Here is a 109,549-nt window from a genome sequence, read left to right as displayed (position 1 = left end):
CTCTTGCGTTTATGCTTCCCGTCAAACGTGATTAGCCAGAAACGCTGATCGTAAATGCACCTTTTTGTGCGTTTTGAATCAGTGTTTCTATCGAAATAAGCATGAACGCAATGGCGTTTTGCACTAATCACGTTTCAAAAGCCTGATTTTGGCCCCCAAAATGGAAGCATAAACACACCCTTAAACTTTGAGACCTTTTGCCAATGTGACTGTGGATATTGACTCTGACTATCCATCAGACACAAAAGGAGTTCCACTCTTTTACATATGATTCTATAAACATCATATAATAATCCACATCACAGAAAGGAATAACATCTTTTTTTTCTATTTCTTTTTCTTCAAATTTTGCAAATCAATGCCCGACTGTTGGATTTATCCTATTTCCAGTATCTGGCTTGATAACAGTAACAGACAGTGCCACAGGGACAGCTGCAAGTCATGCTTCATTACAATGCCAACCATTAGTCACCTAAAGAACCACTGTCCACAGACGCTACCTTCGACTGCAAAACTCAAATTCATTGACATGCAAATGAGGCCGAGAATGAACTGCACACACTGTTCTATATAAGCGGGACTGAGAGACCTTGAGGCTAGGTTTTAATTGCTTTGCTGCGCTGACAATCACGGCTTTCAAGCAGTACTGACTGCACTAACATGATGACTGATTACATTTCATTTACAGTGCTCAACGTTATTCATGACTTCAGCATGTACAATAAGGCATACCAATGTATAACTTTCATGACAACAATACTAGCAATTAAGAAATAAATCACATAAAAATAGGAAAACACATGGTCAAGGGGTTTGAGATTATTTGATGGAGTGGAAAGAAAAGGGATAGTCATACAGTAGGCCTATAAATGTACATGAAAGCATTTGCATAAGATTGAGAAAGGAAGCGGTCAGCATTTGATCCATGTCAACTTTACACTGTATACTGCACAGCAAACTTCTCACAATATTCTGTCCACAAGTAACTAAATCAAAGAGATTTTTGTTTCTGAAGCTCCAAATGAAGAGTAAATTACTTTAATTTTCCAATGAACGAGCTGTTGCACCATGATATCCATATAAATCTGCATTTTATTAAAAAATACACAAGGGCAACAACAGCAAACCATCCATACAGGTCTAATTGGCTGCAAACTAAATTCCTGTCAATGTGTTCCAAAACATTTTTGATCATCATGTGATGTCTCCTCTTTACTAATCCCTTGTTGATCAGCCTCTAAATCCGCAGTAGCTGTCTCAGACTGTTAAAGGGACTGTACAGTACTGGTTGAGGTAGGGGTTCATGTTTTGAACATTCCTAAGTGAGATAATGAAAAGCCTCTTATGAAATATGAAAGAGCATGTAATTTTCAGAAGGATTCAACGTTTATTTGATGAAAATTGGTTTTCAAATGGCTGGGATATCAAAAAAAGTGCTAATAATAAAAGGCGACATGCCCCAACTTTATTAGTATCTCTTTGTTTCACCTTGTTTTTGGATATCTCAGCCATTTCAAAACCGATTTTCATCGAATAAATTTTTGATACCCCTTAGAACCGCATGCTCTTTGACATCTCATAGAGTGGTTTCAGAATATCTCACAAAACGTTAAAAGCTAAATCTTCACCTCGACCAGAACTGTACACACCCTTTAAACCTTCCCCTAGACACACTTGATTATCCTCATGTCACAATATGGAGGATTATGAGTGTTAGCACCCAACCACTGACTTTACATACAATTGTAAGAAACATGGGATGCAAAAGGCTAAGAAATGTATTTCAAAAAAACATTCGTCTATCTGACATAAACATTGAACAATTTTATTTAACTGCCTCAGGCATCTTTTTCCCCTTTGTAATTGAGTATGTGTATGTGTATTCGAAACATGACAATTTTCAGCAAAGATCATACTTAATGATGTTATGCATTCCTGAACACCTTTACAGAGCTCTGAACAATGTGTCACATTGTGTAATTTTCCTTTTGAAGCAAGTGGAATGCCAAGGGTTTAGATTCCTTGCTGCAGCTCACTAAATCACAACAAGAGTCAAGCAAAGTGAGCTGAGGGGTTGTTTGGGGGACTTCTGTGCATTTGAGTTCAGTGACTGCTGTCTACGATAAATCCTTGTCAAGGCAACGAATGCACATAATCCCTCTCCCAGACTAAATGCATTGTTGAAATACACACAAAACCTTCCATAAACAGTAGCGTCTTGACTGCCAAGCACTCCTCCCCAGTACATTGGTTGTATGTGCTTCCATCCAAAGACACACGGTACAGTCAAACAGCCCGGTTTTACTACGAGTGTATCCAATCCAGTCATGCCCAGTGAATTAAGCTACGTGTAAACCATGCAAGCTGATTTTAATGACTATTATATTCATGTACCAGCCAGGCGGCATAACAGTAAATGTCACATGATTGCTTACTTCCATCCTGGCATCATCTCTCTCTCACACACACTATTAATGCACCCAACAGATCTGCCTCTGTTCCTGCGATTACCTACAGTGCCCAATTAAAGTCACATCATCTCCGTCATGTGTGACAGCCACTTCCCCTCACATTCTGCGTACTCACCTTGAAGCCTCTCTACTCCTTGAAGATAAAATCCAACTAAGCTGAATATTGTCCACAAATGCCATTCAAAACTCTTACACAGTCACAGAATGAAAACTCCCGTCCTCCTGATCCACAGCAAGGACTGAAAATCTAGAAACACTGGAAGAAAAGTTCGAGCAGCGACACTTGCATGCCAGGGCCCAGTGAACTTCAAGACCAGCGGTATACAAACCGTTTCTTCTGGCTACCCAAGCATGTTGAATCTCTCACAGCTCACATGCTGGGTAAACATCTGCTTGTAGACTAGACTCACCACCAGGAGTACACTGGCATATTGACAATGCTACCATTGTGGCAGTGTCTTCTCTCAAGTACTGCATGAATGCCTCTTCTTGTTTACACATCTTACATATCCAGACTAAAATATCTCACCTCCGCTTTTTCTTATATATGAAATTTCGGGGGAAAAAATCTCCAGTTTCAACTGCCTTCAACCTATTCATGCAGTGCATCTATTTCGATAATAGTAAATTTGACATGTAGTATTCTAAAATCTACTGGATGTTGTTACAGATACTTTGAAGGAAGGTTCTTATTCTCAACAAGATTTGTATAACATTTCTGTGATTATCACCATCTGGACTGATTTCTTAACTGTCTCTACAAGCAGGGAGGTGAGACCTCCCTGCTACGAGCTACATATCCTGGTAATTGTACACCATGGGCCCGGTCTTTGCAATTACATGCATTTTGCTCACCTTTAACATTGAGACTGTTAGCAGTCTCTTATCTTTTTGGAATACCAATATTCAGGGTGCAATAAACCTGCTTTATTGTCTGCTCACAATCTGTAGTGTATTATAAAACTCACTATCAAGGAAGTGATGTGAATGGGCACTTGTCTATAAAAAAAAAAGTATGGGACCCATAGTGAAATGAAAATGAAATTCAGAGAAAAGTGTGTTAAAAACTAATGACAATGATTATTTGCTCTATGTTAGAGCAAATGAACTACAAAGAACTGGCCAATACAGATTCAGCCACTATCAATCAATCACCTTTATACTACAGCGCATTTTTTATTTTCTTACAGATCAAAATCATTGTAAATGTATTGTTGGGTGAAAAAGATTTATTAAGTTTGCTAATACAATGTACATACTCGTATTTGAAGTCGTACATGAATGTAATTAGTGTTTTATACAGTTTTTTTAAGTAAACTTATAAAAACAGCTGTTCAAGGAGGCTAAGAGGGGCAAATATTCAAAGTTCACAGCTCCCTGTTGTGAGTTTATTAAATGGTGAGTCACCAACTAGCCACAAATCAAACATACTGCCCTCCCCTTCCCCTCTCCCTCTCTCTTTCCAACTTCTCAATAAATGGCCCTTATTGCTTGATGGGGAGATGCAATATGCTGCTTCACAAGTGTCCGACAACAGTTACCCTTGCCAAAGGATCAAGGTAAAATCCTGAGTGGGCAGAAATAACCAAATTTCAAGCTGAAACAAAATCTGACTCCCCTTACCCATCTCCTCCACAGTAACTCATATCTCTCTACACACTTGAAATTCAGGCCAATGAAGCAACATGATGGTAACCTCAACACTATTCAATGAAATACATAGCTGCTCTTGATAAAGCACACATTACAGTAGCCTGACCAGACACCGTGCGGCATCTCCATTATTTTACAGCGACTGGGCTATGTATCGGCCTAGTTAACATTACAGGATCTCATCCTAGTGCCAGAGCAAAACATAGTATTTCTGGAGTATTTTTAGTATGTGCATGTATTGTACCAAAAGACACCTCCTTACATTTGTATATTAAAGCACTGGATCAGCAGGTCACTTTCCAGTACTCCACATGGCAAACCAGTCGATGCTTCACTAACTGCCACTCAGTTCAGACGAAATAACTCTGAATACAATGAAACTTAGACCTTTCAGTAATTGTAAATGTCATTAAACATCAAACTTTTTCTCCTTTTTGTTCCTAATATAATTTATACAGGCCTGTAGGCCACAAGTCCATGGTAGGGTTGTAAGCACAGGTGCAGATTATATGGTAGCATGTACGGTACTCATGTACAAATACAACTGTATCTTTTACTTTGACAGTAATTCATTTTGCCCTGATACTCCATCCCTCTGTTGACAGGCTGAAGAAACTCAGAGAGAGTCAAGTTTCCTACTCATATGGCAACACCAGCAAACCATGCTAGCCATGCACTGCACATGAATATGCTAAAGACAAAGCATCCCAGTCCTCATTCGCCATGGCATAAAGAAGAGCTCCATTCTAATCACAATCCACGTCTTCCGGCTGGAAACCAAAGAGACATAAAGGCTCAAGTACACAAGTTCTGTTGATATTTCAGATGAGAATGTTTGCCAACCTAATATCCTGCTATAGGGACAAGAATGTTCAGTGACATCACACTGACAGGTATAGGGTGTGTATCAAACTTTGGCAAACAAACAACTGACCATTACTCCACTGACCACTTTGGACCTGACATTATCTTCTTGCTCTAATTATACTCATAAGTACACATCTTGAATCCTGTGATCAAACCAGACTTTGAGTACTATGAAATTGCATCATCCATTGACCAATATTTCATTCACAACATTTTTTCAGTGCTCACAGACAAAGAAACATATTCTGGCATCAACTCATACAAGAAAATGCAGCGGGTACAGCTGTATGTCGTGTATATTGTATGCAATCACTGATAACCCATCCATTTTTATCAATCTGAGGTATTTTAGGTTGAAGCTGCTGAAAAAAAAATGACAATTTTAACAATATCTTCAAAACACTTGTTTTGAAAAGAGTGCAGTATCATTGAAAAGGTTTAATTTTTATCCATTTGATGAGGATCTCACTTAAAACACTTTGAAAATGGTGTTTATCTGTTTTTGCACTTAAATTTAAAATCATGTAAATTTATATTAACTCTGATCCTGACATGAATGTAATGTGCATGCATAGAAATCTCTGTTCATTACTGTACTCCAAAATTGTGAGTTTAAAGGGATCGTACAATTTTGGTTGAGACCTAATTTCAGGTTTCTAGCATTTTTTTGTGAGATAATGAGAAACCTTTTATGAAATATGAAAGAGCATGTAATTCTTTGAGGAATTCAATGTTTATTTGATGAAAAATGGTTATGAAATGGCTGAGATATCCAAAAAAGAGCGATTCTAATAAAATGTGGGACCCACACTTTATTACGATCGCTTTGTTTTACTTTGTTTTTGGATGTTTCAGTCATTCAAAACCCAATTTTCATCAAATAAACTTTGAATTCCTCTTAAAATGGTATGCTCTGTACTATGTAATAAGTGTTTTCTTGGTATCTCGCAAAAAGTTAAAAGCCCAATTCTCATCTCCACCAATACTGTAAAATCCCTTTAACCATTCGCAAAATTGTCGGAAAGTCCAGACTTGCAAAAAAATTGCCTATGTGATGTACAGCTGTACAGTAGGAGTCACAGGATATGGCAATTACTATTAGTCCAAAGTAAACAGAGAACTATACCCTGTCCATCTTATATAGTACGAATGTATAACAGTACATATACGTACAGTACTTTAATGGCAAAACCATAACAAAATGTACATCTGAATATCATCAATACACTAAGCAAAATTTTTGCTTTATCTGCCTCTTTTATGCAAGTAATGCATACCGGTAAAATGAAATTCAAACAAAATCAAAGTTGACAAAATAGTACTCTATAATATGGATCTAGCTTTCATCTTGTTAATTTTCATCTATATTGTCAAACTGGTTTTAGCCCATTAGCAGGGTGGTCCACAACTTGAAATTTTAGCATGTTGCAAGCTCAGAATCCGAGAATATTGCAGAAATTGAATATGCGCGGAGCGCACACGATGAGTACATAGTACGCAATATTTTGCTGCTTATCTCTCTTTGTGCTGCTTACATTCAATGTTCTCTCTCATGTTTTGCACACAAATATATAAAGTACCTGGTAGTTTGATGTTTCTTATGTTATGCACATGTTTTGCACATTTTTGAATACTTTTACTTTCAGCTTGTTGCAAATTCTTGAGGATGTTGCATAGCATGTTGCTGGCTTTTTAGGATGTTGCACAAGAATTTTAGCATGTTGCAGCGACATGCTAAAACCCCTCGTGGACCACCCTGCCATTAGTATCCAAGAACTCTTAACATGCATCTGAATGTAGATCATATTTTTTTAAAAGACAAAAAAAGATAAATAAAATGGTAAGGAGAAGGTCATAAACGCCAGTGAAATCAATGTGATATCAACAAACATACTTATCAACATGACTGGCATAGTAATTACACTCTCTGTTATGACATATATACATGTTTGTATTGTCCTTTCTCTTTCGAATGTAGAAAAAACACACACACGAACACACACACACACACACACACACACACACACACACACACACACACACACAATTTAACCCATTGAGGACAGTTTGATTTTGCTACAACACGCACTTCCCACAGACACCTGCCCGAGTATACTCGGAATTCATCCTCAACGGGTTAATGCCACCATCCTTCTTCTCTCTGTTGCCATCATTTGAATAGGAAAGTTAAAAAGAAAGGGACACACCTTTGCCTTTTATTCCTTGGAAAAGTTTGAATAGCGATGACTTCCAAGTGTCACAGCTTGGCATGCAGGTAACAGTCAATAGGACTCATTCTGTGCGCAGACAAGGGACATACTTCTCTAGAAATATCAATACAGCACTGTCCTTGGGTTTCCACACAATCAATACTATTTCATTTTCAGACTACCAGCACTATGTATAGAGGGGAAATCCACCAGTACTTGGAACAGCAAATGTGTGACATAATCAAAATCATGTATAAAGCACAGGTGCCAATGGATGGAAAGTGTACATACTCATAATTACAACTGTTACAATACAGGTATAGTACACTGTTTACAGCAGATAATCTAACCATTATAAATTGATTAGCAAAGTTAACGCAACTGAACGAATGCAGAGCCAAGCCCTGTCTTACCTGACGGTCTGTGATTCCAGTGTACATGTACATGTTCTGTGAGTTACAAGTGCTGCAGCTGAAATAATAATACCACAGAAGCTTGAGTTCAAGTTTGGATTTATTTGTACAGCACACTGTATGGCATCATGTTAAACGCACAGAGAACGTTGGTTGTCTGTGTTATCTGTTGTGATAGCTAAAATTGGTTGTCTGTTGTGATAGCTAAAATTATATCATTTTCAAAATTTGAGTGTTGCCATACATGGACATGAGCCTCAGCTTATTCTTCCAGTAAATTCCACAAATGGAATACATGATAATGTGAAAGTGGCTTATGTATTTAATAATACTTGATATTTTTAGAGTGCCTTTTCCACTGGATACAATATATCATCAAACTTCATTTACAATAAATCTCTATTCTGCATGGTCAATATTTATAAATGATGGTTATCTTTTGAGCAAATTAACCTTTGTTTTTAAATTTTATAAATCTCGGGATTGAGTTTATGGCAGTACTTATACACTGTAGTTGTACTGGCTGTTAGAGGCCGGGAATATGGACTACATTTGTAATAATAAATGCGCTCATACTGACAGCAAACATGGCGCCAAACTCAGATTGCGTAGCAATATGAATTAGATATCAAAATGTCAACTGCACTAGATGTCTCTCTTAAATGGTTAATGATTAAAAACCATCACATTCTACATGGTACAAACACTGTAGCTGTTACAGTAAATGTAAAAGCTTTCCCAGTCTTATAATGTCATTTTGCTGCCACCATCTACAGTCTGATACAAATATACAGATGAAATGGCAGCCTAATGCTGCAGTTTGTTATCATTGTTATTATCATCATCACTCATGTTTTATTACCATCGTGACTGTCACACAAATCAAATGCTTGACATGAATTATACATATCCTTTGAGTAAAGGCTATGAACCATGTTCTCTTCTATCAATAGCTTCATCAAGGCGTAACATTATTTCCTCATTGTTAGATTATAAATAATAGGCAACATTGCATATTTCTGACCCAAGTACTTGTATTGTCTGTAAACAAATACATAATGGTGGTGTGTTTAGGTATGTAGAAACACAATGTGCTTCACAGTTGTAAACCTAAGATGTAGATAGTGATAAGAAAATTTTACACAACTACAGAGCTGAAATACACATTTGTGTACTGTAAAGAAACATGTTTTTAGCTTACTATTTAAATTAAAAAGAAAAAATAATACACATATAGATGTAATAAAGTCTGAAAGCAAACTTGTGACACATTTGTCCCAAATATCATTGTCTAAATACACTGTATGTTTGGCCACTTCCAGTCTACAGGTATGAAATGTTAAAGGACAAGTCCACCTTCATATACATAAGGATTGAGAGAATGCAGCAATATTAATGGAATACATCAGTGAAAGTTTGAGGAAAATTGGACAATCTGTTCAAAAGTTAAGAATATTTTAAATATCTGCGCAGTCACGGCTGGAAGAGAAGACTACTACAGTGTATGATGTCACATGCGTACAACTATATAAGGAAAATAAAAAGAGAATTTCACAAAACTTTACTTTTTGAATAAAGTGCACATTTCTTCGACTTGCTACTGACGTATATGTTAAGGGTAATATTATTACCCCTGCCTTCTGAAAGAGACAAGTCGAGTGTTCTTTTGCTATGCGAGAAAAATGGAAATATGTTGAATTTTCTTTATTCTTTCTTTATATCATTGTACTCATGTGACATCACAAGCTATAGTAGTCTTTTCATCCAGCCATGACTGAGCAGAAACTTCAAAAATGCATAACTTTTTAACGGATTGTCCGATTTTGCTCAAACTCTCACTGATGTGTTCTACTAATATTGCTGCATTCACTCAACCCACATGTCTATAAAGGTGAACATGTCCTTTAATGGACTTTAGCCTAATTCTGACTGCAGTTAAGGAGATATTGAATAGCTGGACCTTTTATTTCTGAAATGGTAAATGTGAAAGCTTTGTAACAGCTGAAATGGTAAATGCAACAGTTTTGTCCTCTTGTTTCTGTGGATACAAAGAGTTGTGTCTTTGAGTGTTAAGCATGGAATTGGTCACACAGCTGTTGTATGGAGTAGCATACAAGTACATGTACTACAATACTGTAGTACTTGCAATTAGCAGCTGGCAGGAAGACTATACTCAGAGTTTGAACACTCCAAAACTCTAAAACTGGCTTCAGAAACATAATTATAAACCGGCAAATCTCAAAGGCTGAAACCCCTCAAAGTCTTTGAAAGGCAATTTATAGTTTGTGTAGGGCAAAGATGACACAGTATAGCCACATTGTATAGCAGAGAGCAAATTTCAAGGAAAGATCCACTCATTGATACCACTCTCGTTTCTCACAGCAATTAGGGTACCATGAAGAGCAGTTACACTGTCAAGACCAAAGCTCTATTCTAATACCTACAAATTAGAGCATCTTCTGGCTCTAATCAGCTTCTTCTGTCAGGGCACAGCCCTAGGATCAGCTAGCTCCATGGCTCATTGAGTATCTAATCGCACAAGACTTCACCAAAGATTCCTTTGTGTTATGACTGTCAGGAGACATAACTGCACTGGATGCAGGCCTACATTATATCTAGGTGGTATTTTTTTTCCAGACTGTAAGCTGCTTAGTGAGCTTTGAGGCATTGTGTTTTCAAAGGGTTGTCTGCACAATACACTGCCAAGAAAAGGGAAGAAAACACACAAAGCATCTTAAAGGTGTCAGGTCATCTATTTTTGTTTTCTGATTTTTGAGGGGACAGAGAGAGAGTGAGAAAGTAGATATCTTTAGTGACAGTGAGGACAAGGTGACCTCAAAGAAAGACTTAGGTGGAGTGGTATTATTTCCTGCTGGGAAAAATCTTTCCACTTTTCTTCACTGGAGGTGACCATCCCATCTCAGCAGTAAGGGTGAAACGTCGCACATACACAGTGGTATGTACCGTGTATACACACGCACGATATCTAGCAATAGCATATTTTGGTATCATGAACATGGCAAATAAAAGGCCAATCAGTAATGAGTTGCATGATCCATAATAACTGGATGATATTTCTGTTGAACTGCCTAACCCATTAAACTGCCTAACGTGTTAAACTGTATACTATGCAGTGAATTACATTTCCATTTTCTACTTGATCTCATATTTTAGAACAATAAAAAAAGTGTAAACTGGAAAGATTTCATTTCATTTCATTTTCTCTGACAAGGCACATGCAGCTTTCCTGAACATTGTTTCATTAAAGTTGACAACCCTGACAAGTTGTCAGTTTCTGACACACAGTCAGTGACTAGAGCTTCTCAGCCAAGCAAAACCAAGGATTCTACTAAAATTGTCAAAGACCCCGTTTACAGTGTGAGGCTCAGCCGTGGCTCGGCTCAGCCCCGCTTCAGTGTAAACGCGCAAAAGGCCAAATGTGGGGCCAAAATTGGCCTCACATTTAGCCTCGCTCTGGAGGTGGTCTCGGCCGCGGCCGAGCCTGGCCTTTTCTCAGTGTAAACAAAAACTGGGCCAAATGCGCGGCCAATTTTAGTCTGGCTTCCAAACCCTCTGCCCATACTATTTCGCTATTCAGGATATTAACCCCCTCAACGTCGAAAGCTAGTATAGTTTGAGGTGGTTTTGTCCTGCAAAGGATTTTTCCTTCGGCAAAGGCCTTTGCCCGAACGGCGACTTCGTCGCCACGGGATCCAGTTGGCAAAGAGTTTGGAAACCAGACTATACCAAATTGCATTTGTTTGCAAGCAGAGCGCCACTACGACAAAATATTGAAAGGTTTGAATTAAAAGCGCGGCCGAGCCCAGCAGTGTAAACGGACAAAATTGCGGGGCTCGGCCGCGGCTCGGCCCAGCCCCGCACTGTAAACGGGGTCTAAGACTGACAACAAAACACTGATTTCGATACTATTACACCTGTTGATCTCAGTTCATTGTAGATGTAATGTAGGAGCTCTGGTCATGGTATGGTCCCAAAAGAGGTTCCCATTCAAAAGATCACAAAAGAATTCACAGGTGCGAAAAGAGCACACAGCAAATTTACTACTAAAAATACACGTTGTACCATTTAAAGCAATACTTAAACATAGCATTTGCATACCGCTCATCATGAAACTGTGTAGCACAAAATATGTAGACCAGTGCATTTATTGCTTATTGTTTAGTATTTTTCTTATTTGTACTTTAAATGATTTCATATAGTCTTATGGAATGGTAGTATGTGAATTTGCTGTTATAATGCAGAACAGGTTAGCATAGTATGCATTGCCAAAAGTCCTACATGTACATGTAGCCGCCATAACAACTGTAGGCTGTTTTAATTGCATACTAACCTGTAACTATCCACGAAATATACAATATTTATGTTAAATTCATCTTACCCAGCTAATGGATGTGATGCAATAAGGGAAAGCTTGGCACATGGTAAGTACAATGTACATCCACACTGAATTTTCTTTTCAAAAAGCTAATCCTGCTCATGTTCCAATAAAGCTAAGAGTATCTAGAATTTCATTACTGTTTTAAAACAAGAGACTGGCACAACCTTCATCTCTTGCACCTACTCTACATGCAATCTGCAGAATGGAATGTACTGGTAGCTTGGCCACATTAAACTCATAAAACTCTGTATATTACTGTAAAACATGATATATTCGCGGCATGAAATTTTCGCGAATTGGAGCCGACAGCCTTTTTCGTGGCATGAAATTTTCGCGAATTGCCACTGACGTTCAATGCATGCAGTGTAGACAAAAACTTTCGCGTGCATTTTAATTTCGCGAATTTTGGCGCTCGCGAAATTCGCGAAATTAAAATGCACGCGAAAATTCCTCGTTTTACAGTAATCTGCACCACCAGCATTACACGTAGGTCCTATACTTATTATAGCCTATATAGTAACTGACTAAAAGGCTTCACACATTTCGAGTACCACATGAAAATGAAACCTGTGGAAGAGCTTTCTATCCATACTTTTTTAATAGGATGAATGAAAGCTTGTATTCTTGTCTTTTGTAGAAGATCCACTGGGTCCTTAGCATTATCTACATGTACATTGTATTTTCAGCATTGGTTTGTGTAAACACATTCAAATATATAGCCTACATGCATGTGATGCCATGCATACTTTTGTTTTGAATGATATCCACTCAGTCTGAAAAACAATGATTGTGAAAATTGACTACTTCACAATCATACACACCCCCCCCCCCTCAAAAAAAAAGGAACTACAATGTACATGTAGTCTGTGGAGTTGTTAATCACAGCACAAGGCCCTTTTGCATTGTTTTGTTTGGTTTTTTTCTTCTTAACCCGTTGGGGACGAGTCCCGAGTATACTCGGACAAGCGTCTATGGGAAATCCGTGTTGTAGCAAAATCAAACCCTCCTCAAAGGGCTATCAGGATTAGACACCTACTCATGTCTGTTGAAAAGCACCAGTAGCTGAACCATAACTGCATCCAGATACCAATACAATAGTCCATACAATTGTACATCATATTATTGGCTGCCACTTCATCAAGCCCATCTCTCAAAAATATGTAAATTTTAAGGGACTACCGACTGGTTATGGATGCAAATAATTTACAGCTATAATTTCAAATAGACGAAGGCAAGGGTTCCATACTGATGTAGGCATCCCCCTCCCTCCCTCCCCCCTCCTCCCCCTCCTCCCCCCCCCCCCCCCCTCCTCTCCCACCCCCTCCATCAAAACTGAAAAATCTGGTCCTGAGACCCCAGCCAAGGGAGGCATGTGATAGACCAGGGAAGTCCAGGAGTGTCTCACTTCCCTGGTCTATCATGCTTCCCTTGGCTGGTCTCAGGACCAGATTTTTCAGTTTTGATGTGGGTACTAGTAGTCTATTCAGGGAGCTGGGTCCAGGAGTGTCTCACTTCCCAGCTCCCTGAATAGATTAGAATGATACAGTCTGTCAAGTCTGTGCACAGTGCATTTAAATAGAGGTCTACTAGTAATCTGTATTTCCTCTATTTCCAGCCAGTAAGTCAAAGACTTTTTGGTTAGAGGGCAATTCAAAGAATGCAATCCTGAGCCTGAGGAGTTCCATGTGATGTATCCATGCCACGGGGTGGTCAATTTATGCAATCTGGATTAAATTTGTTATGCTTCTGTTTCCAGTCATCATCGAGTAGACTTGAAGCCGTTCACTGATGTTGCCTGGACTGGACAGTTTCTGCACATAGAACCCTATACTAATAGAACATCTAAACATTATTCAAAGAATTTACTAGAGGATCAGTCTATAGATTTAGTGGTCTAGAAACTATAGATAGACATGTCTACACTCTGGTGGAAAGAGTTCAAGTAAACTCTTAGTCTTACTAGTTCGACACCATCCTTTATACATCTTAAACTTATGACCTTTGTGTAACTTGATCATTGATAACAAATCGAACAGGTGGATCAGAATCTTCCATGATGATCATGTCAATTGAATTGAACATCGACATGTGATTGTGAGTTGTGAAGTGGCCTTTATCATTGACATTGGTACTGTACCCTCCAGTTCAAACTCCAGTGGGAGTATTCAGGAGGATCCCAATCGAGTACCAAGTCTTGGGTCAAGTAGCCATCATTTATAATAACATTAGAATAGAGACCGTCTGTTTTTCCACCAAAAGGCATGAGCAATGTGAATGTAGAACCTAGAAATGGTTGAACGAGTTAGACCATCTATTACATAACGTTAGAACCTCTTTCTGGTAGACTACTACTTACCTGCCAAAATCAGAGTAAACTGGGCAGACACGATGGCGCACGACAGTGCGGACCGACCACGTTCAAAGCAAAGCGGAGCAACTGCTAACGTTAGGATTAGGAAAGAGTTACTCTGGTAACACTGATCCCTCTAAACGTTATAGATACAGTCAAAGGATCTTTGATACACTAACGTTACTCACTGTTAATTGAAATAATATTTACACTCCGATACAACATCACTCAACGTCAGTTCCTGGCGTCAGTGGCGACACACTCGTACAGCAAGAGTCCATTCCTGTCGCGTTGGAAGCTGTTTAGCGTTTATCCTTCAGTTAGAATCACGAATACCTGTAGGGCTGTACGGTTTTCACGTCTAATTTTTTTAGCATAACACCACAGATATCACAGATATAACAAAGACAGCGTAAACATCTCAGCCAGCTTTTGGTAAATCCTTGTACAAGGACATTCGACCGGTGACAAACACGTCGGGCCGCTGTCTCGACAGACGGGGCCACAAGTCGAGGATCCTACGGGAAAAGTCCGATGCAACAGCATGCAGTGATCGAGCACACAAGCTTCAGCTGCCGCCAGTTTTATCATCAGTGCGTGCAACATCAATAACGACCCAAACATCATAGGACATTACCGACGCGGATTGTGAGTGGCGTGGGTCCCAGGTCAATTGTAAAACCCATTGATCGATGGCCCATGAAAAGCTTTATACAGTACTTTTAGCAAGGCCTTTTAGGCGTACCGCAACTTACTGTTTTTCAGACCTTCAAAATGTTGGTTTTTACCAGTACCGAGAAAAAAAAAGGTTTCAAGGAGAAGGTTACATCCATTATCTCATAAACTGTGTATGTGTTTTGAGGCATCGTTTGGACCTTTAATCTGGGATGGCTCCCATCTACTAGTAATGCTACCAATCCGAGAATTTTCAAGAGAGGTGGTATACGATTCCTATTTACGTCCAAGGAGGTTATGTTTTTCCGTTTATCTGTTTGCAGGGGCGGCGCAGCCGTGGGGGCTGTGGGGGCTGTGGGGGCTCGGGCCCCCACACTTTTTGTGCACCATACAAAGGAATACATAAGGTGTCATCACTTTGGGCCCCACCCTTTTTTCAACCCGGAAGTACGTAAGAGGCACTACAATGGGAGGGGAGAGAATGAGCTGAGGACCTTTTTTTTTTTTTTTTTTTTTTTTTTTTGCTTGTCAGCTGAAGAAACCCGGAAGTGGACGGGGAGAGATGAGGACCTTTTTTTTTTTTTTTTTTTTTTGCTTGTTAGCTCATGAAACCCGGAAGTGGGCCCCCACACTTTTGACAACAGTGCGCCGGCCCTGGTTTGTTCTTTCTTTTGTCTAGGCCTGTCTTTTGGCAATAGGCCTATACTTGAAAAGCTATGAACGGATTCTGAAAAAGGGTAGTGTGATTATTTATAGAATAAAATCAGATGGTTCGTTTTTCGTCATGATCCAGATCCTGGATGTTTGCTTTGAAGGATGCATAAAAAGTTCTATGGCGCCTGTGACCCGCAGCAAAACCTGTTTATAACGTAACGTACGTGTGTGTGTGTGTGTGTGTGTGTGTGTGTATGTATGTGCGTGTGTGTATGTGTGTGTGTGAGAGAGAGAGTGTGTGTGTGATGACGTATGTAACTTGTGTTTGTGTAAAGTGTGTGTAAAAAAAAAATGTTTGTGACTACTACTAGTAGTATAGTTGACCGTGTGTGAGTGTGTTTGTGCATATTTGTGTATATTATGTGAGCATTGTGTGCGTGTGTGTCATTGTTTATGAGTTTGGGGTTTTTTCCCCCATCAGAACTTTGTCCTTTTTCGATCTAGCTTTTTGTGGACAAGGTTTCATTTCTATTGCTTCTCATTCGCTATACCTTGAGAATATAATGACACCATGATGTTGGAGGGGGAAAATATATCGCTTGTTTTGCCCACCTTTGAATTCACAGATCTTGTATACATTGTGAAGAAGTCGTTTATTGCTATGTTTATCCCTCAGAGAAATAAAGGAACAAGACCGCATGTCATTGAGACTCCCTGTACAATTATTTTGATGAGATCATGTCTGGCGATGAAGGGAGTGAGTGGCGGTACTAACAATATTGGGGGAACATCACAATAGCTCCGGGAAGGTAGATCAGACATGAACGAAACTAATAGAAGGGGAATGAGGTCAAACTGCTAAAGGCCTACTAAAGATGTTGCTGCCATCAGGTATATATAGGATTCATTCATACTTTCATTTATTCATTTTTTTTTTATTGCCCATAAAATGGAAAATCTTCATGAAACAAGTAGCATACAGCACACATTCGAACCAACCTATGCTCCAGCTTGCTGTCAAGAATATCCAATAATACTCCCACTCATCACTCTGGTGAAGCAGACATGATATCGTGCATGGTTCGTCTGTTCCAGGATTGGTTTGTTTGTTTGTTTGTTTGTTTGTTTGTATGTTTGTATGTTTGTTTGTTTGTTTGTTTGTTTGTTTTTTAGGTTTTTTTGTGTGTGCGTGTGTGTGCGTGATTTGATTGGGGATTTTTTTTTCTAATTTTGTTGATAGGAATCGTAATCCAAGTATGCTACAATTGGCTATAAGACGGCTTTTTATTGTCATCTGCGTATCATGGACATTAACCATGCTTGCAGTGTATACATTTTTCTTTTCGTTTCTTGTTTTTTAGTTGATATTTCATTACTCATCAATGAACAAAATTTTTTCAAAACAAAATTTCAGTAACTATTCCAATGTACTTATATCTTTTCCAAAATCATAACTCTGACTAAATCTTTAGTGTCGCCGTTGCAAAACTAAAGAAAAAATGTCAAAACATAATAGATGTAAATAATTTTTTTTGTTTTAAAGAGTATCTTATTCTTCATCAATGGAATTAATTTGCGCAGAATAGATATACCATATCTTTACACCAATTGCATACTATATACTTATATAATCCTTACATTCTGATGCATTTTTTTCACCATAAACATAAAACACAAACCATGCATTATACAGCAATATCCTTTTTCTTATTACACTTGCTTTTTATTGACACACAATCACCTTTTTTAATAATATTCATCTATCACTTTTCAAAATACTTCATCTATATTAACATTAGCTTTTTGTATCACTCGATTAAAACATACAGGATCACATGGTATCCATTGTATGTACAGCTCTACGTAGGACGTACTCCCAAACCACCAGAGCAGGATGATGTTTGTTGTAACATGGACCTACGCATATATAAGGTCCATCATGGTTGTAACGATGCATTTCCTTTCCTATAGTTTCCGTCCATGAAATATTGCGAGTGATGCGAGTCGTTTCCATATCATACCAACAACTTACATTGATGACATCCTTCTATGTACTCGTGATTTTTGGGAGGAGTGTATTACTGGCTTGATGATATCGTCAGGAAGGAAATGGATTTGGATTTTAGGTTTGACAAAATCTACACAATGATCATTATTACAAAGGTCTTACATTCCTCCTTGTACAGCTTTAATCACTAAATGATAGATGAAATTATTCCCAGAAGTTTATTCTAACTGCCATCTCATATTCAAAAACGTTAATATAGTTTGGATCTATACTTTATTGCCTCATGCCATTGAGCAATACTTCTGCAATACTCTCTCCAATGAAGAGTGTGAATATAGATTCAATTCAATTCAATTTATTCATTTTACAAAATCACATTTTACATCAAATTTATACATGGTTATAGTATCATTATTAGTAATATTATAGATATCATGAATCTTGCCATCATCATTATAGGCAGTAAAATTAGTATCGGGTTACTATAATCATTCTTTAAAATAGGAACACTGAGATGCTTGGAAGCGTTGTCATACGACTTTCCTGTGTCGTGTTGTAGAGATATCATATAGGGCGACGAGTTCGACGATTAAAAAGATCAATATATGATGATTGACCAATCACATTGCAGAGATTCTAATGCCCATTTTATAAAATGCATATGCCCACCCTCCGTCAGTAAGGAAATGATAATATACCAAAGGATGCGAGTGGCGTCGCTTTGATTGAGCTGTAATATGGTGTTTTGTTTTTGTTTTTACTGTTTTCGTTGTTGTTGTTGTTGTTCAATTCAATTCAATCAATCATAGTTTATTTCCAATCAATCAACGAAAATCAAAAAAACATAGTACAAATTTCCAATCAACGAAAATCAAAACATAGTACAAAGTATACATGTCATGAAATGATATTTTTCAAACATTTGCAAAAGATTCATATAGTATCCGAGATGAATTATATAACAACATAATGTTTATATATACAATAATTAGGAGGAACAATACATATGTACTTCGTGGACGTGCGGAAAATAGATTCGATTATGGAAAATAGTGATCCACTAAAAAGCAAAGCTTGTGGGACGTGGATCGCTAGATAAGTAATGAGTTAATAATATATTATTCGAGGGTTTTTTATAGCTATTATATTTGATATAGATTATTTAAATCATTTGTAAAAAAATATATATATGTAGTTATATTGAGATACGCAGGTCGGGAAAAAATATATATATAAAATATCAATGCTAATGCCCGGACACTGTTCACTGAACCTCGTGTACCGGGAAAATATGAAAAGGACAACACACTCGTACGCACAATACCCACACACATAATTATTACACGCGAGACTGTATAACCGAGAGGAGAGAAGACGGTAACAATACAAGTCTAAGGAGAACAAAAGACAGGAAAGGAAGAGGAGAGAAGAAAGAAGAGAGGTCTGCATACAGAACACGCAAAGTGCTGCGACATCAGTTGTTGTCGTCGTCGTCACTGCTGTTGTTATGTTATTTTTCTTTTTTTTCAATTCACTGTGTTGCTAAGCTTTGATATCTGAATAAGAATCGCATCGTCTACATAAGTCATGTCTGAAAAGTGCGAAATGGACACTCATGCAGTCTTCCTTGAAATGCGTTGAGAAAAACAAAACAAAACAAATAAAAGCACTTTAATAAAATTGGTGTGATCCTATTTCCTTTCTCTGTCCTCAAAACAATGTATCCGAGGTTATGATAAAAGCAACTGACTTTGACAGACACCGGATATTATAATGCTTACAAAGTTTATTACAAATGTATGATAATTGTTTACAAAGTTTATTACTTTGGCTCTTGATCTTCCATCATGTTTTGCATCGTAACAATGCTATTAATATTTATACAATGTCGGTAATAATTTATAACGCATTTTGAAGTTTAATGGTCTGGCTATCAAGTTTTATGTAACTTGAATTACGCCCGTGGGAGGAATATAGCTCAGATAAAATAGTGTTCAAGACTCATGAGAGAAAAAGACAAATCTGTACTCATCGTTGTTGTTTTTTTACCGTATATATATTATTGTTATTGGGGTCTTGACAATGAAATATTTGAAAGAGGTATACGTAGTTCGACAAACTATATAAGTACTATATACAGATATATGAGTCAAAGTCCTGTTACAGATTGTACCACATAATTCTTGCTATTATGAACAAAGTAATTAGAGGTATAGGCATTATTTTAGTATATACCTGCATTCTTTACTTCATTGGTTTTATGATGACAATGACGATGGTAAGGAGGGGAAGCAGGAGGAGCATATGGTGGTATATAATACATCATAACAACTATATGTTGTTTAATGTTTTATCTCTGGATTATCATCTGAAAACTGAAAAGATATTGATCGCAGTAAAAAGTTTTAATGAAATCATTGGAAATAAAGACACAAATCAGGGTAAAGTTGCATCAAAAGTAGTACTAGTATCAGTTGAGTTTTAACTCTACGAACGTCAAGTATATGGTGTCCTTTAAGTGCTTCAATGAGTGGTCCTCATCATGACGTGACAATGAGACGTCACTTGAGAAGAATTTCACCGCATAATTGCGTGCGTATAAAAGGACCGAAATGCGACGCGCTTGCACCGATTTTGTATTTTTTACACATCGACTCAGGTGAACCTCACGCGGACATAGACCACTAGTTCCAAGTTAGCGATAGTCCAATTTAATGACCCAGAATTTAGAACTATCTAAATGAAACAGTTGTAAATCTGTATAGATATCACTCACTGACGTTCCAACATGCCGCTCTCTTCCCTGTTTGAAATGTTCTTTCAACAAGACCTATAAAGAAACAGGTCAGGCGCTAACAGAATATTTCTCATTACAACTCTTAATTGTTTGTCGGTATTTAATAATATGTCGTTTTTCTCGATGATCTTTTCCTGCTCATGCGCAGAATGTCACTTCGAACGGCACATTCTCTTAAAATCAACCTATTCAGTCTGGGAGTTCACCTCAAGAAGATCAAGTGGGATTATCATTCACATTTCCTTCAGTCTGTTCAGGTCACGAGATAATCAACTGCTTATCTGTGACTGATAGTATACAGTCCTGGGATTCTTTTTCCTTAATGAACGAGCTGTCTCTTTGCAGACTTCTTTTTACTAATCCTCGAGGGTACTCACTTGTACAATATCATACATGGAGAAAACAATAACAACATTTGAGCACTGCGGCTTATTGAAGGCCATATTATAGACACATGCTGTGAAAGCTCGGTGAGGAGATAAAGTATAGGCGTTTTCAATCCGGCTCTATAGGCAGTTTGAATCGACCATGCTTTGTATACAAAGATATGGACACATCACAAGAAGTGATAAACAGTTATTACATGTGATGTACAGAATTGTAAACAGGACCATGTCATACGAAACGTAAGTTACATAAATAAGTTTCATTTAAAGTCTGCTTACACGTTGGGAGAAGAAAAATCAAAATCAAATGTATCCTGTCCGAGAACAAACTTCACGAAACGTATACCGCGGTGTTACGAAACAGCTCTGTTGTGGAACAATAAATTTATCAGATGATGCAAAACAGTCTTCTCCATTGCACTGAACTGTAGCATTGCATATAATCAACCATTTCTTTTCGTTTTGTTGAGGTTTATGAAATTCATAATTTTATTCATTTTTGTTATGATTCCGTATGTTTTCCATTTGTTTGTTGTGTGTCTTTTTTTTTTTTTTTTTTGGTTTACTAGTGTATATGTCAAAAATGATAAATTTTGTAACTGTATGTTTTTTTAAACTACACGGACTCACAGAAGAACAGCCATTGGCTGAAGTGAGTGATCCGTGGTAGAAAAAAAAATATATAAACTCAAACTCAACTCAAACTCAAGTAATGAGTTTGTCGTTTGTTTTTTGTTATATTATTTTGTTCTGTTCTGTTGGGGTTTTTTGTGTGGTTGTTTCTTGAACGAATAGACCCTATCCTGTTGGTTCTAGTACTATATAGTGTCCAAACCAAGGATAGGGGACGGCAAACATTCCCATTAAAACACACCTTCTGTTTTCAAGTGTAAAGATAGAAATGATGTCTGACACTCTTACTTTTTTCAGCCTATACACCGAACCATCATATATACCATGAGGCGACATGAAGGTGACGCCCCTCCCCTAACAGGTGTACTCTGAGCTTCGATTTCGCTAACATCATATTAGGATACCAAACCCCGTACAGTCAGGGTGAATTCTGATCAAAAGGAATGAGACAGTTGGTGAAGATGGTTATTATTGTCCGCTTTGCATGTCTCAACACATGTTATCTATTTTAACGGAGAGGGGTGATTTGAAATCGCCATGATGCAGAGGAAGTTGGTAAACATAACTTGATTTGAATTTGGATAAATGAATAAATCACAGGCCTATATGAATATAAATAAATATAGTATTTATATATATATATATATATATATATATATATATATATATGTAAAGTAATGTGATAAAATATGTAATATATGTGTGTTTGTGTGTGTGCGTTTATGTGTGCGTGATTGTTTTCGTTTGTCACACCTTCAATCGATATGATATTACATACTGTCTTGTACAATATTTTGACATCTCGACATCCTCTTCAAAACGTCTGTCCTCATTTTGCAATGGTTGTTTTTACACCTGTTCCGTTGCTCTATAAAAGAAGATCTCTGCTTGTTTTGCAAGCAGGAGTAGGCCCTACTACAATAATTCAAGGAGCTTTTGGATTCAATACACGATAATTCGCGTGAGTCATCCCTAGCTACCAGTCACGCTCGTTTTGGCGTGACAAAATGAAAAGGTCCCATTTCACCCCCGACTGGAGACTCAAGGTGTTTGAGCGCAACGGGAAAGCTTTGAAGGTCTATTTTCACAATGAAGGATGTGTGCAGTTCAATGTATTATGTTATATTCGTGACCAAACAAAAGCAGGTGGATAGATAGATAGATAATGGATGGATAGAGAGAGAAGATAGATGGATAGATAGATGGATTGGTAAGTTTAGATGGAAGGATGGGTAGATGAATTACAACAAATATGTATTTAAATGAATGGATAGAGATACATTAAATAGATCGATGGATATATAAGTGAATACATGAAAGATGAAACAACTAGGAAGCAATAGAATTAGTCAAATGAAGACATAATACTAACGTGATTGATAATTGTGTCCAAACAAAAGATGAGAGAGACTGAGAGGAGTCTTTCAACTTTTATTCCATAAGTTTATACTAGGCCTACGATTTGAAACTCATGTATCATGTGTATAGGGCCTACTGCAAAATAACAAAACCACAAACAAACAAGTTTCAAGAATTTCTTCCTATGAGACTTATACGGAAGATCGGTCACCGTGTGGCTCAGTGGATAAGGCAACGAGTTCTCAATCATGAGGTTCGTGGTTCAAGTCCACCGGCATCAGCGATCCCAGATGCTCAGATCTTCAGTGCGTGGTCATTCGCAGGGGACTTCAATACATTATAAAGCAGTTGGTCCCGCGGTTGCTTGCGTGATGAAAACGTCGGCGGCCGCGTAAAATAGATCCCAACTTAAAACTTAAATCATAATACTGGTCAGTGTAAATTAGTTTGTCTTACTTTTTCCTTGTAAAACTTTTGTTCTGTCCCATTTAGTACATTCTGACCAAGAACAAACATGATTCAGAACCTGCACCAATGTGCAATGCACACGAACTCTGCAGTAGGCTACGTGATTGTATCGAGGTGAATAAAATATATAAAATCTAAAAGTAAGGCTTTTTTTAGGACCGTGTTATGACTCCAGCACCCCAACTGTCCTCCACCCACAATTCTTCTATTTCTGTCTTGTCCTTATTATCACTGGAACTAGCTCACTTTGATATCTTACAAATTCGAACAGAAAGCAAATACTTCTGCCCCAGCGTCGCTCCAACTTGAGTCAATATTGACTCTTCCGGCAATTTGAATGACCAACTATTGTCCCTTCCAGCTCCTTTCGAATCGCGACCAAAATTTGAATTAATTCAAATGTAAACAAAAGTAACGTTCAATCAAATGACTTTTCAAACAGCTTGTCATACAAATAATAGGTCAGACTAATATACATTCGTCCAATGGAGGTCATCATTTCAATCAATACGCGCCTTAAACGAGCTGGACCGCCGAAATGTGAAATGCCCGCCCGAGTGTTGCAAGCATTATTCCATTACTTTCCATGATCCTGACATGATTTCAGTCCACAGTAGAGGGCAGTGTGGTTTCCTACCACACTCATTAATGGTGTACCCTTCTCATTCAAAGTATATATGTCCATACATTTTTAAGCATTTAAACACAAACTTTCATTATCAAGAAGACAAAAGGTAACGACGTTATTATACATGATTGGATGGCTGTATCTGTATCATGCATCTTTCAAACGAGGGACTTGATTTGACTTCCGCTATTCTAGAAAATATCCATTAAAGAACTCTAGCACCTCTCGACCTCTTCCCTGGGGAAAAATTAACAAAAGTTGACAGTAACGGAACAAAATGCTGCATATAAGCTGAGCTATTGAACTTTTACAGGGTGAGGCATCTGCGTAGGAGTTTTATTTTTTTTTCCACTCATTACAAGTCAAATATTATCTTTCCGTACAAAGGTCGCAACGGCTGTGTGCAGCTCGCTAGACGCGTGCATGTGAACCACTTGTGTTTGTCAGCCAGCCATCAGCCGTTCATAAAGGACTCACCCTGACTGCTTGTGTTTTAGTTCATAATGAGCAACTGGACACAAGCAAATTATAATGGTATATCGATGTTTCGCTGTCTTGATATTGTAAAAAATTGTTGGCTGTAGCGCTGACATCGATCCAACGATTGAATCGAAAGCGTTAGAATAGCACTAGGAAAGCGAGATCACTTATTTATCATCTTCGAAATTTTTTTACCAGTAATATATAATGGAAAAGGATTAATACATGTCATCTATTCAGACCTGATGAGAGTAGTTCCTATACAGAGAGAGGGAGGGGTGGAGCAGGAAGTGAGAAAGAGACTCTGTTTTCTGAGACTAAAGTTCCAGAATCAACCAAAAGCTTTGGCCAAAAATCATACGGGTATCGTTTCACAGTCATATTCCTAGCATCCTTCACTGACGACCAAGAATTACTGTCCTCTCGATCTCAATTGCAGTGATCAGACATCAAAATGATAAAATTCATATAAAGATCTTACTTAGAATAAACACGTTAAACACTTACAGCAAGTTTATCCTGCTCTCTTCATTATACATCTTTATCACCACACAAAATCCATCTTCAACGTAAACATTTTTTTTTTTAATTCTTATCATCAGCGTGTGAAACTATAGCACTTTCGCCAACAGATGGCGGAATTCATGGCACCAGGCCTCAGTAACAGGGTGGGCGTGTCGGCTGTACGTCTTGCCATGCGATTATTGCAGAAATTGAAACATGATATGTTCGTGTTTTGAGGACTTGGTCATTATCGGTGAAAAACAGGTGAATCTTGGAGCTACTAGACAACAGATCACCTAATCAAGCGAAGAGGTATCCTGAATGATGTCTGACGGTCCCGAAAGGTCATCTAAACTGTGGTGCCGTGAGGTATGTCGTTCATCGCACCAGCAGATATCGAACCAGAATGCCATTAAACAAGGCATGTCCACGAACCTCTCTGCCTTGCGACAGAATACATATTCTAGACTTGGCGCGACTGTTATCTTATCAATATTCATCCAGTCTGACCGGAAGGTGCACGTATTGTCTGCTCTAAGATGATGTCCAAGATGCCAAATCGATGAATCTCCATTTGATTTAGCCTGGAGCGAAGAATTTTGGATTGATCCTATGATTCGGGTCCTAAGTGGACGTAAATCCTCACGGTGAAAACTTTGAACTTGACTGAAGTTTGAGTTTTAAAGGTAATCCTTGCAAACTTGCCATATACTCAGTAGATACAGCACTGTGATACAGTCGCAGAAGTTGTTACATGTACACGAATAAGTTTGTAAACCTCTTTGGATTCAGTAAAGTTATCGTGTAAATGTCAATAGAGGGCGTTACACAGTTACGGGTTGCAGCACTAATTCTTCACTGTAAAATTTGCCTGCTTATACAAATTGAAATTCTTCGTCTGTTTTCAAAATTTGATTTTTTTTCCCGAATTCACATTACAACATGGACTTCTATTGTTCAATGGGTTCTTTCATTCATATGGGTATATGGCAGACGACCACGATGACACATGGACGTTTCCCGCCATTGTGTAGCAGACGAAGCGTGCCTACTGTTCTCCATGGGCAGCGAAGGAAGAAATCTTGTTTGACGGTAACGGTCTCGCCCCGCCAAGGACGAACGATCTGCCTCAATGACCAGCGACTCTCTCAGAAAAAAAAAGAAAAAAAATCCGTGGTAATCATTTTTTTTTAACGTTAAACTAGATGTCAAGATTTTTTCATTCATTTTTTCCTTTGGAACATTTTCTCAGAAAGATGGGGAAAAAAATCAAGGTTACCAGATTTGAGAGGCTCAACGACTGAATCTTACGTGTAGGACTGACATTTATCATCAAAATTTGTTAAAATTCTATCAAGCAATGGAACAAAAAGCGCACGTTCAAATTTAATTAATCTGCATGTGATGTGTCTTGATATTGTTTTTTTTTAACTCAAAGGTAATACTTAGTGTCAAGTTGTGTGTTAGCGATATACCCTACACAGAAGACTGCTGAAACTGATGCCATATCCGAAAGTTTTAGATTTTGTAAATAAACGATCGTATTTAGTGTTAAATCGTTTTACGGGCAGAGTTTCATACCCTTGTCCCGCTCATGTGCTATGGACGAATTTTGCTAACATAAACACATAGGCCTACATATACATTAACAATAACACAGTTACACTTTTTTCATTATTCATTTTTCGAATTTCATGCAATGATGCTTGGCCCTGTTGCATAACGCAGTGAGGTCTATCATATATCTTTGAATACTCAATTGTGATTGGTTGATACCTAACTTATGTTTGATTTGCTGTCTTACGTTTGATTGCATCTACTGTATTTGTGCAACAGGGCTCAGAAATCTGAGTCACAAAGAAGCAAATGCATGCGCTCACGCACGCACACACACACCTCATACACAAAATGATAGCAGTTATTCCACTCACTAATGTTGCTTGACCACAGAAATTTAAACATACTTTTTTTTTTTTGCTCGTAAGCTAAAGAAACCCGGAAATGTACGCAGAAGACCTTTGTTGTTGTTGTTGTTGGTTTTTGTTTTGTTTGTTAGCTGATGAAACCCGGAAGTGGCACCAAAAATGCCTCCCTCCCCCCCCCCCCTTTAAAAATTGTGGCGCCGGCTGTGCGCAACACCTTTGCACACTAACACGCTACACACACACACACACGCACACACACACACACACACACACACACACACACACACACACACACACACACACACACACTTGCACGCTGACACACACCAGGGAGGTGACACCTCCCTGCACACACACAAAATAAAACGCACTAACAAACATACGTGTACATTGACACGCATCACAACCATCACCTCTCCCCCCCCCCAAAAAAAAAAAACAACAACAACAACAACAAACAAACAAACAGACTACAAACAGGGTACAAACTGACCTTACGTATACTCAGTGTGCAATAAGCTGATTGCGGGATGTTATGTAATGAAACTCTTGGCATTACCAGACCATTACAATGCATCAGCTCTTTAGAGCAGTGCAGTATTGTCCATATTTCTTGCCGACAAATGACGTCACATCCCGAGCATCATTCCTGGAGCCTTAACATAATATATTGTCTGTTCGATTGACTTAAAAAAAAAAAAAAAAAAAAGATTTTCTTCATGCGTATTCATTTTTGGCTATGAAGTGCTGGAACGTATGATGGAGCAAGTCCAGACGATGATGATGATAATGATGATGATGATGATGTTTCCTTTACTTCATTCGGGTTTTTTTTTTAATGAATAATGTCCAGTTTGTTTGTTTTTTATCCGTAGCATTTCTAGCAATAATGAAATTACATAATTATCATCCACGAAGTTTGATTTTTTCCAACTAGTGCACACACACAAACACTCTGATTATGTAATACGAAAAATAACACATCTTGAGAAAACTTGCAATGCTGTGTTTACAGAGACAAAGCAATGATATATTTCGTAATTGCCATCAGAGCAATATGGAGTTTCAAGGTGAAGTGGCACGTACACATTTTGTGTTCCATTATAAACACTTTACGATTTATACAAGAAAATGACAAGTTAATAGGCCTACTCATGTGATTTGCCCTTTATTCCAACTTGTGCATAATGGAAGTTCTCCCGTTTCAAGCCTTGTACGATATTAATTTAGCACAGGTAAAATTAATATCGTACTAAAGTGTTAATTTTTCGCCCAAAGCTGTTAATTGTAAAGAGGCATAGTAGTAAATTGTAACATGTTTATTCCTACACATTTTATCGACGCAATTATCATTGCTAGACACACCGTGCCATCAATACTGATAAATTTAACCAGACAATTTAATGTGCACATGTACTATAACAATGTCTTCAGGAGCATAACATACTGAGTACTAGTAACATCACTGGTAGTAGAGGTTGGTGTATAGCATCGCTATGTCAATGGTGTGCGGATGTACGCCCTCTACGTCATAAGTGAGCACAAGGTGTTCCGTAGATCATCTACCAGTACTAGTATGTGACTGGGACATGACATTGGAAATAATGTAGGCACTGGGATTATACTTGCAACCGGATAGGAACTTAGCATGAACCAAGCCTTCAACTATGGGTAAGGCAAAGCTATTTAGCTTTAAGATAGAAATTCTGCCAATTAACAATTCAGTCTTATCTTGCATTCCACAATCATGCTTGATGTCAGCAAAAAGAAGGTTTATCTTTGCATAGCACAGGTAACACTGGTAAAAAAAATCAAGGGAGTATTTGGCTGAACACCCACGTAGGCATATAGCACAGGTAACACTGGTAAAAAAAATCAAGGGAGTATTTGGCTGAACACCCACGTAGGCATAAATAATATTTCAAATCAGCCAAACCTCAAGAATCGAGATATCATATATTACTTCGGAAAATGGACTCATAAAATCTGGACAATACATACTTAAAATAATTACTTCTGTAGCACCCGAGATAAATCTCTTACAATTCAAATGCAAGACATTGTTAATATACACAGAAACACAGTCTTGAATATAGAATTTGCACTGCTGAATGTTGGACCATAAGTCAGGATAGATATACAGAGGGCGCCCTTCGCAAAAACAAAGTGTTGGAGGTGAAGCTTTTATTTGCGCACCCATTCGCCTATTACATTCTCCTATAGCCCCTGTGAGATTCTTTTTCATGAACCGGTAAGTGAAGTGCGTAGTTAACAAAACCAACACATTGTGATTTTGTGCGTGGCCCGGTGTAAAAGGATGAACCTCTCGTTAAGCGAATAGGGTTTGTCGGTAAGTTCAACTCGAGTTTTAGCATGATATTTTGCCACACAATACGAAGACACTGTAAAATAGCTACTGTGCATCAAAATAAACTTGTGTGTCCATTTCACCGTGATCATTTCATTTGATATTGTGCTCAAAGTGTCAAAATAATGTGTAGCACGGCATTAAAAGCACAAAGACATCCACGTGGTTGCTCTGTAGATCATTATGACTGATGATAACAATAGGAAATAATCAGCATTTCACTGCCTGAATCTTCATTATCATCTTCCACTTACAGTGTGTATAACAGTTACACTTCAATCTCTGTGTAGGGAGACATATACTTGAAAGTTCCTATGTTCAGTGGTATTTGCTTACTTTGCAAAATGATACGGGGCACTTAACCTGATTAAATGTACTGCGTACAGAAAAGCTTGTCCAGGGTTATGCATTCATAGATCATGTTATGTAAAAGCCTTTTAGGTGGGGAATATCTGCGGAAGAAAGTAAGTATAATTAATCAGAATTAACTGCATGAAGGATTTATTTCAATGAATTTGGCTGACAAAAGTTGATGTTTCTGTCAATTAGTAATGACGACTTAACAATGGCCTTCTTATGTGCCAAAAAGTAAAGTTTTTATGAATACAATGCGACATTAATGCAAGCATACACAATATGAAGTACTGAAATGAGAGGACGAAATATTGATATCAGTGAACAACAGAGCAGACAACGTGCACTTTCGAGCGCTCGTCACCTCGCGTGTTCACTGACTGGATCAGCTTGCGTAGAGGGCGTACTCTCTGAGAAGGGCACATCGCCTTCTATCCACGTGATATCGTCCAAGATGCTTTCTCCTTTGACTACCACTGGCTGAGGCACGTTCTCCGGAGCTTCTTCAGAAGAGCCCGATGTCGACGGGGGCAAGGACGACGACGAGTCGGATGCGATGCTTTCATCTGACGAGTTTGCAGTGATGACTTCTTCCATGTTCTCCGCCTCCTCACCCGATTCATCGGAATCGTCCTGAGGTCTGCTCGCCATATCATCATCTGATATAGCGCCCTCTTGGTCCATGGATTCATCATCACTACCATCGGGATCAGCATCAACAACATCATCATGACCATCACACTGATCCAATGATGGTGTTGTTGGAGGTGCTGCAGGCATGGTGTGGTTACTCTGCTCAGAATCACTTCGATTCGGTTCCGCAGACTTCTCTTCGATATTGCCGGTGTCCGTCGATTGTCGAGACGCGTTGGATTCATCGATACTCCTCAGCGAACTCGCACTGGAGGCAGACGACAGAGTTGCTTTGCGGCCCGATAAGCGGCCGAGTCGCGCACTTCCCAGCGACGAACGGTCCTCCTGAATGGCAGATAGTTGGCGCGCTCTTTGCAGCTCGTTCTTAAATTGTTTCGTTTTGTTCGTGAATCTCTTCCGCGTTCTGAGCAAGGTGAACTCTTCTTCCGACTGCTTTTGCCGTTTGGCCTCTTTATGAGCCTTCTTCATGTTCAGAATTTCATCTTTGGACGATGTTCTGACAGCGGCAGAATTGTTGACATTTGTGTTTGTTGTCTTCGCAGTGTTGGCGTCTGTGTTTGAAGTAGACTCTGTTGTTTGTGATGTGCCGTCTGTTTCCTTCGTGTCACCTCCAGATAAGACAGACTGAATCGGTGGGAGAGGATTCAAACTTTGCATCGTCATTTCCTCGACCGATTTATGAGATGGCATACCCGAATTGTCCCGATTTGGAAACTCGAAGCGAGATTCGGCGAGTTTGTTGGCATGCTGGAGCTGTAGGCGATAGTTTGTCACGGAGCGATCTTCGGCCTCGGGTAGAACGGCCGGTTGATGATGCATGCCATCCAGCGGCGGGCGCCATGTTTTCAGTTCGACTGGTGATTGCTCGGCCGTCTTGTCGCTGTTCACGGGCGGCAATACCTGGGCACTCGACATCGTCATCACTTCTTCCTGCGTGTCTCGTTGATCCTCGGAGTCTGCCATGGTGTCTGGGCCGAGTTTTCGGTGATTCCTCGCCGAGTCTGCCATTCCGTCTCCCTCGTTGCGTTGGAGAACCAAGACGAATGGTCCTTTGTCCTCCCTCTTTGGTCTCTGAATAGGCTTCATCATCACCATTTTCCTACAAAAATCATACAAAAAATTGGATGGAAATATAATCGTGTGGGATTAGCGGCATTGAATACGGGTGAGAACAAACACGTCGTTTCAGTTGTAATTTTTGATGCTTAGTTCATACTCATAAACAACGGATATGATTAAGTGCCAAATTTCACATTTTATTGCCAGATATTGGTATTAACATGCTGATTCTAACAAAGATAGAGTAAAGCAGTAAAGATACAAAGGGAGTTTTTAATGTTTCATAATATGGCATGTGCGTAAGGCAAGCACAGCATACAAATTTTAGGTCATTCAAATCATTGGTAAGAAAAAAAAAACCCTACTCTTGAGAGAGACGAGCTCTTGAGCGTTTATGGTTTTACTCACTTGACAAGGGAATTTTGCGGGATGGCGAACGGGGCCACAGGAGTCTTGTAAGCTCTGCGGCGAAGAGAATCAGACAGGAAACAACATTCTTTTTTAGTCATTACCAAGAATTCAATTCATCAAAGATTATAGCACCATCATGATTTCTCATATTCAATGGGTCGGACTTTCAGGGGTAGATCGGAAATACAACAACCCTCAAACCTTTAACACTTTCAGAGAGCAACCTGATATCATAAACAACAGATACATTGACAACCACTATCTCCCCTAAATTCTACGGAATCCTGATCTGGGGTTCTCCTTCATTTATTCAGCTTTTTATTATATTCTATTTATTTACTTTTTTCAGCGGGTCATTTTTTTTTCTCAATAGGAATATCACTTAGTCGAGTGGTATCTGTTGTCCGAGTGAATTCATTCACATAATTGTATTTGCAACGAATGATATTGTTCTTTATGACATTTTCCCGTTTTTTATGACGTTACTCAATATGAGGATGAGCCCTTTGCTTATCATGATCAAGGGTAGCAATTTGCTCTTCTTCTGTTCATGTACACTGCCACCATAGTTTTATAGTATTTATTCATGTATGAGGAAGATACAGGAGATTCTGGACCCCTCGGTAGAACAGCTCCACCATGAGGGCGGAGCTCAGTAGGGCTATCCAGCCGCAGTTTCATGTACTTTGGTGATAATTTCTTTGTATTATTCAATAAGAAGTGATGTACATATTTTTATTTTGCGGAAATAAAATCAATCAATCAATCAATACAAATGAAATTTCCCCAGTACACAAACTTTCCTTAGTTACAGTAAATCCCTGACTACAAGTTAAACACATTCGACAACCCATTACAAGTCGGTAAGGCTGCTTCTAAAAATCAGACTGACAAGAGTTCCAAGTCGAGTGACGGTCTAGTACCTGATGGTCATTGGTGAAGCCTTGGTCCCTAGACCAAAGTTCTGTTCCTTCCGGTGTAGGACCCGATCTACAAGTTCTTGAAGCGGCACCGTCTGGTTCTTGCTGATCCGTGGAGAGCGACTATTCTGGAACGCGTTTAACCGATCCTGCTGCGTTCGCCTACATAGACGATGGACATGGAAATTCGGTTAGGGGTAAGCGACTCTGCCTTGAATAGATTCCAGCTTAACTTCTGTCATTTCTTGCCTTTTAGCATGAAAGAAACAGTCACTGTTTACATACTTTAACATACCATTGCAGAGCACGCCAAGGAGAAGTATTGAACTACACTGATTTCTAGTATTGCACACAATCATAATCATGAATTAGATTTCAAATGCGCAAAAACTATTATACATACATCCTCTTGTGTGCCGCGAGAGCTGCTGAGCTGCTTGAAGTAATACAATCACTGAGACAAAAAAAAAAAATGTATCTAAGCTTTATAGATATAAGAATCTCTAAGGGTAAGTCGTTTCACAATTTAGGGGCTAAAAACTACACATGCAAATACTCGATCTCATATGTAAGGTTAATTTTTCTTTTGTGCGCATTTAAGCCCAAAGAAATTTTAGCGAGTGGCTTGATAACTCACCAGTAGTTGCCGCCTTGCAGATCTTTGGCAGCAACTTCCATGGTTGAGGAATTACCAAGGCTCGCAGATAGACTGATATCCCCTTTCCCATCGAGTAGCGTGCTGCGGCGCTTGGAATGAATCAGCGTAGAAGAGGCACCATTCCCTGTATTAAGAGTAAAGCGTTGTCAAAAGACGGTCATGAAATTAATGTGGTGTATATTTATAGCTGCTGACAGAAGGAAAGCGATGATAGGTGACGGTATGTAGTTCAAGAAAATGAAACAATTAGAGTCCAACCGTGCCGATAAAGACTGTGATGTGGCTACTGTTGGCGGTATATTCGATATCAATGTTGCAAGATTAGGATGAGTCGTAAACGTTCGTTAGAAAGTTGTATCTTCATAAGAAAACAAGTATAGCTCACCGTTGATTCGTTGTCGCATTCGAGTCCGTAACTGTTCCTGAGCCTTGTCACGCTGCAAGTAAAGAAGGAGAACATGATTACCCCGTGATTTTATTTCAATTTCCATCGAGTTATTCGACTTTTTTTTTTATTATAAGACAAAGTGTCCGCCAGTAAGGAATATGAGATCATCTCTTCAAATTCCGAAGTCATCAGCTTGCACTCAAAAAGGCGTCCATAATGATCATTGCTGTCATTAAATACAATGAAGTTTTCATGAAGACAGTTGGATATTGTATTGAGAAAGTAACAGAAGGGTGGTGTGGCACAATTACATTTACGCACTTGCAATTTATTGCTGAAATATAGTATTACTCAAATTACCTAACAAACAAGTCTGTAGGCCCTCTAGACAGGATTTGTAGCAGTCACTCAAGACAACGTGGGATCTTCACAATTTAATTAAATGACAATGGCGATACCAAATTCCGTAAATTGAACGCTTGAAATATCAGTGAATCGACATTCACTGACTCGTTATGGGATGTCTACCTTTAAATTTTGATGAGATAAGGGGCCGTCTCCTGAAAAGCCGAAGTCGAGTTTCAGTATGTGAGTGTCACTCGGTCAGTCCACGTGGGGTAAAGTTTTAAATGGAACTCCTACCATTTCCAGCAGACAAAGACACCCAGGGGGTTTAACCGTATAGGAGATTATACTCTTCTGATATCACCGCCAGCTCGTATGAATCAAAGCACAATCTATCTTTATGATAATATTGTAAGTGTAGTGTTGATATATGGCACAACCACACGTCTATAACTGACATGGACAGTTGCCGTACAAAACACACGTCTTGATCGTATTTGCATATCATGGTCAATCTTATAGTGAACTGAATTTTGTGAAATATTGCTTCACTGTCTTATATTGATGGAAGAAATTTGGACAGAGACAACATCAACTACAAAAAAAAAGACAAATTCGACGTTCAGATTGTCCTGTAACTGATCTCTTCTCAATATCCTATTGAACTGCTATACAGCGCAATAGACAATTTTTGATTAGATTTACTTAAACATGAATCAGTAGAGGATTCGTGAAAATACAATTGTAGGAAAATGTCTGAATTTGACCATCACAAGAACTTGTCTTGATACCGGTACATAATATATTTCACTTGTGCAGTCTTTAATTTTTGACTCGATGAACTTTGACCTCTTGATTTGCAATCCGCTCTATTCATCTTCAAAAATGATCGTATACGTTTGTAAAAATACAGCGTACATTGGACATAACAGTGATCCAGTCATTGCAGTCGCAGCTATATTCATGCTGATATACTAATGCACTCTGCGAAATTTGATCCATCTCGCCCGATCACATGGCATGTACTATAGAGGGCGTATAGCATTTACTTGAGGGGGCACGAAGTTATATGTTAAGGGGGTCTAGAATAACGACTATCCATAGGTGATGCCCTTTGGTAATTCATAAAAACTTATGATAAATCCAATATGGCGTGTTTTTATCATGGCATGCTTATGAATTGACCTCCCGCGTGGGATGAATGATTTATTGGCGGTTTTCGGAGATTTCTGACGCTGATTTGGCGTGGGAACTCTTTCAGACGTTGTCGCGCGTGATACCAACGAAATTGCTACAGTTACAGTCATTGCCAATGCATTATCGCTTTGTGAAATCTTTTTCATACCTTAATTGTGTTGATTTAACGTGCACTATGAGAAACTTTTGGACCATGCAGGAGGCTTACTCGCACCACCAGGAGGATACCCCCCCCCCCTTTAACTCTTTGACCTTACTCACATACCATTCAAATCATATCTGATGAGACTTTGAATCGCCAGTGTGGATTACAGTCCGAAAGATATCAGCCACGGCTTTTGCATATCATTATCTAATTTGATAGAGAGGAGCTTAGTGTAGAAACTGAATTTACAGAGGAAAGGGAAGAATACACGTGTCAAGTATCGTAGCACTATATCAATTTATTTGACATGGATATCAATAGATGCATAAAATATAAGTAGACTTGACTCAAGTGCAGATAAGGTGAAGAGAGAAACATATTGGATATTTTCGTTGCTTAGAACGAGGCTAAAACAGCAGTGCTTGAATTTGATCATCTTCTTGTAATCCATTTCACTAACAAATAGAATGTCGGTGAGACGATATTGGTGTTAACTCCTAAAGAAGCTGCATATACGGGCATGAGTGGATTCTGATTTAGTACACAATTTGACTGCCGATCCGTTGTCCTCTGATACACTAGACAGGCTGTATCAGACCCGAGGGAATTGAATGGTATCAATTATTTTTGGAAAGAGACTCAATAACACTGACAAAGAACGAAATCATACAGCCTTCTTCCATGGAGGGCTTATTGGCATAAAAGCGCATCAGCTGTGGGAGGTATGGTAATTACTCATCGCCGGACGCACGGCGGGTGAGTGACGGGGAAAGCCCGGGGACAGATTCACGAGCGCGTGGGGTCTAACCCCCTGGAAGATAATAATGAACTTTCTGTGTGACGTGACCGCCTTACGCGACATATCCCTTCCTACTGATGCCTTGCACATGGTTCAAAAACTTGCGATACCACTAAAAAGCCTTGTACCCTAATTCCCTTGGCCGCATGAACTTGGCCACGCGATTGACACGGATTTCTTTGTGGCGAAATCGCACGTATCCCACCCGGTTTAGTTTTTGTTTCAACGAACAGGTCAGTCTTGCTTTTCAGGTCGATTGACCCTCTGGATGCAGGCCAAGCCGAGCGAGGATCTCTTTTCTCCAGTATCGACTGACCACTTTCACCTTCTTTCTCTCCGCCTCTTCCTATTTTAGCTTGCTGTTTGTCAGTCACAATCTGAATTATTTGTGATAACTTAAAATAAAATAACACAATTTTTGATACGTTATAGATTGAACCTCTTGTACACATTCTCAATAAAGGTTGGTGGGCTCTTCTCCGAAATCCTACATAGGCCTAATACTACATGATAAAATTACCAGTTCTGTGTACACCTTTGGCGAGACAATAAAAGAGCACAAATATATTCACTGCATACGTTGTTACTTGCATGATCACAACAGAAGTAAAATAGATTCACATATACCGACATCGATTTACTTCAAGCCATTTTATGCAGGTTGGTACGCACCGTTTGAAACATAAACCTTTTACCAACATAAACTGTATGGGCTGTGAGTTTGGATCAAGAAGAGCGTTCTCCAGACTCCGTGCCAAATACACTGAAATATAGTAACAGGTTAGCATTGATTAGAAGCTGTACATACCTTGCGCTTTTGAGTGGACATCTTCTGGCCGCCATCGTAACTCCCGGCTGCAGGCCCGGCAAGCTGAAAAACAAATGGTAAAAATTATTGTAGGAAAAACATTAGACATTATCGCACGTATATCCTCATGAAATGAAGATTTTTATCTCAATTGTTTTGACTGTTTTCATTTCAATCACGACGTCAGTTCGAAGGTTTGAGTTGCGAGATATTAGCGTGTGATGGAGATGACGTTTGGTGTATCGAACGTCATTATTAACACATAACTGTTACTGGTTACGATCTTACGCCAAGGGGGAGCTGTCGTGGCTGAGCGGGGTTTCCGTGGGGTTCGAATCCCGCAGCCAGCCAGGCAGTACAGCGCCTTACGGCAAAGCACTTTATCGTCGTTTTTAAGCTTTCTTTCGTAGGAGACTTACAAGCCGTCGGTCTCATGTGTATAGGAGAGCTATGTCCTATGCACGTAAAAAAACCCTCTCACTTCTTTCGTAAAGAGCACAGTGAAATCCCCGTGAAGTGGTCAGTTTTAAAAAAAGATAATGAACAAACAAACGAACCGGCAGATATGCATATCTGCAAGAATCTTCAGGATTGAAGGAGGCAAATTACCCTAAGAAGAAGTAGAAGAAGAAGAAGAAGAAGAAGAAGAAGAAAAAGAAGAACAAGAAGAAAAAGAAGAAGAAGAAGAAGAAGAAGAAGAACAAGAAGAAGAAGAAGAAGAAGAAGAAATCGTACAATTACTGATGTAAACGTAAGTGTGGCGTCGTGGTTACTGCCTGGTCTTTCCATTCTGGGACGAGATTTTGACCCACAATCATTTCCCCCTTCCCCATGTAAGACAAGGATATTTTGACACCTCTTCCATAGGACTAGGGGTTAATACGGAGGCATGCCATCGAGAAAGTGAGATCTCACATCTCGTCTTTTCGCCTTCTCGGACCCGAATAGTTGAGAAGATGAGATTCCAAAGCTCGTCTTTTCGCTAAGCTCGGACCCGAGATTTTCTGACTCCGAGGAGTCCAGGAGACGAGATCTCGTATCTCGCCTTCTCGGACCCCACGAGGACGAGGTGACGAGATTCTCACATCTCGTCTTTTCGCCTTCTCGGAGCCGAAGAAGTCGAGAAGACAAGGAACTGTCTCATCTCCTCGGTGGCACTTATAACGTTCCGTAGGTTAACTATGCGGCAGAGCGCTCTGGCAGTGTAGTGCTTTCACTGAAGAAGCTACCCAAGGTAAATCATTATAGGACCCTACCTAGTTAAAATTTTTCATCAACACCATCATCATCATCTTGGATCATTCTTTATTGTCATCATTTCACTGAAAAGTCTTTATCTTCAGGCGAGTGGACGAAAACCTAATATATAATCGTACATTACAATAAAACGACAAGAAATTCAGTAAAATATTTTCTCACACCTGGCTCTCTGGGCAGGAATTTCATACGTGCCATTTTGATCCCTAACGGCATCGCCAGACAAACTTGCTAAAATTTCAGAGGGGGTACCAAAAAGCGCTATAACAGTCTATGTAATCTAAAACCTAGCTGTCAATATCGCTCCAGTGTGAGTGAGGACCAACAGGAAAAATTTTGTAAGACGATACAGACAGTAATATGACATAGAGGAAAACAAAGTCTTGCGCCATCATTGGTAGGCATATGGACTTCCTGCGTGTAAGACAATGGATATGCAAGATTAAGCAATATGTAAAACATCGATGTGATTTCTCAAGTGGCAAAATCTGGAAGTGGGGTGGAGGCAGCAGATTTATATTAGGCTTTGCCTGCGTGAGAAAACTACCGCGCAGGTGTCAGAAGTCGCCACCGGAGAGACGCGCTGCCAAACTAGCATCTTATGGTCCTGCGATAACTCGACGAAATCAAATTACACCCCTGCAGAGCTCTACGGCGTGCCGCGAAATGTCAGATTACATCTGACACGACAGACGGAATGGGAGACCAAACATGTTTAGCATGTCACGACGACGGCAACACGGAAAACGAATGAACTCGATCGGGCGGGCGAGAATGTCGCCGAACATTAGGCGATACACGGATTCTCCCGAGACATGGGAGGTAGCAAAGATAACGTTGTCAGGTGTGCCGCTGACAGCAACACGGGAATACTCCAAGATTGGGTCAACTTGGGTATACCCAGGGAGCGAAGTATGAAACCTCGCCTCCTTGGCATAACCAACGATATCCATCAATGTACGATTGCACTCCATTGTATGTTTGGATGTAAAGTGAAATCGAACATTGACTAAAATCTCAGCAAGGAAGGGTAAACAAAATTGTTTCGCGTTGAAAATAGACATGATTAAGGAGAACACTGTTGAAACGGATGAAATTCATTTTAAATGTGTGAGTCTTTCAAGACAGTGATGTAAGTGAAAATGCTAAGACGGCTGATGGAACATCATAAAATCGTATACACGAGTGATAACGATGTAATCCATTCATGAATGTATCTCTTCTTCGATGTGATCACTGTAACTGAATGTGGTTACAGTAGTTTATTTGTAAATACCATGATAGGTATGATAAATATTATGTAATATCATGTCTCCAGCCATTGAATTATTTGCCCATCGACAACTTGGTATCAAATGGAATATTAGGAACAAAAAGGAATGATAATTTGGATTACGAAGACACTATATTTATACGGCTCGAGTCTTAAAGATAACATTTCTATAATCATTTTGAGGAATGATGATACAAGGAGTTTTGTATCTATTTTTTTATCATCATTATGACAAACACTCGCAGCTTTGTGTTTCTTAACATGATTTCGATAATGAGCTCGGCATTCAAAATTCATACGGAATCAAGTGTATTGAGTGGTATCAGTTGAATAGTTACGAACAAGAAAGGCGTGTGAGACTCAATGAGCACTGAAGTGCACTTCCTGATACCTTGAGCTTGACGAGCCGAGCATGTCTTGTCGAGTGAACGTCTGCCGACATTTTGCAGATGATTCTAGAGGTGCATTGTGTGATGACTCTGACACCATTCCACACTCGATTTCATTCATTGGAGGAAATGACGAGTAAAAGGAATGTGTAGTCCCCAGTCCCGCAGATGACCAATGGTGTGTCTTAAGACAGTTTATGGCTCAGAACATCACCGTTTCTTCATTTCCGATGATGTCACATCTATCCAAGAAGAGCTGTCATGTTTTATCGTGTAAAGGCAGACACACTTGTTGACATGAGGCTGTCTGCTCGTCAAATTTCCTTTGCTTTGAGGAAGAGTTGGTCGTGTTGGTCGTTCTTCGACGAATTCCTCCTGGAATGTTTCCAATTGCATGTATATACGAGATTAACTTTGAGCTCCTGGAAACTGAATGTCTTCAGGGACTCATCCGTAGATCCGATAAGCTGCACAGACCTCATCCGGGTTCAGTGTGCTACGGCCAACTGATTGCATGTCAGGGCTGCGCATACAATTTGCGCTGCTGTCTTGGTGATCGGCCGACAATCCCTGAGGGGTATTTCAGCAAACATCAGCTTGTCAACAGAAATCCAACCAATATTCCCTCTCTTCTCTTCTGTAACGTTTAACAACATCAAAGTAAGGTGACCGTAGAAATCTTCGAACGAAAGATGGCGTGTCCAACTATACATGACAATGATAAGAGCATCAGGCTATAGGTGAGGTTGTGAGTCTCTTAGAAGCGTAACACCTCATTGCTTGTTCCTCTGATGTACAAAATGTACGTCATTGGACTGTGGTCACGATTACCGTGTAGTCATTTATCGATTGCATCTAGATAATCCCGATCTCCTTTTACGCTGACTTAGAGTATAGCCCCTTCTCTTTGATCGCTATCTCTCGATCGATACTTCGCGGGGGCACTGGCACGAAAGCCAACATTCTGTTAGTTGGACTCCCTTGTTTGTGGAATGTCTTGTTCCAGTCGTTTGGTCGCGGTGGCGTTGAAGACAATTGTTCACCCCTTTGAGCAGATAATCCTACAATACGACCACCTCGTCGCTCGAAGGACGCAGTTATTTGATGATTGCCCAGAGAGAAAATTATAATTATGAAAGCACTGTATCAAGCCAAACGGTGATAACACGGAAAAAATCCATGTCTTTAGGATCCATCCCTATTCGAGGATTTTGGAGCATGTATTCAAAGGTGACATAGATAACCTGTACGGCGAGATACTCTAAAAAACAAACAAACAAACAAACAAACAAACAAACAAACAAACGAAAACCTGTCTTTATTTATTATGCTCCTCATGCGTAGTCCCATGATCGCGGCTTCAATTATAGCTGTTGGCCATATATTTACATTTTAACTTTCCGAAATAATCTACATAACCATTGTCTTGCAATTCATGATTAGAAGGTGTAAGGTGTATTGTGTAGGATCAATGGTATGAGCTGAAAATGTCGCCATGCGTGTAGCCCGTGTTCAATGGTTCCATTGTCCGTTTCCTCGTGAATGAAGAAGAAACTACGTCCAAATAATGATCGCAATCAATTCGGTTCGAATCCCCCCTAAGTTGATTTCGATTGCACCCGGTTTGGGACTCAGCCGACGGGATCAATTATTAACAGATCCTTACAATCCTCTCCCCACCTGTCGAATGAGAGAATGAGTTTCTTTCACTACAATCAACAAAGAGTAAAGAACCATTGAACAGCAACGTAAACAAAACATACATTTCGATCGAACGTCGCTTTATATTGATGTGGACTCAAAATACATCCACCAACTAACATTAATCACATTCCCGCCCTTGGAAGTTACAATGGAAACAGGAGATGATAAAAACGTTGTCACGCAGCCATAAACTATTTTCGGATTGGCCAGTCTCCAATATACCCTGAGAAACATTTCTGGAGATGATCATAAAATATTCTTTTTTTTTCTGAGTGTACTAGATGAATGCATATAGAGCTATAGCAGTTGTAGCGCCATGATGAATATATCGAATGTATTGATCACGTGATATACATCTGTGGTGTAAAATGCATTATTCATAATGAGGTCTTCTTCTTTACCCAGGGTAGCCTCTACACTGTAAAAAATGCGACATGCGACATGTTTATGAACTAAACACAGTGTTAAAAATCTAAACACTTTGTTTAACATCTAAACACCCGGTGTGTATAGCACGTGTAAAGTATTGAGAGTTAAAGTGTTTAGCTTGGAGTGTTTAGTTGGAGTGTTTATTCTGGCTATGTCCATATATATGAAGAAGTGTTGGAAATGGTGTTTAAATTGCAATTTCCAGTTTCCTTTTATCACGAGAAAGTGGAAACAGTTACGACATCAAGATGCACTATGAAATAATTCATGTTTTAGGCCTTTCATGGAAATGCCTAATCAATAAGGAAAAAGGATAACCTAAAGATATGTAATTCAACTGTAATAAATTTATATTTTGGTTTCGCATGTACAGTTCTATATTTTAACTGCTAGAAAAAAAAAATGGGAGTTGCCTTTGTTAATAATTTCGTTCATGGTTTAGGGCATTACCCAAATGTTTGTTGGTTAGGCCTAAACACTTCTACTGTTAGGGTAAACAGACGCGTTTACATTTAGAACGCCTCGTAAACACGCTCTAAACACCGCACATGTTTAACATAAACACTGTGCTACTCGTACTCTACAAGTCAGCAGCGCATGCGACATGACGGCCGCGGCCACAACGCACGCATGGTGCCCTGTGCGTGCGCTTCTAGCGTACACTCGTGCTATGCATAATTATGACCATAATCAATGCACAATTGGCGGGAAAGGAGATGTGCGCGTACGTCCTGTACGGATGGTTCTGTCTGATTGGCTGGCTGGCGCTGCCCTAGCAGCGTGATGTGCGTAGGCCTACAGTGTGCGCATTCGTTAGAGGCTTGGTATCGTCCACTACACTGTCCTTACGACTCGATCGACTGCACTGACTGTACTGTCGTACGGTACTGCATAAAGCTGAAGGAGCGGATCTAGCTAAGATGGCGTCGAAGCGATAAAGTTCTAGCCTGGCCGGCCTGCATGAAAGCGGTAAGTCTGCTAAGTCTGCTAAGTCGGTGAATAACAAGATTTATTGCAAAATTGCCCTCGTTTAATGTAAAACTGTAGTAGGCGTAGAAATAGGCTACGCCCTGAGAGATTTTGCTCGTTTGTTTTAGTTTTCTATTTCTAAATCTAACGTTACTGGAACGGGGAACGCTCTAACTGTAACGTGTACGTGTTAGTGTTGTTAACGTTACAATATTCCTACGCTCTACAGATTACCGGTACCGTAGTTATGGGTAAACTCGGCCTAGCGGGTTTGTTTGTTTGTTTGTTTTTATTTCATATACATTGCATATACGTACAGAAGAAACCTGGGATTGCCTGTTCAGTTATCAAAATATGTCTGTTCTTCCACAGGGTCCCTAAACTCACGGGTATTACAACTCACTGTATCTTTAATTTTACGAAGTTATGAAGTATCTTTCATGTGAATGACGATGGGTTACTGACTATATTTTGAGTGAAATTCAGTTTTATTCCCTGTAAATTCTTCATAACTCAACAGGTGGTGAAACTTGAATGTAAAGCCCATTAGGATGTCTTGGAAAGGGATGCCGATGGCACCAAAGTGGGTGACGATGATGTCCTGACAACTGTTTAAATTCTGCAAGACATTACCTCTGCTAGCAGAGAACGAGGAATGGTGCAGTCAGCAGAGTAAATCAACTGGGGATAGTACATCACTGTATACTACCCATGTGGAAAGTGGAAATCAAGTAAGTACATTTACTCAAAATTGCAGAGCCAAATCAATGAATATTGTGAACTTAAAGGGCATGTACATGAGTTTCTATAAAATGCAGATTTTAGATGCTTTAAGTTCTTTTGTTTGTTTGTTTGTTTGTTTGTTGGGGGGGGGGGGGATTACGTACTCCCGACTGCCGAATCAAATCCATTAGCTAAAATAAATATGAAAAATTGATTTATTGCAAATATTGCTGAAAGTGTAAATTACAGATGTGAAAATCTTCACCCAAGAGACAAAGGATACAGTAATGGTCGTAACTCTGCTTGATAATGATGATGAATAAGAAAGAAGCAACAACAACAAAAAAGACTTGAATTATTTCCAGAAAATTCATCAAAGTAAGTAAAAACTGACGCAAGACACCTTAGTGCTAATGTGATGAAGGGATTCTGTCATTCCTTTTAATTTGAACTTGCTTATGGATTCAGTCAACTCCTTTGCTATCCATTCATTTTCAGAATCTAGGGAGCAGTTAAGTCCATTGTATTGGAAAGCCAACTGATTTGTTTTCCTTGTGTAATCATTTCTTTTTACCAGCACCAGTACGTCATGGAAGAATTGATCAGGGATCACGCCAAACCTGTCTGGATTAGAATGAAAGGAGATGCATGCGCTTACTTCTATACAACCCGTCTAAAAGTGCAAACATCTGAGGATTACAAGGACATTGCAAGATATACTGATATACAGTATATCTATAGGCCTACATGCCATATGAAGGAAATGAACCATGGATAATAATTTTGAATGTTACTAATCTTTTTCCCGCTAGCCATGTGATGTCTCAAATCGTCATGATGCACTACAGACCTATTAGGAGGCATCCCACCTGTTAGAGCAACCTTTCTATTGTTTTTTTTTTTTGTCTTCACTGACAGTGTGCATCTAACCCTGTATACTAGAATAAAGTAAATCATATGGGGAATGATAGGGTTTTGTATGCGATGGGGCTTCAGTTCTCAGTGTGTGTGTATGCGTGTGTGTATTACATAATGACGAACCTCTAAAGAAATATGAAGGTAGGGGGCCTGGATATAATTCTAAGAGGAATTCAATGCTTATTTGATGAAAATTGGTTTTGAAATGGCAGGGATATCCAAAACAAAGCGATTCTATTGTCCTCTGTGCTTACGATAATGGTCACCTGCATTCTTATCGCTCATAGTTATGTGTAATTGTCTTTTTTAACAGCTGGTACGTAAAATTGTAATTTTATCTAACATGTAAAGACACTTGCTCGAAATCGTTTTGCACTATTAAGAAAAACAATTTTATTAACTTCATTTTATTCATCAACCAATGTCCTTGTAATTCACTGTTAAGGTATTACTCAAGAACTTTGCTCGATTGGCTTTCTGTTATATCCTTGTGCAAAAAGGAATATAGAAATCAAAACAAATCAAATCAAAATATCAGCCATTTCATTTTTTTTCCCTCAGGTGCTTCCAATACAATCAGCAGATATTGGACGCAAATAAAAGGCCAGTAGTTGCATTTTTTTTTGAATTCTTTGCAATTTTCTTGTAGACCTGATAGAAAATGCAGTATTCGGTAGTTAATATTTTCTTTCTGAGATATTCTTGAAATCGGTCACATGGAGAGATGTATTAGAAATGTAGTACAACATGCATGGAGAATAGGGAGGAGTCTTGCAACTGACTGACAAATTGACAAGGGAGGAGTCTTGCTTATCACATCGCGTGTTCATGACAGCCTTGCATACCCTCCCGCCTCCAGTTGCAATGCATTATTTTAAAAAAAACTCTGCTGTGTCGAGATTGAAAGTAGCCCTCCATACCATGATTATGTGGAGTATGATGAGACTGATTAGACTCTAATAGACTATTCATGTATACCCATTGAGTTTGACTTCTTTCTCCAAGGTTCTAGCAAGGTGGAAGTTTTTTCTCACTCACTCCTTGAAATCCACTAACATTCTAATATTTCTCTCAAAATAGCAAAAGTGAAAATCCATACAGTACTGTTAGCCTACATGTACTTTCAGTGATCGTCGCAGTGAAAAGAACAATAATCATGTATGTATTTAAGTTCCATTATTGGTACTGATCAGGGAGTGCAGATGTTCACCACAGGCTAAATACAATGAAAACATTTTTTTTTTTTTTTTGGGTCTCCTTATGATGGAGTGCATCATCTACACTCCCTGATCAGTACCAATACGACCATTGTGCATGGTATAATTTGCCGTGAGCTAATCTGGTTCGGGTACACCCCAAAGCACTTTGCCAATAATTGATGCAATCGTCAAGGTCGGCATGGATTTGTTCATATATAGACTGCAGTTATGTTCCTGGAGGTGTTACATACATGTCAAGCTTCCGAAGCGTTGAGTTGCAATTCACAATCAACAAGTTTATTAGTTTGTTTTACAATACTAAGAATTAGTTCTGAATAATATAGTAGAAAGACGGCAATTCTTGAAAGTAGGCCAAGAATTACATGTGACTGAAAAGTAATTGTTAAATGCAATATTTTTTTTCTCCAAAATGAGTTGTATGCCATTTCCTGCATATACAAACTTTACTGTGTGTATAGGAGAGAATTTCATTTACGTCTTCGTGTACAGGCCAGTGACTCCCAGGTATCTTGCATTTAACTCAGTATTGTGTCGTATAGCAAAACATGGCAATATTTAAAGGGGAAATCCAGTCCAATACAAGTTAGTCTGATAAGAAAGAGTAAAATATTAAGAGTTCATTGGTAAAATTTTGATCGAAATCGGATGTAAAATCAGGAAGTTATGACATTTTGAAGTTTCGCTAATTTTTGAGGAAACAATTCTTGAATGGTTGATGTGAATATGCAAATGGCAACGTGGGCATGTCATTCCCTCACAACTTACTTAATTTCAAGTTTTTCATTCAAACGCAATTATTCCCGAAGCTCAAGTCCTGATATATCTAACTGATCACTTTTCTGAAGTTATTCAACCAGCAATACCATAATGTTTCACATTTCATTAACATAAACATTGAATTTCATCATTTTTTTTTTTTTTTTGTACACGATCAACGAAAAATTGTGAGGTTATGGCATGGTCAACTCACTCATTTGCATATTCATATCCACTTTTAACTGCTTTGCAGAAATTAGCAAAACTTCAACATTTTATAACTTCCTTATTTTTCATCCGATTTTCATTAAAATTTTTACTGTTAAACTTGTAAGATTTTACTCTATTTTATCAGACTATCTTATTTATTGGACTCGATTTCCCCTTTAAAGGATTTTAACTTATTATTCATCAGATATTTCCCAAGCTTTGACTGATGTTTTGATAACTTGCATTCAGAGAATTGCCTTTGACTCTTGTAGCCAAAATGTTTGTGAAAGCTAACCCAGGTCTTCCCTGGTATTTTGCGATGTAAGTGTGCTGATGATTTGGTACATACTGGGTAAATTTAATTCTATAATTATAATGTTATGCGTTTATCTCATTCCATGCAAAAAAAAAAAAAAAGTGGAAACAATCCACTTTACATTAATAAATACATGGGAATTAACATGCATGATGATATGTCTCATTTAAACACGTAGAAATTAGCATGTATGAATGTATGATGTGTAAACATGTCTCATATAAACACGTGGAAATTACCATGTATGATGTGTAAACATGTCTCATATAAACACTCAGCATGTATAAGATGTAAACATGTCTCATATAAACACTGAGAAATTGCGATGTTTAATATGTAAACATGTCACATGTTTAGTGTATGCAATTTTGTGATCGATCTAAAAATCAGGCATGTGTTCTGAGAATAAACACTAAAATGGCAAATAAACATGTCGCAGTGTTTTTAATCTGTCACAGCGAATAAACATGTCGCAGTGTTTACATTGTAAACAGTGCGTCATGTTTATTTTTTGGTTTAGTGTTTAGATCTTAAACATTGTGGGTGATTATGTGACTGTGCGGTGTTTAGTATTTAAACACTGTGAGTGATTAAGGTGTAAACGTTTGGTGTTTAGGCTATAAACAGAGCAGGTGTTTAGTTTTTAAACATCAGAACCGTTTAAAACATAAACATGTGTGTGTGATAAACACCTCGGGTGTGCTGAAAATAAACACAGCATGTGTTTAGTTCGTAAACATGTTTAATAAATAAACGCGTCGCAGTGTTTTTAAACTGTCACAGAAAAGTGTTTAGTTAGGTGTTTAGAAACTAAACAAATTTTTTACAGTGTACAGTGTTGCCACTGTTCTACCAGAGGGCTCTGCCATTATTATTACCCCAGCGTTGCCAGGTACCCATTTATACACCTGGGTCGAGAGGGACAATGTGGGTAAAAACATTTTGCTCAAGGACGTAAGCACTGAGCGGGAATCGAACTCGGGTCCTCCGTTTGGGAGTAGGGAGTCTTGTCCACTATGCCACAGCGCCCCCACTCATATTCAAACCTGCTGATGTGGTGGTCCTTTGCCTCAGACATCACCGGACACGATACAACCAGTTGACATGAAATTTTGATTAAACAAAGATTATTCAGCAAATGTCCTAATCCAACATACCATATTGCGCAGTCTTTCCTTTCCTCAACCCAAACGAATGCTTGATGGTTAACCCATCATGTTTTTGCAGAATGTTGCTGCACAAAATATAACCATTCTAATTATTCTCACCGTCATATTGATACCCCTGTATTTTACTGCACATCTTATAAAAGATTAAAACTGGTCTTAAACAGGTCAAATTGAATTTGAATTCATTAAATTCGCACAACAGCAAAAAAAAAAAAAAGTGGTCTTACATACATAATGCAAATTTCAGAGAAAAACATGAACTTCTGTCTTCCAAAACGAGTTGCCGTTTTAAGAATCAATTGTAGATCAATAATGAAATATATACATATTAAATAGATTAACATAAGTGATTTTTGTTACAATTTTGCAACCTGAACAATAAATCAATAAACAATAAAGGATTCGAGTAAAATTTAATGTTTCACTCTTATACTTGGAGAACATTGACCATTAATAGTAAAAACTGATAATTAAGTCACAACAACCAACAGCTCCATGACCACAGAAATGTAGCTTCTGTGACACAGGGGGTAAAATAGTTATATAATATTACTCAATCCCAAATAATTTATGTCATAACTCGAACGTATTCAGCGAAGAATACTCGGTTTTTAACCTATTATGCTACAGTACTACATGCGTCATAAACCCCGCGAGTACGACGTTTCCTTTCTCTACTCGTTTGAATCTATGGGCTTAAGGAAATCCATAGTTTAAGTTCAATGTCGATAACGTGTTGTGAGGTGAGAACAATTACTAATTGTTAGAGGGATCGAAAAGACTTAACATGGGTATAATGCTCAGGGGAAAAAACAGCGTCAACAACAAGTTATACATATACACTGTACCTCAAACAAACGAGATGAAAAATAAACATTTCTCAAGCTAATCATGAAAATGACAGCTAACACGTGGTACATTGTATGTTCTGAAATTTTCTGTGAACTACTACTGACATGATGTATCATAATGTGTATAGAGTATTGTTCCATTACAGTATTTATGTAGATGTGCCCCGGAGAGCCCCTCTACCATAGTCTTCGCCAGCCACCAGTGTTGGAGGAACTCCTCTTCCTCTTCAACCTCTTCCATTTTTGCTTGTTTTGTTTGATTTTGTTAAAAACTCATTTCTTATGCATTATGTAAGCGTTTTTTAGAGGTTTGTTTTGTCTTTTGGAGACCTAAATCGCACAAGCACTTCGGGTTCAGACGCGTGTTGTTCAATTTTTCCACCAGATATATTAATATCTTCATTGTACACAAAATGTATTGCGTATAGAATTCTTTACTCAAAATTTTGGGTATCATCATGCCGAAAGCGAGAGTTCAGCATTTCGTGTGTATTTTGATTTTTTTTTTCATTTATTGTGTATTCCGTTTTGGGGAAGACAAGATGAAAAAAGTGGAAATAAATTCAGCTAAACAGTTGATATTGGTGGTTACCTCATCCAGAATATACGGAGATTTCTATAAAGCGGGCTTGTTTGAGGAGTAAAGGGCTTGTTCTTGCTTTTCCAGAATTATCGTTTATTCCTTGTTGATGAGATTAAAATCCTGACATAAAAATGATTATCGTGAAGGCTCGCTTTACTATTGCTAAATGCAAACATTGTTATAGAAATGACGCTGGCAAAATGATACAACACCGTCAAACTCTCTCGTGTTTATCATACATGAATGTGTATATATAGAAACTCACTTTCTAGCAATTATAACAGTGGTGGCAACGTTCTGTCACTAAAAGTTACTTCATGCGTTGTGTGAGTATTCTCCGATTTTCTCTGCCAGACTAAACAACGTTCTTCAGGTTTCTAAGGATTAGTGAGTAACAAGGAATAGAAACTCTGTTTCGACCGAATTCATCGATTAACTGCGGTACTCGACCAAGACAACAATTACCGCCCCTTCTCCAACAGACATAGCAGTTTACATAACAAGACGTAAGCCTACATGTATTTCTCCTGTAACTGATTTACTAAAATGGTATGAAGTAGTATCAGTTGCATTGACTTTGTTTGTCGTCACACACAAAAATCTTTAACATGTTTATAGACCTCCTATATACTCTGTATTTAAAAAAACCCGATAAATGTATTGAAAACGTTTCTTAGCAGCGGTTCAAGTAGATAGACCCAGTAGTAATTCGATCTTCCAAGACTAATCGTGCACTGTGGCAAGGGTTAATTTTTGACTGATAAATTTCCATTAATTGACACTGTTCATGAGAGAAAAAAACCCCACTATACTCACTCAGACGTAGTATTGTTTCATATTAACGTATATACAAAAATTAATGCAATTACGCCCACAGCAATCGATGATGGAATTACTTATTTATTGTCTTATGGCATCACATGTCATGCAGTCATCTTTTATATACGTGATTCTTTGATTGTATAGGCGACTTTGAAATGATAATAACAAACTACCGGTCCATGGCTATAAAGGAATATTGTAATGTCGCGTGTGTGTGTTTTTTTTTTTAAGTTAAAATAATCCTGTTACTGTCACCACGTAAGGACCCCCCCCCCCCCCCCCCGCCAACTAGCTTGATGTTGCATTAATAACTATAAAGGTAGCAGGTGTGATGTAATTTACCTTGAGAGTAAACATTCAACGCTTCAATTCCTTTCGAGATGCCTGCGGTGTTAGACAAATGAAGACTTCTTGTATTACCTTTTAGGGCAATGTTTACCTAACACCAGGACGAATTCAAACATTTCCAGCCATCGTATGTCAGAAGAACATGACATGGGTGAGTGACGTGCCCACCAGTGAGCTTCAAACAGATTACCTCTGGTCAACATTCTGCCCCAAAGCTGTATGAATTCCCGGGGACGAGACTGGACATTTAAATTCATCACTCTGGTGACCTCCTCTCGTGTTAATGCCCAGTCTTGTCCAAGTATCGATTCTGTCCCCCCCCCCCTCCCCCACGCACGCACACACACATACACATTTGATCCAACTCCGCTCGGACATTTCGGACAATTCCACAGCTTGCTTAACGATTCCTCAACATCAAAAATATTGTTATTTTCTTTGCACGAATCTCCTTTCCTTTTTAGAAGATTCCCACAGTTTGAATTCTCTCTCGTTTTCTCTCTTCTCACCTTTCCAATCCACTTTACTTAAAAAAAAAATAACTGAGCAAAATTAATGTCAAGTAGTTTAACAAATTTTGCTCCTACACTTTCTTTGCTGATAAAGCAACATGACTGGCATGGAAAAGTCCTTTTATTTTGTGTAAAAGCTAAAGTTTCGTATCAATCAAAGTGTAATTTGATTAATGAAGTCAATCGGCACGCCGTGGAAAAACTCGATATTTCCATCACATTTATGCTCAGTCTGTCAGATATTCATACTTGTCGACGAGAGAAACGGGAGTAAATTATTGAAACACCGGATTTTAAAGTAGTTGACCTCGGGAAGTGGGAACGCTTTGTCGCACCATCCTCGAATTGATAAGAATTGGCAAATTTCTATCACGTTGCTATCTGGTGATTGCTTGATAATGAATACCTATTTGGAGTTCTCATCGATGTTGTTGATATAGCGCAGAACCAAGGGCATTTTAGTGTTCGATTATTCAGTAATGTACCATCAACAAATCGATCGGTCACCAACAAGCAAAGCTTGTATCCTTTGTTCAACTTTGGCTTTCAGTCAATTCTTTCTCATGAATGTTGCGGGTTGTCTTATTTCAGAGACAATCAAAAAGTTGTGTTAGGAACAAGAAATCGATGCGTGCTGGTCCAGCAAACACTGCCGGTGTATTATTCTGTGCAAATATCGAATCCCCACAACCTTGCAAAACCAGCATGCACGTAACCGCGTCTAACGAAGATAGAAAAAATTGAGCCCTCTACCGACAATATGGTGTACAGGTGTCCAGTTGGTCAACATTTGCTCATCTAGGGGGCAAACAAAACAATCCGTCCTAAGGACGTAAGGATACCCTCAATTCTTCTTCTGACTCGACAAGGATATTCTTAGCTTCCCCCTCACGCCATTATTGATTCTTCTCCATATTTGCAGAACGGATGGTCACAAAATGATTGCTTAAGATTGCAAACCAAGAAGGCGTTATATCTCAAGCTGGAGCAGCGCCCAATAAGAATGATATCTGGACGAAGATAGCTTAGTGAAGGAATAATGACTTAACACCACTTTGATGGGCTAATGTAAAAGACAGACATACACTAAGCGTTTTCCTGACTGCAAGGAATTATGAATAGAATACACATACGTGATCAATCGTATACCTACAAATCGCGTCGAAGTAAACCAATAAAAGTAACTATATAGATTGATTGAAACCAAAATGTGACATCGAGGTCATAAATTCAACGGTTCCATGACATTAGTTTGCTCCTGCGACAATTGTTCCAATGAAATATCTGCACGCTTAGCCAAAAATAAACCTACCAACAAACATAACCCTAACCTTAAAGGGATGGTACAGTATTGGTGGAGATGAGAATTGGGCTTTTAACTTTTTGCGAGATACCAAGAAAACACTTATGAAATAGTACAGAGCATACCATTTTAAGAGGAAATCAAAGTTTATTTTATGAAAATCGGGTTTGGAATGACTGAAACATCCAAAAACAAAGTAAAACAAAGCGATCGTAATAAAGTGTGGGTCCCACATTTTATTAGAATCGCTCTTTTTTGGATATCTCAGCCATTTCAAAACCAATTTTCATCAAATAAACATTGAATTCCTCATGGAATCACATGCTCTTTCATATTTCATAAGAGGCTTCTCATTATCATTCTCACCAAAAGAATGTTAGAAACCTGAAATCAGGTCTCAACCAAGACTATACGATCCCTTTAATCCTCACATCAAACAAAACCTAAAACCCATGACAACCCTAACACTGACCTTAAGTCCTCGGAGAAAATAAGACCGGAGCAACAGTTGTCGAAGGAGCATATGTTGTGTCACCAAAAATTCAAAAATTTATTACAATAATTATGATGATAATTAATTGTCATAGAGACAAACTAAGTGAATATAGTCAAGCGACGATGTGTAGAAGTGAATATAAGTGATACTGATTTTGTGAGACTGCGTCAGCGCGATGTTTGATACTTTTTATCACTGAAGGAAAGGGAGACTGTTGAAAACATACCTCACGTCTTGAGACCAAATTTCGTATATGTTCACTATACATGCATACAAACTTACACACAGGCTGACATCACTGGAAATGCATTCATGTATACCATATGAAGTTAAATGCAATTCCCCAGTACGTTCTATATAGTTGTTTGCTACATGCAACTAGGGTAAACTAAGGAAAACAGAATTGAATTAGTTTCGTCCAAATCGTACATGGCAAGAAAAACAAAATCAGAATTTACAATGTTCGCAGTCACGTTTTCAACCACAAAGTGATTGTGTTACTGGTCGCGATCACTATATGAAGAACTTGCTTCCAAAAGGCGCTAAATCCAACATTTCAATGGATTTAGCGCCTTTTCGTTGCTAGCTCTTCATATTATGCAAACAAGATGTGGGAATGGTGCTATCAAGTCACAAGTCTCTTCCGTTATAAAATTTATAAAATATGTAAATACCTATATAAACTTACGTTTTGGTCTTATATATGATTTAGCGACTTGAATCAGGCTATTGCAATATTATACAGTATACTGAAATTTGATGTGAAGGTTACACATTTTTAAATTTGATTTCATGTTCAAAAGCAAAATTTAGTGAAGATCAGAATGAGGGTTAATAGGCGACTTGATGCCCTGACGTCATCACCACGTCACTTAATCTGCATAATGTGGTAGGTGACGGCACCACTCTGAAACAGTGGCATTTTGATTGCTTATAGGTGTTGTAAATTGAAGCCATGTCAGTCACTGATAATCGAAGAGATTTACACAGGACCATTCTTTCATTCTATCATGCATTCTGATAAGAAAGAGCTCAGTATCTAGACATCTCGAAAGCAAGCTTATAGCACACAGAAACTTTTGTTGGGGGTGGTCTGTAACAGAAATCTGCTCATAAGCACTTCGACATGATGTAAAATGTGTATAAATCGATCGACATAACGATAATATTGTGCATATCATACACCATGTGCACGGTTACAGCATCACATTTACCTCATAACTAATATTTTCTTATATTAATGTGATGGGGGGGGGGGGGTCGGGGTTGAACATTCGGGATTCCCGTGAGATATTTGATGAATACCCTGTTCGGAGGACGTGGAAGCAAAGACTGCTACAAGAGAATTGACCATATATGCGGCAACAATATTCATAAAAATCTATCGATTAAAAACAGCTTTGAATTATCTTTAATTGTATCTGTTATGGCAAACCATCTCTGATGGCGAATACTATGCGTCCCTGTAATCACCGTGGTATCTTTCGAACTTAATTTGAGACCAGTTTTGGCATGATATTCCGACATCATCAGCAGAAGAAGAAGAAGAAAAAACAAACAGACTATCAACCAGTCGGACGTTATGGTAATATTTCATCTCGACCAAAGCCGACATAAGCATTAATAGTGATGTAAAAGACTATACAAGAACATTAGTACAAGAAAATCTCAACGGAAACTAATGCGATATAACTATACAGCAGCTTGCATAAAATCCATCACATGAAGAAAACGGTAACTCTCTTACAGATACAATTGTCATCGATAACAACGCAAGAAATAAAAATGTAAGTTTGAGAGCACGATGCTCGTTTTACCTTTCCCTTGAGAAGAAGGTCAAGCACGTGGCGGCTAACTGTGTGTTCAGACAGGCTCATTGAGGATGACACGATCTCATCTCTATCGATAGTTAATCGGTTGAAAGATTGTTACCAGGGCAACACATCCGCCATGCCTCCCAGGCTACCCTCCTCCCACCTCCTCTCGTTCCCTATACATGTACGTGCGTAACTCGGCACTCCTGTCATTCCACAGTCACGACAGTGCGTACGCTCGGTGTTGAGTTTACACAATCACATCCCCAGGGAAGGTGAAAAAACTTTCGACGAATCAAGACATCAAGAACCACATCCTGAGTTAGTTTCATCTGATATCGCTTAGTGACTACGTATTCATTGTTTACTGGAAACAAGCTTAATCGAAAATCGTAGCTGTTACTTTTCCTTCACACTGACAAGCTATAAGCCGATGCTGAAGACACATGAGTGTGGGATTGGGAGAAACATGCTCTCTTAATCGTACATACAATGAGAAACCTTTTCAAAACTGTGTTTCACAGCGTGCGAATGCACTATGCATTATTGATGAGGCCGTATCTGCTAACGTTGCATGGCACGATGTGCCGTCTATATGCCGTCAAATGCCGTCTGTTGGGGTGTAACGCGATCATGTTCTCTATCGATTTTCTTGTAACATTAGGATCGATGATGTCAATATGATCTTGGGGTTTCCTTTGAAGGGTTCGTGTTGTTTTAACTCCTCGTTTTCATAATACCCATGTTAGATTATACTGTTTACTACTGACGAGACAAACATTAAAGGGAGAAAGCAGAGTTGGTATAAATGCATGGGGGAGGGGGATAGAGCACTATGGAGAGACCCAGTAGACTGGAGGTGGCGGGCCAACTCGTTTGGGGCTGGACAGGGAAGTTGTTGGGTTGCAGAAGCAGCATGCCGTGCCCATAGAATCTAGTTGAGTATTTAAAGAATATGAATGATGTTCCCACTCTCGCGGCAGATACAGTTTAACTTTTGGCTATATTATAGTCGGAAAGAAATGAATGTTTCACAAAGAAGATGAAGAAGGAGGAGGAGGACGAGGAGAAGGAGGAGGAGGGGAAGAGGAGGAGGAGAAGGAGGAGGAGTGGAGGAGGAGGAGGAGGGGAAAGGAGGAGGAGGGGAGGAGATGGGACGGGACTCTGTTCAGTGGTCGTAAGAACAGATTGAAATGCTATTAAAACATGTTAGGAAAGAGCACTGCCAAAGACTTTTGTTTAATGTACTAACCTGTCGACAGAAATCATGTATACACTGGGTGCCTGTAAGAAAATGCCTGAAGTGTGTGATGATGTCTTACCCCAAACTTGCCATATTTATGACTATAGTCATCGGACATATGATTTTCTATACTTTGCCACAAGTCTCCTCATATTCTTTGCTAAAAATCGTCATATTTCTCTGCTTTTCTTTAGAGAGCAAAGGAGATTATCAATTAGAAGAAGTGACTGTGATATTGACAAAGGCTCGTCGAATGACATCATCCGTTGCTATAGCTCTCACAAATTCACATCAGTTTCCTAGCAGGAGAACGTTTGTGAAGCTTGGGATAAAAGCGTCTCTCGATTTGGTGATACAGTGCAACACTTTATTGTTCTTCCTTTTTTCCAATTCAAATGCCTCCCGATCATGATATTTGGTATCAGAAATTACACAAGATTTCTATCAGGACTATTCACACATCATTAAGAGACTATGCACATTAAGCATTGGGAGGCGATCATAGTGAACTAGTATTTCCATTAAAGGGGACCTCCGGGTGATTTTCAGACTTTTACATTTGAACAACTATAAATTAGTCAAACTGAGTACAGAGTTTCAGAAATTATAGTGATTGGGATAAGTAATGAGAATGTTTTCAAAATATATTATGAATTGCAATGAACAAGGATGATGACACGACAGCCTCACCATAAGAATGCATGAGTTGGGGCTCAAGGAAGCAGAACAAAAGAAGAAGGTATTCATGGATTTTTCACAGGTGAACTTGTTGAGCAAGCAGTATTGTAATGGAATTACACTGCTACATTTCTGAAATATATGAGGCTCTGATGTCATCAACACTGTTCAGTGTAATTTGTTTAAGATTTTCAATCTATTGGTTTTTCTGCTCAAGGACCACAATAAATTCCACGGATCTATACAAGGAGCTGTTGATTTATGTACTACATGATGTGAAATTATGAAAATCGTCCGGAATGCCCCTTTAAAGGATCCAAATGTATAGAGGCAGTGGCGGCACGTTCAACATTCACACGCACACACAAACACACACACACACCAGACTGCCGCCACTTATTTTGATTAAATTCTCCGGGCCTGTTGCACAAGATTTATCTCACTGACACAGTTTCAGACGGGTTAACTTGACGCAGGGTCTCGGGGTGGCGCACATTGAAATAGGGTATCATCTTGAGTGTTCACCGACCTACGTCACTCTCATGATAAATGAAGCAATGGTGCATTTCGTTGCCTGTCGCCAGTTCGATTACAGTTACAGATCGATGTAATACCGGTCTACGTCAGATGGGGCATTGTTCTGGGTGATGGAGCTCTCCGGTGGGGCAGGTGCATATGAATTTTATGAAGACAAATTAGTGCAGAGTGGTTAGCTAGCTACCATTGTGACTAGTGATAGGTTATCACCACTGTCAACTAACAATGTAGCACACGCTAGAATGGGCACAAGAAGCCTTCAAACCCGCAACATACAGCTGTGCATCACTACTTCCCAAACACAGCTACGCAATTTCGTTATTATTTCCATTAATTTTCTATAAGAGCGCCCGTTCGAAAATATTAGTGTAACAATATAAAAATGTAACAATATAGTAATCAACGCGTTTTCTACAGATTCCATAGCAGCAATTAGTAGAACACAACAAGTACTTATCACATTAACTCCACTGTTGCTTTCATCTCACTTCACCACTATGCTCAGTATTTGAGGGCAGTGGTTCTGGTATACCATAATTGCTGGTCAATCGATTTTTGCTGTTTCTATTGCTGAAATCTAATAGGAATCGATTGAAACACGGATTCATGGTTACATAGAAACCCTCTATGGCAACCACAGGAATGTTTGGCCTTATTTCAAGATTTAACAGAGAAAGAGTGGCGACATTCACGACGGTCATGTTGCACCTTGCTCGTTTTAATCTGGGCCGCGTAACATCATCCTATGCAATCAATAGCTAACCAAGGGCAATCATTTACTACTGAATGAATAGGCCCGACAGAAACGAGAATTATAGGGGATTACGGTAAATGTAAGTTTGATATCTAACCTCCAAATTTAATTTTTCCAGGTTCTTGGGCATGCTATAATTTCATTTAAACTTCAATCATTAATTTAGACTTTCATTGATAAGGTTCATTCATAATTATACATAAATTATAACTGCTCCCTATCAACGCTGTAAAACAATTATTCAAAAACACATAAAATAGCACACAGCTGAACATTTGGTATCTTCTGTACCTGTTATAAAGCTTGTACAGTCTGTATAACGACGACGTCATCAATAAGTATTATAACATGAAATCAAACGTCTTGATCAGAAATAATGAATATTGAATTGTTTGTTGTTGTTGGTTTTTTTTTCAAATAAAATCTGTCTCTCAGGAGTCCTCCAGTTGCATCGTGAATGTTTCTGTCCTTCCTTTTCTATTTCCTGGTGATGTGTGTGTGCAACGAGTGTGTGTGTGTGTGTGTGTGTGTGTGTGTGTGTGTGTGCTTGTGTAATGGAATATGCCCAGTTGCTTTGAGCAAATTATCATGTCCCCGTTTGGCGGACATTTTGCGAGATGTGTGTAAAAAAAAGAAAAAACGGATTTCGATTATTTTGCTAAAAAAAAGAGTCACAATGTAAGATTGACATTATTTGCACAATGTTTGTGTTTACTGTATTTTGTCTTTGTATAATGTAAGATTGACATTATTTTGCACAATGTTTGTGTATAATGCAGTTTGTCGTTGTATAATGTTTTGTTTTTGTTTCTGTGAACGTGAATTTTGTGATATGAAATTGAACGAAATTCTAATAAAGAATTGTTAAAAAAGTGTGTGTGTGTGTGTGTGTGTGTGTGTGTGTGTGTGTGTGTGTGTGTAACTGTGCGTGAAGATCGACAAGACTGAACACAACTCATGATGTAGGCCTATGAATAATCGGACAAAAATGTAGATCACTCGACAAAGTTCAATCGCGGCTGAAAAAACGGTATCTATGTGATGGGTATTCCATAGACTTGTACTACCTGCTTGCCGTAGAGCTATAGTGTTCGGATAATCGATTCTAAATAGCACCTGTATGATAAGCCGCCTTTGGTATGCTTCTACAGATATTTTTCTTTAAGTATTTCCCTTTTGCATCATGTCTTTGTCTGAGATCCTGAATTGCTGGCTTTCCGATCGCACAGCAAAATTTTCACTGGAAAAATGAGTCAAAAATAGATGTGAATAGCGTAAGTATTGATTTTTGGCGGAAAGACTTCGCGAATTAATAGCGATCTTATCTACAGTGAGGGTCCATTACAGGCTCCCTGTAGTCATGCATTTCAAAATGACAGAAAAACAAGTTAAAATGGACCAAATGGCTTCTGGCCAGAAATCATATACCCATATGTTTAGGTGGGTGTTTTTTACACACTCACTATCATATTTATTTGTTTATCTATATTAACATTGTTTTAGCAAGCAATTTGTAATGTATAAGAAAAACAACATGACACTTTGTCGTATCTGCGATCATCACAGGGTGTACTATCAAGACAGGAAAGACCACTGAATTTGATTTCAAAAAGAAATAAAAAAATTAAAAATGAGGGGAAATATAAATGATACAAGAAAAAATTCTCATAATCAAACTACGTGTATAGGCTATCAAAACAGATAAGATATCTCAAATTGCAATACTCTATCAAAGCTTCTTGATACATTGAACACTGTGATTATGATGTCAACTGTTATGTATAGGACCTATACACTGTACCATCTGAAAACGATAGTTTTCATTAAATCCATCAAAAAAAAAACCACATTTCTTTCTTCAATCATATGAATAAAAAGAGACAGTGAAGGAAAAAAAAACTTTAAAAAATATGTTAAGTGAGGACGTATAGGTCCCCAAATGTTGCTATAGATTAGGCCTAATGTATGTTAGTGATAAGTCAAGGAAATTCTGTTCACTTTGCACCAAAATTTTCTTCTTTCGGAGTTCTGGTTATATCTTGTTAGTGCCGTTGCACTATCTTGACATCCCGTGATTGTTGCTGTCTAAACCTTTCACATTATGATTATCAACTTTTGGTTGATCAGGGTGGTCGACTAGTCACTATAATGTAGCACGGTGTTCTATATAGTTTTCTACACGTTTGTAAGAGCACAGTCTTGTATTGCCTGCTTCAGAAGACAGAGGAAATAATACTATCATCAACATAACTATGTCAGTCATAAGTTGAGGGGATGTATACTTTTCACTTAAAAAATAAACTTTGAGGAGTTCTCTTTAACATGTATATCATTAAACTAGATATTGATTTCAACTACTGCAACATCACGAATTGTTGCAGCCTTCCGAATTCTCATTGTGCGATGAGCGCACAGGGACCTGGCACTAAAACTTTGTAATTTCATAACTTGTACACGGATTGTCCGAATATTCCTAATACTTCATTGATGTGTGCCTCTGCTATTTCTGCATCCATTCAATCTACGAATTAAAAACCCTTCAAGAACACATGTCCATAATCCAGGTCCGCAGCTGACAAATTTTGATGTTACCCGACCTCCACTCGCGACGCTGAAATTCGTAACCATGCGTCGCAGGTTTGTGTTTACACTGTACAATATGCGGTGTGCACCAAAAATCGTGTAGCATGACTCTGTTTCCCCCCTACTGATCGCTGTGTGCAAACATATTTTTGTATACATGTATTTGCACAAGGCAACACGTCTCACGCATTTATGATCACCTTTGATCAGACATATAAGCTGCACACACGAAGTGGCTGTAATACAATCGTTGCGATAAACAAAAAGAGATGAATATACGCCAGTGACATTCAAGTGCATATTGGTTGCAACCATTCACCCTGCGGGGGTTCTTTGTGTTACTACGGATGGGGGTGTGCATACTCTAATATTAGTGGGACTATAGCTGCCTATATGAATATTTCCAGGCTGTTACTGTGAATGTCATTTATGGTGAAATATACAATTAGATATTGTTTGTAATATGCACTAATCGTATTCTGTCGAAATGGAAAGAAAAATATACGAGTCGTGATCTGTGACGATAATGCCTTTCATGGAAACCAAATACAGCTTAAACATGGTATACCTTTCATTACATAGGAGTCTATTCTTCTTCTTCTTCTTCTTCTTATTATTATTATTATTATTATTATCATTGTTATTATTATTATTGTTATTATTATTATCATCATCATTATTATTCTTTTCCCTCGTCTTCTTCTTCTTAATCTGCCTCCTTCACTTCTGAAGATTCTTCAGGAGTGATCAATATTGCAACATAATGTTGTCAATAAGATGACTTGTCATAGGTCGCCTGCACATGTACCAACGTGAACCGTGCAGAGGTGTGGTTTTTTTAGGACTCTTGCGTTTGTTTCCAGGTTCAAACCCCTTGTCCCACTTTCACGTTTAATGAGTTTTGGGTGTCCGCTTGTTCTGATGTCTTATCGAACTGTAGGACTGTTGAGACCTGAAGGCCTGTTATTATTCCACGGTAGTCAGCGGTTCTCAGTGTGAACAAGATAAAAATGTGCGTTGTGGTTTTGTGTTGGATATCTAAAAGAGTGATTTACCACTCCTCAAGACTTTCTATTACAACTATACAATGAAAGAGGAGGACAGGGAAGGGATAGTTGTGGAGATCCGCAAACGAAACTGACAAGACTTACAGAGCCATGCACTTTATCGCTTTGTATATCCGTATAATTCATGCGTCGAAGATGCGAGAACACGATTACTAAGCTATTGTGAAGGAATATCTGCGTCAAAATATTGTAATTTACTTTGATTTATTGTTCGGCAAAAACCAAAGTCATGTGAGGAGAACAAAAAAAAAAGATGAGAAAAGGGAAAAGTATAAGGAGCAGGGGACAAAGAAAAACAGCAGATGAAAAAAAGAAACAAGAAGAAACAAGAAGCAGAGAAGCAGAAAAAGGGAAGCCGAGGAAGCAAAGAAAATTTAAATTTCTGTCCCCTCCCCCCCCCCAGAAAAGAGAAAAATACTAGTAAATGATACAGACATTTGAGTGGAAGAGTTTGTCACAATTGAATATTGTCAGCGCTTTCACTGAATGCTTGTGAATATAACACTGCATACTTCAACAAACACGGTACTTTGGTGATATGCAGGTTGAAAGAAACTGGGCGTTGACAGGGCCGCATATAGACTAACACACGAGTAATACAAACCACTTACAAAATGGATTACAGTTTACTACTAGAGTTCAAGTCGAAAGTCGAAACTTACCTTCATACCATCCATAAGAGAGGTCCGTCGCGTAGACTGCCAGTGTAAATGTTGCGTTTCCAACCCACATTAACATAAACACTGTAGGGGGTGCTTGATGACTTCATTGAAGAAACACATCAGGACCGTCTAGTGATCAAGTCGCGTGCATTTCGAAATTTAAGAGCCAACCATTCTTCTGCTATTATTTAAGTAAAATGAGGCCTGAAATTATATATCCGAGTGACGACGTTTCACTAAATAAGCCAACTGATATCTTTTGCTCGAGCGTTGTGCTGTGAATTGCCGATCGGGTATGAGTTCGCGAAGTATGATATCTGAGATCACGTCGTCTGTGATCACCGTTTGTCAACTAGCCCGAGTTTTGTGTACCAACACCGGTTTTAGCAGTGATTGTCAGTTTTGGCGGTTACTATAGAAGAGCACAAATCCGAACATACAATGAGCTGCCTGAAGCACCCTACTTCCCTATTCATAGATCGTATGGTCGACTGCTTTTCCGTCTCCCTTCTCTTTCTGTTCCGTAAATAGTTGCACAGCTTTTCGGATAGTTGAATGGGCACCTTTTGGCCTTCCAGCACGACTAAGTAGCCAACTTGGATGGTACGTAAGCGATAGCTTTGGTGATTTCCTACGTATAAGGGTAATACCTCTGATATCCAACTTCTTCGCTGTAAAAAAGAAAGAATAACTTATGAACAGGGATCTTGCACACGGCAAGGTAGTCCGTTCGATGAAGCGAACTACTCTACTCCTGCACGATGGAAAGCGCTGTTGATTTCCATTGACAGTCGTTGCTAGGTGACGCAGTCGCGAGCGGGTTGCGGTGATGACCCTCCCCGAAGCAGATGTCAACTCGTCTGGTATGAAGTAGCCCTCCCGCAGACTGATGATGAGCCGGTAGAGCCCCGGGAGCCATGGGGTGAAGAGTCGATGCAATCGCACCGTAGGGATTTCTCTAACATTCCCTACCCGTTATACATCTCCCTTCTCTCCCCTCCCACCCCTATCATTTCTTGGCCCAGAACGGCAACGACAAGAATGTGATTTATCATGACGTAGACATGATCCAATACCCACGCTGCATGAATTTCTTCATTACAGATACAACTGCGCACGACTTGATTACTAACGTCATGTTATTCACCATCTGAAACGATCAAGTGGCGTCTTCAATGATTGCCCAGATTCGTGACCAACGGTTAATGATTAAATGGCAATTTTTTTGTCTTGATTATAGGCCATCACATATTATATAATTCTAGGAAACATAGTTCATCATGAAAGAAAAACTGCACTGTTTTGTTTCATTTCATCTTTATCTACCCTTTCATTATTTCTTGATCCATGGTTATCTGTACCATTATTAGATAAAACAAGAGGGGACTATTCCATTGTCTGTCTGTCTGTCTGTCTGTCTCTCCCTATCCTTGTCTTTGTCTCTCTGTCTTCTTTTCTCTCCCTCCCTCCCCCTCTCACCCCTTCTCTCTCTCCGTCTCTCTCTCTCTCTCTCTCTCTCTCTCTCTCTCTCTCTCTCCAGCAGGAGGCAATGTCCCCTTCCCATAATTTTTCCCACTAGTCTCCAGTCCAGACCCACTGAACGTAGCTGTATGAATTTGACAGCTGTCAGGCAGACAAAGACTTGCTCTTCAAGTTGGACTCCGACTCCTTCGCTGAAAGTGCTTTGGAAAATTTTGTACTCATCTTTTCCATTTAAGAATTCGCCGGCGAAAGTTGTTGTAAGGTCATAGTTGGTCATTTTAGTTTACAAGGTTTTGCTGTCTACACCGCTCTGCTAGATTTCATAACATTATTACTAAAATCTCTGTTTGTTTTTTAATAGGAGATGTATTAATGTTGTCATGTTCGCGATATTTTCAATCAAGCAGTCAGCTACTCACCAGCTCTTTTCTCAACTTCAAGTGTATAGGACTCTATGTCTCAAACAGACAGAGTTGCGACCTTCTCTGATTACCCGGCAAGTAAACACAACGCTGTAATCAGAATGTAATTCTCTCTTAAAAGGAGAAGCATGACGAAGAAAGTAGAATATGTTCTTGAACAGACCATAGCAGTCTATATTTAGGAAAATGTGCCCGTGCCATGAGGTTCATTCTCTTCTGTGCTCTCTATACACTTAATAATAATTTCCATGTCGCATTTTTAATTCATGGACAGTTTGACTCTTAGTTGTCAAGAAGTCAAATCAGCCGTCGAGTACAAGGAACTGGAAGAGAAAAAGACTCTGCTTGATATATACCTGTATGCTCCGAATATTGATTTCTCTTTTGTCTCTGCACCCACTTTCCTTTACGATGACATGCGCAGAGACTTTCGTTCCATCCAGGAAAGTCATCCCTCCGTTTAAAAAAAAAAAAAAAAAAAAATTATCTGCTCTGGTCATGCCCGCTTTGAAAGTTTTCTTACAATCCGCCGCCTTCTCGGCAGTAGGCGTATACTTTTCAAGCGTAAAAAAGGGTCCATGGACTGAGTAATGCGGACTCTGGTTGGGATTACGCCCTCTCTTGCTTCTTACCGTACAGGCATCAACGTTGGCCTTCTTGAAATTGCGAATCTCTTTTCCCTCGTCGCAAAAATGACGGCCACAAATAAGTATAGCATAATGTTGATGAAAGTTTTTGTCTTTTATTTACTAAACATTGTACACACCACGAAGAATTGCATGTTGATTATATCTCACTGCAAAATTGTTGCGTTTATCAAATTTTTGATACAACGACTTGACAAGATGCATGCACAGTGACAGCGTGATTGCAAGCTTACTACTCTCACGGAGTTGGCGAAAAGCCATGATAATAACCTTGATACATTGAAGCTTGTTAGGAATTTTAGCAGACAATTTATAATACACTGATTCTAACACTTAGTCTTCATCTACATTTCATCTATATACATTGTTTATAAAGTACCAAATACATCTATCGACAAACAAGCGGAATATAGGCAAATTATAATTAAAAGCCTACAAACTAATTTTCTTGAGTCGTAAAAATTCACTTAGTTCAAATTACACCCATATACAGTCAACAGTCTTTGTTGATTCAAATGAAACCATAATCCTGATTTGACCTAGCAGGATGTTATTATCCTGCTGACATCTTGCTGAATAATACATCGTTATTTTTGTTAAAATGTATTCTTCATGTATTTTCGTAATTTCTGCATCTGCGTAACGGTCATAGCAATATTCAACTAAAAAAATCACCACATTGACCGTCAAGAAATTCTCACTATTGCGGAAATGAATAAGTTAAAGAATTGTCTTCCTAGTAGCAGAGAGGAAGCGTATCAAACAGAGAACGTAAGAATCATGCTCAACTTTCATGCAGTTGTATTTTGGCATCAAAGAAACAAAGCAATTTTATTTACAAAATGCAAAAAAAAAAACCCTCTTTTAATCTTTCCAAGTTCTGTAAGACGAGGAAATCAGAGAATATTTTTAGATACTGAAACTTGCTAATCTTAAAAGTAAAGTTCCTCAAACGAATATCATCATGAATGGATTGAGAGGAACAAATATGAAAGGAACGTGACAGAGCTGCCAAAGACAAACAAACAAACAAACAAACAAACATAAAGCAAGAATACCAGAGGGAACAAATAAGGGTTAGTTTATAAACATTGCATATTGGATGATAAGTTATTTAGCATCCGGTTGTTGTTGTTGTTGTTGTTGGGGTTTTTTTTTATAGCCAATGACAAATTACAAACCAGTATCGTTCGAACTGTGATGGGTGCCAAACTATACTGGAACCGGTGACGCACAGATATTTGGCCAAACTTTATTTTTAGACATGTAAAACTGATAATAAGTTCGGGTATTATATCAATGAATTTGTTTACAAACTATACATAGATACATTGAAGTAAAATAGTTGCCAATTAAACAACTTTTAAAGCAATAATTGATGTAGGTCCCTACATGAGTCACCAATTTTTAGGGTGAGGCAATCTTCCTGCAACGACCACAACGCATCATGTCTAAAATGGTGGCCCTCAGGAGTGGCTGGGTCGCGGCGTAGGCCAGGGGGTTGAGAAGGCTGTTGGCGTATCGCATCCAGCCGAAAAAGATATATGCCGAATAGGAGAGACCCGGCACGATGAGGCGGGGCTCGATGGTGTAGAGGAGGTTGATGAGGCTGATGGGCAACCAAGTGACCACGAACGAGAGAATGATGAAGAGTAGAGTCCGAGTAGCCTTCCGCGATTCCGTCATCGATTCGCGCTTAGCCTAGGACACCACCACGAGCAGGACAAAGATTGTAACCCAAGAATCAAGATTAAAACCCATTACGGTTGAGTGTACTTATCTCACCTCCTTTGCGGAAGGATTGGATAATGTTAAACAGCTGCCACGATATAAATTCATAACACTTTTTTTCACGCCTTGCAAATAACTAAACATCACTGTCATAATTGTGATTATACTCATGATGACGATGATGATGGTGACTATTTATTATCATCAGCATTCTTATCTCTTTTATCAGCATCATTAATTTTGTCACTCGAGAATACAATTAAAACCATGATATAAATTTCAGTGCAAATATACAACTTTTCTACCATCTTAATTCAATCTCAAACTCGGATGTACCTGAGCAAGATGAACTGTCAAGTTTCTGTAAATGCGCATGTCAAAGATCTTTCCTCCCTATACCTGCTAACCAAGTTTGGCGCATCCGGCATCCATTACAGATAATTATTAATCAGATCGATGCAAAAGCTCAGTGACGAGTTTCACCTTTACCGGATAGCGATGGGAATGGTGTGCTATTCCCAGTTTTACATGCTTGCATGTCACAACAATATCAGTAACAAAGAACGTACGCAAATTATATGAGAAAGATGATCTTGCGACATCAGCTCAGGTACTGCATATTTTACAATGGTCATGTTATAGTTTATCATCAGAACAGTTTATTCCCCTTCCACAAACGTTTTGAAAGGTTAACATTTCTCTCATGAAAGGTTACAACCCGGCGTCATAATAACTAAAATGTTTCAACATTGTTCCACTCGAATAAAATTATGGGATGTATAAATTATGGTTACTCGTGTAAACTTATATAAGTGTCTATGTTTCATACATAAGCAAAACATGAAAAAAACATTACAATGTAATCTATGTTACATACCTATTACTATGATAACTCCACAGCGTGTTTCTTTTTCTGTAAAATAATCTACATGACACGGAGTGGCGTTTTTATTATAGTGACGTTGTCTTTATTACTGTTTAAAAGAAAACCCTTGGAAGTGACATTAAACTGTTATAGGCTATAACCAGGAAACATATTTCAAAGGTTTTAGATTTCGTTTCGCTTTCATTCACTGAGGTTTCACTTTTTTTTTAAAAGTATATACTTACGACAGGTTTATTCCCAGCGGCTCGATCTTTTCGTGTAGCAGTCTCAGGTGAGCTATGTTCTACCTCCTTCCCTTGCGTTGATTCGATGGCGACGACCACAGAGGGCATGACCGCTGACGTCACTTCCTCTTCCAAGAATTCTTCCGATGTCCTGTCATTTGCAGAGATTTCGGCTTTTTTCTCATCGAATTTTCTCCCGACGCTCTTGCCACCCAGCGTATCAACGATTTTCCTCAAAATTTGGAGATACAAGACGGCAACGAGAACGAAAGGCAGGTAGAAAATCAAGATCATGTTGAAAATGAATGCCCTCGAGTTGTAAGCATCCCAATGTACGCAGTGGTCGCCGTTGTCGAAGTCGTTGATGAACTCCCAAGCCGTGTAGTACAACAGCCAGAAGGTCAGAAATACCAGCCACGTGAGGGAGATCGACAGAGTGGCCTTTCGCTTGCTGCGAGACATGAAGTGGTTGATGGGGTCGAAGGTTGCACGATGTCGGTCGACGCAGATGACGACCACCGTCACGTTGGAGGCATTGGTGATCCCGTTCTTGATTCCACCTAGGACTCTACAAATAGGTTTGGAGAAAGGATATCTGTCCAAGAAACTATGAGCCACACCAACAGGGAGAAGGAGACCGATAATGAGGTCGAGAATGGCCAGGTTGACGACGAAGTAATTGTTGTAAGTCCGTAGTCGTTTTTCGACACAGAAAGCAGCAAGAGTCATACCGTTGGCTGCAATGACCAGTGCTGTAATGACAGAGGTCAAAATGAGGTTGGTGAAGGTGATTAAACTTGACCGGACATCAGTTAAATCATTTTCCCTAACTCCCACTGTATGGTTCGAGAAAACACTTTCTTGATATAGCGAGAGAATTGAGTATACATCGGTCACGTCGGTGGTACTCACAGACATCAACATATTAAATGTAATTCGGTCAACACGTGACGCAGTTACTTTCGGACAAGTTTTGGCTTATGATTAAACGTAAAATCCGGATGTTCAAATAGGCCGGTGAAGAGTTATAATATTGACTGACACTACACCGCTGTTTCGGTTCATTTTATAGCTTTCGGCGGCAAATGTCCACATGTCTTTTTCTTTTCGATTCGTCCGCCACAATCTCTCTTCAGTTTGACGAGTGATATGTACCTCTATCAAAATTTACAGTTACCTAACACCGAAAATCAAATCTATTTTCAAGGATGGAGCTAGTTATGAAACATAGTAAGCGACATGTTCACATAAACTGTAACGTGGCATGAAGTGAAGCGGAATAAAAACAATGCATTGATATGCATGTGCAGCATTATAGTAAGAAACAGTAAATATTCAATTTCGTAAGCACTTTTGATAATCAAGCGCTCTTTTCTTAAACTAACTCTTGTATGTTTTTCCTCATGACATAATCTATGTATATTTTGTGTGTCTATCAATAAGTAGGTTGTTGGTAGTAGAAGGTTTTTTTTTTAATCACACACACACACACACACACACACACATCCCCTCTTACAAAATCACAAACTCTGCTGTAAAAAAAAAGAAATTACACGTGGAGGAAAGCAAAACAAAATTGTGCATTTAGCGAGTCCAGCACGTTCATGTTTTATTAAATTTCTGGTGGTGAAAATAACTCAGAACTTCAGATGTAACAAATAAATGTCATTTAATGTCGGTCAAAAGAATCAGAGTGGCAAATGTAACAAGAATCAAGCAACATGTAAAGTTGACATCAAATGAAACGTAAATTGAATTAGCGCGTTGACTTCAATCTCTCAACCACATTTCGGGGAAGAAACTTATATTTGATGAAATCTTTGGAAGGTCGCTACCATTCCAATGGAATAAAATGTATATGAAACTGGGTTGCATTTGTGCAAATCAGACAGAATGATGCTTATACATACACAAACAGACAGACAGCCACTGACATGCTAACTTCACTACTATACATGTACATGTACTATAATATCTCTGGTATAAATTTTGCAGGGCGATGACGTGGACGAACGAGGTAAAATGCGGCCATTTAGTTGGTAAAAATATTCGTGGTGATCAGCCATATAGATCGCAGATATTCTGAGACTGCGCACTGTTATTTTTAATGGTATTGGCGTCAGCTGCATTGCTTATTTTAATGACTTGGTACATTATTAGGCCAACAGGAAACTGACTGGCCAAACAAAGAAGAATAGATTGTATAAGTATCATCATCAGGAAAAGGCATGCAACAACAACAACAGCTCAATGACAGTTAAACAAACAAACGAATGCATGACTTGAGAATACTTATGCAAGTAATCTAAAAAAAATCGCACAGCAGTGAGAACTCTGTTATTGACCCCCCCCCCACCACCCCCCCCCCCCAAAAAAAAGTGACATCAGTCACAGTAGGCGTACATTATACAAATCAATGAGACCATCTTCAACTGCTTTCCAAATTGTTCGTGGGCAAGGACATTATAAGCCAACTTTTGGCAACTATAACGGCAAACAAACAAACCAATGTTTGAATAATTGCAACTCTTGCATAACACGATAACTCCATTAATTTTATATTTACGGGTCCTAAGTTTTGGAATTCCTTTGATCATTCATTGAAACATGCTCAAAGCTTTAATCGCTTTAAGTGTTGATAAGCTCAAAAATGTTTCTTGATAAGTATTAATAATCGATTTCATGGTAATCATAATGTCTCTATCTTAACCAATGTCTTATAGAAGTATTTTCATTTCGTATACTCGGATAGTTATTTTCTGTTTCATTCTTATTCTAATGACATATAAATGCACTTGGTAAACGTTTCGTACCTAAACCTGCGCTATATGTTCAGGTTTAAATAGGTTAAAGATAAGCTAAATTCCATTTTGAAGTGAAAAAGAAGGCTGTACGTATTTGCACACGGAGTCATTATCGTTCTTATTCTGGGCCACTGTTTAAACAACTGAATATATCACAATTTCAAGATTTATATTTCTGCCATACTGCAATACTCGGCTTCTTTCATTTCAAAAACTTGTTACCATTGCACATAATGCAAAATATTTCATATCAATAGCAGTATTCACCATCATGAGACCGGGAGTAGTCATGATTTTCATTTGTTCAAGTTAACTCCACTTTTACTCAAAGATCTGTCAGATTTAGCTTTCCTGTTGTCTGGAACTAATTACCAAATAACATTAAGTCATTTCAAACCTTGAGATTGTTCAAAAATCCCTCAAAAGGTCGATATGACTGAATTATTGAATTCAAACTGATGAAAAGTTGATCTCCCTTATTTGTTTTAAATATCTTTGCATTTCGTGTGTGTGTTTGTGTTTGTTTACTTATTAATCTGATTTGTTATAATATGTGCCAGCAAAATACCTCATTATAAGGTTCCAGAGAACTATACCTTCTCACAAGGCTTCTAAAGCTTTCCTCCAAGTTCTCTTTTTTCATTTCACATTACCAAAGGCCGTGTGCGTTATTCTGTTAATTTGTTATGTCCACTATGTTATACATTTTCATTGCTTTGTATTTATGTATGTATGCATGGCATATTTCTATGTTTTTATCTTATAAATGAATAAACAAATTGATAAATGAATTATCTTATAAATGAATAAACGAAATGAATGATGAAAATATGTAACATTCAGGGTTCGGTTGAGCCTTTGTACATAACAAATAGTACACTTTGCCTTTTCTTAGATACTATAGGTATATTGTCTGTATTCCGTAGGGGTCTACAATTTACAAGCAGTGCTTCTTAGTAGTCCCTTCCACATTTGTGATTATATAAAAAATGTCACGATATTTTGTTTATATTGTACCGTATTCTGTATTTTACATGTGGTATATGAATAACTGAGTAAATATCTTTAGGACGATGTCACGTGAAAATGACTTGTGTTTTAGTAAATGGGGAAAGTATTATTCCGATCATTTTGCTATTAAAAGTAAGTCAAAATAAATACAGCTCAAGATGCTGACAATGCTACATCACCTCACGGCCTACTCCTCATTGTGTACAACGGTCACCTGTGGTCGTCGCAGCCCATGAGCATCGAAAGTCACATATTACAGTAAAACAGCGAGCGTAGAAGAGCGGTGTGTGTGCGTACGCGTGCGTAACTCCTCAAAGCAGATCATTACGTACATGTACGTACATTGTACGTAGAAGCAACTGTGTTCTCGTGATCATGATGCACGTACGTAGCGCACCACGTAACGACTGAAGATTTGTTGATAATGATTGGAGAACTACTACCATGAATTCATACGTGTTTATATCTCTTTTTCTTGTCACTATAAATTTTCGAATTGGATCACTGTATACCTTGACACCGAAAGTCGATAATGATGTCGTGTACTTCAGCCAAGACTTGTCATATCATCAGAAAACATCACATAGCAGTCTCCCTTACACTCGAACTGCTTACGGTCACAAAGCAGCTGACGTGGACGTAGATATTGGCGAACAGCTTCTTCCCCGGAGCCGTGGGGACGTGGACTCGCAAGCTTCCGCCTCTGGACAGTTCACGCCTAGACGGAGAAATGCTCGTGCCGCTAATGATGGAAATTGCGGGGTTACTGGTGATCAAATCGACAGAATTCATAACAATAAGGTGACCTACTAACAGGAGCATATTGATAGTTTGAAGCTTATCCATGTCATGTGCCTCCTCTCGCGAACTTGATGGAATTTGTTGCAGATCTTGGTTAAATAAATGAACCTAGTTTAGTATTTCTGGATCTGCAGCAAGTGTCGGTAGTCTGGTAGAATGTTATATTTTTAAGAAGGGTCCACTACTAGTACCCTTCTGACCAACTGTTGTCGTTGTTTTTGTTTTTTTAAATCCCAGGTCCTTATGAATTTTTGATATAGGACTACTACTAGACTCTATCCCTGAATGTATCAAATGATAGGATTGTTATGTTTTTAAATGTGGCATCATTCACATTTGAAGGTTTGTACAGCACCATTACCTGCTATTTGTTGTTGGAGTAAAAAGTAAAGTCTTGGTTTTGGGTAATCTAATTTAATGCTTCACTTGGCATTTCAGTCTTGCTGTATTTGCAGTAAACATAGTAGGAGTAGGACCAGATGTACTTTATTGCATGCAGTATAACTCACTCCCATACCCATATGGCAAAAGTGTAACTTATTCCACAGAAATCATGAGCTTATTATGCTAAATTCTGCCTTGATTTATACATCAAGCTTCATCTACAGGTTGGTGATGTCTTACCTCTGTTATATGAGAAAACAAATGAACAAACAAACCTCAGTTAAACTGGGTAATTCCCAACAAAACAATAACATCTCCATTTACCTGATAGTGATGTCGGTGTTTGGAAGACTGGTATATTCACATATCCATTTTGATGACAGAGGCTGACTTTATTTGTGTTTGTATATTAAAAATTCTATGTTAAATAATCACATGATGTGCACTACCCAGCAGCTGATGGGTAATGCTGAATGCCAATGACCAGATGTGTTACATGTTTGTTTAAAAATAGGGCTGAGAGGAATAGTTTGTATTTTAGTAGACAGAAAGATCTGTCTGTCCGGAGGAGTCTTTTATTTTTGCCATTAACGCTCTCCTCCGTATACGGAGGGGATCCGTGAAGCCAGACGCAGTCTCCGCGGAACATTCCCCGACGGACAGATACAGACCGATCTTTCGGTCAAGTATTTTAGTAGCAAAATAAAATCATCCACAAGGCCACACTGCCAAGATCATCCCTGCATCTGTATGCAGCACTTATAGCTGGATGTGAGCAACAGATGTTCCAGTGGGCCATTTTCTGTTATTGTTTATATTATGCATTCCTTCAAATAGACTGTTAATGATGATGGTTGGTACGTTAAAATCATTGAATCTTTGGTCATGTGTGTGTGTGGGGGGGGGGGGGGGTTGTGGGGTTTAGGGTATGGAGAGAGACATTACAAACTTGGTAAATTAATAAACAGTGAACATTAAGGAAAAGATTTCTGGATAAACTTGACACGAAGGCCATACAAATAAGTTGTATGAGTGCTTGTGTAGAAGACCAATGTCAATTGGACCAATACTCACTCACTTTACCTGCCATGTGAAAGTGAAACTTGACATTATGCCAAAAAGGCTGATAAGGAAGTTTAGTTGTGTATGTTTCTGGAGTTAAACCCACTTCTGATTTCTCAAGAGTATATATGCGTATGTATACAATATATATATATATATATATATATTTTTTTTTTTTTTTTTTTTTTTGACTGAGCTGGTATCATTCTGAGGAAGATTCAAATCATATATTGACAGTGTTGTCTTGATATTCAAAAATTAGTGGATAATCAATGATTTATTATTTCTTTTGAAATCAAATGACCTGACTTATTCCACCCTCTTTACATCTTATGTAAGCTCTAAATATTGAACTGATATACTTGGATATTATCAGAAATGTAAGGGTTTGTATATTCCTCCTCAACAAAATGTGTTATATGATGAGCATTTTTAAGTACCCCTTTAAGGTTAGATAGGAAAGTACTTCTATTTTGATGTTTATATTACATGCTAACTTTTTTTTTAATAGTAGGTGACATATTCATTTAGGCAACAATTTCTTTGCCTGTCTTGTCTGATCGGACGTAAAAACATCATTTTTATTTGTGACTCTGATACCCTCAATGATAAGACTTGTGTGGCATTAAATGTTATAGGTACTTTATGATGTAATTTCGATATTCCGGTCAATTCTTTTTTTTCCTTGCAGTTCCACCTCAATGATAGTAACTTCAACCTGGCATTAATATGGACAGGACAGGATAGTAAGGTAAGCAAAGAGATCAACAGTTTATCTGGTATTTCACAGTTTTTAAACCGTTTCTTTAGAAGAAAAAAAAATCCTGTTTATGTGTTATCTTATAAACCTGTGCACAGTATAGTTTTTGGTGGATGTGTGTGAGCAGTCAGCAAGCTTATTTGTAGGGCAGTTATATACATACATTGCATTTAGGTGCAACACTTTACAGCATACTTTCTTCATCATTACACTGAGAACATGCTATTCATAATGTCTTATATAATCTCAATGGTGATTCAAAATTCAAATAAGGGTGGTTAACTACCCATACTTAAAAAAAAAAACACTGCATGTGTATCTGTGCTATTTGAACATCATTATTTTTATTTGTCTTGATTTTCATTAAACTACAGCTGTATCATTTAATACCAAACATGTCTGAGGAATGTCTGTTTGACATTTCCAACCCCACTGTTCACTTTGAAACAGAATTGTCTGTGGATGACAAATATTCAAAAGATTCTGTAGGGCCTAGTCAAGTAAGAGTGGTTTCATTCTTGTCCAGGTTTGTCCATCTTCTCTCTGTTTTCTTGTTTTCTTCAGGAGCTCCTTGCCTTGACAACATTAGAGCTTGGCTTTCTACCAGCGCCATCACACCTGTGGCTGAGGTACGTATGATTACATGCTTCTGTGTTTTTGTTTTATCTGTCTGTGATGAGACTCTACTTTCAATCTTGACAGGTATCATGCCACTTTTGAATTTACCCGTTTAAAACCATCTTCAGTTTACCCTTTTAAAACCATCTTGAGTTACCCTTTCAAAACCATCTTGAGTTTACCCTTTCAAGACTATCAAAAAAAAATCCATGTTTCAAAAAATGATGTAAACAGAGGTTGCTGATGATTAATCTGCATATAATTTAGGTTCACATTGATATCAGTTTCCATGATAACATTTGACACCTTGAAATCCTTTAACATTCATTATTCAATGTCTGATTCAAGTAAAACATTTGATTACTGTTCTGTTTATTTGTATTGTTTGACTGAAGTCGATTTGAATGTGGAGGTGCATCCTTGTCAGTTTGCATGGCAGTATTGACTTCCTTAGTCTCTAGAGAAGTGATTAAGGTTTATTACTTCCTGTGTCAGGATATTGAATTGGAGTAATTCCTGTTTATACTACAGGTAGACATCATATCCCCTTTCAGACTAGAGAGCTCTTGTGTTGATACATTGTATGGGTATTGGCTGTTTTTATATGTCTGAATGGCTCTATATTGATATGAAATGCGGTAAGTTGATACATCATATATGAATATATGTCATAGTTTGAAATGATTGTTTATGCATTTGTTCAAATATACACCGTATATTGATACTGTGTCTGAATGCTGTCATATCCATATTTGTCATTATGTAAGTCAGCACGGCTTGTTTGGGAAATACTAAATGAATCCGATGCAATGTAAAACCACAATGCGCAAAGCCTGCGCAAAGTTCCGCTTGCACAAGAGAGCTTCTCATCGAACATTACAGTGCGTGAGGTCTGATGCTATAATAATATAATACAAATTGGGAAGATGTGTTCGAATGGTTTCATAGTAATACGTCGTATAGAATGTATATCCCTACATCGTAGGCATATTAACTTGGGTTGTCTGAAAGTAACAATACTGATAATTACATAGAGAGCTGGAAACAAGAAGACATAAGGATGTTGTCGGTCCTCTTATTGGCCAAAAGGAAAATACAAAGTGTTAGTGGACTATTCAGTACATAAAATTCTTAGTCCCTCATATCCATGCCTGTGTGTGCCCTGCATTTGAGCTCAGAGAAATTTAGCTAATTGAGGAACTTTCACTTGAATCAAGAACACACACACAACTGTGTGAGACACAGTTCACACACGGTCAACAGATGTTTTGGTCACACAAATGGGTTTGCCTGCAATAAATGACCACCCCCCCCCCCCCCCCCCATTGCTCGAAGTTGTGCTATGTTGTGAATCTACTTATTAATTGATTGTATGCTAGTATTACACCTTCAAAGGGTGACAAATTGTCTAGTACTGTATGTTGAGAAGTAAGCAAATGATGAAGAGTAAAATCATGCATAAAAATAAGCTATATAGCAAAGAATTTGTCATGTGGATTTTCACATTTTTCCTATGCGCCCGATTATCCAGTAGAAAGGTGTGTTAATTGGATATTTCCTCTGCATATGAACATTGTCACAAGAGTTTGTGCTTTACACAGATGGCAGCCATTTTACAAAATAGTAATTGCATCATTTGTACCTTTTGTGGACATATATTTTTCCCTCTAGAGTGAAGCTCTAAGAAGAGGGTACCAAGAGAATGTATAATAAATGAGTGCCTGCTGGTTAGTGAGTGTTAAACGGGTTGATGTGTGAAAAATCACAGTGGCATTGTGTACACAGCATGTCAGTGCAGTGTGCTAGCACTCTGAAGCATTATCACCCATTTCCTTCACATAGGGTACTAGTATTGTGGTGAAATACATGACTGCTGTACACACATGTCCCAGTGCCACAGTGGATGTATGATCAACAAGTGTTTACTTTCATACACTGCTGATTAATCATGTAGATTTTGTATTGGCAAATTCCACTTTCATTTCTCAATTCACTATCATAAACCACAGGGGAAGGCTTTAATGATTGAAATAAGAGAAGAAAAAATGTTTATAGTAAACCGCACTGTATTATAGTATGTGTACAAGTACATGTGCTACCGGTACTTGTTTTGTATCTTACGAGTATGTACATTTTCTTTCAGTTTCTGAATTATCTAGCAGAAATAAAACGTAAATACGTTGTATAATGTATGTGTTGTGCAAGCACTGTGCACTGCTTTTGGGTGTTACCAGTAATCTATATTTTTTTTTTAGCCATAATTAGTTGAAGTATCCTAGGGCATCTGTTGTCACAGAAGGAAATGTGAGGACAAATCAGCTTGAACAGTGTCAGTGATTTAAAGGACAAGTTCACCTTCATAGACATGTGGGTTGAGTGAATGCAGCAATATTAGTAGAACACATCAGTGAGAGTTTGAGGAAAATCGGACAATCCGTTCAAAAGTTATGAATTTTTGAAGTTTCTGCTCAGTCACGGCTGGATGAAAAGACTACTATAGCTTGTGATGTCACATGAGTACAACGATATAAAGAAAGAATAAAGAAAATTCAACATATTTCCATTTTTCTCGCATAACAAAAGAACACTTGACTTCTCTCTTTCAGAAGGCAGGGGGAATAATATTACCCTTAATCATACGTCAGTAGCAAGTCGAAGAAATGTGCACTTTATTCAAAAAGTAAAGTTTTGTCAAATTCTCTTTTTATTTTCCTGATATAGTTGTACGCATGTGACATCATACACTGTAGTAGTCTTCTCTTCCAGCAGTGACTGCGCAGATACCGTAAACCGGGGTGGCTTTGGACAAATTTGAAATATCTTTATTAATATCTTCATTAAGAACAAAGGAATTCTGGGGTTAATGTGGGGGTTAACAAGTACTAATAAAGAGGATATCATGCCATATAGAGACTTCTTCAGTTTATTCTATTTTATGTTAATTTTTTTTGGTCAAAGTTTGTCCAAAGTGCCCCCGGGGTTCGGGGCAACTTTGGACAACCATAGACACCTTGTCAATATACCCTGCAGGATTGTTGAGTGTCCAAGGATAAACTCCCTATGGGGGTTGTTTTGACTACTAACAAGTTTTTAAGAAAGTTTTTACAACTCTAATATGTTGAAATGTTTCATAACAACCAGCAAATATGATTTACAAAATACACATTAATGAATTATACATTGTGTATGGTGGTTTTTAGAAGCAAAATTCTGCAGTAATGAACATGTGAAGAATTTCAGTTTAAAGAGGCATTCACAGATATTTACTTGCACAATTTTTTCAAGATACTAATACTAGAATTACTGGTACCCCTACATTTGAAAATCTGAATTTTCAAAAAACCTGAATATTCATTATAGTTTAGAACAAAAATGAAAAAGGATGCTACTTAAACAAGGCACTGCATGAATTTTCTTGCAATTACAATGTAGGATAGTAAGCAACTTTGATCACATGGATACAAAGTGAGGTACACGTATTGTACAATGTACATGTACCATCATTGAGTTGTCAAATTCTACAGATGTTAATAAGGTAAACTACTATTTAAATGGGTCATGGATCATTTTCATGTCATTTTAAAGAATAATTTGGGGTTTTACCCCAAGAAATGCATGTACACATGAGGTTGGCCAGATTCAAGTACCGGGGTACTCTGTAGTTCTACAAGAAAATTTTGTGATTTTCTTTGAATGTTGTTCATTGTAACTTTAGGTCAGTTTGAAATGTTTGCAAAATAACACACTTTTATTTTTTTTAAATGCCTTTGGAAAGAAAGAACAAAATTGTCTACTACAAACACAAGGTTTTTATTGGCCGCCCTAGTTATCACAAGTTTAAAACCAATGTCTACTGGAAATACAAGGTTTTCCTCGCCCTAGGAATCACAAAAGTAAAACCAAATACAGGAAATATTTGCTCAAATTCTTGGACCTAGGTTCACAAAATGAAAACCAATGTCTACTGGAAATCTTGTGTGCCTGTGTGCCAATTGTTCAGTCTGTTACACAAAGTCCCTCTTTTAACGTTAAATTCTGCGCATGCTTTCCTGATCGACATTCCATTTTTGCAAGCTTTCACAGCATCTTTCATGCTTTCTTCTGAAGAGTTTCTATAGTCTCTTGACCTAGATCATCTTTTACATGATCTCCCCATCCTGACTACCTATTTCATCTGTAAAAGAAAGAAAAAACATTGCATAGCCGTCGAACATTTGGTACTTTTGTGGTGTCCAAAGTCACCCCTAAGTGACCCCAAATCCTGGGGTGAAATTGGACATGACCTATTTTGAAATTTGTAAGGGTGGTCAGGTATCCTGAGTATACAGGTGGGTTCATGACCACTTCATGTTCACTATCCAACAAATAGGCTTGAGCTTTCATAGTTCTGTATTTCTAGAGTACCAAAAGTTCGACGGCCACAAAATTCAAGCATTCCATTGACCCTACAAAGAAAAGCCAAAAAAACATATAAGGTAATGCAATATACAAGAGAAGTGCAGTCATTCAAATATTCACATATCCCCCTTTCATAACCTACAAAAATATTTTCAGAAAAACCAACAGCAAAACAAATGTAAGTGAAACAATCTTTTTTTTCTGAACTGTCCAAAGTCACCCGCCTGTCCAATGTCCCCCCAGTTTACGGTACTTAAAATATTCGTAACTTTTGAACGGATTGTCCAATTTTCCTCAAACTTTCACTGATGTGTTCTACTAATATTGCTGCATTCTCTCAATCCTTATGTATATGAAGGTGGACTTGTCCTTTAAGTCGTGATTTACATCTCAGAGTATACTGTGTATGTGTGTGTGTGTGTTTGTTTAAATGTGTTTATGTGTAAGTGTGTGTAGAAAGCATGAACTGAAACTTCTATGTAGCTGTAATATACCCATTACACTAGTGTAGTGCTATGTAATGTACACCAGTAAACATGACTTGATGTTCTCACCAGTCCTTGCCCTGCATTTTGAATTCACTTTTACTTCCTTGTGATGATGCGATTTCATTGATTTCATTACTCTTGTGGTCTTGAGTTTCATGTGATCAAACCCAGAACAGGAAAGAGTGCATTACAGGTTTAGATTCATACATGAAATTATTCTGCAACCTCCCAAAATAGCTTAAAAGTAAGATACAAAGCTTTGTTTACATCCATTGATCAATAATAATAATAATGATACATTCTGCTTATATAGCGCATGTTACACTGAAGTCTCTATGCGCTTTACAAAATTTTCTATAATAACAATACAATTAGAAAATACATATGTAATACAATACAACTGACTACAACAACAATAAAGAAATTAAGAAAAATGATCAAAGTATTGATTAAATAAATACGTCTTTAGTTTAGTTTTGAAAGTCTCTTGTATTGGTGCGGTGCGAACAGAGTTGGGTAAGGTGTTCCATAGGGTGGGTGCCATGACAGAAAAGGAACTTGAGCCATAGTATTGAGTGTTGAACATTATATAACAATACACATTTTCTTGTCACTTTTTCCTGATACAAATTTTTTTCAGTCTTAATTTTGTAAGTAGTGGACAAGAAGCATCACATTTTTATGTCATTTGTCATTTTATTTGTCTGTTTGTATGGATGTCAGCTGTTCCTGATAGTGTAAAAAGTATGGAATATTTTGTCAGGTGGAATACGCCTGTAGTGTAATGGTAGTGTTTGAAGTAATTTCATCAAGACAGTGTGCGTTGATGTTTTTCCCTGGATACAATGTAGACCTAAATACATGCATTCATCAATGTGGCTTGCAAATTTAAACCACTTGATATTGATGTCTAATGTTGTGAGCATCTCAAGTTCATGGACATGTTAATGATTCTCTGTGAACATGTTACTTGCACAGAGGCCTAAGAAATACACACATTTTATATAAAAGCACAAAATTACATGTACATACTGCAAGAAATCTGTTCGTTTGACTAACTGCATGGTATGCAGTGGATTTTCAAGTTACATCTGTACAAAGTAAACAATTGGATAGTTGGAATGTATGCAGTGCAGTGCAAATTCACATGACTCATTTTCTTGGCTCAGAATGAAAAAATTAGTGGTTGTGTTTGCTATTCACATCTAGGGTTCATGAGCTGTCTGAAACAGCGTTTCTCCGATGTTTGGAGGAAAGCTTAGAATCTTGAGTGTCAATTTTGTTCAGTCTACTGCACTGAATACAAGTGGACAGGAGGGAAACCTGAGATATGGATTGCAAAGACTGGACTATGTTGTGGTTTAGTTAGTAATGAAAAGTAAACAAGTTTATTGTTATTAGTAAACTAGGTTGGTTGTATGTACAGTCATATTGAAAATGATGATATTGATGATTATGATGATAACAAAAATGTCATAAAAGTGGTAATAGAACATGTAGTAGTTTTGATAGAATAATAATAATGATAATAATTATGTTAATGATAATTATTATTAGTAGTAATGGTAATAGTAAGGATAAGGATAACAAGAACTATGATTGTAATCATTTCCATGATTGCTATTATTATAATTGTTATCATCATTGCATTAGTAATTATTATCATGATCATTGTTGTAACAATTTTAATGTTCTTCATACTTTTCCATGTTATCATTTGATGATTTTGATGATGATTATGAAAAGATAATCGTTAGGAGGTAACAATATTTTATAGTAAATCATTTTGAACGTTTCGAGCTGCTTACATGGTACATGTTAGGGATTGCCAATATAGACTGCGTAGTAATTATGATGATAATGGTTGCATATCATTGAACAACACAAAGCAACACAAAGCACTCACCACGTGCCTCAGTTAATTGTGATTGCTTAGGGGCCACAGTGGGTGTATGTTTGAAACAGTTTATTGAGCAGTGTGGTGTAGCTGTTGGATCATTGTACTTCAAACAATTTCACAATGAAAGTGAGAGCTGCCAGAAAGGCACTTACAAAGTGTATCTCTGATGTGATGGTACACTTTATACTATCATGGACATCCACTGTAAATGCTATGAAACTGCTGGTTCTTTTTTTTTTTTTAGTTCCTTGTGCATGTTGTTATCATATTAAAATTGTCTATCTGCAAAATGGAAACTTTTGCAAGATTGATTTATCATACACGGTCAGTTTATATTGACTTTGATCATTTGAATGATTTATCAAGTGATAAGAGTATTTTTTACACATTCTTCTAAAATCTCTAAAGAGTGTACTATATGCTGTTATTTCCCACCAGTTCAGCAGAGCACAATAACTTACACACCATGAAATATATATGTACAGTATTAGCTTTTGTTTTGCAGAAAGCAATTTTGATATACAACTCCATGATTTCCTTTTTTTTTTTTTTTTTTTTTTTTTACAGTAGAAAGGTGATACTTTCAATTTTGATATAATTCAAACTTGTTCACCCTCTTGTAGCTTGGATTATGGCAAGACCTTCAGCAACATAGACTCACGGATCGATGGCGCCATCATACGTGCTGATAATGGGATCTTCAAGAGTCCTCTGGACCCAGGCAGGGTGAGACACTCTGATATGACAGAGTCTTCCATTTCATAGAGCTAACTAGTGGTCCACAAAGTAAATTCAAATTTGGCTATGGGGTCAGTATTCATTTGTGAGAGATGCATTCTGCATGGAAAATATATTTGTAATCTACTGAAAACAGGAAATGTGCAAAATCTAATTTGTGAAGAACAGTTAAATTTTGATGTGTGAGTTGTGTCACATCATTCAATTCGGCTTTGTAGACATTTTTAACATTTGCAATCACTTTGGCAGCATAAATACCAAGAGCCTTGTCAGTCAAAATCATTCAATCAGTTGCATTAAGCTTCGTCAGTTAGTGGAAATGCCTTGTGCCTGAAAGTGATTTGTGGAGATAAAATGTACCTGGAAGTAAACTTTGTGTTCTTTATTTGTTTCACTGTCTGACTGAATATCAGCGAATCAATCTTACTATTGTGAAGTCATCTCTAATCCTCTGTATTTACAGTACTATGAGCCTTGACAATTTTTGCTTGCAAGATTTTTATTGATCAATTGTCTTTACACAATGTCTTTTTTCTTTGGCTTCATTAGATAATCCTTGTCTCCTACAAGTACGACATGGACATGTTTCGGTCTGATCTGTTCATCTCAAAGGACGGGGCTCGCTCCTTCCAGAAAGTTTCTGTGGATTTCTATCCTGAGGGCAAAATTGCTTTTCATCCAACCAACCCAGATGTGCTTTTTGTCAGGGCACCAAGAGATGAGGTAAAGTAGCTGAGATTTATAGCAGTTTAAACTAGAGAGTATAATGATGATAATACTAATGATGATGACGATGATCATGATAATGATGATAATGATTAGGATAATGGACATGATAGGAGTAATAATGATACTACTACTACTACTACCACCACCACTACTACTACTACCACTGCCACTACTACTACTACTACTACTACTACTACTACTACTACAACAGCAACAACTATAACTACTACTACTACTACTACGTGTACTACTACTTCTACTACTACTACTACTACTACTGTACTACTACTACTACTATTCTACTACTACTACTAAAAAGGATAACAGTTATACTGACATCATAATATCAGTAATTGAAATTAACATTATTTGCATTTTGTATATTACTAAGTCCTGTTAAGAAAGTTCTATAGATGCACTTTCAAGAGAGTGAAAATGAGAAAGATAACACTGACAATCAAGTGTTCTCGTCAAGATCAGTTATCTTCAATAACGATCTAAGAATATGGTGATTAGTTTTCATTGCACAGGAGGTTTTGCTTCTGCTGATGATGATAATGACAATAATCAGGATGCTAATTTTATATGACCAATTTTGCCTTTCTTGTCGATCCATTTATCACATTCTTCGTCTATAATCTTCATGTCTTTCTTCTCCCTGTTTCCTATTCTTTTTGTTTCCACATCTTCTCTTTCCCTTCCCCTTCCTCCTTTCTTCTTTCCAACTTCCCTCTTTCCCATCTCGTCTCTGTTCATCCTTCCTTCTGTCCATCTCGACCTTTCAACTGACCAGATGAAATTGTGGCTGTCCCGAGACTTTGGGGTCACCTGGCGTATGTTGAAGTCCCACGTTGAGCAGGCTGCCTGGGCCACTAAGGAGATGCAGTCTGAGGATCTTCTCTTTATTCTGCAGTATAGAGATTCAAGTGAGTGGTAGGCACAGGAGAAATCAGCCATTGTCTTGTCAGTCATATTCCTGACCTCATTGGAACAACACTGACATTCTTGTGAGACTAAGATTGATGAGAAATGAAAAAAAAAAATGTTTACAATGTTATAAATGAGTGGTCAAAACCACACAAATAAGATTTTGGGCTTCTATGCGGATAGTCCCAGCCAGGCAGTAGTACCCTTTAGCAAGGCACTTTATCCTCATTGGTAAGTTTATCACGGGAGACTTAAAGCCATCAGTTCCATGTGTTGGAGAAATATACCACCACAGGGTGGCATCCCGATAGAGTGGAAATGCCAATTTGAAACACACACACACACACATTTCATTTCATTTCATTTCATTTATTTCCACATTAAAAATGACAATTATTACAGTTTCAAGTTTTAGCATGAACACATTTATCGTGGGGAACCAATTAACGTTCAGGCTTGATGGCAAAAAGCCCCAAAGAGCCCCCCCCCCACATACGCACACACACTAAAGAAAAAAAAAAGAAAAGAGAAGAATCTTCAGGATTGAAGGAGGCAGAGTCCCCCCCCCCCCCCCCCCCCGAAAAAGAAGGAGAAGAAATTCCTCAGTGGAATTTGATTTATTGAAAGATATGACTTTTATATTAGCCATGGTGTTGTGAGACTGAATTTTCAGGAGTTTATGGGTGCGCTGTCTTATGATAGAGAGTGTTCTAATCCCTTTTAGCAAGAGATGCCGAAATTTGATCCTACCGAGTACATACAACATACATCTTTTGCCAACAAAGTGCTGTACTCCAAATGTACTTCATGGCTTTGGTGTATAAATATCATTATTGTGTAATCATCTTATTATAAAATCTTCATGTCATACCTACTCATAATCATTCTGGGGTGATAATGGCAGGGTGGTGACCTACGTCAGTGGTACTTGGCAGGCCAGCACATCAGCCATCCCAGCTGATGTGTTTATGGAAATGGAGGAAATGATTGCCCAGGAACACTGGGCAAGAGTTGTGCCCTCCATCTCCCCCATAAACATGCTGGCCGCCTTGATCCATTGGCAGATAATGACCTTTCTTCTTGGCGGGCTCACCAAAAAGCTGCACTAGCAGCTGGGGGTGCCAGCTGAGAAGACAGCCCAGCTCCCCACCCGAGGCTCGGCGAACGTAACGGGTGCAATGGTGCTGGGGTTGCCGAGGTGGCAGGGCAAAGGAGGGCCCCGGCGCCCCAAAGAGCACCAACTCCTCCGGCACTCTGGGCATACGATGCCCACTTCCATCTGGACCTGCTCCGCGTCGGTTCCCTCGAAAACCCCGGGGATAAAACACTGACACCAGGGAGGACGCTGAGGATGCCGGTCCAACTTGCCGGGGGAGTGATGAACTTCTGCGACCTGGAGAAGTTCGCCGAGGCCGGATTTGAAGGCAATTTCCACCAGGCCCTCAAATACAAGGTGGCGGTGGGGATCCACCCGAAGAAGGCGACGAAGTTCACCGCCAATCAGAGGGATACCTTTGTTCACCACTTGCAACATCCTCTGGTTGTTGCAGTGAGCATACTGGGCTTCAAACTTTCAATGCTCGGGAACCAGGTGGGGCACCAAGAGGACCTCTTTAGGAGGATCCTCTCCCTGGGAACCCTCGGATACGTGCTTGTTATGCACCTCCGGGGTAGTGCTGAGGACACCTTCAGCACGGTGCCCCAGTGGCTGGCTCTCCGCCTGTTAAGGCAGAGATGCCAGGCGTTCCAAAGGATACATCTCCACTGTTTCGGTGGGAACATCGCCCTCGTCCGGGACTGGTGCCGGACTTTCCCAAATGTTTATTTTGGGATTACCGGCCTGGCCTGGACCTTCGGGAAAGTCCAGCAGGAGGCATTGCGGGCCATCCCCAGCAACCGATTGTTGCTGGAGATGGACTCTCTCCACCTGAAGCCCCATCCCGACATGTGGTATAACACCCCACTCTTTGTCGGCGATATGGGCCAGGTGGTGGCAGACATCCGTGGGGTGGCCCTGCCGACCCTGCTGACCCTCGCCAACAGGCACTGCGTCTATGGCCAGTAATGCCATCTATCTGGCTATTGTAAATATGTGATATCTGTATGTATATATCTGTAGTTGTAAGTACACATACATGTTCATATATGTTTTCATTAATTTCTGTAAGGGAAGTTTACAGAAATTTGTTTGAAAAGGCGCATATGATATATGCACGGTTATGAGAAAGTCAGTGGTGTCTGTCACCACCAACCCTGGAAATGTCCCTCTGTCTCCCTCCACTTGACTCCCCTCCGGTTAATTCTTCTTCTTATCGTTAAGTCTGCCTCCTTAAGTAATTATGTTTATTTAAAGGAAAAAGGTGGTTTTGCTGGGATGGCCGCTAACTGGCATGGCCGCTAACCGGCATTCCGCCAGAATTGCAGTTAATCGGCATTCCGGCAAACTGAAGAGAAGTAATGCAACTTTCCATGATGGAAGAACCTGGCCAGGACTTTGAAATCTGGCAGGTTTCACCAACAACCACCAGTCAGCGCCCTCAACCTTCAGACCATGTGGAAAGGCTGGAGAAACGAGTGAGTACCCTGGAAGGAAAGGTAGACTCCATCGGTGAGGCAGTCAACCTAATCCAGGGTGCCGTCCAGGGGATTCAATCATCCCTTAAAGATCTCACTAGGGCAACTTCAGCCTACCCTCGTCAGTCCCCTAACCGACTAGCATCGCCGGGTAGGAGCATCCAGTGCTACAACTGTGGCAAGACTGGACACTTTAAGGGAAAAAAACAGAAAAGTCAGTCTCGTTTGTGGACGAGGGAAAGTGTCGCGGATCAGTGGAAGAGAACCAGACCAGCAACTTGAAAACAGGGCTAAAAGTGAAGAGGCCAGTGTGGGTATTAAAAGTGACTGTTTATTTTGTCTGGATTATTCATGATTATTAAAAAATTAATTTGTTATAACATTTATTGGACATCCAAGGAATATTTTCATTTTTCACATCTAACCTCATGGGTTAGAAGACACTTCAGTGCCCTTTGTTGTTTACCTGTTAGACAGGTGCCTTTAGATGGAGAATGCATGGATACTTTAACCCAAACTCTAAAAATGTGGCAGTTTTCTGCTTCTATAGACAGTCATTCCTGTGGCATTGTGTGATTTCTTTCTGTGTAATAAATAGGTAATTTTGATGTGTTAGAGTAGTGTTTAAGCAGAAAGACTAGAAAGTAAATCCTGCAGGTATTGTGTGATATGCAGATTCACTCTTAAACTTTTCTCTTTTCATAGGAGAGACTCTTCAGCTGATGAGAACAGCCAACTTTGGAAGCTCCTACACAAGTAAGTACAACTGTATTGGCTAGTGAAGACAAAACATCCATTCATGAATGTGTTCTATAAAGCAATCCATCAACTAGCAATGATACCAAAAAAAAAAAAATGAATGAACCTTTGATTTTCACATTGTGTGTAGCAGAACAAGATTCATTATAAACTTTACCTCCATATACAATGTGTGTACATGTAAAATGTGAACTTGCTTACATTTGAAGTGTTCTTATCTTTAAAAAAAGAATGCCCAAAAGATGTCTGGTCCAATTTACCATAAATCTCCAAGTACCTGTATGTCAGTTTATATATAGTAGCCCACATGGTGTCTTTCTTTTCTAAATATTCATACTGTTTCTTGCAACAAATTGGAGCATTGTTGTGCGAAGAAATGATCCACATCTTGTGATTAAAACAACAACAACAACAACAACAACAACAACAACAACAACAACACAAAAATCATATTCCCAGTAGTTTTGTTTTTTATGTCCAGAAATATTGTGATTTTGAAAACTTTGCACAATCCATTTCATGTTTTTTCTCCAAATGAATCGCAGCACTCAATATTGTGTGCAAATTGAGGTATACACTGACTCCTTGAACCCCAGCTTTCAGCTTGTGATACTTGTAGAGTTAGAATGTTTTTCTCTCTTTGTAGGAAGAAAAGTATGTTTTAATAGGAAGGGTTTTTTTTATTTTTTTTTTTTGATTTTGCGATATTCTAGCTGTTTCGTTGAACTTTACAAGGGCTACATGATTGTATGCTTGTCTTTCTTAGCTCTTCAAAAAGGGGTGCGAAACTTTGGTATTCAAGGAAATTTCATCTATGCTGCTGTGGATTCAGAGGAGGTAAGTAAAGGAGATATCCAGTTTATGCTGCACGGAAATACGCCTAGAGGGAATGATGTAAATGATAATGGTGTCAATGATGATGATCAAGATTAAAGATGAAAATGACTTTAATGATCGCTGTAAACTGTAATTTCAGTTTGTACAACATTTTGACCAATGTCAAAAGGCTAAATACGTTACTGTCATGCAGTAATCCTTGTGAGGAGTCTTACAGTGAAATCATATGGGTCACAAGCAGTTGTGTGTCGCATGCTTTCACATAGACTTGTCTTGCATTCATTGGAATACTTACTTTTTTTTTTAAACATGACTCAGTCTATTTATTAGATCAGCTCCTAGTTCATAGAATGATCAATAACTCGATTGAATCGATGAGTCAAAGTGATTAATGTATGTGTGTCTTATGAAATTATGTAATTATTTGCTTATTTATCTCTTAATTTCTGCTTTTATATTTCTGTGTTTATTCACCAAAATGTATGTGTGCACTTTATATTTGTATTCATTTATTTGGTAAAATATTCATTTTTTTCCATGTTAATCATAATCTAACCATTTTTATACCCCCGCCAAACGAAGTTTGAAGGGGGTATATAGGAATCAGCGGACGGTCGGTCGGGCAGTCGGTCGGGCGGTCGGGCGGTCGGTCGGGCGGTCGGTCGGGCGGTCGGGCGGTCGGTCCGTTGCAAATCTTGCGTCGCGAACTACTTCCTCAGTTTTCAACCGATTCCCATAAAACTTGGCACAGATGTGTGCGTTGGGTTGTAGATGTGCAAGACGTATTTTTTGACAGTACCCAAAAGTACGTTGCCATGGTAACGGCATATTATGGGCAAAAATGGGTACAAATCTTGCGTCGCGAACTCCTCCCACAGTTTTTGATCAATTTTTATGAAATTAGGTACAGATGTTCATCTGAATATGTTAATGTGCAAGACACATATTTCCGTAGTGGCAAAAAGTGCGTTGCCATGGTAACGGCATGTTATTGGTAAAATATAGGGCAAAATGCTTCATGGCAAAACTGCTTCATCAGTGTTCTTCCAATTCTCATGGAATTCATATTGAATGTTTGTCTTAGAATATAGGTCAGCATGACACATTTCTTGACAGTGACAAAAAGTATGTTGCCATGGTAACAGCTCACATATTATGAGCCAAAATGATGGAAAATTTTGTGTTGCAAACTACTTCCTCAGTTTTTGCCCAATTTCCATGAAACTTGGTACAGATGTGTGCCTTTGGTTGTAGATATGCAAGACGCATTTTTTGACAGTACCCGAAAGTACGTTGCCATGGTAACGGCATATTAATGGCAGAAGATCAAGGAAAGATCTTGCGGATTTAACTACTTCCTCAGTTTTTTGACCAAAGCTTATGAAATGTGGCACACACAATAGTCTTGGTGGGAAGATGTGGAAGACATATTTTTCGGACGTGTCGGAAGCTGCGTTGCCATGGTAACGGCATATAAATGGCAGAAGATCAAGGAAAGATCTTGTGGATTGAACTACTTCCTCAGTTTTTGACAAAAGCTTATGAAATGTGGCACACACAATAGTCTTGGTGGGAAGATGTGCAAGACATATTTTTCGGACGTGTCGGAAGCTGCGTTGCCATGGTAACGGCATATAAATGGCAGAAGATCAAGGAAAGATCTTGCGGATTGAACTACTTCCTCTGTATTCGACTGAAGCTCATGAAATGTGGCACACACACTGGTCTTGGTGGGAAGATGTGCAAGACATATTTTTTGGACGTGTCAGAAGCTGCGTTGCCATGGTAACGGCATATTAATGGCGGAAGATCAAGGAAAGATCTTGTGGATTGAACTACTTCCTCAGTTTTTGACAAAAGCTTATGAAATGTGGCACACACAATAGTCTTGGTGGGAAGATGTGCAAGACATATTTTTCGGACGTGTCGGAAGCTGCGTTGCCATGGTAACGGCATTTAAATGGCAGAAGATCAAGGAAAGATCATTCCTTGGGTAAGACTGTCGTCACGGGGCGGGGGTATTAATCACCTTAAGTGATATTTCTAGTTCTTTTTTTTTTCATTTGTTTTTTTAAAGAATCCATCAGAGCAGCATCTCCTTCATGTGTCTAATGACCAGGGTAATACATGGCAGCCAACTCAACTCCCTGCCATCACTAGTGACAGGGTAAGCTGAAATATGGCTTCATCTAATCGTTTTCAGTTTATCAGTTAATTAACAATTACTCTCTAAACACATCATGTGGTGGAAGGCAGACGAACAATTGTTGCAGTATATTTGAAGCGAGTGATTCCCTACCTTTATTCACGACTACGTCGGAAAGTGTTCTTCTTCTGTGATTAAGGCTGCGAATTAAAATGAGACATTACTTACATGACATCCTACCAGTCATTTTTAGTAGAAATGTAAAGCAGCAATTCAATAATAATTACCTTTACAGATGATGAAATTTGTAGTCCATGTCATTTACTTTGTTGTTTTCAGGCTTCTGTTTTATCATTGCACTGACTCATAAAGACAATGGGTGCTATCAGATTTGTAGACCTTTCAAAGTTATAATGACCACAGATAAGATGTTTATTCAAATTGATATTCACTGTACTCATATCTTTTTATATCCTGCCTTGTTCATTTTCATTTTTTTTAATTGTAAGATAAATGTGTTGTGTAAGAGCTTTGAACAACTATCAATCTTTGAATATTGCTGACTGTGGCGTGCAAACAGTCATATTCCTTGTGACATATTTCATCAACTATAGTATGGATTGACATACATGAAATGAAATGAGCTGAAACACAAGATTTGTGGGTTTGAATGCATATTTACCATAACTGTCTGAGTATATGGGCCCTTTATGTTTGTACAAATAAGATGATGATATCAAATTTACTCAGTGACCTTGATATTATTTTGCCAGATGATAGTAAATACCTCATATGCACAAATTATGCTGGTACTGCCTAATTTAAATGAAAAGTGAGAATATGGTTCGAAGACCGTATGGTGGATGTGGTTACTCTCTTCAAATCATATCATATGCTATTAATCTTGCAGTCTAGCTTTAATGTCCCACAAGCTGACAAGATTGGAATAATGTCAAACATTACATTCCTTTATTTAGTAAACCCAGTGATTACACAGGCTATGCCCTACCCTCCCCCCCCCCCCAAAAAAAAAAAAAAAAAAAACAGAAGAGAAGAAGAATAGTCCATTCATTCTCACCACATATATATATTTGTCTTTGTTTCAAAAGTTAAATTACATGATTTGTCTTTCATTTGGATATTTTCATTTGATATCATTCATATCCGTATGTTATTTTCTTCCAATGTTATTTCTGTCCTAAACAGTGAAAGTTTTTTTTTTTTACACTGTTTTATATTCATTCAGTTCTTTTCGGTGCTGGACATGAGTGAAGGGTTGATATTCATGCATGTTGATGATCCAGGAAGTAAGTACATGTTATCTGAGCTGATTTTGTTGTTGTTGTGATAATCCTGTTGTTTTCCTTTCTGATTGATGATCAAGGTTTTCAGATTAAATACAAAAAGTGTATTTTTCAAAATGTTTTCAAGATGATGTGTTTCTCCAACATTCTACTTTTGCCAGTGCTAACTGGGAATAACTGTGGGAATATTAACTGGATGCTTTAAATTCCATATCATGTGATTGGTATCACTTTGGACTGTGTTGTTGAATTATTGTAATTCAATTCAATTCAAGTCAATTCAATTCAATTCAAGTCAATTCAATTCATTTCAATTCAATTTAATTCAGTTTAATTCAATTCAATTCAATTTGTTACTGACCAGACACAGGTACAGGGACAATCTACACCTCAGCCTCAGATGGAATCGTCTTCTCAGAAAGTCTGCAAAGACACTTGGTATGTGAACTCTGAAATAGTGCTTGCCATAATCATGATTTCGCTTGATGGTTCTTGACTCCAAATCGATTGCTTGTAGTGAAAAAAAAAACCAGAAAAACTTTATATGTATGAGATAAGTTTTCTGTAGCCATATGTCATATAAAAAAATATTTATTCATCATATAATTTTTGTTTGTGTTTTACCTTTTAATGTATTTCTGTGTTTGATAAAAATCTGCATCAGTTTTGGACTGATGAAAGTCTAGCTGAGATATGGCTTATTGCAAAACTAATACAGGCATGGCAGCCAAAGATATGGATATATACATGTATACAAACTATTTTGAAGCAGTGTTGTACTCCTGAGACAACAGAATAGCAGTCATTGATGTAATGAATGTATATAAGTTAATGCAACAAAATGAAGAGATGCTAGAAAAACACAAGAGCAGTGTAAATGCAAATTAAATAAAGTCCAGAGCTATAATGAATCTTTATAGTCACACATGCCTTGTTTGTCCATGTTGTTGTCTCAGTTTCCGAATGGGGGTCAGATCACAGACTTCTATCGGGTGGAGTCGATGCGAGGGGTGTATTTCGCCAGCCAGATCCACCCTGACTCCACTATCCACACCATGATAACCTACGATAGGGGTGGTATCTGGACCAAGATCAGACAACCCAAGGATGTCCAATGCAATGACCAAGGGGTGAGTAGACTGCAGGGGGCCTTCAGAGATGGGTCGTTGTACTCTCTAGTCTTTACAAGTGAACTCTTTCATCACCATCTGCCAAAAGTTTGTATGTCTCGTCACTGGTTCTTTGAGGCGGTGGTTCTAGGAGAGGAGACAGAAACATGTATTGAAGAAGCAGTTTGATTGTGCCTGTCCTCTATATCATGCATGGATGATGTCTTCCCATTTATTTTTTCCACATATTCTTACTCTCATTGTCTCCCAACATATCTTATTAACAATCAAATTTTACTGTGGAAACTTTCTGCTTCTGTAGTACTGATAAAACTGCCAATGGATGTTGGGGCATGGTGTATCCAAAGCTTTGAATCATCTCCACGTATTGCTGACTTTTCATTTTTTTTTTTTAGTTTAAGATGGCAAATATTCTACAACTGGGAGCACAGTCAGCAAATAGGTAGTGGTTGTGCCTTCTCTAAAGTAGGCATGAAAGTAAAGTTATGCAATATTCTTGTTGAGATATTTCGTTGAGTGTAATTCATGTTCGTGCACAATATAGATAGTACCTGTAATAGCCAACCTAACGTACAAACTTCTTGCTTCTTATTCTCTTTGCATGATAATCTAAGTTTAATGTCAAAGGATCTTTGCTTTCTATGAAAGATCAGCGTGTTGTCACTAGATATAAGGAATTGTAATTTTATTTATTTCATTAATGCATCAAAATGGGATTACAATGATATGGGACCATCCTATGTGATTCTAAGAACTTGTCTCCAGAGTGAATGGTGGTTTTTATGATGAACTGTTTATTCTTTGTCGAACGTGATGGTGGCCCTGAAAAGGACCTATTTTCTCCGAGGACTTGGGGTTAGGGTCAGGGTTGTGATTTCATGGGAGCAATAGTCACAGGAGCAAATGTCATGGAACCAGAGAATGCACAGGAAAGTTTAGGGAAACGGTAGAGTGATTGAATTGTATAATGTATGGAATGCTAATTGTGTACATAGTATGATGTCACAGCAGTAAAACAATACAGGTCAGATGGCATCTTAAAAAACAATTTGTTTGTTTTGTGAAGTGCACCTTTTCTATTCAAGATCAAATGTCAAGAATGAAGATTACCTTTTGACACAGACATTAAAATTCATGGTATGTTATGTAAGTAATAGACATGAAAGTCTGGTAAAAAGTAGAAACCGATCTTGACCACTTTGTCCACCAGGTATGCAGCCTTCAAATCCACAACCGATACAGTCAGCTGAAAGGGATCCACTTTCCCTCAGGTCCTATCAGTCATAGTACAGCCACCGGTCTCATCATAGCTCATGGTAAGTGTCATATTTTTGAGAGAATTCATTCAGGTACAGACGAGGTGATACTTGATTATTAGGTTCCTGGACTGTGTACACAGTACATTTTGCATTGCATTTTCATTTCTGTTTTCACAAATTTGTGAGTTAACTGATATTCACGAAAATAACAAATGTGCTGTCTATCATCTGAGAAATGACAAACAATATATATGTGGTATATGGTATCATAAACGGTCAGAGCGTTTTTGTGTTTGAGATGTTACAGAAAAAGAAATGAACAGAAAGTAACAATTTCAGGTATCACATTGTCAGGTTGTCACAAATTAAGTTTCGTTGCACACCTCCAATTGTGATCATATGATAAATAAATCTTTTCCCTCATTTGACAGTAAGTCAGAATTGCTCAAGCTATTCTGCCGAACTTCAAAATGATGTAAACTACTGTGAATCTCACATATTATCTTCATGTGGGTGATTTTCTAAAGTCACGGATGATTTTTGTTTTGCAGCCACCGTAGCCAATGGATTGGAGGTGAGGGAACCCGATGTGTACGTGTCAAGTGATGGAGGCTACAACTGGCGACTGGCCCTCCTGGGTCCACATCATTATGCCATCACCAACAGCGGTGGACTAATGGTTGCCATTCCCACATCAGACCCTGCAACAGACACCATCAAGTAATGCTCCGTTTATCCATCCTTACACCAGCGATTATGTCACTTTATATAAATGACAGAGTAATTTTTGAGACTAGAAATATAATCATTTATACTGCACAGTGCACGGTTTTTAAATTGTATCAGAAACTTGTTCGTTTTGTTGTTGTTGTTGAAAGAATCCAATTGTTTTGCATTATTCCATCAAAGTTGTACTACAGCAACGTAGCATGTTGGGCTTACCACAGATCACAATTTGAGCAAAGTGTTAAGAATTTCAGCTTGTGAACACTTAAAGACTCTGTGGATATATGTGATTTGACAGGAATCCTGTATGCGTAGACATTTGCACAGGTGAACCTGTTCTGTTTTCTTTTTTGAGGAAGCGGTTGCTCTCATATTTTTCAAAGTACAGTTGAACCTCTCGTATCCGGACAAGTCGGGACGGGGGCTCATCCGGATAAGGGATTTGGCCGGATACGGGAGACTCACATGCATGTACATATACATACAGATCATGTACTGATGTAGCCCATTGTAGTACCACATGTAGTAATGTGTATACTGCAAACTTTTCATTGTTACACTCAGTAACAGATCCCAAAATAGAGGTTCGTGTTTGTAAGAATGAAATCATTTTCTTTTATAAATTCTTGGGATGATTTACCTAAATAATTATTATGAAATGTATCAAGTAGATTTTGAAAATAAACAGTACGAGTCGACGAAACTACGCTTCAAAATTCGATCATCACGGCTCGGCAAAGTCGACTGTAGGTCGCCATTGTTAGATGGTCTCCCTCTCTCTCTTTGTGTGTGTACTGTGTGTGAAAAATTTTTGAGTGTTCAATATCATTCGTTGCTCAGCCAATGACTCGAAACAATGCATGTCTATCTAGTCATATCGACGGCTGTGTATGGACCTATATGTGGCAATGCGATATGAGAGGACTCGAGCGCATAATCTGTCCATGTTCATGCGATGATTTGGGGATGTTTGGGGATGTTAAAATGTCTGAAGGTAAGCAATTTGGAAGGAAATTTGATGTAATGTATGTTAGTCATATTGGAAGTAATATGTAATTCATGTGTGTTTGTGTAGGAGTTCTCAAGGAGTTGGGAATCCCTCTTTCCTCCCATAATTATTAAAAAAAAAATCACGGCAAGATTGCGTCCGTGTAATAGAGAGATCCGGATAAAGGGAGGCTGGATAAGAGAGGTTCAACTGTACTAAATGCATACCCAAGTCTGTCAAAACTCAACAATAGCTGTGGTTACATCGGCAAAAGATTGTGAAGTTTAAGATAGCCATCTTTTGCCATTGTGAATACTAGAAACTGAAACTTAACAAAGTCTGTCACGTAACAAGTCCACCACCTGTTTGTGGGCTGTGCCTGCAAAGCACGCGGTTGTTGTGGTGGACAGGAGTGTATTGTTATGTCACAGTCATCAGCTATAAGATGGTGCACCCTTTCTTCTTTTTTGCACAAGTGCATTTATAAGTGACACAAACTTCTCGATCCAAAAATCAAGAAGTTTGTCTGCCAGTGTGAATGAATGACAATAAGAACAATGTGACCATGGCTAATGCAACCCGATACTTTCCTTCATCTGTTAAGATAGAAAGTTTTAGTGATGTGCCGTGGACATGATCAACATCTGATATGTGATATTTTTCAAGATTCTCAAGACCACACCCAATTCTCCCAACAATGTACAGGTTCTCCTATGACGAGGGCCAATGCTGGAACTCATACACCTTTAGTGATGAGCCAGTGACAGTGACTGGACTCCTACCGGAACCCAGCCGCAAGTCCCTCAACATCAGCATCTGGGGTTACGGAGTGGACACGGAGTGGAGATCCTTCATGATAGACTTCAGCTCCATCCTGGGGAGAGAGTGTGAGTAGAAAGTGGAGTGTGTGAGTAGAGAGTGTGAAAGTGAGTAGAGGGAGAGATGGTGTGAGGAGAGATAGATAGATAATGTGAGTAGAGAGTGAGAAAAAGTGAGTGAAGGGTGAAAGAATGTGAGTTGAGAAAGAGAGTGTGTGTTTGAGTAGAGTGTGAGTAGAGAGTGTGAAAGTGAGTAGAGGGTGTGATAGTGTGAGTAGAGGGAGAAAGAGTGTGAATGGAGAGTAAGAGTGTAAGTAGAGAGTGAGGGATTGTGAGTAGAGAGTGTGAAAGTGAGTAGGGAGTGTGAAAGTCAGCAGAGGGTGTGATAATGTGAGTAGAGGGTGAATGAGTGTGAATGGTGAGTGAGAGAGTGAGTAGTAGAGAGTGTGAATATAGAGAATATGAGAAGTGAGTGAGGGAGTGTGAAAGTGTGAGCAGAGGGTGTGATAGTGTGAGCAGAGGATGTGATAGTGTGAGTAAAGGGTGAATGAGTGTGAATGGAGAGTGAGAGGGTAAGTAGAGAGTGAGGGATTGTGAGTAGAGAGTGTGAATGTGAGTAGGGAGTGTGACAGTCAGTAGAGGGTGTGATAATGTGAGTAGAGAGTGAAAGAGTGTGAAAGTGTTAGCAGAGGGTGCAAGAGTGTGAGTAGAGGGTGAAAGGGTGAGTAGAGAGTGAGAGAGTGAGTAGAGAGTGTGAAAGTGAGTATAGAGTGTTAAAGTGAGTGGAGGGTGAACAAGTGTTTATGGAGAGTGAGAGTGTGAGTAGAGAGTGTGAGAGAGTGTTAGTAGAGAGTGAGTAGTGAGTGAGAGAGTGTGAAAGTGTGAGCAGAGGGTGCAAGAGTGTGAGTAGAGAGTGAGTCAGAGTAGAGAAAGGGAGAGTGTGAGTGGAGAGTGATAGACTGTAAGCAGAGAGTGAGAGAGTGTGAGTTCAGAGCGAGAGAGATTGTGAACAGAAAATGAGAGATTGTGAGTAGGGAATGAGAGAGTCATGTCTTTTTTTTTTTTCTTGCTCAATTATACACTGGACTTCCGTTATAACAAAGCCTTGGGACCAGCAGTTTTTCTTTTGCTATACCAAACTTTTGTTATAACTGAACAAGTAAACAATATAAATCATAGGGCGAAAAATGTTGTGGCCTGAATTTTTACTTTGTTGTAACCAGAATTTCATTATTAACCATGTTCGTTATCATGGGAGTGCACTGTACATGTATATAGCAGCAGTTTTCAGGGGCTGTCTAGCCTGTGATACACTACTAGTATGTATGAGACTCTGAATGTCATTCCTGTACTTTCTTTATACCTATTTCTGGGAAGGTTTTGATTTGTTTGTTTGTTTCTATATTTCTGACCTGTAATTGTGTACATCTCAATGTTACCTACATATGTACAAATTCTACCTTGATATTTTCTTTGGTCATCAGGCACCGACCAAGACTTTGTGGAGTGGAAGCCACACGAAGACAATGATTACGCAGGGTGTCTGCTGGGCCTCAAGGAGTCCTTTCGAAGGGTGCGGCCCGACGCCCTCTGCCGAGTCAACTTCAACTTTGAGCAGGTGGCGGTGTCCACTGAGCACTGCACATGTCAGAAGGCTGACTATGAATGGTGAGTCTGATCGGGAGTGCAGGGGAGAAAAATCTTTCAAACTTCAGATAACTCATGATAACTTTATGATATTTCATCTTCGTCTGAGGTTCCATTGGTTGTTTTAAATATCTTGCATTATGAAGAACACAAGGAAAGGAAATGATAAAGTGGTCTATAAACTTTATTCTGCAGTGTGTCATAAATAAAACCAAACATATTTATAGTTTGATGTGAGTGTGAAACATTTGTGATCATGAATTAAAGTTATCCTAAGACTGGTCAAGGAATGAAGAGTTTTCTGAAACTGTATTTGTTTATTGGGTGATTAGTCCACCTTCAATGTGTCTCTTTCCTTTGACGTTGTCTACAGTGACTTTGGCTTCTACCGACCCAATGGTAGTGAGGACTGTGTTCGGAGTCCAGACATGGAGACTGCTGAGCTGGAATACTGTGAGAATGGCCACGAAGAAGAGCTCAGCTCCTGGGGGTGAGGGATGAAATCCATTCTTTCTACCTCAAGCCAGTCCCTTAGAGATGATTAGTGATACTTTGGACTTCATTAGATGGATACTGCTCTAAAACAACCTTTGTAGAGATGTGTAAAGGAGGGCTCCATGGCATTTGCTCCTGTGACAATTGCTCCCATGAAATATCTGCATGCTAAGCCAAACATAAATTCTACCCCAAAACAACCCTAACCCTTATTCTAATCCTCACATAAAACTAAACATAAAACCTTATTACTACCCTAACCCTTGCCTTCCGTCCTTGGAGAAAATATGACCAGAGCAACTGTCACAGGAGCAAATGTCGTGTCACCCTAAAGGAGATGACCAGTTTCCTTGTGAATTAGTTTAATGTAAGATTCTTTTCTTTCACACAATTGCTGTAGTCAGTTTTAAAGAACAGACGACTTTCAGATATTTTTCTCATGGCAAATGTGCAGTTTGCAAAAAACCCATTTTGAAGGTCATAGACAATCTTGTGCTGTAATTCCAGTGAGTGTGGAATAGACACAAGTTGACTTCTCTATTATAGGTGATCAGCTTGTTTGTTTGTTTGTTTGGTTTTTTGTTTTTGTTTGTTTGTTTTTGTTGTTTTTTTGCTTTGTTTTCTATCGATATAAATTTAAATTATTGTTGCGGAGTAACAAGTATGTCAAGGTGTTTTTTAGTTGTTGTTTTTGCATCAAATACTCAAAGCCAATATCAAGGCGAGAAAGTATTGAGTGAAAGCTTCTGATCCATTTCTATTTCTTGCTGTTATCATTGCATGAGACTACATGTTACTTTGAATTGTCATTATGTTATTAAAAAAAATTACATAATACACAAGCCAACATTCAGAGATGCTGCAGTGACTCAAAGGTTGTGAAAATATCGGTATTTCCATTTCTTATCGACAAACTGCAAAGTATTCCACATTTGAAAGTCACATTACAATACTGCCTATTAAATTTAATGGCTTGACACCAGCTAGTGATGTACACAAGGCAAAAATGTTGTGACAGGTAGGTGGGAAAGAAATTACTTCATTATAATTGTGTACCATGCGATTGTGTTTAGTTTTGATATTGGCTGTGAACAAAGAATATTCATTTTCGTAGATGATATTACATGTGGTGACCATTTTTTGTCCATAGATACCGTAAAATCCCAGGAGATGTTTGTGAAGGAGGTTACCAGCCACAGAGGAATGTTGAGCAGCTGAAGGCAAAGTGTGAGGGTGGAACCAGCTCCAAGGTAAGTTAGGGTTAGGCTTAGGGTTAGGGTTAGGGTTAGGGTTATGGGTTACAGGTTGAACAGCTGAAGGCAAGTATGAGGGTGTAACCAGCTCCAAGGTGGATGAAGTAAGGGTTAGGGTTAGGGGTTGATCAGCAGAAGGCATAGTGTGAGGGTGCAACCAGCTCTAAGTTAAGTTAGGGTTAGGGTCAGGGGTTGAGTAGCTAGAGTGTGAGGGTGCAACCAGCTCCAAGGTGGATGGAGTGAGGGTTAGGGTTAGGGTTAGGGTTAGGGTTAGGGATAGGGTTAGGGTTAGGGTTAGGGTTAGGGGTTGACCAGCTGAAGGCAAAGTGTGAGGGTGCAACCAGCTCCAAGGTGGGTGGAGTTAGCAACTTACTCAGTTCTCATGAAAAGTGGACGACTTTGATGGGAGGATGCCCCTTCTGAAACCAGGTTTTGAGCTGTAAATGGCAGTGCTTGACACTGTCACATGTGCGAATATACAATACAATGTATGTATGAAGATTCATGAAAAATGGAAAAAATGATATTTTTACATACTAATGATGATATTATCATCATCATCAGTAGTAGTAGCAGTAGTAGTAGTAGTAGTAGTAGCAGTAGTAGTAGTAGTAGTAGTAGTAGTAGTAGTAGTAGTAGTAGTTGGAGTAGTAGTAGTAGTATCAGTGGTAGTGGAAGTAATTGTATCATCATATCCATTATCAGTATCAAGTCTGTTATCCAATAGCAGTAGGAGCACCTATAGTAACAGTAGTATTTTCGTTAATGTAATTATTATTCTGCCACAAATACTATTGTTATTACCATTGTCATTATTATTATCATTATCATTATTATTATTATTATTATTATTATTATTATTATTATTATTATTATTATTATTATTATTATTATTATTATTATTATTATTATTATCATCATTGTTGTTGTTGCTGTTGTTACTGTTGTTGTTGTTGCTGTTGTTGTTGTTGTTGTTACTCCTTGAAGTACAGTCCTGATGACATGAGTGAGAAAACTTGAATGTCTTGTGTTTTCAGAAGCACAAAGCTGCCGTTGGCGTCCTAATCACCTTCCTGGTACTGGCTGTACTGGTCATCGCCTTCATTGTCTACAGGAAACAGAAGTGGTCATGTGTCCAGCAAAGGTCAGTCTCAAGAGTCTCTTTGATCATGTTGCTATAGACATGATATGTTTGGTGTGCTTGTAGCTTATTTGTGCCATAAAAGTTTGATAATCATCTCTTTTAAAAAAAAAAGAAAGGAAGTAAAATTTGCTATTCTGGAAATGTTAGTACATTCCAATTACTCCTTTAAAATTAGAACATGACAGGGAAAAAAGGCAGAAATTGAATACAATTTTTTCATCAGGGTTTTCCCTTTTTTTTGTTATTTCTGTGTTTGCTTTTTCATTAGTTTGTTTGACTTTATTTTTTATTAGGTGATCCGAGTATCCTCTCGGATCACCTTCTGTATCTGTACGGATTCTTTGTTCTTCTTCTTCTTCTTCTTTCTTTACTGGACAAAAGTTGTGTATCTACGTACTCAGAAAGTTCTCACAGTATCAATTTCAAACTCATACCATATATGTATCATGTCCCAAAGACGGAAAATTTTATAAAATTATAGTGATCAGTCGACCGTGACGTCACTATGACGTCATTATATGAAAACACATTTTCATCCATATCTCAATAACAGAATAGAATTCTTCAATGAAATTTACGTCACATATATTTTAAGTCAGGCGGATTCTACTCATATTGTCAAAATTTATATTTTTCTTAGAACGCGCGCGTACGCGCGCGTTGAAATATTTGTATGCTCAAATCGAGCTCAAAATTTTTTTGCACACGTTTCAGACCATTTGGAGCATTTTTTTAAAAATTGAAAAAATTGGACGGACGCGTACGCGCGCGCACATATTCGCACACACAGCTCATATGCAATAGAAATTTTCAGTTTTTTTACAAGGATCGGATGTCCAAAATGTCAAGGAATATTTCTACCAAGTTTCAAGTCGATCCGACTCAATATGACGTCATACGGGCCCGTCAAATTCAAAATTCCGCGCGTGCGTCAATGGGGATACACAGTGCAACTATGCCAAAAAAACGCCAATTTTAAATCGGATTTTACTCGTCAGGATGGACGGTGACCCCCAATTTTCTTGACATATTCTGAAAGCTGATGAGTTGGACATGTTATTTCATGGGTTGGCTATGCTGAAAAAATGATTAAAAGATATCAAATTTCTTAATAAAGTAAAAAAAGTAAATTTTCAAAATGACGTCATCCAATTTCAAGTTCACTCGAGCGTATCTCACTTATCCTTAGCCAATTTTCACCCACATTTCAATATGTTGTAGCTTATGAAATGTTCTTTCATAAATATATAAACATAATGTTAATTGGATGATGGTATCACCTCGTAAAAATGGATTGAAAGTAACCTTGTCAAATTTGACCAGTTAACGTGTAATCTCTATGGGAGTGCAGTTTTTATGGAAATGAAAATTGACATTACTATTTTCATCGAGCACTAGCTCACTTATGCTTCGGTGAATTTCTCCAAGATTTTGATATGTTGTAGCTGAGACTTTGGGCTATCGTGAATGTGCCCTTTAATTTTTCATACATTGTCGGGATCACGTCCAAAAACTTGGTTGAAATTAAAGCTTATCTTCGATGTATTTTCATATTCCTTTCTTTTTGCAATTTTCTTTGCAAAAACTCAAGAAAAACATACCCTATCACCACCATATTTTGCACATGTTTAGGTCATGTCACGTACATTATTTCATAAAATAACAACTACTTGATCGGACGCCATCTTGGGTATGTAAATTAGGGTCAAAGGTCATAAATGTATCATCCTGTATCTTGGTGAGTACATGTTCTTTCTTTCCCATATTTTGTACATGTAAAGACCATGTTTCAAGGATCATTTCACAAAATAACCACTTTTTGCTCAGATGTCATCTTGTCCGTGGAAAGTGGGGTCAAAGGTCAAATATACTTCATTCTGTATCTTCGTTAGTGTACACGTAATTGTGTACCATAGATGGCAGATCTGACTTCCTTTTCTAAATGAGAATCCAAACATCACACAGCCAATGTCCACTAAACACAGATGAAACCGGTATGGTCATGCCTATTGGGATCAGGAGACTCAAACAGTTGATTTCCGAACAGATCGGATCACCTAATTTGTCAGTGTTGACAAATTCCGGTTCTAGTTATTTCTGTGTTTGCTTTTTCATTAGCTTGTTTGACTTTATTTTTTATTTTTTGTTTTGTTTTAGTCTTGTTTTGGGCAGCATTTTTGAGTAAATTTTGTAACAGCTACTAGCTGAAAAAATAGTTGGTTAAAGGTTAGTGACAAAATCCCAGGTGTATGTATGCTTGTATGAGATGATGTAAGATGTGTAGTACATGAAAGCAACTTTGTTTGGTTAATTGATCTGACCCCCAGGATGAGGGCCTACCAGTACTCACAGCTCAGTCAGGGAGACAGCTTCGACAGCAAGGCTTTGGACATTGTAGACACCATGCCAGGTTACCATGACGATTCAGATGAGGTATGAAATATGACATGATAATTGATAGGCATGATGTTAAATGTCTTGTAACAGTATTTTCTATCTTTTTTCAGGACGAACATTTCTCTTCCTATCAACTTCTAAAAATCAAAAGGCATTCTGTCATCACTGTTTAATTCTTCTTTTCTCTTCTTAGTGACACTGTCTCATTGACAAAAGAATCTGATCAGGAAATTGAATGTATGTTGGGTTTTTTTTCCTTTCATTTCCGAGACTGAATACCCTTCAAGTGTAGGAGCCAATGTTTTGTTCTCCTGCTACGCAAACTGAAAAGTGAAAATGGAATTGAGCTTGGAAAAAAAAACAAAAAACAAAGAAGATTAAATTGAATTAAATGGCAACCCAGCAAAAGAGTGACACAAAATTTTGTTGGTGTTCTATAACACTATTTCAGTAACTTGCTCCGATTAACCAGCATACAGACTAAATGTAGTGATGCATCAATTTGTCTATTTTCTCCTGTTTTGTGACATTTTTTTTTCTCTCTTTTTTCTTTTAACCAGGACATGTTGGACTGATCCCTGAGGAGAAAAGTGGGAGCAAAGTTTCTCCTAAACGTCGAAGTGTTCAACAGTAATAAGTGAAAGGAATATAAGATATGTCCTTGTGAAACAGTGCCTTTATTAATGTAAGTCATACTTAGTATGCTGGAATCTTACCAAACAAAATCACCCCGAGGGAAATAAACTTTGCTTCAGTCAAAGTTTGAGACAACTGATATCCCTTTGAACTGTGTCTTACAAGTCTCCAACTGGGAACAATTTGTCTTCTGTTCCACCGAAAGCAGTGGCTTTTTTTTTCTTTCTACAGAGTTCTTATTTTGTCATGATTTAAGGTCACCGTATGTATATCTGACTAGACTGTGGACTGAAGTACTTTCCAAAGGAAAGCTGTATGACATCAAGCTTGAAATGAATGCTGAATAGCATGCAATTTGCTGTGATGCTTATTATTGTTCATTTTTTGTCGACAGATTTTGTTTCATACTGTGAATGAAAATATGTTAGCTATAGAAATTTTCTTGTCTGTCAATCAGTTGGATCTGATGATGTCAAAACAAATTAATGTCATTGGTAGCAACACTTGGAAATGTTAACAGAAATGCTAGATATAAGATTCTGAAGGGACGTTTACCCAGATACAAAATGCTTTTCACTTGTTTGCAAACTGAAACAATGTCATAAAGCTTGTCAGATTATTTCTTTTATATATGTGATATCAACAATTTGCATGATAATTTTCCATCACTTGTTAATTTGTACTTCTTCACAGCTTTGTTTTGCTAGTAAGGGCATTCATACTGTAACTATCCAAGCATCTTCATTTGTGATTATTTTGATTATTTTGACTTGGATGATGACTGAAGATTAATTTGCCCAGGACTCAGTCTACTTTATATGTAATCTCTGCTGTCAAAGGAATTAAAAAAAATCTGCTTGACAGTTTGTTCGAAGAATGGAGACATTTTCTCAAAACATGAATTTATGTTTAATATTCTTATGAAGAAATTGTTTTGTTTTGGGGAAAATTGGACAGAGCACCTAAATTGTGCATTAAACTTTTGTAATTTTTTTTTTCATTCATAGTGCAGTATCTATTTGTAATGATATCTAGGTCTTTCAAATGTAAATTTTGTTGGTGATTACTTTGTAGTTCTAGAATTCGTGGAGGGAAATGTGAAGTCACAAGTGATAATGATTTCTTATCAAACATTTTCCATGAAGAGATATCAGAAAACGGTGAACGCTACTTCTGTGATTAAATTTTCACCTTCGGATAGTGGAATAATTTTAGTGTGTGCAGCATGATATACATCAGATATCTTTTATCTGAAAAGTGGAATATTACTTTGTGTATGATATGAATCCTACAAATGAACCATGAATATAATGTATGATTTATCTTTATCATTAATGATGTGGACGGCCAACAGATGAAAGCAAACAAATCATTTCAAAATGATTTACGTGTATATTCCTTGATAAGTTCAAAGCAGCCATAACAAAAATATGTGAGCATGTTTCCAATAGGGTAGTTGACCTGCTTTTCTATGTGACTTTGATATGATAGGGAATTCACTTTGGTCATACAATTCATTCTATGTGAAATTCATCCACTATGAGATTTTATACGTCTTGTTTGGGCAGCCTGACAGAACCTGTGCTGATAAGTACAGTACAACATTTAACCTTCAGGTGTGAGTTTCTTCACTTTGTCTCCCTCTACAAATAATATCTTTCTTTCATTTAACATTTAACCCGTTGAGGACGGTTTGATTTTGCTACAACACACATTTCCCATAGACGCTTGCCCGAGTATACTCAGGACTCGTCCTCTACGGGTTAAACATCCACCTCATGATGTGGCCCTTGTAATAGTTGATTCATGCAAGACAATTCACTTGGATGACCATTGATGGATTGGTCACTCACTTTGAATTTGGGAGACTCACTCGTAGCCCCTTTGGATTGATTGCTACAGATTTGGGTAGAATTATCATTATGTTCATGCAGGAAAAACTTGTATAAGTTCTACCTCTCCTCAGCTTCATCCAAAAGTCTGGACAGTATACATGTAAGTTCTCTCTACCGAATGTAATACAGGATGTCCCTGATACAGTCAGACGTGTTTACATTGAATGTGTGTATTTTCCAACTCATTTTCCACATCTCATTATCTGATTTTTTTTTGTTTTTGTTTTTGTTTCTTGACTAGCAATTGGTTTGGGGCTTTCCAAAGTTCTTTCATCTCATACCAGCTCTGATCCTAAAGAGCGCATATAGAATGATAAGTCTTGAAAGGCCTGATGTATGTCTCATAATTTTGTACATGTTTGGCTCTACAGGTTTATTTGACTGTGCAATTGTGTATTCTTTATGATATATGGAGGTGCAACCATGCATGTTCCCTTCTTATGAGTTATGTCTTCCATCAACTTCTTTTCAGTACTAGCTGAAAGCTAGGGCCAGGCAGAAAGCTTCAGAGTATGTCTAGAGTTATGTCTTCTTGATTTATTATTCGATTCATACTGTGTATCTTAGAGCTCTGTATTCATTTGTGTTACACTTGATTAGCAGGCAGTAGTTGCTCATGAGTCAAAATAAGGTGCAATATTGAAGAAGCTCAGCATTCAGCAAACACACATTCTTTTCTGTCTGATATGAGAAGTCAACTGTCAAGTGTGTCTGTGTGACATCAGATGGCAATGTGCATACATGTTACAGCAATAGCAAGATCCCTCCAATAAGATCCATTCAAATCAATTTCTCACTCATTACATAAGCACATTAGCATATGCTTAACCCTTCATTTATCATTTATTTACTCTTTGCAGTTCTGATTTGTCAGTGTACCGCAATATCTCGTCATGCCTCCTTCCAACTTTTATCGTAAAACCATTTGCTTTTACAATATCTTTTTTGGTAGGTCAGATGCTATTCAATTGTTTGGCAGTGTGAGGCTGTAAGCTGAAGCTCTGGCTTTGTTCAGTGTACAATATGATTTCACTCACAATCAAATTTTGAATTGCAATATTTCAGTGGACAATTATAATCAGGGAGACAAAAATGTTTGATTTTTTATGCAATGTTCCGTCATGGAAGGGCAGTTGGCTGGTCAAACAGTTCAATGCCTGACTAGATGGATGCATTCTATGGTTTTGATCAGCAATGATACATCATTTTTTTTTTCAAAAATCTTTCCATTGACTGTGCATGGTATGTCATAGTATTTGAATGTCTCAAAACCTGTTCTCTCAGTTCAACTTACCGGTATCTTTATTGTAACAGATGATATTTTGATTGATTTAAGTACATGTATTATTAACTCATCCTAAATAGATCAGTGGATGAGATTACTATTCACCATGACTGCATTACCACTGTATCATTAAATAATCCCTATTGTATGTGTTCTTTTTCTCGTGTCATTCACCTTTAACAATGGTCTGTATTCAGTTATCTTGTCTTTTTATTTTTTATATATTGATTGAATGAACTGTGTGATCAGTTTTTCCAGTGAAAACACCAGTGGGTAAGAAATTGGAATATCTAGCAATCAGTTTGTGTGTGGGATACATGTATTTGTCAGAGAAATGTTTGTATATATTCTGCATTGGCAATATTGCATTTGATTTGGTACATACTACGTTTATTTCTTCATCTTTCATGTTCTTTTTTAATTAGGTAACTATTAGTAGCATATGTTGTATTCCGTGTCTTCTTACATCACCTATACCCCTTGTTTCAGAGTTATTAGAATTTAGCAGTATATGTGGATTTTTTTCACAAGCTTTTGAGTCATTGTCAGTGGTCTAATTTCCTCCTGTGATTGAACAGCAATTGTTGAAATTACAGCAATGTGAACATTGTAACCTCTGAAAATGAGAACAATGTTGAAGCTAGCATGAAGTAATAGGATGTATAGATATATACAATATTGGTCTTACAACAGTCCCAAAGAAAAGACAAATAAAACAAAAACTGTTTTTTTTTCCCCTCCCCATTGGACAGGTTTAAAGGATGTGTACAGTTCTGATGAGGTGAGGATATAGCTTTTAACGTTTTGCGAGATATTCAGAAGCCACTCTATGAGATGTCAAAGAGCGTGCATTTCTAAGGGGTATCAAAAGTTTATTTGATGAAAATCAGTTTTGAAATGGCTGAGATATCCAAAAACAAGGTGAAACAAAGAGATCCTGATAAAAGGCGTGGCCTGTCGCCTTTTATTATTATCACTTTTTGGGATATCTCAGCCATTTGAAAACCAAATTTCATCAAGTAAACATTGAATCCTTCTTAAAATTACATGCTATTTCATATTTCATAAGAAGTTTCTCATTATCTCACCTAGGAATGTTCAAAACATGAATCCCCACCTCAACCAGTACTGTACAGTCCCTTTAATTCAGACATGCTGGGTGAATTACCTGACCTTTACTATGATGTAATTTTTCTCATGAAAATTAGCAGACACTTGTCTGAGCAATTTCTCCTCTTCACTCTTGTATACATAACTTTACAGTATTTATATGCCCTCGAGAACATTTGCAGACAACCCTGCTATTTGGAAGTGTATGGTGTAGTGAAGGTGATAATAACAAACCAAGTCAGATACGTTTTGAGGAGCAAAGTTTGTTCAAACTTCCGTGTGTTTGCCTTATGCTCACCAAGGATTCAGAGTTCTTTCACACTCCCCTTATTTAAACACAAGATGGCAGCACAAGTCTGGTCATATCATTTTTGTTTGCTTTGTTTTCATATGTTTTAGGAAGAGCTATCCAACCTATAGACCGATTCAAGCGACTGTTCATGGAAGTGCGCCCTCTTAGGGCGACGCCATAACTGGGGGCCAAACAGGCTGGGTCGGCAAGCGCCGTGCGTGCATGGCAAGGGTGCCAGCGGCAGCCAGTGCTTTTACCGCCCGGCGCCAG

The 109,549-nt window shown here is 38.3% G+C and overlaps 3 protein-coding genes across 3 annotated transcripts; 1 reads left to right on the top strand and 2 right to left on the bottom strand.

Annotated features, from left to right (window-relative positions):
* Positions 1-29,090: 29,090 nt before the first annotated feature.
* On the bottom strand, positions 29,091-63,199 carry LOC139717215 (uncharacterized). The gene is made up of 7 exons (XM_071628715.1): positions 62,573-63,199; positions 36,987-37,049; positions 33,690-33,741; positions 33,284-33,428; positions 32,650-32,808; positions 31,724-31,777; positions 29,091-31,355 (listed from the first exon to the last, which is right to left on the bottom strand). Exons 1-7 carry the CDS (start codon positions 62,585-62,587, stop codon positions 29,963-29,965), a joined length of 1,881 nt encoding a protein of 626 aa, XP_071484816.1. The 5' UTR covers positions 62,588-63,199; the 3' UTR covers positions 29,091-29,962.
* Positions 63,200-66,530: 3,331 nt separating this feature from the next.
* Positions 66,531-68,693, bottom strand: LOC139717129 (beta-2 adrenergic receptor-like). The gene is made up of 2 exons (XM_071628630.1): positions 67,965-68,693; positions 66,531-66,824 (listed from the first exon to the last, which is right to left on the bottom strand). Exons 1-2 carry the CDS (start codon positions 68,691-68,693, stop codon positions 66,531-66,533), a joined length of 1,023 nt encoding a protein of 340 aa, XP_071484731.1.
* Positions 68,694-72,168: 3,475 nt separating this feature from the next.
* On the top strand, positions 72,169-104,805 carry LOC139717178 (sortilin-like). The gene is made up of 21 exons (XM_071628679.1): positions 72,169-72,580; positions 74,718-74,777; positions 75,351-75,415; positions 82,814-82,916; positions 83,478-83,651; positions 84,451-84,583; positions 87,864-87,914; positions 88,684-88,754; positions 90,832-90,921; positions 92,147-92,207; positions 92,569-92,642; positions 93,161-93,334; positions 94,545-94,650; positions 95,145-95,313; positions 97,013-97,194; positions 98,610-98,793; positions 99,146-99,262; positions 100,418-100,517; positions 101,558-101,664; positions 103,992-104,097; positions 104,622-104,805. Exons 1-21 carry the CDS (start codon positions 72,224-72,226, stop codon positions 104,634-104,636), a joined length of 2,499 nt encoding a protein of 832 aa, XP_071484780.1. The 5' UTR covers positions 72,169-72,223; the 3' UTR covers positions 104,637-104,805.
* The last annotated feature ends 4,744 nt before the right edge of the window (positions 104,806-109,549 follow it).

The sequence above is a fragment of the Diadema antillarum genome, unplaced genomic scaffold (genome assembly GCF_040938485.1).
Source record: "Diadema antillarum isolate AM-2024a unplaced genomic scaffold, OU_Dant_1.0 scf00000072, whole genome shotgun sequence".
Classification (NCBI taxonomy): domain Eukaryota; kingdom Metazoa; phylum Echinodermata; class Echinoidea; order Diadematoida; family Diadematidae; genus Diadema; species Diadema antillarum.
The sequence above is the reverse complement of the archived record's forward strand: the minus strand, read 5'-3'. Positions and strand labels throughout refer to the sequence as shown.

Coding starts and splice junctions, on each gene's coding strand:
- LOC139717215 (XM_071628715.1), bottom strand. Junction 32,809..33,283: donor CTGCAAGGCGGCAACTACTG/GTGAGTTATCAA, acceptor TCGTCTATGTAG/GCGAACGCAGCAGGATCGGT. Junction 31,356..31,723: donor CCGCAAAATTCCCTTGTCAA/GTGAGTAAAACC, acceptor TGATTTTTGTAG/GAAAATGGTGATGATGAAGC.
- LOC139717129 (XM_071628630.1), bottom strand. CDS start 68,693: ATGACTCTTGCTGCTTTCTGTGTCGAAAAACGACTACGGACTTACAAC. Junction 66,825..67,964: donor CCGCTGGGAATAAACCTGTC/GTAAGTATATAC, acceptor GTGGTGTCCTAG/GCTAAGCGCGAATCGATGAC.
- LOC139717178 (XM_071628679.1), top strand. CDS start 72,224: ATGAATTCATACGTGTTTATATCTCTTTTTCTTGTCACTATAAATTTT. Junction 83,652..84,450: donor TCAGGGCACCAAGAGATGAG/GTAAAGTAGCTG, acceptor TCAACTGACCAG/ATGAAATTGTGGCTGTCCCG. Junction 84,584..87,863: donor TCTGCAGTATAGAGATTCAA/GTGAGTGGTAGG, acceptor CTCTTTTCATAG/GAGAGACTCTTCAGCTGATG.